The sequence below is a fragment of the Eleutherodactylus coqui genome, chromosome 2, assembly GCF_035609145.1.
Source record: "Eleutherodactylus coqui strain aEleCoq1 chromosome 2, aEleCoq1.hap1, whole genome shotgun sequence".
Taxonomy (NCBI): domain Eukaryota; kingdom Metazoa; phylum Chordata; class Amphibia; order Anura; family Eleutherodactylidae; genus Eleutherodactylus; species Eleutherodactylus coqui.
The window spans coordinates 17,045,182-17,189,360 of NC_089838.1; the positions used below are offsets into that span (position 1 = coordinate 17,045,182).

Consider the following 144,179-nt stretch of genomic DNA (forward strand, 5'->3'; position numbering starts at 1 on the left):
GAGTGTTCAAAGTTATTTTAGGGTCAAGACCAGTGAATTGAGTGTTTTCAAAAGACTCTATATGCAACATTGATGAACAGTCATGGTATTTAGATTAACCAAACAAAATGCACTTACTGTATATGATAGAAAAGTCAGTGATTAAGTTTGGCCCATGCGACTCCATGATTTGGGCATAGAAATGTTACAGATGCATGCAAATCACTTTGGGATTAAAGACATGTTAAAGCTCTTGTTTTGCTAAACAGAATTGGACAAAGTTTCTTCATAAGATTAAAAATTATTTTGAAGAGTAATTATGGCATTCAGATACACCAAACAGGAAGCACTTACTATATTTAATCTGAAGCAAGTACTTTAGTTTGGCCAATCCGTATCCATATAAGTGCGGAACAAAAAATGATCAAGTCTTTACAACTATTTTATGAAAGGCAAAAACATTTTAGTTAAACATATTAGCCACAAACTTTATCTATCTAGCAGCTGAAAAAGTAAATGTTGATATTCAAAAGTTACAGCCTATCACATAAAACATGGGAAGAGAATGTGTGGTAAAATACTTTTTAGGGTCAAGACTAGGGAATTGTTTTTTAAAAGACTATATATGCAACATTGATGAGCAGTCATGGTATTTAGATTAACCCAACAAAATGCACTTTGTATATGATAGAAAAGTCAGTGCTTAAGTTTGGCCCATGTGACTCCATGATTTGGGCATAGAAATAATACAGATGTATGCAAAATACTTTAGGATTGAAGGCATGTTAAAGCTCTTGTTTTGCTTAAATACAATTGGACAAAGTTTCTTCATAAGATTAAAAATTATTTTGAAGAGTAATTATGGCATTCAGATACACCAAACAGGAAGCACTTACTATATTTTAATTTAAGGCAAGTACTTTAGTTTGGCCAATCTGTATCCATATAAGTGTGGAACCAAAAAGGATCAAGTCTTTACAACTATTTTATGAAAGGCAAAAACATTTTAGGTAAATATATTAGCCACAAACTTTATCTATCTGGCAGGTAAAAAGGAAATTTTGATAGTCAATAGTTAAAGCCTATCACATAAAACATGGGAAGAGAATGTGTGTTAAAAGACTTTAGGGTCAAGACTAGAGAATTGAGTGTTTTTTTTAAAAGACTATATATGCAACATTGATCAACAGTCATGGTATTTAGATTAACCAACAAAATGCACTAACTGTATATGATAGAAAAGTCAGTGACTAAGTTTGGCCCATGTGACTCCATGACTTGGTCATAGAAATGTTACAGATGCATGCAAATCACTTTGGGATTAAAGACATGTTAAAGCTCTTGTTCTACTTAAATAGAATTGGACAAAGTTTCTTCAGAAGATTAAAAATTATTTTGAAGAGTAATTATGGCATTCAGATACACCAAACAGGAAGCACTTACTATATTTTAATTTAAAGCAAGTACTTTAGTTTGGCCAATCCGTATCCATATAAGTGCGGAACACAAAATGATCAAGTCTTTACAACTATTTTATGAAAGGCAAAAACATTTTTGTAAATATATTAGCCACAATCATTATCTATCTGGCAGCTGGATAAGCGTATGTTGATGTGCAATAGTTACAGACCAAGACATAGTACATGAGAACAGAATGAGTGTTGGAAAAGTCTTTTTAGGGTCAAGATCATTGACTTTAGTGTTTTCCAAAGACTATATATATATATGCCATATTGTTGAACAGTAACAGTATTCAGATAAACCAAATAAAATGCAATTATTGTATGTTATACAAAAGTCAGTGCTTGACTTTTGCCCATGTGTCTGCATCATTCGAGCATATAAATTATACAGATGCATGCATAACACTTTCTGATAAAGAGAAAAAAAACATGAAAAAACAACTGCTTACCTAGGTTGTTAAAAGGACATGGTTCTTCAAGTTTCCATTTAGCAACTGCCACAGTATCAAAAATGTTGCCTATTTATAAGCCTAAAACCATAAGACTTTCAACCAATCACATGTTATTTGACCCTCCCTTAGTTTCATTAACACATTAGTATATCCAACCTGTATATTTTGCCAGTGGGTGAATGAATTCAATGATCAAAATGTACATGAGACTAAATTTGCAGAACAATAGTCTTTTGTTTATACACACATTCAATATCATGTTCTTGTTCATGCACACATTTAGTATCATTGTTCTAAAATGTGTGGTCCCACTGACACACCCTTCTAACATTTTTTTCGCAAGTTCACTTTAGTGAAGCTACTTTCTTATGTGATCTCTTTTATACCATGTAATAGATACAGATTATTACATACTACTTGGGCATATTAGAAAAGATAATACTCTTGTGTTGGTTATAGAAAATCCAATACCATTTTGAAACAAGGCTTAAGGGAAAAATGATGATGAATCGTGGTATTCAGATATACCAAACAAGAAGGACTTACTGTATTTTAAAGCAAAGCAAGTACTTTCGTTTGGCCAATCCATATCCACAAAAAAGAGTGTCATAAAATGAGACAATCTTTACAACAAATATTATTTGAAACACAAAAACATTTTTGTTTAATATATTAGCCACTAACTTTATCTATCTGGTAGATGGGTAGCTATATTTTAAGGAGTGTTAAAAGTTATTTTAGGGTCAAGACCAGTGAATTGAGTGTTTTCAAAAGACTCTATATGCAACATTGATGAACAGTCATGGTATTTAGATTAACCAAACAAAATGCACTTACTGTATAGGATAGAAAAGTCAGTGATTAAGTTTGGCCCATGCGACTCCATGATTTGGGCATAGAAATGTTACAGATGCATGCAAATCACTTTGGGATTAAAGACATGTTAAAGCTCTTGTTTTGCTAAACAGAATTGGACAAAGTTTCTTCATAAGATTAAAAATTATTTTGAAGAGTAATTATGGCATTCAGATACACCAAACAGGAAGCACTTACTATATTTAATCTGAAGCAAGTACTTTAGTTTGGCCAATCCGTATCCATATAAGTGCGGAACAAAAAATGATCAAGTCTTTACAACTATTTTATGAAAGGCAAAAACATTTTAGTTAAACATATTAGCCACAAACTTTATCTATCTGGCAGCTGAAAAAGTAAATGTTGATATTCAAAAGTTACAGCCTATCACATAAAACATGGGAAGAGAATGTGTGGTAAAATACTTTTTAGGGTCAAGACTAGGGAATTGTTTTTTAAAAGACTATATATGCAACATTGATGAGCAGTCATGGTATTTAGATTAACCCAACAAAATGCACTTTGTATATGATAGAAAAGTCAGTGCTTAAGTTTGGCCCATGTGACTCCATGATTTGGGCATAGAAATAATACAGATGTATGCAAAATACTTTAGGATTGAAGGCATGTTAAAGCTCTTGTTTTGCTTAAATACAATTGGACAAAGTTTCTTCATAAGATTAAAAATTATTTTGAAGAGTAATTATGGCATTCAGATACACCAAACAGGAAGCACTTACTATATTTTAATTTAAGGCAAGTACTTTAGTTTGGCCAATCTGTATCCATATAAGTGTGGAACCAAAAAGGATCAAGTCTTTACAACTATTTTATGAAAGGCAAAAACATTTTAGGTAAATATATTAGCCACAAACTTTATCTATCTGGCAGGTAAAAAGGAAATTTTGATAGTCAATAGTTAAAACCTATCACATAAAACATGGGAAGAGAATGTGTGTTAAAAGACTTTAGGGTCAAGACTAGAGAATTGAGTGTTTTTTTAAAAGACTATATATGCAACATTGATCAACAGTCATGGTATTTAGATTAACCAACAAAATGCACTAACTGTATATGATAGAAAAGTCAGTGACTAAGTTTGGCCCATGTGACTCCATGACTTGGTCATAGAAATGTTACAGATGCATGCAAATCACTTTGGGATTAAACACATGTTAAAGCTCTTGTTCTACTTAAATAGAATTGGACAAAGTTTCTTCAGAAGATTAAAAATTATTTTGAAGAGTAATTATGGCATTCAGATACACCAAACAGGAAGCACTTACTATATTTTAATTTAAAGCAAGTACTTTAGTTTGGCCAATCCGTATCCATATAAGTGCGGAACACAAAATGATCAAGTCTTTACAACTATTTTATGAAAGGCAAAAACATTTTTGTAAATATATTAGCCACAATCATTATCTATCTGGCAGCTGGATAAGCGTATTTTGATGTGCAATAGTTACAGACTAAGACATAGTACATGAGAACAGAATGAGTGTTGGAAAAGTCTTTTTAGGGTCAAGATCATTGACTTTAGTGTTTTCCAAAGACTATATATATATATATATATGCCATATTGTTGAACAGTAACAGTATTCAGATAAACCAAATAAAATGCAATTATTGTATGTTATACAAAAGTCAGTGCTTGACTTTTGCCCATGTGTCTGCATCATTCGAGCATATAAATTATACAGATGCATGCATAACACTTTCTGATAAAGAGAAAAAAAACATGAAAAAACAACTGCTTACCTAGGTTGTTAAAAGGACATGGTTCTTCAAGTTTCCATTTAGCAACTGCCACAGTATCAAAAATGTTGCCTATTTATAAGCCTAAAACCATAAGACTTTCAACCAATCACATGTTATTTGACCCTCCCTTAGTTTCATTAACACATTAGTCTATCCAACCTGTATATTTTGCCAGTGGGTGAATGAATTCAATGATCAAAATGTACATGAGACTAAATTTGCAGAACAATAGTCTTTTGTTTATACACACATTCAATATCATGTTCTTGTTCATGCACACATTTAGTATCATTGTTCTAAAATGTGTGGTCCCACTGACACACCCTTCTAACATTTTTTTCGCAAGTTCACTTTAGTGAAGCTACTTTCTTATGTGATCTCTTTTATACCATGTAATAGATACAGATTATTACATACTACTTGGGCATATTAGAAAAGATAATACTCTTGTGTTGGTTATAGAAAATCCAATACCATTTTGAAACAAGGCTTAAGGGAAAAATGATGATGAATCGTGGTATTCAGATATACCAAACAAGAAGGACTTACTGTATTTTAAAGCAAAGCAAGTACTTTCGTTTGGCCAATCCAAATCCACAAAAAAGAGTGTCATAAAATGAGACAATCTTTACAACAAATATTATTTGAAAGACAAAAACATTTTTGTTTAATATATTAGCCACTAACTTTATCTATCTGGTAGATGGGTAGCTATATTTTAAGGAGTGTTAAAAGTTATTTTAGGGTCAAGACCAGTGAATTGAGTGTTTTCAAAAGACTCTATATGCAACATTGATGAACAGTCATGGTATTTAGATTAACCAAACAAAATGCACTTACTGTATAGGATAGAAAAGTCAGTGATTAAGTTTGGCCCATGCGACTCCATGATTTGGGCATAGAAATGTTACAGATGCATGCAAATCACTTTGGGATTAAAGACATGTTAAAGCTCTTGTTTTGCTAAACAGAATTGGACAAAGTTTCTTCATAAGATTAAAAATTATTTTGAAGAGTAATTATGGCATTCAGATACACCAAACAGGAAGCACTTACTATATTTAATCTGAAGCAAGTACTTTAGTTTGGCCAATCCGTATCCATATAAGTGCGGAACAAAAAATGATCAAGTCTTTACAACTATTTTATGAAAGGCAAAAACATTTTAGTTAAACATATTAGCCACAAACTTTATCTATCTGGCAGCTGAAAAAGTAAATGTTGATATTCAAAAGTTACAGCCTATCACATAAAACATGGGAAGAGAATGTGTGGTAAAATACTTTTTAGGGTCAAGACTAGGGAATTGTTTTTTAAAAGACTATATATGCAACATTGATGAGCAGTCATGGTATTTAGATTAACCCAACAAAATGCACTTTGTATATGATAGAAAAGTCAGTGCTTAAGTTTGGCCCATGTGTCTCCATGATTTGGGCATAGAAATAATACAGATGTATGCAAAATACTTTAGGATTGAAGGCATGTTAAAGCTCTTGTTTTGCTTAAATACAATTGGACAAAGTTTCTTCATAAGATTAAAAATTATTTTGAAGAGTAATTATGGCATTCAGATACACCAAACAGGAAGCACTTACTATATTTTAATTTAAGGCAAGTACTTTAGTTTGGCCAATCTGTATCCATATAAGTGTGGAACCAAAAAGGATCAAGTCTTTACAACTATTTTATGAAAGGCAAAAACATTTTAGGTAAATATATTAGCCACAAACTTTATCTATCTGGCAGGTAAAAAGGAAATTTTGATAGTCAATAGTTAAAGCCTATCACATAAAACATGGGAAGAGAATGTGTGTTAAAAGACTTTAGGGTCAAGACTAGAGAATTGAGTGTTTTTTTTAAAAGACTATATATGCAACATTGATCAACAGTCATGGTATTTAGATTAACCAACAAAATGCACTAACTGTATATGATAGAAAAGTCAGTGACTAAGTTTGGCCCATGTGACTCCATGACTTGGTCATAGAAATGTTACAGATGCATGCAAATCACTTTGGGATTAAAGACATGTTAAAGCTCTTGTTCTACTTAAATAGAATTGGACAAAGTTTCTTCAGAAGATTAAAAATTATTTTGAAGAGTAATTATGGCATTCAGATACACCAAACAGGAAGCACTTACTATATTTTAATTTAAAGCAAGTACTTTAGTTTGGCCAATCCGTATCCATATAAGTGCGGAACACAAAATGATCAAGTCTTTACAACTATTTTATGAAAGGCAAAAACATTTTTGTAAATATATTAGCCACAATCATTATCTATCTGGCAGCTGGATAAGCGTATTTTGATGTGCAATAGTTACAGACCAAGACATAGTACATGAGAACAGAATGAGTGTTGGAAAAGTCTTTTTAGGGTCAAGATCATTGACTTTAGTGTTTTCCAAAGACTATATATATATATATATGCCATATTGTTGAACAGTAACAGTATTCAGATAAACCAAATAAAATGCAATTATTGTATGTTATACAAAAGTCAGTGCTTGACTTTTGCCCATGTGTCTGCATCATTCGAGCATATAAATTATACAGATGCATGCATAACACTTTCTGATAAAGAGAAAAAAAACATGAAAAAACAACTGCTTACCTAGGTTGTTAAAAGGACATGGTTCTTCAAGTTTCCATTTAGCAACTGCCACAGTATCAAAAATGTTGCCTATTTATAAGCCTAAAACCATAAGACTTTCAACCAATCACATGTTATTTGACCCTCCCTTAGTTTCATTAACACATTAGTCTGTCCAACCTGTATATTTTGCCAGTGGGTGAATGAATTCAATGATCAAAATGTACATGAGACTAAATTTGCAGAACAATAGTCTTTTGTTTATACACACATTCAATATCATGTTCTTGTTCATGCACACATTTAGTATCATTGTTCTAAAATGTGTGGTCCCACTGACACACCCTTCTAACATTTTTTTCGCAAGTTCACTTTAGTGAAGCTACTTTCTTATGTGATCTCTTTTATACCATGTAATAGATACAGATTATTACATACTACTTGGGCATATTAGAAAAGATAATACTCTTGTGTTGGTTATAGAAAATCCAATACCATTTTGAAACAAGGCTTAAGGGAAAAATGATGATGAATCGTGGTATTCAGATATACCAAACAAGAAGGACTTACTGTATTTTAAAGCAAAGCAAGTACTTTCGTTTGGCCAATCCAAATCCACAAAAAAGAGTGTCATAAAATGAGACAATCTTTACAACAAATATTATTTGAAAGACAAAAACATTTTTGTTTAATATATTAGCCACTAACTTTATCTATCTGGTAGATGGGTAGCTATATTTTAAGGAGTGTTAAAAGTTATTTTAGGGTCAAGACCAGTGAATTGAGTGTTTTCAAAAGACTCTATATGCAACATTGATGAACAGTCATGGTATTTAGATTAACCAAACAAAATGCACTTACTGTATAGGATAGAAAAGTCAGTGATTAAGTTTGGCCCATGCGACTCCATGATTTGGGCATAGAAATGTTACAGATGCATGCAAATCACTTTGGGATTAAAGACATGTTAAAGCTCTTGTTTTGCTAAACAGAATTGGACAAAGTTTCTTCATAAGATTAAAAATTATTTTGAAGAGTAATTATGGCATTCAGATACACCAAACAGGAAGCACTTACTATATTTAATCTGAAGCAAGTACTTTAGTTTGGCCAATCCGTATCCATATAAGTGCGGAACAAAAAATGATCAAGTCTTTACAACTATTTTATGAAAGGCAAAAACATTTTAGTTAAACATATTAGCCACAAACTTTATCTATCTGGCAGCTGAAAAAGTAAATGTTGATATTCAAAAGTTACAGCCTATCACATAAAACATGGGAAGAGAATGTGTGGTAAAATACTTTTTAGGGTCAAGACTAGGGAATTGTTTTTTAAAAGACTATATATGCAACATTGATGAGCAGTCATGGTATTTAGATTAACCCAACAAAATGCACTTTGTATATGATAGAAAAGTCAGTGCTTAAGTTTGGCCCATGTGACTCCATGATTTGGGCATAGAAATAATACAGATGTATGCAAAATACTTTAGGATTGAAGGCATGTTAAAGCTCTTGTTTTGCTTAAATGCAATTGGACAAAGTTTCTTCATAAGATTAAAAATTATTTTGAAGAGTAATTATGGCATTCAGATACACCAAACAGGAAGCACTTACTATATTTTAATTTAAGGCAAGTACTTTAGTTTGGCCAATCTGTATCCATATAAGTGTGGAACCAAAAAGGATCAAGTCTTTACAACTATTTTATGAAAGGCAAAAACATTTTAGGTAAATATATTAGCCACAAACTTTATCTATCTGGCAGGTAAAAAGGAAATTTTGATAGTCAATAGTTAAAACCTATCACATAAAACATGGGAAGAGAATGTGTGTTAAAAGACTTTAGGGTCAAGACTAGAGAATTGAGTGTTTTTTTAAAAGACTATATATGCAACATTGATCAACAGTCATGGTATTTAGATTAACCAACAAAATGCACTAACTGTATATGATAGAAAAGTCAGTGACTAAGTTTGGCCCATGTGACTCCATGACTTGGTCATAGAAATGTTACAGATGCATGCAAATCACTTTGGGATTAAAGACATGTTAAAGCTCTTGTTCTACTTAAATAGAATTGGACAAAGTTTCTTCAGAAGATTAAAAATTATTTTGAAGAGTAATTATGGCATTCAGATACACCAAACAGGAAGCACTTACTATATTTTAATTTAAAGCAAGTACTTTAGTTTGGCCAATCCGTATCCATATAAGTGCGGAACACAAAATGATCAAGTCTTTACAACTATTTTATGAAAGGCAAAAACATTTTTGTAAATATATTAGCCACAATCATTATCTATCTGGCAGCTGGATAAGCGTATTTTGATGTACAATAGTTACAGACCAAGACATAGTACATGAGAACAGAATGAGTGTTGGAAAAGTCTTTTTAGGGTCAAGATCATTGACTTTAGTGTTTTCCAAAGACTATGTATATATATGCCATATTGTTGAACAGTAACAGTATTCAGATAAACCAAATAAAATGCAATTATTGTATGTTATACAAAAGTCAGTGCTTGACTTTTGCCCATGTGTCTGCATCATTCGAGCATATAAATTATACAGATGCATGCATAACACTTTCTGATAAAGAGAAAAAAAACATGAAAAAACAACTGCTTACCAAGGTTGTTAAAAGGACATGGTTCTTCAAGTTTCCATTTAGCAACTGCCACAGTATCAAAAATGTTGCCTATTTATAAGCCTAAAACCATAAGACTTTCAACCAATCACATGTTATTTGACCCTCCCTTAGTTTCATTAACACATTAGTATATCCAACCTGTATATTTTGCCAGTGGGTGAATGAATTCAATGATCAAAATGTACATGAGACTAAATTTGCAGAACAATAGTCTTTTGTTTATACACACATTCAATATCATGTTCTTGTTCATGCACACATTTAGTATCATAGTTCTAAAATGTGTGGTCCCACTGACACACCCTTCTAACATTTTTTTCGCAAGTTCACTTTAGTGAAGCTACTTTCTTATGTGATCTCTTTTATACCATGTAATAGATACAGATTATTACATACTACTTGGGCATATTAGAAAAGATAATACTCTTGTGTTGGTTATAGAAAATCCAATACCATTTTGAAACAAGGCTTAAGGGAAAAATGATGATGAATCGTGGTATTCAGATATACCAAACAAGAAGGACTTACTGTATTTTAAAGCAAAGCAAGTACTTTCGTTTGGCCAATCCAAATCCACAAAAAAGAGTGTCATAAAATGAGACAATCTTTACAACAAATATTATTTGAAAGACAAAAACATTTTTGTTTAATATATTAGCCACTAACTTTATCTATCTGGTAGATGGGTAGCTATATTTTAAGGAGTGTTAAAAGTTATTTTACGGTCAAGACCAGTGAATTGAGTGTTTTCAAAAGACTCTATATGCAACATTGATGAACAGTCATGGTATTTAGATTAACCAAACAAAATGCACTTACTGTATAGGATAGAAAAGTCAGTGATTAAGTTTGGCCCATGCGACTCCATGATTTGGGCATAGAAATGTTACAGATGCATGCAAATCACTTTGGGATTAAAGACATGTTAAAGCTCTTGTTTTGCTAAACAGAATTGGACAAAGTTTCTTCATAAGATTAAAAATTATTTTGAAGAGTAATTATGGCATTCAGATACACCAAACAGGAAGCACTTACTATATTTAATCTGAAGCAAGTACTTTAGTTTGGCCAATCCGTATCCATATAAGTGCGGAACAAAAAATGATCAAGTCTTTACAACTATTTTATGAAAGGCAAAAACATTTTAGTTAAACATATTAGCCACAAACTTTATCTATCTGGCAGCTGAAAAAGTAAATGTTGATTTTCAAAAGTTACAGCCTATCACATAAAACATGGGAAGAGAATGTGTGGTAAAATACTTTTTAGGGTCAAGACTAGGGAATTGTTTTTTAAAAGACTATATATGCAACATTGATGAGCAGTCATGGTATTTAGATTAACCCAACAAAATGCACTTTGTATATGATAGAAAAGTCAGTGCTTAAGTTTGGCCCATGTGACTCCATGATTTGGGCATAGAAATAATACAGATGTATGCAAAATACTTTAGGATTGAAGGCATGTTAAAGCTCTTGTTTTGCTTAAATACAATTGGACAAAGTTTCTTCATAAGATTAAAAATTATTTTGAAGAGTAATTATGGCATTCAGATACACCAAACAGGAAGCACTTACTATATTTTAATTTAAGGCAAGTACTTTAGTTTGGCCAATCTGTATCCATATAAGTGTGGAACCAAAAAGGATCAAGTCTTTACAACTATTTTATGAAAGGCAAAAACATTTTAGGTAAATATATTAGCCACAAACTTTATCTATCTGGCAGGTAAAAAGGAAATTTTGATAGTCAATAGTTAAAGCCTATCACATAAAACATGGGAAGAGAATGTGTGTTAAAAGACTTTAGGGTCAAGACTAGAGAATTGAGTGTTTTTTTTAAAAGACTATATATGCAACATTGATCAACAGTCATGGTATTTAGATTAACCAACAAAATGCACTAACTGTATATGATAGAAAAGTCAGTGACTAAGTTTGGCCCATGTGACTCCATGACTTGGTCATAGAAATGTTACAGATGCATGCAAATCACTTTGGGATTAAAGACATGTTAAAGCTCTTGTTCTACTTAAATAGAATTGGACAAAGTTTCTTCAGAAGATTAAAAATTATTTTGAAGAGTAATTATGGCATTCAGATACACCAAACAGGAAGCACTTACTATATTTTAATTTAAAGCAAGTACTTTAGTTTGGCCAATCCGTATCCATATAAGTGCGGAACACAAAATGATCAAGTCTTTACAACTATTTTATGAAAGGCAAAAACATTTTTGTAAATATATTAGCCACAATCATTATCTATCTGGCAGCTGGATAAGCGTATTTTGATGTGCAATAGTTACAGACCAAGACATAGTACATGAGAACAGAATGAGTGTTGGAAAAGTCTTTTTAGGGTCAAGATCATTGACTTTAGTGTTTTCCAAAGACTATATATATATATATGCCATATTGTTGAACAGTAACAGTATTCAGATAAACCAAATAAAATGCAATTATTGTATGTTATACAAAAGTCAGTGCTTGACTTTTGCCCATGTGTCTGCATCATTCGAGCATATAAATTATACAGATGCATGCATAACACTTTCTGATAAAGAGAAAAAAAACATGAAAAAACAACTGCTTACCAAGGTTGTTAAAAGGACATGGTTCTTCAAGTTTCCATTTAGCAACTGCCACAGTATCAAAAATGTTGCCTATTTATAAGCCTAAAACCATAAGACTTTCAACCAATCACATGTTATTTGACCCTCCCTTAGTTTCATTAACACATTAGTATATCCAACCTGTATATTTTGCCAGTGGGTGAATGAATTCAATGATCAAAATGTACATGAGACTAAATTTGCAGAACAATAGTCTTTTGTTTATACACACATTCAATATCATGTTCTTGTTCATGCACACATTTAGTATCATTGTTCTAAAATGTGTGGTCCCACTGACACACCCTTCTAACATTTTTTTCGCAAGTTCACTTTAGTGAAGCTACTTTCTTATGTGATCTCTTTTATACCATGTAATAGATACAGATTATTACATACTACTTGGGCATATTAGAAAAGATAATACTCTTGTGTTGGTTATAGAAAATCCAATACCATTTTGAAACAAGGCTTAAGGGAAAAATGATGATGAATCGTGGTATTCAGATATACCAAACAAGAAGGACTTACTGTATTTTAAAGCAAAGCAAGTACTTTCGTTTGGCCAATCCAAATCCACAAAAAAGAGTGTCATAAAATGAGAAAATCTTTACAACAAATATTATTTGAAAGACAAAAACATTTTTGTTTAATATATTAGCCACTAACTTTATCTATCTGGTAGATGGGTAGCTATATTTTAAGGAGTGTTAAAAGTTATTTTAGGGTCAAGACCAGTGAATTGAGTGTTTTCAAAAGACTCTATATGCAACATTGATGAACAGTCATGGTATTTAGATTAACCAAACAAAATGCACTTACTGTATAGGATAGAAAAGTCAGTGATTAAGTTTGGCCCATGCGACTCCATGATTTGGGCATAGAAATGTTACAGATGCATGCAAATCACTTTGGGATTAAAGACATGTTAAAGCTCTTGTTTTGCTAAACAGAATTGGACAAAGTTTCTTCATAAGATTAAAAATTATTTTGAAGAGTAATTATGGCATTCAGATACACCAAACAGGAAGCACTTACTATATTTAATCTGAAGCAAGTACTTTAGTTTGGCCAATCCGTATCCATATAAGTGCGGAACAAAAAATGATCAAGTCTTTACAACTATTTTATGAAAGGCAAAAACATTTTAGTTAAACATATTAGCCACAAACTTTATCTATCTGGCAGCTGAAAAAGTAAATGTTGATTTTCAAAAGTTACAGCCTATCACATAAAACATGGGAAGAGAATGTGTGGTAAAATACTTTTTAGGGTCAAGACTAGGGAATTGCTTTTTAAAAGACTATATATGCAACATTGATGAGCAGTCATGGTATTTAGATTAACCCAACAAAATGCACTTTGTATATGATAGAAAAGTCAGTGCTTAAGTTTGGCCCATGTGACTCCATGATTTGGGCATAGAAATAATACAGATGTATGCAAAATACTTTAGGATTGAAGGCATGTTAAAGCTCTTGTTTTGCTTAAATACAATTGGACAAAGTTTCTTCATAAGATTAAAAATTATTTTGAAGAGTAATTATGGCATTCAGATACACCAAACAGGAAGCACTTACTATATTTTAATTTAAGGCAAGTACTTTAGTTTGGCCAATCTGTATCCATATAAGTGTGGAACCAAAAAGGATCAAGTCTTTACAACTATTTTATGAAAGGCAAAAACATTTTAGGTAAATATATTAGCCACAAACTTTATCTATCTGGCAGGTAAAAAGGAAATTTTGATAGTCAATAGTTAAAACCTATCACATAAAACATGGGAAGAGAATGTGTGTTAAAAGACTTTAGGGTCAAGACTAGAGAATTGAGTGTTTTTTTAAAAGACTATATATGCAACATTGATCAACAGTCATGGTATTTAGATTAACCAACAAAATGCACTAACTGTATATGATAGAAAAGTCAGTGACTAAGTTTGGCCCATGTGACTCCATGACTTGGTCATAGAAATGTTACAGATGCATGCAAATCACTTTGGGATTAAACACATGTTAAAGCTCTTGTTCTACTTAAATAGAATTGGACAAAGTTTCTTCAGAAGATTAAAAATTATTTTGAAGAGTAATTATGGCATTCAGATACACCAAACAGGAAGCACTTACTATATTTTAATTTAAAGCAAGTACTTTAGTTTGGCCAATCCGTATCCATATAAGTGCGGAACACAAAATGATCAAGTCTTTACAACTATTTTATGAAAGGCAAAAACATTTTTGTAAATATATTAGCCACAATCATTATCTATCTGGCAGCTGGATAAGCGTATTTTGATGTGCAATAGTTACAGACTAAGACATAGTACATGAGAACAGAATGAGTGTTGGAAAAGTCTTTTTAGGGTCAAGATCATTGACTTTAGTGTTTTCCAAAAACTATATATATATATATGCCATATTGTTGAACAGTAACAGTATTCAGATAAACCAAATAAAATGCAATTATTGTATGTTATACAAAAGTCAGTGCTTGACTTTTGCCCATGTGTCTGCATCATTCGAGCATATAAATTATACAGATGCATGCATAACACTTTCTGATAAAGAGAAAAAAAACATGAAAAAACAACTGCTTACCTAGGTTGTTAAAAGGACATGGTTCTTCAAGTTTCCATTTAGCAACTGCCACAGTATCAAAAATGTTGCCTATTTATAAGCCTAAAACCATAAGACTTTCAACCAATCACATGTTATTTGACCCTCCCTTAGTTTCAATAACACATTAGTATATCCAACCTGTATATTTTGCCAGTGGGTGAATGAATTCAATGATCAAAATGTACATGAGACTAAATTTGCAGAACAATAGTCTTTTGTTTATACACACATTCAATATCATGTTCTTGTTCATGCACACATTTAGTATCATTGTTCTAAAATGTGTGGTCCCACTGACACACCCTTCTAACATTTTTTTCGCAAGTTCACTTTAGTGAAGCTACTTTCTTATGTGATCTCTTTTATACCATGTAATAGATACAGATTATTACATACTACTTGGGCATATTAGAAAAGATAATACTCTTGTGTTGGTTATAGAAAATCCAATACCATTTTGAAACAAGGCTTAAGGGAAAAATGATGATGAATCGTGGTATTCAGATATACCAAACAAGAAGGACTTACTGTATTTTAAAGCAAAGCAAGTACTTTCGTTTGGCCAATCCAAATCCACAAAAAAGAGTGTCATAAAATGAGACAATCTTTACAACAAATATTATTTGAAAGACAAAAACATTTTTGTTTAATATATTAGCCACTAACTTTATCTATCTGGTAGATGGGTAGCTATATTTTAAGGAGTGTTAAAAGTTATTTTAGGGTCAAGACCAGTGAATTGAGTGTTTTCAAAAGACTCTATATGCAACATTGATGAACAGTCATGGTATTTAGATTAACCAAACAAAATGCACTTACTGTATAGGATAGAAAAGTCAGTGATTAAGTTTGGCCCATGCGACTCCATGATTTGGGCATAGAAATGTTACAGATGCATGCAAATCACTTTGGGATTAAAGACATGTTAAAGCTCTTGTTTTGCTAAACAGAATTGGACAAAGTTTCTTCATAAGATTAAAAATTATTTTGAAGAGTAATTATGGCATTCAGATACACCAAACAGGAAGCACTTACTATATTTAATCTGAAGCAAGTACTTTAGTTTGGCCAATCCGTATCCATATAAGTGCGGAACAAAAAATGATCAAGTCTTTACAACTATTTTATGAAAGGCAAAAACATTTTAGTTAAACATATTAGCCACAAACTTTATCTATCTGGCAGCTGAAAAAGTAAATGTTGATATTCAAAAGTTACAGCCTATCACATAAAACATGGGAAGAGAATGTGTGGTAAAATACTTTTTACGGTCAAGACTAGGGAATTGTTTTTTAAAAGACTATATATGCAACATTGATGAGCAGTCATGGTATTTAGATTAACCCAACAAAATGCACTTTGTATATGATAGAAAAGTCAGTGCTTAAGTTTGGCCCATGTGACTCCATGATTTGGGCATAGAAATAATACAGATGTATGCAAAATACTTTAGGATTGAAGGCATGTTAAAGCTCTTGTTTTGCTTAAATACAATTGGACAAAGTTTCTTCATAAGATTAAAAATTATTTTGAAGAGTAATTATGGCATTCAGATACACCAAACAGGAAGCACTTACTATATTTTAATTTAAGGCAAGTACTTTAGTTTGGCCAATCTGTATCCATATAAGTGTGGAACCAAAAAGGATCAAGTCTTTACAACTATTTTATGAAAGGCAAAAACATTTTAGGTAAATATATTAGCCACAAACTTTATCTATCTGGCAGGTAAAAAGGAAATTTTGATAGTCAATAGTTAAAGCCTATCACATAAAACATGGGAAGAGAATGTGTGTTAAAAGACTTTAGGGTCAAGACTAGAGAATTGAGTGTTTTTTTAAAAGACTATATATGCAACATTGATCAACAGTCATGGTATTTAGATTAACCAACAAAATGCACTAACTGTATATGATAGAAAAGTCAGTGACTAAGTTTGGCCCATGTGACTCCATGACTTGGTCATAGAAATGTTACAGATGCATGCAAATCACTTTGGGATTAAAGACATGTTAAAGCTCTTGTTCTACTTAAATAGAATTGGACAAAGTTTCTTCAGAAGATTAAAAATTATTTTGAAGAGTAATTATGGCATTCAGATACACCAAACAGGAAGCACTTACTATATTTTAATTTAAAGCAAGTACTTTAGTTTGGCCAATCCGTATCCATATAAGTGCGGAACACAAAATGATCAAGTCTTTACAACTATTTTATGAAAGGCAAAAACATTTTTGTAAATATATTAGCCACAATCATTATCTATCTGGCAGCTGGATAAGCGTATTTTGATGTGCAATAGTTACAGACTAAGACATAGTACATGAGAACAGAATGAGTGTTGGAAAAGTCTTTTTAGGGTCAAGATCATTGACTTTAGTGTTTTCCAAAGACTATATATATATATGCCATATTGTTGAACAGTAATAGTATTCAGATAAACCAAATAAAATGCAATTATTGTATGTTATACAAAAGTCAGTGCTTGACTTTTGCCCATGTGTCTGCATCATTCGAGCATATAAATTATACAGATGCATGCATAACACTTTCTGATATAGAGAAAAAAAACATGAAAAAACAACTGCTTACCTAGGTTGTTAAAAGGACATGATTCTTCAAGTTTCCATTTAGCAACTGCCACAGTATCAAAAATGTTGCCTATTTATAAGCCTAAAACCATAAGACTTTCAACCAATCACATGTTATTTGACCCTCCCTTAGTTTCAATAACACATTAGTATATCCAACCTGTATATTTTGCCAGTGGGTGAATGAATTCAATGATCAAAATGTACATGAGACTAAATTTGCAGAACAATAGTCTTTTGTTTATACACACATTCAATATCATGTTCTTGTTCATGCACACATTTAGTATCATTGTTCTAAAATGTGTGGTCCCACTGACACACCCTTCTAACATTTTTTTCGCAAGTTCACTTTAGTGAAGCTACTTTCTTATGTGATCTCTTTTATACCATGTAATAGATACAGATTATTACATACTACTTGGGCATATTAGAAAAGATAATACTCTTGTGTTGGTTATAGAAAATCCAATACCATTTTGAAACAAGGCTTAAGGGAAAAATGATGATGAATCGTGGTATTCAGATATACCAAACAAGAAGGACTTACTGTATTTTAAAGCAAAGCAAGTACTTTCGTTTGGCCAATCCAAATCCACAAAAAAGAGTGTCATAAAATGAGACAATCTTTACAACAAATATTATTTGAAAGACAAAAACATTTTTGTTTAATATATTAGCCACTAACTTTATCTATCTGGTAGATGGGTAGCTATATTTTAAGGAGTGTTAAAAGTTATTTTAGGGTCAAGACCAGTGAATTGAGTGTTTTCAAAAGACTCTATATGCAACATTGATGAACAGTCATGGTATTTAGATTAACCAAACAAAATGCACTTACTGTATAGGATAGAAAAGTCAGTGATTAAGTTTGGCCCATGCGACTCCATGATTTGGGCATAGAAATGTTACAGATGCATGCAAATCACTTTGGGATTAAAGACATGTTAAAGCTCTTGTTTTGCTAAACAGAATTGGACAAAGTTTCTTCATAAGATTAAAAATTATTTTGAAGAGTAATTATGGCATTCAGATACACCAAACAGGAAGCACTTACTATATTTAATCTGAAGCAAGTACTTTAGTTTGGCCAATCCGTATCCATATAAGTGCGGAACAAAAAATGATCAAGTCTTTACAACTATTTTATGAAAGGCAAAAACATTTTAGTTAAACATATTAGCCACAAACTTTATCTATCTGGCAGCTGAAAAAGTAAATGTTGATATTCAAAAGTTACAGCCTATCACATAAAACATGGGAAGAGAATGTGTGGTAAAATACTTTTTACGGTCAAGACTAGGGAATTGTTTTTTAAAAGACTATATATGCAACATTGATGAGCAGTCATGGTATTTAGATTAACCCAACAAAATGCACTTTGTATATGATAGAAAAGTCAGTGCTTAAGTTTGGCCCATGTGACTCCATGATTTGGGCATAGAAATAATACAGATGTATGCAAAATACTTTAGGATTGAAGGCATGTTAAAGCTCTTGTTTTGCTTAAATACAATTGGACAAAGTTTCTTCATAAGATTAAAAATTATTTTGAAGAGTAATTATGGCATTCAGATACACCAAACAGGAAGCACTTACTATATTTTAATTTAAGGCAAGTACTTTAGTTTGGCCAATCTGTATCCATATAAGTGTGGAACCAAAAAGGATCAAGTCTTTACAACTATTTTATGAAAGGCAAAAACATTTTAGGTAAATATATTAGCCACAAACTTTATCTATCTGGCAGGTAAAAAGGAAATTTTGATAGTCAATAGTTAAAGCCTATCACATAAAACATGGGAAGAGAATGTGTGTTAAAAGACTTTAGGGTCAAGACTAGAGAATTGAGTGTTTTTTTAAAAGACTATATATGCAACATTGATCAACAGTCATGGTATTTAGATTAACCAACAAAATGCACTAACTGTATATGATAGAAAAGTCAGTGACTAAGTTTGGCCCATGTGACTCCATGACTTGGTCATAGAAATGTTACAGATGCATGCAAATCACTTTGGGATTAAAGACATGTTAAAGCTCTTGTTCTACTTAAATAGAATTGGACAAAGTTTCTTCAGAAGATTAAAAATTATTTTGAAGAGTAATTATGGCATTCAGATACACCAAACAGGAAGCACTTACTATATTTTAATTTAAAGCAAGTACTTTAGTTTGGCCAATCCGTATCCATATAAGTGCGGAACACAAAATGATCAAGTCTTTACAACTATTTTATGAAAGGCAAAAACATTTTTGTAAATATATTAGCCACAATCATTATCTATCTGGCAGCTGGATAAGCGTATTTTGATGTGCAATAGTTACAGACTAAGACATAGTACATGAGAACAGAATGAGTGTTGGAAAAGTCTTTTTAGGGTCAAGATCATTGACTTTAGTGTTTTCCAAAGACTATATATATATATGCCATATTGTTGAACAGTAATAGTATTCAGATAAACCAAATAAAATGCAATTATTGTATGTTATACAAAAGTCAGTGCTTGACTTTTGCCCATGTGTCTGCATCATTCGAGCATATAAATTATACAGATGCATGCATAACACTTTCTGATAAAGAGAAAAAAAACATGAAAAAACAACTGCTTACCTAGGTTGTTAAAAGGACATGGTTCTTCAAGTTTCCATTTAGCAACTGCCACAGTATCAAAAATGTTGCCTATTTATAAGCCTAAAACCATAAGACTTTCAACCAATCACATGTTATTTGACCCTCCCTTAGTTTCATTAACACATTAGTATATCCAACCTGTATATTTTGCCAGTGGGTGAATGAATTCAATGATCAAAATGTACATGAGACTAAATTTGCAGAACAATAGTCTTTTGTTTATACACACATTCAATATCATGTTCTTGTTCATGCACACATTTAGTATCATTGTTCTAAAATGTGTGGTCCCACTGACACACCCTTCTAACATTTTTTTCGCAAGTTCACTTTAGTGAAGCTACTTTCTTATGTGATCTCTTTTATACCATGTAATAGATACAGATTATTACATACTACTTGGGCATATTAGAAAAGATAATACTCTTGTGTTGGTTATAGAAAATCCAATACCATTTTGAAACAAGGCTTAAGGGAAAAATGATGATGAATCGTGGTATTCAGATATACCAAACAAGAAGGACTTACTGTATTTTAAAGCAAAGCAAGTACTTTCGTTTGGCCAATCCAAATCCACAAAAAAGAGTGTCATAAAATGAGACAATCTTTACAACAAATATTATTTGAAAGACAAAAACATTTTTGTTTAATATATTAGCCACTAACTTTATCTATCTGGTAGATGGGTAGCTATATTTTAAGGAGTGTTAAAAGTTATTTTAGGGTCAAGACCAGTGAATTGAGTGTTTTCAAAAGACTCTATATGCAACATTGATGAACAGTCATGGTATTTAGATTAACCAAACAAAATGCACTTACTGTATAGGATAGAAAAGTCAGTGATTAAGTTTGGCCCATGCGACTCCATGATTTGGGCATAGAAATGTTACAGATGCATGCAAATCACTTTGGGATTAAAGACATGTTAAAGCTCTTGTTTTGCTAAACAGAATTGGACAAAGTTTCTTCATAAGATTAAAAATTATTTTGAAGAGTAATTATGGCATTCAGATACACCAAACAGGAAGCACTTACTATATTTAATCTGAAGCAAGTACTTTAGTTTGGCCAATCCGTATCCATATAAGTGCGGAACAAAAAATGATCAAGTCTTTACAACTATTTTATGAAAGGCAAAAACATTTTAGTTAAACATATTAGCCACAAACTTTATCTATCTGGCAGCTGAAAAAGTAAATGTTGATATTCAAAAGTTACAGCCTATCACATAAAACATGGGAAGAGAATGTGTGGTAAAATACTTTTTACGGTCAAGACTAGGGAATTGTTTTTTAAAAGACTATATATGCAACATTGATGAGCAGTCATGGTATTTAGATTAACCCAACAAAATGCACTTTGTATATGATAGAAAAGTCAGTGCTTAAGTTTGGCCCATGTGACTCCATGATTTGGGCATAGAAATAATACAGATGTATGCAAAATACTTTAGGATTGAAGGCATGTTAAAGCTCTTGTTTTGCTTAAATACAATTGGACAAAGTTTCTTCATAAGATTAAAAATTATTTTGAAGAGTAATTATGGCATTCAGATACACCAAACAGGAAGCACTTACTATATTTTAATTTAAGGCAAGTACTTTAGTTTGGCCAATCTGTATCCATATAAGTGTGGAACCAAAAAGGATCAAGTCTTTACAACTATTTTATGAAAGGCAAAAACATTTTAGGTAAATATATTAGCCACAAACTTTATCTATCTGGCAGGTAAAAAGGAAATTTTGATAGTCAATAGTTAAAGCCTATCACATAAAACATGGGAAGAGAATGTGTGTTAAAAGACTTTAGGGTCAAGACTAGAGAATTGAGTGTTTTTTTAAAAGACTATATATGCAACATTGATCAACAGTCATGGTATTTAGATTAACCAACAAAATGCACTAACTGTATATGATAGAAAAGTCAGTGACTAAGTTTGGCCCATGTGACTCCATGACTTGGTCATAGAAATGTTACAGATGCATGCAAATCACTTTGGGATTAAAGACATGTTAAAGCTCTTGTTCTACTTAAATAGAATTGGACAAAGTTTCTTCAGAAGATTAAAAATTATTTTGAAGAGTAATTATGGCATTCAGATACACCAAACAGGAAGCACTTACTATATTTTAATTTAAAGCAAGTACTTTAGTTTGGCCAATCCGTATCCATATAAGTGCGGAACACAAAATGATCAAGTCTTTACAACTATTTTATGAAAGGCAAAAACATTTTTGTAAATATATTAGCCACAATCATTATCTATCTGGCAGCTGGATAAGCGTATTTTGATGTGCAATAGTTACAGACTAAGACATAGTACATGAGAACAGAATGAGTGTTGGAAAAGTCTTTTTAGGGTCAAGATCATTGACTTTAGTGTTTTCCAAAGACTATATATATATATGCCATATTGTTGAACAGTAATAGTATTCAGATAAACCAAATAAAATGCAATTATTGTATGTTATACAAAAGTCAGTGCTTGACTTTTGCCCATGTGTCTGCATCATTCGAGCATATAAATTATACAGATGCATGCATAACACTTTCTGATATAGAGAAAAAAAACATGAAAAAACAACTGCTTACCTAGGTTGTTAAAAGGACATGGTTCTTCAAGTTTCCATTTAGCAACTGCCACAGTATCAAAAATGTTGCCTATTTATAAGCCTAAAACCATAAGACTTTCAACCAATCACATGTTATTTGACCCTCCCTTAGTTTCAATAACACATTAGTATATCCAACCTGTATATTTTGCCAGTGGGTGAATGAATTCAATGATCAAAATGTACATGAGACTAAATTTGCAGAACAATAGTCTTTTGTTTATACACACATTCAATATCATGTTCTTGTTCATGCACACATTTAGTATCATTGTTCTAAAATGTGTGGTCCCACTGACACACCCTTCTAACATTTTTTTCGCAAGTTCACTTTAGTGAAGCTACTTTCTTATGTGATCTCTTTTATACCATGTAATAGATACAGATTATTACATACTACTTGGGCATATTAGAAAAGATAATACTCTTGTGTTGGTTATAGAAAATCCAATACCATTTTGAAACAAGGCTTAAGGGAAAAATGATGATGAATCGTGGTATTCAGATATACCAAACAAGAAGGACTTACTGTATTTTAAAGCAAAGCAAGTACTTTCGTTTGGCCAATCCAAATCCACAAAAAAGAGTGTCATAAAATGAGACAATCTTTACAACAAATATTATTTGAAAGACAAAAACATTTTTGTTTAATATATTAGCCACTAACTTTATCTATCTGGTAGATGGGTAGCTATATTTTAAGGAGTGTTAAAAGTTATTTTAGGGTCAAGACCAGTGAATTGAGTGTTTTCAAAAGACTCTATATGCAACATTGATGAACAGTCATGGTATTTAGATTAACCAAACAAAATGCACTTACTGTATAGGATAGAAAAGTCAGTGATTAAGTTTGGCCCATGCGACTCCATGATTTGGGCATAGAAATGTTACAGATGCATGCAAATCACTTTGGGATTAAAGACATGTTAAAGCTCTTGTTTTGCTAAACAGAATTGGACAAAGTTTCTTCATAAGATTAAAAATTATTTTGAAGAGTAATTATGGCATTCAGATACACCAAACAGGAAGCACTTACTATATTTAATCTGAAGCAAGTACTTTAGTTTGGCCAATCCGTATCCATATAAGTGCGGAACAAAAAATGATCAAGTCTTTACAACTATTTTATGAAAGGCAAAAACATTTTAGTTAAACATATTAGCCACAAACTTTATCTATCTGGCAGCTGAAAAAGTAAATGTTGATATTCAAAAGTTACAGCCTATCACATAAAACATGGGAAGAGAATGTGTGGTAAAATACTTTTTACGGTCAAGACTAGGGAATTGTTTTTTAAAAGACTATATATGCAACATTGATGAGCAGTCATGGTATTTAGATTAACCCAACAAAATGCACTTTGTATATGATAGAAAAGTCAGTGCTTAAGTTTGGCCCATGTGACTCCATGATTTGGGCATAGAAATAATACAGATGTATGCAAAATACTTTAGGATTGAAGGCATGTTAAAGCTCTTGTTTTGCTTAAATACAATTGGACAAAGTTTCTTCATAAGATTAAAAATTATTTTGAAGAGTAATTATGGCATTCAGATACACCAAACAGGAAGCACTTACTATATTTTAATTTAAGGCAAGTACTTTAGTTTGGCCAATCTGTATCCATATAAGTGTGGAACCAAAAAGGATCAAGTCTTTACAACTATTTTATGAAAGGCAAAAACATTTTAGGTAAATATATTAGCCACAAACTTTATCTATCTGGCAGGTAAAAAGGAAATTTTGATAGTCAATAGTTAAAGCCTATCACATAAAACATGGGAAGAGAATGTGTGTTAAAAGACTTTAGGGTCAAGACTAGAGAATTGAGTGTTTTTTTAAAAGACTATATATGCAACATTGATCAACAGTCATGGTATTTAGATTAACCAACAAAATGCACTAACTGTATATGATAGAAAAGTCAGTGACTAAGTTTGGCCCATGTGACTCCATGACTTGGTCATAGAAATGTTACAGATGCATGCAAATCACTTTGGGATTAAAGACATGTTAAAGCTCTTGTTCTACTTAAATAGAATTGGACAAAGTTTCTTCAGAAGATTAAAAATTATTTTGAAGAGTAATTATGGCATTCAGATACACCAAACAGGAAGCACTTACTATATTTTAATTTAAAGCAAGTACTTTAGTTTGGCCAATCCGTATCCATATAAGTGCGGAACACAAAATGATCAAGTCTTTACAACTATTTTATGAAAGGCAAAAACATTTTTGTAAATATATTAGCCACAATCATTATCTATCTGGCAGCTGGATAAGCGTATTTTGATGTGCAATAGTTACAGACTAAGACATAGTACATGAGAACAGAATGAGTGTTGGAAAAGTCTTTTTAGGGTCAAGATCATTGACTTTAGTGTTTTCCAAAGACTATATATATATATGCCATATTGTTGAACAGTAATAGTATTCAGATAAACCAAATAAAATGCAATTATTGTATGTTATACAAAAGTCAGTGCTTGACTTTTGCCCATGTGTCTGCATCATTCGAGCATATAAATTATACAGATGCATGCATAACACTTTCTGATAAAGAGAAAAAAAACATGAAAAAACAACTGCTTACCTAGGTTGTTAAAAGGACATGGTTCTTCAAGTTTCCATTTAGCAACTGCCACAGTATCAAAAATGTTGCCTATTTATAAGCCTAAAACCATAAGACTTTCAACCAATCACATGTTATTTGACCCTCCCTTAGTTTCATTAACACATTAGTATATCCAACCTGTATATTTTGCCAGTGGGTGAATGAATTCAATGATCAAAATGTACATGAGACTAAATTTGCAGAACAATAGTCTTTTGTTTATACACACATTCAATATCATGTTCTTGTTCATGCACACATTTAGTATCATTGTTCTAAAATGTGTGGTCCCACTGACACACCCTTCTAACATTTTTTTCGCAAGTTCACTTTAGTGAAGCTACTTTCTTATGTGATCTCTTTTATACCATGTAATAGATACAGATTATTACATACTACTTGGACATATTAGAAAAGATAATACTCTTGTGTTGGTTATAGAAAATCCAATACCATTTTGAAACAAGGCTTAAGGGAAAAATGATGATGAATCGTGGTATTCAGATATACCAAACAAGAAGGACTTACTGTATTTTAAAGCAAAGCAAGTACTTTCGTTTGGCCAATCCATATCCACAAAAAAGAGTGTCATAAAATGGGAAAACCTTTACAACAAATATTATTTGAAAGACAAAAACATTTTTGTTTAATATATTAGCCACTAACTTTATCTATCTGGTAGATGGGTAGCTATATTTTAAGGAGTGTTAAAAGTTATTTTAGGGTCAAGACCAGTGAATTGAGTGTTTTCAAAAGACTCTATATGCAAAATTGATGAACAGTCATGGTATCTAGATTAACCAAACAAAATGCACTTACTGTATATGATAGAAAAGTCAGTGATTAAGTTTGGCTCATGTGACTCCATGATTTGGGCATAGAAATGTTACAGATGCATGCAAATCACTTTGGGATTAAAGACATGTTAAAGCTCTTGTTTTGCTAAACAGAATTGGACAAAGTTTCTTCATAAGACTAAAAATTATTTTGAAGAGTAATTATGGCATTCAGATACACCAAACAGGAAGCACTTACTATATTTAATCTGAAGCAAGTACTTTAGTTTGGCCAATCCGTATCCATATAAGTGCGGAACAAAAAATGATCAAGTCTTTACAACTATTTTATGAAAGGCAAAAACATTTTAGTTAAACATATTAGCCACAAACTTTATCTATCTGGCAGCTGAAAAAGTAAATGTTGATATTCAAAAGTTACAGCCTATCACATAAAACATGGGAAGAGAATGTGTGGTAAAATACTTTTTAGGGTCAAGACTAGGGAATTGTTTTTTAAAAGACTATATATGCAACATTGATGAGCAGTCATGGTATTTAGATTAACCCAACAAAATGCACTTTGTATATGATAGAAAAGTCAGTGCTTAAGTTTGGCCCATGTGACTCCATGATTTGGGCATAGAAATAATACAGATGTATGCAAAATACTTTAGGATTGAAGGCATGTTAAAGCTCTTGTTTTGCTTAAATACAATTGGACAAAGTTTCTTCATAAGATTAAAAATTATTTTGAAGAGTAATTATGGCATTCAGATACACCAAACAGGAAGCACTTACTATATTTTAATTTAAGGCAAGTACTTTAGTTTGGCCAATCTGTATCCATATAAGTGTGGAACCAAAAAGGATCAAGTCTTTACAACTATTTTATGAAAGGCAAAAACATTTTAGGTAAATATATTAGCCACAAACTTTATCTATCTGGCAGGTAAAAAGGAAATTTTGATAGTCAATAGTTAAAGCCTATCACATAAAACATGGGAAGAGAATGTGTGTTAAAAGACTTTAGGGTCAAGACTAGAGAATTGAGTGTTTTTTTAAAAGACTATATATGCAACATTGATCAACAGTCATGGTATTTAGATTAACCAACAAAATGCACTAACTGTATATGATAGAAAAGTCAGTGACTAAGTTTGGCCCATGTGACTCCATGACTTGGTCATAGAAATGTTACAGATGCATGCAAATCACTTTGGGATTAAAGACATGTTAAAGCTCTTGTTCTACTTAAATAGAATTGGACAAAGTTTCTTCAGAAGATTAAAAATTATTTTGAAGAGTAATTATGGCATTCAGATACACCAAACAGGAAGCACTTACTATATTTTAATTTAAAGCAAGTACTTTAGTTTGGCCAATCCGTATCCATATAAGTGCGGAACACAAAATGATCAAGTCTTTACAACTATTTTATGAAAGGCAAAAACATTTTTGTAAATATATTAGCCACAATCATTATCTATCTGGCAGCTGGATAAGCGTATTTTGATGTGCAATAGTTACAGACTAAGACATAGTACATGAGAACAGAATGAGTGTTGGAAAAGTCTTTTTAGGGTCAAGATCATTGACTTTAGTGTTTTCCAAAGACTATATATATATGCCATATTGTTGAACAGTAACAGTATTCAGATAAACCAAATAAAATGCAATTATTGTATGTTATACAAAAGTCAGTGCTTTACTTTTGCCCATGTGTCTGCATCATTCGAGCATATAAATTATACAGATGCATGCATAACACTTTCTGATAAAGAGAAAAAAACATGAAAAAACAACTGCTTACCTAGGTTGTTAAAAGGACATGGTTCTTCAAGTTTCCATTTAGCAACTGCCACAGTATCAAAAATGTTGCCTATTTATAAGCCTAAAACCATAAGACTTTCAACCAATCACATGTTATTTGACCCTCCCTTAGTTTCATTAACACATTAGTATATCCAACTTGTATATTTTGCCAGTGGGTGAATGAATTCAATGATCAAAATGTACATGAGACTAAATTTGCAGAACAATAGTCTTTTGTTTATACACACATTCAATATCATGTTCTTGTTCATGCACACATTTAGTATCATTGTTCTAAAATGTGTGGTCCCACTGACACACCCTTCTAACATTTTTTTCGCAAGTTCACTTTAGTGAAGCTACTTTCTTATGTGATGTCTTTTATACCATGTAATAGATACAGATTATTACATACTACTTGGGCATATTAGAAAAGATAATACTCTTGTGTTGGTTATAGAAAATCCAATACCATTTTGAAACAAGGCTTAAGGGAAAAATGATGATGAATCGTGGTATTCAGATATACCAAACAAGAAGGACTTACTGTATTTTAAAGCAAAGCAAGTACTTTCGTTTGGCCAATCCATATCCACAAAAAAGAGTGTCATAAAATGAGACAATCTTTACAACAAATATTATTTGAAAGACAAAAACATTTTTGTTTAATATATTAGCCACTAACTTTATCTATCTGGTAGATGGGTAGCTATATTTTAAGGAGTGTTAAAAGTTATTTTAGGGTCAAGACCAGTGAATTGAGTGTTTTCAAAAGACTCTATATGCAACATTGATGAACAGTCATGGTATTTAGATTAACCAAACAAAATGCACTTACTGTATATGATAGAAAAGTCAGTGATTAAGTTTGGCCCATGCGACTCCATGATTTGGGCATAGAAATGTTACAGATGCATGCAAATCACTTTGGGATTAAAGACATGTTAAAGCTCTTGTTTTGCTAAACAGAATTGGACAAAGTTTCTTCATAAGATTAAAAATTATTTTGAAGAGTAATTATGGCATTCAGATACACCAAACAGGAAGCACTTACTATATTTAATCTGAAGCAAGTACTTTAGTTTGGCCAATCCGTATCCATATAAGTGCGGAACAAAAAATGATCAAGTCTTTACAACTATTTTATGAAAGGCAAAAACATTTTAGTTAAACATATTAGCCACAAACTTTATCTATCTGGCAGCTGAAAAAGTAAATGTTGATATTCAAAAGTTACAGCCTATCACATAAAACATGGGAAGAGAATGTGTGGTAAAATACTTTTTAGGGTCAAGACTAGGGAATTGTTTTTTAAAAGACTATATATGCAACATTGATGAGCAGTCATGGTATTTAGATTAACCCAACAAAATGCACTTTGTATATGATAGAAAAGTCAGTGCTTAAGTTTGGCCCATGTGACTCCATGATTTGGGCATAGAAATAATACAGATGTATGCAAAATACTTTAGGATTGAAGGCATGTTAAAGCTCTTGTTTTGCTTAAATACAATTGGACAAAGTTTCTTCATAAGATTAAAAATTATTTTGAAGAGTAATTATGGCATTCAGATACACCAAACAGGAAGCACTTACTATATTTTAATTTAAGGCAAGTACTTTAGTTTGGCCAATCTGTATCCATATAAGTGTGGAACCAAATAGGATCAAGTCTTTACAACTATTTTATGAAAGGCAAAAACATTTTAGGTAAATATATTAGCCACAAACTTTATCTATCTGGCAGGTAAAAAGGAAATTTTGATAGTCAATAGTTAAAGCCTATCACATAAAACATGGGAAGAGAATGTGTGTTAAAAGACTTTAGGGTCAAGACTAGAGAATTGAGTGTTTTTTTTAAAAGACTATATATGCAACATTGATCAACAGTCATGGTATTTAGATTAACCAACAAAATGCACTAACTGTATATGATAGAAAAGTCAGTGACTAAGTTTGGCCCATGTGACTCCATGACTTGGTCATAGAAATGTTACAGATGCATGCAAATCACTTTGGGATTAAAGACATGTTAAAGCTCTTGTTCTACTTAAATAGAATTGGACAAAGTTTCTTCAGAAGATTAAAAATTATTTTGAAGAGTAATTATGGCATTCAGATACACCAAACAGGAAGCACTTACTATATTTTAATTTAAAGCAAGTACTTTAGTTTGGCCAATCCGTATCCATATAAGTGCGGAACACAAAATGATCAAGTCTTTACAACTATTTTATGAAAGGCAAAAACATTTTTGTAAATATATTAGCCACAATCATTATCTATCTGGCAGCTGGATAAGCGTATTTTGATGTGCAATAGTTACAGACTAAGACATAGTACATGAGAACAGAATGAGTGTTGGAAAAGTCTTTTTAGGGTCAAGATCATTGACTTTAGTGTTTTCCAAAGACTATATATATATGCCATATTGTTGAACAGTAACAGTATTCAGATAAACCAAATAAAATGCAATTATTGTATGTTATACAAAAGTCAGTGCTTTACTTTTGCCCATGTGTCTGCATCATTCGAGCATATAAATTATACAGATGCATGCATAACACTTTCTGATAAAGAGAAAAAAACATGAAAAAACAACTGCTTACCTAGGTTGTTAAAAGGACATGGTTCTTCAAGTTTCCATTTAGCAACTGCCACAGTATCAAAAATGTTGCCTATTTATAAGCCTAAAACCATAAGACTTTCAACCAATCACATGTTATTTGACCCTCCCTTAGTTTCATTAACACATTAGTATATCCAACTTGTATATTTTGCCAGTGGGTGAATGAATTCAATGATCAAAATGTACATGAGACTAAATTTGCAGAACAATAGTCTTTTGTTTATACACACATTCAATATCATGTTCTTGTTCATGCACACATTTAGTATCATTGTTCTAAAATGTGTGGTCCCACTGACACACCCTTCTAACATTTTTTTCGCAAGTTCACTTTAGTGAAGCTACTTTCTTATGTGATCTCTTTTATACCATGTAATAGATACAGATTATTACATACTACTTGGGCATATTAGAAAAGATAATACTCTTGTGTTGGTTATAGAAAATCCAATACCATTTTGAAACAAGGCTTAAGGGAAAAATGATGATGAATCGTGGTATTCAGATATACCAAACAAGAAGGACTTACTGTATTTTAAAGCAAAGCAAGTACTTTCGTTTGGCCAATCCATATCCACAAAAAAGAGTGTCATAAAATGAGACAATCTTTACAACAAATATTATTTGAAAGACAAAAACATTTTTGTTTAATATATTAGCCACTAACTTTATCTATCTGGTAGATGGGTAGCTATATTTTAAGGAGTGTTAAAAGTTATTTTAGGGTCAAGACCAGTGAATTGAGTGTTTTCAAAAGACTCTATATGCAACATTGATGAACAGTCATGGTATTTAGATTAACCAAACAAAATGCACTTACTGTATATGATAGAAAAGTCAGTGATTAAGTTTGGCCCATGCGACTCCATGATTTGGGCATAGAAATGTTACAGATGCATGCAAATCACTTTGGGATTAAAGACATGTTAAAGCTCTTGTTTTGCTAAACAGAATTGGACAAAGTTTCTTCATAAGATTAAAAATTATTTTGAAGAGTAATTATGGCATTCAGATACACCAAACAGGAAGCACTTACTATATTTAATCTGAAGCAAGTACTTTAGTTTGGCCAATCCGTATCCATATAAGTGCGGAACAAAAAATGATCAAGTCTTTACAACTATTTTATGAAAGGCAAAAACATTTTAGTTAAACATATTAGCCACAAACTTTATCTATCTGGCAGCTGAAAAAGTAAATGTTGATATTCAAAAGTTACAGCCTATCACATAAAACATGGGAAGAGAATGTGTGGTAAAAGACTTTTTAGGGTCAAGACTAGGGAATTGTTTTTTAAAAGACTATATATGCAACATTGATGAGCAGTCATGGTATTTAGATTAACCCAACAAAATGCACTTTGTATATGATAGAAAAGTCAGTGCTTAAGTTTGGCCCATGTGACTCCATGATTTGGGCATAGAAATAATACAGATGTATGCAAAATACTTTAGGATCGAAGGCATGTTAAAGCTCTTGTTTTGCTTAAATACAATTGGACAAAGTTTCTTCATAAGATTAAAAATTATTTTGAAGAGTAATTATGGCATTCAGATACACCAAACAGGAAGCACTTACTATATTTTAATTTAAGGCAAGTACTTTAGTTTGGCCAATCTGTATCCATATAAGTGTGGAACCAAAAAGGATCAAGTCTTTACAACTATTTTATGAAAGGCAAAAACATTTTAGGTAAATATATTAGCCACAAACTTTATCTATCTGGCAGGTAAAAAGGAAATTTTGATAGTCAATAGTTAAAGCCTATCACATAAAACATGGGAAGAGAATGTGTGTTAAAAGACTTTAGGGTCAAGACTAGAGAATTGAGTGTTTTTTTAAAAGACTCTATATGCAACATTGATCAACAGTCATGGTATTTAGATTAACCAACAAAATGCACTAACTGTATATGATAGAAAAGTCAGTGACTAAGTTTGGCCCATGTGACTCCATGACTTGGTCATAGAAATGTTACAGATGCATGCAAATCACTTTGGGATTAAGACATGTTAAAGCTCTTGTTCTACTTAAATAGAATTGGACAAAGTTTCTTCAGAAGATTAAAAATTATTTTGAAGAGTAATTATGGCATTCAGATACACCAAACAGGAAGCACTTACTATATTTTAATTTAAAGGAAGTACTTTAGTTTGGCCAATCCGTATCCATATAAGTGCGGAACACAAAATGATCAAGTCTTTACAACTATTTTATGAAAGGCAAAAACATTTTTGTAAATATATTAGCCACAATCATTATCTATCTGGCAGCTGGATAAGCGTATTTTGATGTGCAATAGTTACAGACTAAGACATAGTACATGAGAACAGAATGAGTGTTGGAAAAGTCTTTTTAGGGTCAAGATCATTGACTTTAGTGTTTTCCAAAGACTATATATATATGCCATATTGTTGAACAGTAACAGTATTCAGATAAACCAAATAAAATGCAATTATTGTATGTTATACAAAAGTCAGTGCTTTACTTTTGCCCATGTGTCTGCATCATTCGAGCATATAAATTATACAGATGCATGCATAACACTTTCTGATAAAGAGAAAAAAACATGAAAAAACAACTGCTTACCTAGGTTGTTAAAAGGACATGGTTCTTCAAGTTTCCATTTAGCAACTGCCACAGTATCAAAAATGTTGCCTATTTATAAGCCTAAAACCATAAGACTTTCAACCAATCACATGTTATTTGACCCTCCCTTAGTTTCATTAACACATTAGTATATCCAACTTGTATATTTTGCCAGTGGGTGAATGAATTCAATGATCAAAATGTACATGAGACTAAATTTGCAGAACAATAGTCTTTTGTTTATACACACATTCAATATCATGTTCTTGTTCATGCACACATTTAGTATCATTGTTCTAAAATGTGTGGTCCCACTGACACACCCTTCTAACATTTTTTTCGCAAGTTCACTTTAGTGAAGCTACTTTCTTATGTGATCTCTTTTATACCATGTAATAGATACAGATTATTACATACTACTTGGGCATATTAGAAAAGATAATACTCTTGTGTTGGTTATAGAAAATCCAATACCATTTTGAAACAAGGCTTAAGGGAAAAATGATGATGAATCGTGGTATTCAGATATACCAAACAAGAAGGACTTACTGTATTTTAAAGCAAAGCAAGTACTTTCGTTTGGCCAATCCATATCCACAAAAAAGAGTGTCATAAAATGAGACAATCTTTACAACAAATATTATTTGAAAGACAAAAACATTTTTGTTTAATATATTAGCCACTAACTTTATCTATCTGGTAGATGGGTAGCTATATTTTAAGGAGTGTTAAAAGTTATTTTAGGGTCAAGACCAGTGAATTGAGTGTTTTCAAAAGACTCTATATGCAACATTGATGAACAGTCATGGTATTTAGATTAACCAAACAAAATGCACTTACTGTATATGATAGAAAAGTCAGTGATTAAGTTTGGCCCATGCGACTCCATGATTTGGGCATAGAAATGTTACAGATGCATGCAAATCACTTTGGGATTAAAGACATGTTAAAGCTCTTGTTTTGCTAAACAGAATTGGACAAAGTTTCTTCATAAGATTAAAAATTATTTTGAAGAGTAATTATGGCATTCAGATACACCAAACAGGAAGCACTTACTATATTTAATCTGAAGCAAGTACTTTAGTTTGGCCAATCCGTATCCATATAAGTGCGGAACAAAAAATGATCAAGTCTTTACAACTATTTTATGAAAGGCGAAAACATTTTAGTTAAACATATTAGCCACAAACTTTATCTATCTGGCAGCTGAAAAAGTAAATGTTGATATTCAAAAGTTACAGCCTATCACATAAAACATGGGAAGAGAATGTGTGGTAAAATACTTTTTAGGGTCAAGACTAGGGAATTGTTTTTTAAAAGACTATATATGCAACATTGATGAGCAGTCATGGTATTTAGATTAACCCAACAAAATGCACTTTGTATATGATAGAAAAGTCAGTGCTTAAGTTTGGCCCATGTGACTCCATGATTTGGGCATAGAAATAATACAGATGTATGCAAAATACTTTAGGATTGAAGGCATGTTAAAGCTCTTGTTTTGCTTAAATACAATTGGACAAAGTTTCTTCATAAGATTAAAAATTATTTTGAAGAGTAATTATGGCATTCAGATACACCAAACAGGAAGCACTTACTATATTTTAATTTAAGGCAAGTACTTTAGTTTGGCCAATCTGTATCCATATAAGTGTGGAACCAAATAGGATCAAGTCTTTACAACTATTTTATGAAAGGCAAAAACATTTTAGGTAAATATATTAGCCACAAACTTTATCTATCTGGCAGGTAAAAAGGAAATTTTGATAGTCAATAGTTAAAGCCTATCACATAAAACATGGGAAGAGAATGTGTGTTAAAAGACTTTAGGGTCAAGACTAGAGAATTGAGTGTTTTTTTTAAAAGACTATATATGCAACATTGATCAACAGTCATGGTATTTAGATTAACCAACAAAATGCACTAACTGTATATGATAGAAAAGTCAGTGACTAAGTTTGGCCCATGTGACTCCATGACTTGGTCATAGAAATGTTACAGATGCATGCAAATCACTTTGGGATTAAAGACATGTTAAAGCTCTTGTTCTACTTAAATAGAATTGGACAAAGTTTCTTCAGAAGATTAAAAATTATTTTGAAGAGTAATTATGGCATTCAGATACACCAAACAGGAAGCACTTACTATATTTTAATTTAAAGCAAGTACTTTAGTTTGGCCAATCCGTATCCATATAAGTGCGGAACACAAAATGATCAAGTCTTTACAACTATTTTATGAAAGGCAAAAACATTTTTGTAAATATATTAGCCACAATCATTATCTATCTGGCAGCTGGATAAGCGTATTTTGATGTGCAATAGTTACAGACTAAGACATAGTACATGAGAACAGAATGAGTGTTGGAAAAGTCTTTTTAGGGTCAAGATCATTGACTTTAGTGTTTTCCAAAGACTATATATATATGCCATATTGTTGAACAGTAACAGTATTCAGATAAACCAAATAAAATGCAATTATTGTATGTTATACAAAAGTCAGTGCTTTACTTTTGCCCATGTGTCTGCATCATTCGAGCATATAAATTATACAGATGCATGCATAACACTTTCTGATAAAGAGAAAAAAACATGAAAAAACAACTGCTTACCTAGGTTGTTAAAAGGACATGGTTCTTCAAGTTTCCATTTAGCAACTGCCACAGTATCAAAAATGTTGCCTATTTATAAGCCTAAAACCATAAGACTTTCAACCAATCACATGTTATTTGACCCTCCCTTAGTTTCATTAACACATTAGTATATCCAACTTGTATATTTTGCCAGTGGGTGAATGAATTCAATGATCAAAATGTACATGAGACTAAATTTGCAGAACAATAGTCTTTTGTTTATACACACATTCAATATCATGTTCTTGTTCATGCACACATTTAGTATCATTGTTCTAAAATGTGTGGTCCCACTGACACACCCTTCTAACATTTTTTTCGCAAGTTCACTTTAGTGAAGCTACTTTCTTATGTGATCTCTTTTATACCATGTAATAGATACAGATTATTACATACTACTTGGGCATATTAGAAAAGATAATACTCTTGTGTTGGTTATAGAAAATCCAATACCATTTTGAAACAAGGCTTAAGGGAAAAATGATGATGAATCGTGGTATTCAGATATACCAAACAAGAAGGACTTACTGTATTTTAAAGCAAAGCAAGTACTTTCGTTTGGCCAATCCATATCCACAAAAAAGAGTGTCATAAAATGAGACAATCTTTACAACAAATATTATTTGAAAGACAAAAACATTTTTGTTTAATATATTAGCCACTAACTTTATCTATCTGGTAGATGGGTAGCTATATTTTAAGGAGTGTTAAAAGTTATTTTAGGGTCAAGACCAGTGAATTGAGTGTTTTCAAAAGACTCTATATGCAACATTGATGAACAGTCATGGTATTTAGATTAACCAAACAAAATGCACTTACTGTATATGATAGAAAAGTCAGTGATTAAGTTTGGCCCATGCGACTCCATGATTTGGGCATAGAAATGTTACAGATGCATGCAAATCACTTTGGGATTAAAGACATGTTAAAGCTCTTGTTTTGCTAAACAGAATTGGACAAAGTTTCTTCATAAGATTAAAAATTATTTTGAAGAGTAATTATGGCATTCAGATACACCAAACAGGAAGCACTTACTATATTTAATCTGAAGCAAGTACTTTAGTTTGGCCAATCCGTATCCATATAAGTGCGGAACAAAAAATGATCAAGTCTTTACAACTATTTTATGAAAGGCGAAAACATTTTAGTTAAACATATTAGCCACAAACTTTATCTATCTGGCAGCTGAAAAAGTAAATGTTGATATTCAAAAGTTACAGCCTATCACATAAAACATGGGAAGAGAATGTGTGGTAAAATACTTTTTAGGGTCAAGACTAGGGAATTGTTTTTTAAAAGACTATATATGCAACATTGATGAGCAGTCATGGTATTTAGATTAACCCAACAAAATGCACTTTGTATATGATAGAAAAGTCAGTGCTTAAGTTTGGCCCATGTGACTCCATGATTTGGGCATAGAAATAATACAGATGTATGCAAAATACTTTAGGATTGAAGGCATGTTAAAGCTCTTGTTTTGCTTAAATACAATTGGACAAAGTTTCTTCATAAGATTAAAAATTATTTTGAAGAGTAATTATGGCATTCAGATACACCAAACAGGAAGCACTTACTATATTTTAATTTAAGGCAAGTACTTTAGTTTGGCCAATCTGTATCCATATAAGTGTGGAACCAAATAGGATCAAGTCTTTACAACTATTTTATGAAAGGCAAAAACATTTTAGGTAAATATATTAGCCACAAACTTTATCTATCTGGCAGGTAAAAAGGAAATTTTGATAGTCAATAGTTAAAGCCTATCACATAAAACATGGGAAGAGAATGTGTGTTAAAAGACTTTAGGGTCAAGACTAGAGAATTGAGTGTTTTTTTTAAAAGACTATATATGCAACATTGATCAACAGTCATGGTATTTAGATTAACCAACAAAATGCACTAACTGTATATGATAGAAAAGTCAGTGACTAAGTTTGGCCCATGTGACTCCATGACTTGGTCATAGAAATGTTACAGATGCATGCAAATCACTTTGGGATTAAAGACATGTTAAAGCTCTTGTTCTACTTAAATAGAATTGGACAAAGTTTCTTCAGAAGATTAAAAATTATTTTGAAGAGTAATTATGGCATTCAGATACACCAAACAGGAAGCACTTACTATATTTTAATTTAAAGCAAGTACTTTAGTTTGGCCAATCCGTATCCATATAAGTGCGGAACACAAAATGATCAAGTCTTTACAACTATTTTATGAAAGGCAAAAACATTTTTGTAAATATATTAGCCACAATCATTATCTATCTGGCAGCTGGATAAGCGTATTTTGATGTGCAATAGTTACAGACTAAGACATAGTACATGAGAACAGAATGAGTGTTGGAAAAGTCTTTTTAGGGTCAAGATCATTGACTTTAGTGTTTTCCAAAGACTATATATATATGCCATATTGTTGAACAGTAACAGTATTCAGATAAACCAAATAAAATGCAATTATTGTATGTTATACAAAAGTCAGTGCTTTACTTTTGCCCATGTGTCTGCATCATTCGAGCATATAAATTATACAGATGCATGCATAACACTTTCTGATAAAGAGAAAAAAACATGAAAAAACAACTGCTTACCTAGGTTGTTAAAAGGACATGGTTCTTCAAGTTTCCATTTAGCAACTGCCACAGTATCAAAAATGTTGCCTATTTATAAGCCTAAAACCATAAGACTTTCAACCAATCACATGTTATTTGACCCTCCCTTAGTTTCATTAACACATTAGTATATCCAACTTGTATATTTTGCCAGTGGGTGAATGAATTCAATGATCAAAATGTACATGAGACTAAATTTGCAGAACAATAGTCTTTTGTTTATACACACATTCAATATCATGTTCTTGTTCATGCACACATTTAGTATCATTGTTCTAAAATGTGTGGTCCCACTGACACACCCTTCTAACATTTTTTTCGCAAGTTCACTTTAGTGAAGCTACTTTCTTATGTGATCTCTTTTATACCATGTAATAGATACAGATTATTACATACTACTTGGGCATATTAGAAAAGATAATACTCTTGTGTTGGTTATAGAAAATCCAATACCATTTTGAAACAAGGCTTAAGGGAAAAATGATGATGAATCGTGGTATTCAGATATACCAAACAAGAAGGACTTACTGTATTTTAAAGCAAAGCAAGTACTTTCGTTTGGCCAATCCATATCCACAAAAAAGAGTGTCATAAAATGAGACAATCTTTACAACAAATATTATTTGAAAGACAAAAACATTTTTGTTTAATATATTAGCCACTAACTTTATCTATCTGGTAGATGGGTAGCTATATTTTAAGGAGTGTTAAAAGTTATTTTAGGGTCAAGACCAGTGAATTGAGTGTTTTCAAAAGACTCTATATGCAACATTGATGAACAGTCATGGTATTTAGATTAACCAAACAAAATGCACTTACTGTATATGATAGAAAAGTCAGTGATTAAGTTTGGCCCATGCGACTCCATGATTTGGGCATAGAAATGTTACAGATGCATGCAAATCACTTTGGGATTAAAGACATGTTAAAGCTCTTGTTTTGCTAAACAGAATTGGACAAAGTTTCTTCATAAGATTAAAAATTATTTTGAAGAGTAATTATGGCATTCAGATACACCAAACAGGAAGCACTTACTATATTTAATCTGAAGCAAGTACTTTAGTTTGGCCAATCCGTATCCATATAAGTGCGGAACAAAAAATGATCAAGTCTTTACAACTATTTTATGAAAGGCGAAAACATTTTAGTTAAACATATTAGCCACAAACTTTATCTATCTGGCAGCTGAAAAAGTAAATGTTGATATTCAAAAGTTACAGCCTATCACATAAAACATGGGAAGAGAATGTGTGGTAAAATACTTTTTAGGGTCAAGACTAGGGAATTGTTTTTTAAAAGACTATATATGCAACATTGATGAGCAGTCATGGTATTTAGATTAACCCAACAAAATGCACTTTGTATATGATAGAAAAGTCAGTGCTTAAGTTTGGCCCATGTGACTCCATGATTTGGGCATAGAAATAATACAGATGTATGCAAAATACTTTAGGATTGAAGGCATGTTAAAGCTCTTGTTTTGCTTAAATACAATTGGACAAAGTTTCTTCATAAGATTAAAAATTATTTTGAAGAGTAATTATGGCATTCAGATACACCAAACAGGAAGCACTTACTATATTTTAATTTAAGGCAAGTACTTTAGTTTGGCCAATCTGTATCCATATAAGTGTGGAACCAAATAGGATCAAGTCTTTACAACTATTTTATGAAAGGCAAAAACATTTTAGGTAAATATATTAGCCACAAACTTTATCTATCTGGCAGGTAAAAAGGAAATTTTGATAGTCAATAGTTAAAGCCTATCACATAAAACATGGGAAGAGAATGTGTGTTAAAAGACTTTAGGGTCAAGACTAGAGAATTGAGTGTTTTTTTTAAAAGACTATATATGCAACATTGATCAACAGTCATGGTATTTAGATTAACCAACAAAATGCACTAACTGTATATGATAGAAAAGTCAGTGACTAAGTTTGGCCCATGTGACTCCATGACTTGGTCATAGAAATGTTACAGATGCATGCAAATCACTTTGGGATTAAAGACATGTTAAAGCTCTTGTTCTACTTAAATAGAATTGGACAAAGTTTCTTCAGAAGATTAAAAATTATTTTGAAGAGTAATTATGGCATTCAGATACACCAAACAGGAAGCACTTACTATATTTTAATTTAAAGCAAGTACTTTAGTTTGGCCAATCCGTATCCATATAAGTGCGGAACACAAAATGATCAAGTCTTTACAACTATTTTATGAAAGGCAAAAACATTTTTGTAAATATATTAGCCACAATCATTATCTATCTGGCAGCTGGATAAGCGTATTTTGATGTGCAATAGTTACAGACTAAGACATAGTACATGAGAACAGAATGAGTGTTGGAAAAGTCTTTTTAGGGTCAAGATCATTGACTTTAGTGGTTTCCAAAGACTATATATATATATGCCATATTGTTGAACAGTAACAGTATTCAGATAAACCAAATAAAATGCAATTATTGTATGTTATACAAAAGTCAGTGCTTTACTTTTGCCCATGTGTCTGCATCATTCGAGCATATAAATTATACAGATGCATGCATAACACTTTCTGATAAAGAGAAAAAAACATGAAAAAACAACTGCTTACCTAGGTTGTTAAAAGGACATGGTTCTTCAAGTTTCCATTTAGCAACTGCCACAGTATCAAAAATGTTGCCTATTTATAAGCCTAAAACCATAAGACTTTCAACCAATCACATGTTATTTGACCCTCCCTTAGTTTCATTAACACATTAGTATATCCAACTTGTATATTTTGCCAGTGGGTGAATGAATTCAATGATCAAAATGTACATGAGACTAAATTTGCAGAACAATAGTCTTTTGTTTATACACACATTCAATATCATGTTCTTGTTCATGCACACATTTAGTATCATTGTTCTAAAATGTGTGGTCCCACTGACACACCCTTCTAACATTTTTTTCGCAAGTTCACTTTAGTGAAGCTACTTTCTTATGTGATCTCTTTTATACCATGTAATAGATACAGATTATTACATACTACTTGGGCATATTAGAAAAGATAATACTCTTGTGTTGGTTATAGAAAATCCAATACCATTTTGAAACAAGGCTTAAGGGAAAAATGATGATGAATCGTGGTATTCAGATATACCAAACAAGAAGGACTTACTGTATTTTAAAGCAAAGCAAGTACTTTCGTTTGGCCAATCCAAATCCACAAAAAAGAGTGTCATAAAGTGAGACAATCTTTACAACAAATATTATTTGAAAGACAAAAACATTTTTGTTTAATATATTAGCCACTAACTTTATCTATCTGGTAGATGGGTAGCTATATTTTAAGGAGTGTTAAAAGTTATTTTAGGGTCAAGACCAGTGAATTGAGTGTTTTCAAAAGACTCTATATGCAACATTGATGAACAGTCATGGTATTTAGATTAACCAAACAAAATGCACTTACTGTATAGGATAGAAAAGTCAGTGATTAAGTTTGGCCCATGCGACTCCATGATTTGGGCATAGAAATGTTACAGATGCATGCAAATCACTTTGGGATTAAAGACATGTTAAAGCTCTTGTTTTGCTAAACAGAATTGGACAAAGTTTCTTCATAAGATTAAAAATTATTTTGAAGAGTAATTATGGCATTCAGATACACCAAACAGGAAGCACTTACTATATTTAATCTGAAGCAAGTACTTTAGTTTGGCCAATCCGTATCCATATAAGTGCGGAACAAAAAATGATCAAGTCTTTACAACTATTTTATGAAAGGCAAAAACATTTTAGTTAAACATATTAGCCACAAACTTTATCTATCTGGCAGCTGAAAAAGTAAATGTTGATATTCAAAAGTTACAGCCTATCACATAAAACATAGGAAGAGAATGTGTGGTAAAATACTTTTTAGGGTCAAGACTAGGGAATTGTTTTTTAAAAGACTATATATGCAACATTGATGAGCAGTCATGGTATTTAGATTAACCCAACAAAATGCACTTTGTATATGATAGAAAAGTCAGTGCTTAAGTTTGGCCCATGTGACTCCATGATTTGGGCATAGAAATAATACAGATGTATGCAAAATACTTTAGGATTGAAGGCATGTTAAAGCTCTTGTTTTGCTTAAATACAATTGGACAAAGTTTCTTCATAAGATTAAAAATTATTTTGAAGAGTAATTATGGCATTCAGATACACCAAACAGGAAGCACTTACTATATTTTAATTTAAGGCAAGTACTTTAGTTTGGCCAATCTGTATCCATATAAGTGTGGAACCAAAAAGGATCAAGTCTTTACAACTATTTTATGAAAGGCAAAAACATTTTAGGTAAATATATTAGCCACAAACTTTATCTATCTGGCAGGTAAAAAGGAAATTTTGATAGTCAATAGTTAAAGCCTATCACATAAAATATGGGAAGAGAATGTGTGTTAAAAGACTTTAGGGTCAAGACTAGAGAATTGAGTGTTTTTTTTAAAAGACTATATATGCAACATTGATCAACAGTCATGGTATTTAGATTAACCAACAAAATGCACTAACTGTATATGATAGAAAAGTCAGTGACTAAGTTTGGCCCATGTGACTCCATGACTTGGTCATAGAAATGTTACAGATGCATGCAAATCACTTTGGGATTAAAGACATGTTAAAGCTCTTGTTCTACTTAAATAGAATTGGACAAAGTTTCTTCAGAAGATTAAAAATTATTTTGAAGAGTAATTATGGCATTCAGATACACCAAACAGGAAGCACTTACTATATTTTAATTTAAAGCAAGTACTTTAGTTTGGCCAATCCGTATCCATATAAGTGCGGAACACAAAATGATCAAGTCTTTACAACTATTTTATGAAAGGCAAAAACATTTTTGTAAATATATTAGCCACAATCATTATCTATCTGGCAGCTGGATAAGCGTATTTTGATGTGCAATAGTTACAGACTAAGACATAGTACATGAGAACAGAATGAGTGTTGGAAAAGTCTTTTTAGGGTCAAGATCATTGACTTTAGTGGTTTCCAAAGACTATATATATATATGCCATATTGTTGAACATTAACAGTATTCAGATAAACCAAATAAAATGCAATTATTGTATGTTATACAAAAGTCAGTGCTTTACTTTTGCCCATGTGTCTGCATCATTCGAGCATATAAATTATACAGATGCATGCATAACACTTTCTGATAAAGAGAAAAAAACATGAAAAAACAACTGCTTACCTAGGTTGTTAAAAGGACATGGTTCTTCAAGTTTCCATTTAGCAACTGCCACAGTATCAAAAATGTTGCCTATTTATAAGCCTAAAACCATAAGACTTTCAACCAATCACATGTTATTTGACCCTCCCTTAGTTTCATTAACACATTAGTATATCCAACTTGTATATTTTGCCAGTGGGTGAATGAATTCAATGATCAAAATGTACATGAGACTAAATTTGCAGAACAATAGTCTTTTGTTTATACACACATTCAATATCATGTTCTTGTTCATGCACACATTTAGTATCATTGTTCTAAAATGTGTGGTCCCACTGACACACCCTTCTAACATTTTTTTCGCAAGTTCACTTTAGTGAAGCTACTTTCTTATGTGATCTCTTTTATACCATGTAATAGATACAGATTATTACATACTACTTGGGCATATTAGAAAAGATAATACTCTTGTGTTGGTTATAGAAAATCCAATACCATTTTGAAACAAGGCTTAAGGGAAAAATGATGATGAATCGTGGTATTCAGATATACCAAACAAGAAGGACTTACTGTATTTTAAAGCAAAGCAAGTACTTTCGTTTGGCCAATCCGTATCCACAAAAAAGAGTGTCATAAAATGAGACAATCTTTACAACAAATATTATTTGAAAGACAAAAACATTTTTGTTTAATATATTAGCCACTAACTTTATCTATCTGGTAGATGGGTAGCTATATTTTAAGGAGTGTTAAAAGTTATTTTAGGGTCAAGACCAGTGAATTGAGTGTTTTCAAAAGACTCTATATGCAACATTGATGAACAGTCATGGTATTTAGATTAACCAAACAAAATGCACTTACTGTATAGGATAGAAAAGTCAGTGATTAAGTTTGGCCCATGCGACTCCATGATTTGGGCATAGAAATGTTACAGATGCATGCAAATCACTTTGGGATTAAAGACATGTTAAAGCTCTTGTTTTGCTAAACAGAATTGGACAAAGTTTCTTCATAAGATTAAAAATTATTTTGAAGAGTAATTATGGCATTCAGATACACCAAACAGGAAGCACTTACTATATTTAATCTGAAGCAAGTACTTTAGTTTGGCCAATCCGTATCCATATAAGTGCGGAACAAAAAATGATCAAGTCTTTACAACTATTTTATGAAAGGCAAAAACATTTTAGTTAAACATATTAGCCACAAACTTTATCTATCTGGCAGCTGAAAAAGTAAATGTTGATATTCAAAAGTTACAGCCTATCACATAAAACATGGGAAGAGAATGTGTGGTAAAAGACTTTTTAGGGTCAAGACTAGGGAATTGTTTTTTAAAAGACTATATATGCAACATTGATGAGCAGTCATGGTATTTAGATTAACCCAACAAAATGCACTTTGTATATGATAGAAAAGTCAGTGCTTAAGTTTGGCCCATGTGACTCCATGATTTGGGCATAGAAATAATACAGATGTATGCAAAATACTTTAGGATTGAAGGCATGTTAAAGCCATACAATTGGACAAAGTTTCTTCATAAGATTAAAAATTATTTTGAAGAGTAATTATGGCATTCAGATACACCAAACAGGAAGCACTTACTATATTTTAATTTAAGGCAAGTACTTTAGTTTGGCCAATCTGTATCCATATAAGTGTGGAACCAAAAAGGATCAAGTCTTTACAACTATTTTATGAAAGGCAAAAACATTTTAGGTAAATATATTAGCCACAAACTTTATCTATCTGGCAGGTAAAAAGGAAATTTTGATAGTCAATAGTTAAAGCCTATCACATAAAACATGGGAAGAGAATGTGTGTTAAAAGACTTTAGGGTCAAGACTAGAGAATTGAGTGTTTTTTTAAAAGACTATATATGCAACATTGATCAACAGTCATGGTATTTAGATTAACCAACAAAATGCACTAACTGTATATGATAGAAAAGTCAGTGACTAAGTTTGGCCCATGTGACTCCATGACTTGGTCATAGAAATGTTACAGATGCATGCAAATCACTTTGGGATTAAAGACATGTTAAAGCTCTTGTTCTACTTAAATAGAATTGGACAAAGTTTCTTCAGAAGATTAAAAATTATTTTGAAGAGTAATTATGGCATTCAGATACACCAAACAGGAAGCACTTACTATATTTTAATTTAAAGCAAGTACTTTAGTTTGGCCAATCCGTATCCATATAAGTGCGGAACACAAAATGATCAAGTCTTTACAACTATTTTATGAAAGGCAAAAACATTTTTGTAAATATATTAGCCACAATCATTATCTATCTGGCAGCTGGATAAGCGTATTTTGATGTGCAATAGTTACAGACTAAGACATAGTACATGAGAACAGAATGAGTGTTGGAAAAGTCTTTTTAGGGTCAAGATCATTGACTTTAGTGTTTTCCAAAGACTATATATATATGCCATATTGTTGAACAGTAACAGTATTCAGATAAACCAAATAAAATGCAATTATTGTATGTTATACAAAAGTCAGTGCTTTACTTTTGCCCATGTGTCTGCATCATTCGAGCATATAAATTATACAGATGCATGCATAACACTTTCTGATAAAGAGAAAAAAACATGAAAAAACAACTGCTTACCTAGGTTGTTAAAAGGACATGGTTCTTCAAGTTTCCATTTAGCAACTGCCACAGTATCAAAAATGTTGCCTATTTATAAGCCTAAAACCATAAGACTTTCAACCAATCACATGTTATTTGACCCTCCCTTAGTTTCATTAACACATTAGTATATCCAACTTGTATATTTTGCCAGTGGGTGAATGAATTCAATGATCAAAATGTACATGAGACTAAATTTGCAGAACAATAGTCTTTTGTTTATACACACATTCAATATCATGTTCTTGTTCATGCACACATTTAGTATCATTGTTCTAAAATGTGTGGTCCCACTGACACACCCTTCTAACATTTTTTTCGCAAGTTCACTTTAGTGAAGCTACTTTCTTATGTGATGTCTTTTATACCATGTAATAGATACAGATTATTACATACTACTTGGGCATATTAGAAAAGATAATACTCTTGTGTTGGTTATAGAAAATCCAATACCATTTTGAAACAAGGCTTAAGGGAAAAATGATGATGAATCGTGGTATTCAGATATACCAAACAAGAAGGACTTACTGTATTTTAAAGCAAAGCAAGTACTTTCGTTTGGCCAATCCATATCCACAAAAAAGAGTGTCATAAAATGAGACAATCTTTACAACAAATATTATTTGAAAGACAAAAACATTTTTGTTTAATATATTAGCCACTAACTTTATCTATCTGGTAGATGGGTAGCTATATTTTAAGGAGTGTTAAAAGTTATTTTAGGGTCAAGACCAGTGAATTGAGTGTTTTCAAAAGACTCTATATGCAACATTGATGAACAGTCATGGTATTTAGATTAACCAAACAAAATGCACTTACTGTATATGATAGAAAAGTCAGTGATTAAGTTTGGCCCATGCGACTCCATGATTTGGGCATAGAAATGTTACAGATGCATGCAAATCACTTTGGGATTAAAGACATGTTAAAGCTCTTGTTTTGCTAAACAGAATTGGACAAAGTTTCTTCATAAGATTAAAAATTATTTTGAAGAGTAATTATGGCATTCAGATACACCAAACAGGAAGCACTTACTATATTTAATCTGAAGCAAGTACTTTAGTTTGGCCAATCCGTATCCATATAAGTGCGGAACAAAAAATGATCAAGTCTTTACAACTATTTTATGAAAGGCAAAAACATTTTAGTTAAACATATTAGCCACAAACTTTATCTATCTGGCAGCTGAAAAAGTAAATGTTGATATTCAAAAGTTACAGCCTATCACATAAAACATGGGAAGAGAATGTGTGGTAAAATACTTTTTAGGGTCAAGACTAGGGAATTGTTTTTTAAAAGACTATATATGCAACATTGATGAGCAGTCATGGTATTTAGATTAACCCAACAAAATGCACTTTGTATATGATAGAAAAGTCAGTGCTTAAGTTTGGCCCATGTGACTCCATGATTTGGGCATAGAAATAATACAGATGTATGCAAAATACTTTAGGATTGAAGGCATGTTAAAGCTCTTGTTTTGCTTAAATACAATTGGACAAAGTTTCTTCATAAGATTAAAAATTATTTTGAAGAGTAATTATGGCATTCAGATACACCAAACAGGAAGCACTTACTATATTTTAATTTAAGGCAAGTACTTTAGTTTGGCCAATCTGTATCCATATAAGTGTGGAACCAAATAGGATCAAGTCTTTACAACTATTTTATGAAAGGCAAAAACATTTTAGGTAAATATATTAGCCACAAACTTTATCTATCTGGCAGGTAAAAAGGAAATTTTGATAGTCAATAGTTAAAGCCTATCACATAAAACATGGGAAGAGAATGTGTGTTAAAAGACTTTAGGGTCAAGACTAGAGAATTGAGTGTTTTTTTTAAAAGACTATATATGCAACATTGATCAACAGTCATGGTATTTAGATTAACCAACAAAATGCACTAACTGTATATGATAGAAAAGTCAGTGACTAAGTTTGGCCCATGTGACTCCATGACTTGGTCATAGAAATGTTACAGATGCATGCAAATCACTTTGGGATTAAAGACATGTTAAAGCTCTTGTTCTACTTAAATAGAATTGGACAAAGTTTCTTCAGAAGATTAAAAATTATTTTGAAGAGTAATTATGGCATTCAGATACACCAAACAGGAAGCACTTACTATATTTTAATTTAAAGCAAGTACTTTAGTTTGGCCAATCCGTATCCATATAAGTGCGGAACACAAAATGATCAAGTCTTTACAACTATTTTATGAAAGGCAAAAACATTTTTGTAAATATATTAGCCACAATCATTATCTATCTGGCAGCTGGATAAGCGTATTTTGATGTGCAATAGTTACAGACTAAGACATAGTACATGAGAACAGAATGAGTGTTGGAAAAGTCTTTTTAGGGTCAAGATCATTGACTTTAGTGTTTTCCAAAGACTATATATATATGCCATATTGTTGAACAGTAACAGTATTCAGATAAACCAAATAAAATGCAATTATTGTATGTTATACAAAAGTCAGTGCTTTACTTTTGCCCATGTGTCTGCATCATTCGAGCATATAAATTATACAGATGCATGCATAACACTTTCTGATAAAGAGAAAAAAACATGAAAAAACAACTGCTTACCTAGGTTGTTAAAAGGACATGGTTCTTCAAGTTTCCATTTAGCAACTGCCACAGTATCAAAAATGTTGCCTATTTATAAGCCTAAAACCATAAGACTTTCAACCAATCACATGTTATTTGACCCTCCCTTAGTTTCATTAACACATTAGTATATCCAACTTGTATATTTTGCCAGTGGGTGAATGAATTCAATGATCAAAATGTACATGAGACTAAATTTGCAGAACAATAGTCTTTTGTTTATACACACATTCAATATCATGTTCTTGTTCATGCACACATTTAGTATCATTGTTCTAAAATGTGTGGTCCCACTGACACACCCTTCTAACATTTTTTTCGCAAGTTCACTTTAGTGAAGCTACTTTCTTATGTGATCTCTTTTATACCATGTAATAGATACAGATTATTACATACTACTTGGGCATATTAGAAAAGATAATACTCTTGTGTTGGTTATAGAAAATCCAATACCATTTTGAAACAAGGCTTAAGGGAAAAATGATGATGAATCGTGGTATTCAGATATACCAAACAAGAAGGACTTACTGTATTTTAAAGCAAAGCAAGTACTTTCGTTTGGCCAATCCATATCCACAAAAAAGAGTGTCATAAAATGAGACAATCTTTACAACAAATATTATTTGAAAGACAAAAACATTTTTGTTTAATATATTAGCCACTAACTTTATCTATCTGGTAGATGGGTAGCTATATTTTAAGGAGTGTTAAAAGTTATTTTAGGGTCAAGACCAGTGAATTGAGTGTTTTCAAAAGACTCTATATGCAACATTGATGAACAGTCATGGTATTTAGATTAACCAAACAAAATGCACTTACTGTATATGATAGAAAAGTCAGTGATTAAGTTTGGCCCATGCGACTCCATGATTTGGGCATAGAAATGTTACAGATGCATGCAAATCACTTTGGGATTAAAGACATGTTAAAGCTCTTGTTTTGCTAAACAGAATTGGACAAAGTTTCTTCATAAGATTAAAAATTATTTTGAAGAGTAATTATGGCATTCAGATACACCAAACAGGAAGCACTTACTATATTTAATCTGAAGCAAGTACTTTAGTTTGGCCAATCCGTATCCATATAAGTGCGGAACAAAAAATGATCAAGTCTTTACAACTATTTTATGAAAGGCAAAAACATTTTAGTTAAACATATTAGCCACAAACTTTATCTATCTGGCAGCTGAAAAAGTAAATGTTGATATTCAAAAGTTACAGCCTATCACATAAAACATGGGAAGAGAATGTGTGGTAAAATACTTTTTAGGGTCAAGACTAGGGAATTGTTTTTTAAAAGACTATATATGCAACATTGATGAGCAGTCATGGTATTTAGATTAACCCAACAAAATGCACTTTGTATATGATAGAAAAGTCAGTGCTTAAGTTTGGCCCATGTGACTCCATGATTTGGGCATAGAAATAATACAGATGTATGCAAAATACTTTAGGATTGAAGGCATGTTAAAGCTCTTGTTTTGCTTAAATACAATTGGACAAAGTTTCTTCATAAGATTAAAAATTATTTTGAAGAGTAATTATGGCATTCAGATACACCAAACAGGAAGCACTTACTATATTTTAATTTAAGGCAAGTACTTTAGTTTGGCCAATCTGTATCCATATAAGTGTGGAACCAAATAGGATCAAGTCTTTACAACTATTTTATGAAAGGCAAAAACATTTTAGGTAAATATATTAGCCACAAACTTTATCTATCTGGCAGGTAAAAAGGAAATTTTGATAGTCAATAGTTAAAGCCTATCACATAAAACATGGGAAGAGAATGTGTGTTAAAAGACTTTAGGGTCAAGACTAGAGAATTGAGTGTTTTTTTTAAAAGACTATATATGCAACATTGATCAACAGTCATGGTATTTAGATTAACCAACAAAATGCACTAACTGTATATGATAGAAAAGTCAGTGACTAAGTTTGGCCCATGTGACTCCATGACTTGGTCATAGAAATGTTACAGATGCATGCAAATCACTTTGGGATTAAAGACATGTTAAAGCTCTTGTTCTACTTAAATAGAATTGGACAAAGTTTCTTCAGAAGATTAAAAATTATTTTGAAGAGTATTTATGGCATTCAGATACACCAAACAGGAAGCACTTACTATATTTTAATTTAAAGCAAGTACTTTAGTTTGGCCAATCCGTATCCATATAAGTGCGGAACACAAAATGATCAAGTCTTTACAACTATTTTATGAAAGGCAAAAACATTTTTGTAAATATATTAGCCACAATCATTATCTATCTGGCAGCTGGATAAGCGTATTTTGATGTGCAATAGTTACAGACTAAGACATAGTACATGAGAACAGAATGAGTGTTGGAAAAGTCTTTTTAGGGTCAAGATCATTGACTTTAGTGGTTTCCAAAGACTATATATATATATGCCATATTGTTGAACAGTAACAGTATTCAGATAAACCAAATAAAATGCAATTATTGTATGTTATACAAAAGTCAGTGCTTTACTTTTGCCCATGTGTCTGCATCATTCGAGCATATAAATTATACAGATGCATGCATAACACTTTCTGATAAAGAGAAAAAAACATGAAAAAACAACTGCTTACCTAGGTTGTTAAAAGGACATGGTTCTTCAAGTTTCCATTTAGCAACTGCCACAGTATCAAAAATGTTGCCTATTTATAAGCCTAAAACCATAAGACTTTCAACCAATCACATGTTATTTGACCCTCCCTTAGTTTCATTAACACATTAGTATATCCAACTTGTATATTTTGCCAGTGGGTGAATGAATTCAATGATCAAAATGTACATGAGACTAAATTTGCAGAACAATAGTCTTTTGTTTATACACACATTCAATATCATGTTCTTGTTCATGCACACATTTAGTATCATTGTTCTAAAATGTGTGGTCCCACTGACACACCCTTCTAACATTTTTTTCGCAAGTTCACTTTAGTGAAGCTACTTTCTTATGTGATCTCTTTTATACCATGTAATAGATACAGATTATTACATACTACTTGGGCATATTAGAAAAGATAATACTCTTGTGTTGGTTATAGAAAATCCAATACCATTTTGAAACAAGGCTTAAGGGAAAAATGATGATGAATCGTGGTATTCAGATATACCAAACAAGAAGGACTTACTGTATTTTAAAGCAAAGCAAGTACTTTCGTTTGGCCAATCCATATCCACAAAAAAGAGTGTCATAAAATGAGACAATCTTTACAACAAATATTATTTGAAAGACAAAAACATTTTTGTTTAATATATTAGCCACTAACTTTATCTATCTGGTAGATGGGTAGCTATATTTTAAGGAGTGTTAAAAGTTATTTTAGGGTCAAGACCAGTGAATTGAGTGTTTTCAAAAGACTCTATATGCAACATTGATGAACAGTCATGGTATTTAGATTAACCAAACAAAATGCACTTACTGTATATGATAGAAAAGTCAGTGATTAAGTTTGGCCCATGCGACTCCATGATTTGGGCATAGAAATGTTACAGATGCATGCAAATCACTTTGGGATTAAAGACATGTTAAAGCTCTTGTTTTGCTAAACAGAATTGGACAAAGTTTCTTCATAAGATTAAAAATTATTTTGAAGAGTAATTATGGCATTCAGATACACCAAACAGGAAGCACTTACTATATTTAATCTGAAGCAAGTACTTTAGTTTGACCAATCCGTATCCATATAAGTGCGGAACAAAAAATGATCAAGTCTTTACAACTATTTTATGAAAGGCAAAAACATTTTAGTTAAACATATTAGCCACAAACTTTATCTATCTGGCAGCTGAAAAAGTAAATGTTGATATTCAAAAGTTACAGCCTATCACATAAAACATGGGAAGAGAATGTGTGGTAAAAGACTTTTTAGGGTCAAGACTAGGGAATTGTTTTTTAAAAGACTATATATGCAACATTGATGAGCAGTCATGGTATTTAGATTAACCCAACAAAATGCACTTTGTATATGATAGAAAAGTCAGTGCTTAAGTTTGGCCCATGTGACTCCATGATTTGGGCATAGAAATAATACAGATGTATGCAAAATACTTTAGGATTGAAGGCATGTTAAAGCCATACAATTGGACAAAGTTTCTTCATAAGATTAAAAATTATTTTGAAGAGTAATTATGGCATTCAGATACACCAAACAGGAAGCACTTACTATATTTTAATTTAAGGCAAGTACTTTAGTTTGGCCAATCTGTATCCATATAAGTGTGGAACCAAAAAGGATCAAGTCTTTACAACTATTTTATGAAAGGCAAAAACATTTTAGGTAAATATATTAGCCACAAACTTTATCTATCTGGCAGGTAAAAAGGAAATTTTGATAGTCAATAGTTAAAGCCTATCACATAAAACATGGGAAGAGAATGTGTGTTAAAAGACTTTAGGGTCAAGACTAGAGAATTGAGTGTTTTTTTAAAAGACTATATATGCAACATTGATCAACAGTCATGGTATTTAGATTAACCAACAAAATGCACTAACTGTATATGATAGAAAAGTCAGTGACTAAGTTTGGCCCATGTGACTCCATGACTTGGTCATAGAAATGTTACAGATGCATGCAAATCACTTTGGGATTAAAGACATGTTAAAGCTCTTGTTCTACTTAAATAGAATTGGACAAAGTTTCTTCAGAAGATTAAAAATTATTTTGAAGAGTAATTATGGCATTCAGATACACCAAACAGGAAGCACTTACTATATTTTAATTTAAAGCAAGTACTTTAGTTTGGCCAATCCGTATCCATATAAGTGCGGAACACAAAATGATCAAGTCTTTACAACTATTTTATGAAAGGCAAAAACATTTTTGTAAATATATTAGCCACAATCATTATCTATCTGGCAGCTGGATAAGCGTATTTTGATGTGCAATAGTTACAGACTAAGACATAGTACATGAGAACAGAATGAGTGTTGGAAAAGTCTTTTTAGGGTCAAGATCATTGACTTTAGTGTTTTCCAAAGACTATATATATATATATATATGCCATATTGTTGAACAGTAACAGTATTCAGATAAACCAAATAAAATGCAATTATTGTATGTTATACAAAAGTCAGTGCTTTACTTTTGCCCATGTGTCTGCATCATTCGAGCATATAAATTATACAGATGCATGCATAACACTTTCTGATAAAGAGAAAAAAACATGAAAAAACAACTGCTTACCTAGGTTGTTAAAAGGACATGGTTCTTCAAGTTTCCATTTAGCAACTGCCACAGTATCAAAAATGTTGCCTATTTATAAGCCTAAAACATAAGACTTTCAACCAATCACATGTTATTTGACCCTCCCTTAGTTTCATTAACACATTAGTATATCCAACCTGTATATTTTGCCAGTGGGTGAATGAATTCAATGATCAAAATGTACATGAGACTAAATTTGCAGAACAATAGTCTTTTGTTTATACACACATTCAATATCATGTTCTTGTTCATGCACACATTTAGTATCATTGTTCTAAAATGTGTGGTCCCACTGACACACCCTTCTAACATTTTTTTCGCAAGTTCACTTTAGTGAAGCAACTTTCTTATGTGATCTCTTTTATACCATGTAATAGATACAGATTATTACATACTACTTGGGCATATTAGAAAAGATAATACTCTTGTGTTGGTTATAGAAAATCCAATACCATTTTGAAACAAGGCTTAAGGGAAAAATGATGATGAATCGTGGTATTCAGATATACCAAACAAGAAGGACTTACTGTATTTTAAAGCAAAGCAAGTACTTTCGTTTGGCCAATCCATATCCACAAAAAAGAGTGTCATAAAATGAGACAATCTTTACAACAAATATTATTTGAAAGACAAAAACATTTTTGTTTAATATATTAGCCACTAACTTTATCTATCTGGTAGATGGGTAGCTATATTTTAAGGAGTGTTAAAAGTTATTTTAGGGTCAAGACCAGTGAATTGAGTGTTTTCAAAAGACTCTATATGCAACATTGATGAACAGTCATGGTATTTAGATTAACCAAACAAAATGCACTTACTGTATATGATAGAAAAGTCAGTGATTAAATTTGGCCCATGCGACTCCATGATTTGGGCATAGAAATGTTACAGATGCATGCAAATCACTTTGGGATTAAAGACATGTTAAAGCTCTTGTTTTGCTAAACAGAATTGGACAAAGTTTCTTCATAAGATTAAAAATTATTTTGAAGAGTAATTATGGCATTCAGATACACCAAACAGGAAGCACTTACTATATTTAATCTGAAGCAAGTACTTTAGTTTGGCCAATCCGTATCCATATAAGTGCGGAACAAAAAATGATCAAGTCTTTACAACTATTTTATGAAAGGCAAAAACATTTTAGTTAAACATATTAGCCACAAACTTTATCTATCTGGCAGCTGAAAAAGTAAATGTTGATATTCAAAAGTTACAGCCTATCACATAAAACATGGGAAGAGAATGTGTGGTAAAATACTTTTTAGGGTCAAGACTAGGGAATTGCTTTTTAAAAGACTATATATGCAACATTGATGAGCAGTCATGGTATTTAGATTAACCCAACAAAATGCACTTTGTATATGATAGAAAAGTCAGTGCTTAAGTTTGACCCATGTGACTCCATGATTTGGGCATAGAAATAATACAGATGTATGCAAAATACTTTAGGATTGAAGGCATGTTAAAGCTCTTGTTTTGCTTAAATACAATTGGACAAAGTTTCTTCATAAGATTAAAAATTATTTTGAAGAGTAATTATGGCATTCAGATACACCAAACAGGAAGCACTTACTATATTTTAATTTAAGGCAAGTACTTTAGTTTGGCCAATCTGTATCCATATAAGTGTGGAACCAAAAAGGATCAAGTCTTTACAACTATTTTATGAAAGGCAAAAACATTTTAGGTAAATATATTAGCCACAAACTTTATCTATCTGGCAGGTAAAAAGGAAATTTTGATAGTCAATAGTTAAAGCCTATCACATAAAACATGGGAAGAGAATGTGTGTTAAAAGACTTTAGGGTCAAGACTAGAGAATTGAGTGTTTTTTTAAAAGACTATATATGCAACATTGATCAACAGTCATGGTATTTAGATTAACCAACAAAATGCACTAACTGTATATGATAGAAAAGTCAGTGACTAAGTTTGGCCCATGTGACTCCATGACTTGGTCATAGAAATGTTACAGATGCATGCAAATCACTTTGGGATTAAAGACATGTTAAAGCTCTTGTTCTACTTAAATAGAATTGGACAAAGTTTCTTCAGAAGATTAAAAATTATTTTGAAGAGTAATTATGGCATTCAGATACACCAAACAGGAAGCACTTACTATATTTTAATTTAAAGCAAGTACTTTAGTTTGGCCAATCCGTATCCATATAAGTGCGGAACACAAAATGATCAAGTCTTTACAACTATTTTATGAAAGGCAAAAACATTTTTGTAAATATATTAGCCACAATCATTATCTATCTGGCAGCTGGATAAGCGTATTTTGATGTGCAATAGTTACAGACTAAGACATAGTACATGAGAACAGAATGAGTGTTGGAAAAGTCTTTTTAGGGTCAAGATCATTGACTTTAGTGTTTTCCAAAGACTATATATATATGCCATATTGTTGAACAGTAACAGTATTCAGATAAACCAAATAAAATGCAATTATTGTATGTTATACAAAAGTCAGTGCTTTACTTTTGCCCATGTGTCTGCATCATTCGAGCATATAAATTATACAGATGCATGCATAACACTTTCTGATAAAGAGAAAAAAACATGAAAAAACAACTGCTTACCTAGGTTGTTAAAAGGACATGGTTCTTCCAGTTTCCATTTAGCAACTGCCACAGTATCAAAAATGTTGCCTATTTATAAGCCTAAAACCATAAGACTTTCAACCAATCGCATGTTATTTGACCCTCCCTTAGTTTCATTAACACATTAGTATATCCAACCTGTATATTTTGCTAGTGGGTGAATGAATTCAATGATTAAAATGTACATGAGACTAAATTTGCAGAACAATAGTCTTTTGTTTATACACACATTCAATATCATGTTCTTGCTCATGCACACATTTAGTATCGTTGTTTTAAAATGTGTGGTCCCACTGACACACCCTTCTAACATTTTTTTCCCAACTTCACTTTAGTGAAGCTACTTTCTTATGTGATCTCTTTTATACCATGTAATAGATACAGATTATTACATACTACTTGGGCATATTAGAAAAGATAATACTCTTGTGTTGGTTATAGAAAATCCAATACCATTTTGAAACAAGGCTTAAGGGAAAAATGATGATGAATCATGGTATTGAGATATACCAAACAAGAAGGACTTACTGTATTTTAAAGCAAAGCAAGTACTTTCGTTTGGCAAATCCATATCCACAAAAAAGAGTGTCATAAAATGAGAAAATCTTTACAACAAATATTATTTGAAAGACAAAAACATTTTTGTTTAATATATTAGCCACTAACTTTATGTATCTGGTAGATGGGTAGCTATATTTTAATATGTAAAAGATACAGACTAACACCTAATACTTAGGGACAGAAGGAGTGCTAAAAGTTATTTTAGGGTCAAGACCATTGAATTGAGTGTTTTCAAAAGACTCTATATGCAACATTGATGAACAGTCATGGTATTTAGATTAACCAAACAAAATGCACTTACTGTATATGATAGAAAAGTCAGTGATTAAGTTTGGCCCATGCGACTCCATGATTTGGGCATAGAAATTATACAGATGTATGCAAATCACTTTGGGATTAAAGACATGTTAAAGCTCTTGTTTTGCTAAACAGAAGTGGACAAAGTTTCTTCATAAGATTAAAAATTATTTTGAAGAGTAATTATGGCATTCGGATACACCAAACAGGAAGCACTTACTATATTTAATCTGAAGCAAGTACTTTAGTTTGGCCAATCCGTATCCATATAAGTGAGGAACAAAAAATGATCAAGTCTTTACAACTATTTTATGAAAGGCAAAAACATTTTAAACATATTAGCCACAAATGTTATCTATCTGGCAGCTGAAAAAGTAAATGTTGATATTCAAAAGTTACAGCCTATCACATAAAACATGGGAAGAGAATGTGTGTTAAAAGACATTTTAGGGTCAAGACTAGGGAATTGAGTGTTTTTTAAAAGACTATATATGCAACATTGATGAGCAGTCATGGTATTTAGATTACCCCAACAAAATGCACTTTGTATATGATAGGAAAGTCAGTGCTTAAGTTTGGCCCATGTGGCTCCATGATTTGGGCATAGAAATAATACAGATATATGCAAAATACTTTAGGATTGAAGGCATGTTAAAGCTCTTGTTTTGCTTAAATACAATTGGACAAAGTTTCTTCATAAGATTAAAAATTATTTTGAAGAGTATTTATGGCATTCAGATACACCAAACAGGAAGCACTTACTATATTTTAATTTAAAGCAAGTACTTTAGTTTGGCCAATCCGTATCCATATAAGTGCGGAACCAAAAAGGATCAAGTCTTTACAACTATTTTATGAAAGGCAAAAACATTTTAGTTAAATATATTAGCCACAAACTTTATCTATCTGGCAGGTAAAAAGGAAATTTTGATATTCAATAGTTAAAGCCTATCACATAAAACATGGGAAAAGAATGTGTGTTAAAAGACTTTAGGGTCAAGACTAGAGAATTGAGTGTTTTTTTAAAAGACTATATGTGCAACATTGATCAACAGTCATGGTATTTAGATTAACCAACAAAATGCACTAACTGTATAGGATAGAAAAGTCAATGACTAAGTTTGGCCCATGTGACTCCATGACTTGGTCATAGAAATGTTACAGATGCATGCAAATCACTTTGGGATTAAAGACATGTTAAAGCTCTTGTTTTACTTAAATAGAATTGGACAAAGTTTCTTCAGAAGATTAAAACTTATTTTGAAGAGTAATTATGGCATTCAGATACACCAAACAGGAAGCACTTACTATATTTTAATTTAAAGCAAGTACTTTAGTTTGGCCAATCCGTATCCATATAAGTGCGGAACACAAAATGATCAAGTCTTTACAACTATTTTATGAAAAGCAAAAACATTTTTGTAAATATATTAGCCACAATCATTGTCTATCTGGCACCTGGATAAGCGTATTTTGATGTGCAATAGCTACAGACTAAGACATAGTACATGAGAACAGAATGAGTGTTGGAAAAGTCTTTTTAGGGTCAAGATCATTGACTTTAGTGTTTTCCAAAGACTATATATATATGCAATATTGTTGAACAGTAATAGTATTCAGATAAACCAAATAAAATGCAATTATTGTATGTTATACAAAAGTCAGTGCTTGACTTTTGCCCATGTGTCTGCATCATTCGAGCATATAAATTATACAGATGCATGCATAACACTTTCTGATAAAGAGAAAAAAACAACTGCTTACCTAGGTTGTTAAAAGGACATGGTTCTTCCAGTTTCCATTTAGCAACTGCCACAGTATCAAAAATGTTGCCTATTTATAAGCCTAAAACCATAAGACTTTCAACCAATCACATGTTATTTGACCCTCCCTTAGTTTCATTAACACATTAGTATATCCAACCTGTATATTTTGCTAGTGGGTGAATGAATTCAATGATTAAAATGTACATGAGACTCAATTTGCAGAACAATAGTCTTTTGTTTATACACACATTCAATATCATGTTCTTGCTCATGCACACATTTAGTATCATTGTTTTAAAATGTGTGGTCCCACTGACACACCCTTCTAACATTTTTTTCCCAACTTCACTTTAGTGAAGCTACTTTCTTATGTGATCTCTTTTATACCATGTAATAGATACAGATTATTACATACTACTTGGGCATATTAGAAAAGATAATACTCTTGTGTTGGTTATAGAAAATCCAATACCATTTTGAAACAAGGCTTAAGGGAAAAATGATGATGAATCGTGGTATTCAGATATACCAAACAAGAAGGACTTACTGTATTTTAAAGCAAAGCAAGTACTTTCGTTTGGCAAATCCGTATCCACAAAAAAGAGTGTCATAAAATGAGAAAATCTTTACAACAAATATTATTTGAAAGACAAAAACATTTTTGTTTAATATATTAGCCACTAACTTTATGTATCTGGTAGATGGGTAGCTATATTTTAATATGTAAAAGATACAGACTAACACCTAATACTTAGGGACAGAAGGAGTGCTAAAAGTTATTTTAGGGTCAAGACCATTGAATTGAGTGTTTTCAAAAGACTCTATATGCAACATTGATGAACAGTCATGGTATTTAGATTAACCAAACAAAATGCACTTACTGTATATGATAGAAAAGTCAGTGATTAAGTTTGGCCCATGCGACTCCATGATTTGGGCATAGAAATGATACAGATGTATGCAAATCACTTTGGGATTAAAGACATGTTAAAGCTCTTGTTTTGCTAAACAGAATTGGACAAAGTTTCTTCATAAGATTAAAAATTATTTTGAAGAGTAATTATGGCATTCAGATACACCAAACAGGAAGCACTTACTATATTTAATCTGAAGCAAGTACTTTAGTTTGGCCAATCCGTATCCATATAAGTGCGGAACAAAAAATGATCAAGTCCTTACAACTATTTTATGAAAGGCAAAAACATTTTAAACATATTAGCCACAAACTTTATCTATCTGACAGCTGAAAAAGTAAATGTTGATATTCAAAAGTTACAGCCTATCACATGAAACATGGGAAGAGAATGTGTGTTAAAAGACATTTTAGGGTCAAGACTAGGGAATTGAGTGTTTTTTAAAAGACTATATATGCAACATTGATGAGCAGTCATGGTATTTAGATTACCCCAACAAAATGCACTTTGTATATGATAGAAAAGTCAGTGCTTAAGTTTGGCCCATGAGGCTCCATGATTTGGGCATAGAAATAATACAGATGTATGCAAAATACTTTAGGATTGAAGGCATGTTAAAGCTCTTGTTTTGCTTAAATACAATTGGACAAAGTTTCTTCAGAAGATTAAAAATTATTTTGAAGAGTAATTATGGCATTCAGATACACCAAACAGGAAGCACTTACTATATTTTAATTTAAAGCAAGTACTTTAGTTTGGCCAATCTATATCCATATAAGTGCGGAACCAAAAAGGATCAAGTCTTTACAACTATTTTATGAAAGGCAAAAACATTTTAGTTAAATATATTAGCCACAAACTTTATCCATCTGGCAGGTAAAAAGGAAATTTTGATATTCAATAGTTAAAGCCTATCACATAAAACATGGGAAGAGAATGTGTGTTAAAAGACTTTAGGGTCAAGACTAGAGAATTGAGTGTTTTTTTAAAAGACTATATATGCAACATTGATCAACAGTCATGGTATTTAGATTAACCAACAAAATGCACTAACTGTATATGATAGAAAAGTCAGTGACTAAGTTTGGCCCATGTGACTCCATGACTTGGTCATAGAAATGTTACAGATGCATGCAAATCACTTTGGGATTAAACACATGTTAAAGCTCTTGTTTTACTAAAATAGAATTGGACAAAGTTTCTTCAGAAGATTTAAAATTATTTTGAAGAGTAATTATGCCATTCAGATACACCAAACAGGAAGCACTTACTATATTTTAATTTAAAGCAAGTACTTTAGTTTGGCCAATCCGTATCCATATAAGTGCGGAACACAAAAGGATCAAGTCTTTACAACTATTTTATGAAAAGCAAAAACATTTTTGTAAATATATTAGCCACAATCATTATCTATCTGGCAGCTGGATAAGCGTATTTTGATGTGCAATAGCTACAGACTAAGACATAGTACATGAGAACAGAATGAGTGTTGGAAAAGTCTTTTTAGGGTCAAGATCATTGACTTTAGTGTTTTCCAAAGACTATATATGTATGCAATATTGTTGAACAGTAATAGTATTCAGATAAACCAAATAAAATGCAATTATTGTATGTTATACAAAAGTCAGTGCTTGACTTTTGCCCATGTGTCTGCATCATTCGAGCATATAAATTATACAGATGCATGCATAACACTTTCTGATAAAGAGAAAAAAACATGAAAAAACAACTGCTTACCTAGGTTGTTAAAAGGACATGGTTCTTCAAGTTTCCATTTAGCAACTGCCACAGTATCAAAAATGTTGCCTATTTATAAGCCTAAAACCATAAGACTTTCAACCAATCACATGTTATTTGACCCTCCCTTAGTTTCATTAACACATTAGTATATCCAACCTGTATATTTTGCTAGTGGGTGAATGAATTCAATGATTAAAATGTACATGAGACTAAATTTGCAGAACAATAGTCTTTTGTTTATACACACATTCAATATCATGTTCTTGCTCATGCACACATTTAGTATCATTGTTTTAAAATGTGTGGTCCCACTGACACACCCTTCTAACATTTTTTTCCCAACTTCACTTTAGTGAAGCTACTTTCTCATGTGATCTCTTTTATACCATGTAATAGATACAGATTATTACATACTACTTGGGCATATTAGAAAAGATAATACTCTTGTGTTGGTTATAGAAAATCCAATACCATTTTGAAACAAGGCTTAAGGGAAAAATGATGATGAATCGTGGTATTGAGATGTACCAAACAAGAAGGACTTACTGTATTTTAAAGCAAAGCAAGTACTTTCGTTTGGCCAATCCATATCCACAAAAAAGAGTGTCATAAAATGAGAAAATCTTTACAACAATTATTATTTGAAAGACAAAAACATTTTTGTTTAATATATTAGCCACTAACTTTATGTATCTGGTAGATGGGTAGCTATATTTTAATATGTAAAAGATACAGACTAACACCTAATACTTAGGGACAGAAGGAGTGCTAAAAGTTATTTTAGGGTCAAGACCATTGAATTGAGTGTTTTCAAAAGACTATATGCAACATTGATGAACAGTCATGGTATTTAGATTAACCAAACAAAATGCACTTACTGTATATGATAGAAAAGTCAGTGATTAAGTTTGGCCCATGCGACTCCATGATTTGGGCATAGAAATGATACAGATGTATGCAAATCACTTTGGGATTAAAGACATGTTAAAGCTCTTGTTTTGCTAAATAGAATTGGACAAAGTTTCTTCATAAGATTAAAAATTATTTTGAAGAGTAATTATGGCATTCAGATACACCAAACAGGAAGCACTTACTATATTTAATCTGAAGCAAGTACTTTAGTTTGGCCAATCCGTATCCATATAAGTGCGGAACAAAAAATGATCAAGTCCTTACAACTATTTTATGAAAGGCAAAAACATTTTAAACATATTAGCCACAAACTTTATGTATCTGACAGCTGAAAAAGTAAATGTTGATATTCAAAAGTTACAGCCTATCACATAAAACATGGGAAGAGAATGTGTGTTAAAAGACATTTTAGGGTCAAGACTAGGGAATTGAGTGTTTTTTAAAAGACTATATATGCAACATTGATGAGCAGTCATGGTATTTAGATTACCCCAACAAATTGCACTTACTGTATATGATAGAAAAGTCAGTGATTAAGTTTGGCCCATGTGGCTCCATGATTTGGGCATAGAAATAATACAGATGTATGCAAAATACTTTAGGATTGAAGGCATGTTAAAGCTCTTGTTTTGCTTAAATACAATTGGACAAAGTTTCTTCATAAGATTAAAAATTATTTTGAAGAGTAATTATGGCATTCAGATACACCAAACAGGAAGCACTTACTATATTTTAATTTAAAGCAAGTACTTTAGTTTGGCCAATCTGTATCCATATAAGTGTGGAACCAAAAAGGATCAAGTCTTTACAACTATTTTATGAAAGGCAAAAACATTTTAGTTAAATATATTAGCCACAAACTTTATCTATCTGGCAGGTAAAAAGGAAATTTTGATATTCAATAGTTAAAGCCTATCACATAAAACATGGGAAGAGAATGTGTGTTAAAAGACTTTAGGGTCAAGACTAGAGAATTGAGTGTTTTTTTAAAAGACTATATATGCAACATTGATCAACAGTCATGGTATTTAGATTAACCAACAAAATACACTAACTGTATATGATAGAAAAGTCAGTGACTAAGTTTGGCCCATGTGACTCCATGACTTGGTCATAGAAATGTTACAGATGCATGCAAATCACTTTGGGATTAAACACACGTTAAAGCTCTTGTTTTACTAAAATAGAATTGGACAAAGTTTCTTCAGAAGATTAAAAATTATTTTGAAGAGTAATTATGGCATTCAGATACACCAAACAGGAAGCACTTACTATATTTTAATTTAAAGCAAGTACTTTAGTTTGGCCAATCCGTATCCATATAAGTGCGGAACAAAAAATGATCAAGTCTTTACAACTATTTTATGAAAGGCAAAAACATTTTAAACATATTAGCCACAAACTTTATCTATCTGGCAGCTGAAAAAGTAAATGTTGATATTCAAAAGTTACAGCCTATCACATAAAACATGGGAAGAGAATGTGTGGTAAAAGACATTTTAGGGTCAAGACTAGGGAATTGAGTGTTTTTTAAAAGACTATATATGCAACATTGATGAGCAGTCATGGTATTTAGATTACCCCAACAAAATGCACTTTGTATATGATAGAAAAGTCAGTGCTTAAGTTTGGCCCATGTGGCTCCATGATTTGGGCATAGAAATAATACAGATGTATGCAAAATACTTTAGGATTAAAGGCATGTTAAAGCTCTTGTTTTGCTTAAATACAATTGGACAAAGTTTCTTCATAAGATTAAAAATTATTTTGAAGAGTAATTATGGCATTCAGATACACCAAACAGGAAGCACTTACTATATTTTAATTTAAAGCAAGTACTTTAGTTTGGCCAATCTGTATCCATATAAGTGCGGAACAAAAAATGATCAAGTCTTTACAACTGTTTTATGAAAGGCAAAAACATTTTTGTAAATATATTAGCCACAATCATTATCTATCTGGCACCTGGATAAGCGTATTTTGATGTGCAATAGCTACAGACTAAGACATAGTACATGAGAACAGAATGAGTGTTGGAAAAGTCTTTTTAGGGTCAAGATCATTGACTTTAGTGTTTTCCAAAGACTATATATATATGCAATATTGTTGAACAGTAATAGTATTCAGATAAACCAAATAAAATGCAATTATTGTAAGTTATACAAAAGTCAGTGCTTGACTTTTGCCCATGTGTCTGCATCATTCGAGCATATAAATTATACAGATGCATGCATAACACTTTCTGATAAAGAGAAAAAAACATGAAAAATTAACTGTTCACCCAGGTTGTTAAAAGGACATGGTTCTTCAAGTTTCAATTTAGCAACTGCCACAGTATCAAAAATGTTGCCTATTTATAAGCCTAAAACCATAAGACAGCGCCCTCCACAGCAGCCCCCAGCAGCAACAGCGCACCCCTCAGCGGCCCCCTAGCAGCAATAGCACACCCCACAGCAGCCCTCAGCAGCGTCCGTGCACCCCACAGCAGCCCCCCAACAGCGACAGCACCACCCACAGCGGCCTCCAACAGCGACAGTGCCACCCACAGCGACCCCCAGCATTACCTGGCCCCCAGCATTATCTGCCTGCCACAGAGGCCCCCAGCATTATCTGCCCCTCCCAGCAGCCCCCAGCATTATCTGCCCCCCACAGTGACCCCCCAGCAGTGTCTGCCCCCCCACAGCGACTCCACAGCGGTGATTGCCCCCCACACAGAGGCCTCCCAGCAGTGACTGCCCTGCACACAGAGGCCCCCCAGCGGTGACTACCCCCCACAGCAGCCCCCCAGCGGTGACTGCCCCCCACACAGAGGCCCCCCAACGGTGACTGCGCCCCACACAGAAGCCCCCAAGCGGTGACTTCCCTCCACACAGCGGCCCTCCTGCAGTTACTTTTCCCCACACAGCAGCCCCCTAGCAGTGACTATCCCCTCACAGCGGACTTCCCCCCCCCCCAGACCCATGTACTTACATTGTGAATGCTCTGCTCCTCCTGTGCCTGGTGCCCTCCAGCAGCAATGATCTCTGGCGCACACTGTGACGTCAGTGTGTTGCAGGACGCCTTTTCCCCCGGACGCTCCCGAGCAACCAACAGGTAGGAGAGGTCGGGGGATGGGGGAGGAGGATCCTGGCTGCATACTGACATCACAGTGTGCGCCGGGATCAGCGCTGGTTATTTGTGCTGGTTAATGAATACCAGCAGGGGAGTCACGGCCCCTGCTGGTATTCATTAACTGGGTGAGCGGCCGCGTGTCAGCGACTATGGCTACGCATGTCAGTGCTGACACGCTTGTCATAGATTCGCCATCATGCACCTAGGCGTTCTTACTGTAAGATATCCTGAAGGCGTGACCTGTTGGGGCGCCCTTAGAACTGGACTTGGAAAACACTGCTCTAAATGATGTAGGCAGGGAGAGACCGGCATGGTGCAGACCCCTTGACTCCAAATGCTGCTCATACTGGAACTTCAAAGTATGTTTCAGAATAGGGTGTACATGCCAGAAATGTACATACTTGTCTCGGTTCTGGCAGCATGAACCTAATGAGAAGTTCCCTTTAGTTTTGGCTGCAGCTGTAGTTTAAAGTGGTATTCCTCTATAAACAAGGACAGAGGTTTTCCCATCTTATTGTGTGATGACCTGCTTCTTGAGTATTGGGGTTCCAACTTCTGGTATCTACACCAATCACAAGAATGAAAGACCGCACTGTATGCCTTTTAATATTTTTTCCTTGCACATGCACAGTTGGTGGTGTTGCTGTACAGGAGGAAATTAAGAAGGGACTTGGCACTAAATCAGCACCCCCTCCATTTTCAGTATGAGTGGGGGTCCCAATCAATCAAAAAGTGATCCTAGTGATGTCATCATATTAGAAAATGGAAAAAATCCTTTAACGCCCCTCTCACTGGATCTATTCCTGCCATGTATGAACTAAATCCGCAGAAAGGACTACCACCACTGCATACCACCATTACCCTACTGCTGTAATGGGCATTGCCGACAGACAATGAGGAAGTTCTGTATTATATATACTGTCATTTACATGTGATTTTTGCTTGTACACAATATAAGTTTTAGAACATCTGTGAATGGTGTTTCATAGGTTGTCTAGAGTAAGGAAAGGAGTTTGCCCCCATCAGCCCTGAAACAGCACTACTGCTGTCCATGGGCCATGTGTGGTATTGCAACTCGGCTCCATTCCAGTGTATGAGACTAAGCTGCAATAACAGACACAATCCATGGCCAGGGGTGGTGCAGATGGGGGTGGGGATGGGGGAAGCCGTAGCCCCCTATTCTAATCCTGGACTAGTCTCTTGTCACCACTAGAGGATAAGAGGGCTCGAAAAATGAAAAATGTACTTAATATATATAAATGTACTAGAAGATGTGAATGGTATTCTTCCATTCTGAGGAGGGGTCATAGTCACAATAAAACCTTTGAGGGGTAACTGATTTAGATTTTTTTTTACAGAAAAATGCCTCTATATCTGCTAAAAAGCCACTCCTTCTCCCTCCTGTACTGATCACTCCCTCTAAACCGGATAAGATGAACACACTGAGTGATGAAGTTTACCATACTGGAGTTTTTCTTTAAGTTATTCGGCTGATCTTGTATATCCGATAAAAACTAATGTCTAAACTAGGAGAGCAAGCAAGAAATTGAGGATGATTAATAATAGATTTTCATAACCCCACTGATGACATCCACATTACAGTAAGGCCAGCCTACATGCTAGCATACCTTGTATGGCACCATCTATTGAGCCTTTTGTGTGGAGGAAGAGTGTGGTCAGATTTACAATATTAGATTTACCTTAAGACCAGGGGCGTACGTAAAGGCTCAGCGGCCCGGGTGCAGAAGTTCAGCTTTAGTATACGGTGGAGGGCAGCCTCTGGGCCCCCTCAAGCGCAGGGGCCGGGTCGCCATTGCGACCCCGGCACCCCCTGCTGGTACGCCTATGCTTAAGACCACTGCTGCTCTCTGATTTCCTAGAGGCAAGCAATACAATTCTCCCGTAATATCTTCAAAGCTTGCAACTAAAGAAAACCATCAGGTCTTTACTGAAACGTCCAATGCAGATATACCGGTACCTGGATAGGCAACATCGTCAGGTGCAACAATATTGACTACGCTGGTGCAGATGTAACTGCATAGAACCACATATCCAATGAAGAAGCAATGGCTGCTTTCTACTGCCAGGCCAGAGTAGACAACAGTGGATCTCTTTAAAGGTTTTCAGCTTTGTAGCAGTGGAGGACAAACACTGACTTGGTCAAAGAGTTTCACACTATGCTGCAGTTAAATATCCCACACTGAAAGCAAAGGAGATGTCTGCAATTGTACGAGGATGAGCAATGGATTGAGGTGTTCCTATAAGCCACAACCCACAAAATCGGTCACATGTGAAGTCATTCATGATGTTTACAAATGTTTTATTTTTTGTAAAAGCTTTAAAACAATGAAAAATGTTACATATATGGCACAATATTTGTAATCAAAGTCATTCCAACAACCGCTTGGGATCATAAAAATCATGGATCTTTGCAAGACCTGGAGAATATAGGAAAAGGGTGCAATATATTGGCAGGAGACGGGAGACCGAGTGAATGGTGTCTGATTGTTGGTCGTTGTTGATGAGACTTTCTGCTTATTTTCTCCTCTCTTGACTTGGGCACCATTCTTGTTCCCAGTCCATACACACGTCCACAGAACTTGGCATCATCAATATGGTCCCCAAAAAAACGCTGTTAAAAGAAAAAGAAAAACAGAAAACAGTGATGGTTAAGTCTAGCACATATTTAAAAATAGTAAAACCACGTTAACCTGTTAGTGCCCACCTGCCATAATCATACAATGGTCAGTCAAGGGTGAGATATGCAGATGGCTCAAGAGCAGAGCCTGCTCCATAAATAACAAGAGCAGACTGCTTGAAACTGTAAAACACCCAATTGCAACAGTCACGAGGACATTCTACTACTAGGATGCTGCAGTCAATATAGACCACAGCAACTAAGCAGCTTTCCAGAGAAGGGAACCCCTTCAGCACCTCATCAGCCCCCAAACCAGCCTGGATGTTCCCAGGGTTTCCACGTATTGCAGTCTCTTAAAGGGGCGTGAGACAGAATTTATCTGACTTACAGTCAGCCCACCTGCTCATCCTGAAGTGCACCACTGCTGCATTCATGTTAATGGGACCGCTGGACATTGCTAGCTCTGCTTTCTCTGTCGGTCCCAGTGTAGTGAACGAAGCTGTGGTGCACATGTGCGGCCAACCACTACCATGCAATTCAGGACAAGCCACGGCTGGGCTATCTTCATGACAGGTAAACCCCATCATGAGACAATGCCTTTAAGTCTTGCCTGTAGACACTTGTAAAGTTTTCTCACTGAATGGTACAGAAAATAAACTCACCTTTTTCATACAGAAGAACACCTTGCTGGTTAGAAGCGAGTCCGAACCTGCTTGATGCTGTCCACCAATCCTCTGCAGATTTAACTGATCGGCCACCTCCTGAAGATCCCCCTGTACAAAATAAACGTATGGCTTTAGACAAGAGATAAACTTTAGTAGCGTTCATTATTCCATCTGCATACATGATGCTATAATCACTACCACACAGAGCAAATCTAAGGCCAGGTTTACACAAGGCAACTTTATAACCCACCTTGATATAAAAGCAGCTTTTCATTAAGTATTTTACATCATAGATGGAAGGAAAGAAGTGATTCAGTATATGGAAGAACTCGTGTTCCGCCTTCGGAAGTCGAGAGTTTGTTAGAAGTTTTATCAAATATCCAAAGTCAAAAGAGCTGCAGGGGACAAAGATAATAATTAATGATATAACAAGACCAGATGAGGTCAAAACAATACAAATCCATCAACACCAAGAATAGAGATTATACAGCAACAATCCACAACATATGTACAGTACAGTGACCGCTATTTAACAAAAATACTTCACGCCTCAGATTTCTTTAAGATGGATTTTTAAATCCAGGCTCCAGTATATTATATAAGCAATTGGAAGATTGCAAGTTCAAGTCCCCTATGAGGACAAGAAACCCACTTTAAAAAAATCTGTTAAACCTCATTATTAAAATATTAAACAATTAAAAAACGTTTCCCCATTTTTAACATTAAAAGGTACATTATGTTGTGCAATAAATGGTACCAATGAAACATACAATTTATCCCGCAAAAAGCAAGCCCTCATACGGCTAGGTCGCTGGGAAGATAAAGTTATTATTATTATTTATTTTTTTTTAAGTAAGGAAGTGAAAAAATACAAATGAACATTTGTTCAAGGGGTTAAAAGCCTGGATAACCACTTTAAGATGTGACTCCATATGAGCGTTAATGGGCTATTCCCAACAGAACACTGCAAAACCTCACCTGTGAAATGACAGCCACTTCACATTATCACACAGAACCACTCCAGAGGTCCTAAGCAACTCTGCAAACGTCAGCCTGTCAATGCCTTCTTCTTCATGCTTCTGGAACTGAAGCCCGCAATTTGCTAAAAAATTGATGGAGTCTTGAGAATATTTATCCTTCCTGCAAGAGTAGAAGAAAATGATGAAATTCCATGACACATTGCAGAATTCTCAGACTCTGTATATCTCTTGCACACAGGGAAGACTGTAGCTCCAGCACACTTTTAACATAAAACCCAAGATGAGATAACTCAAGAGGCCGCTGCTGCAGCCAAGCTCGCTCCATACCTGGCACCTTTCAGCTGCTTCATATACCTGATAGCCACCCACAATTGGTAGTTCCAACCCTACGTATTTAACAGATTGGATGCTGACTCCAATGATTTCTTTCTTTGGTTTATACTCGCCCCTGTTTGGCCTCTTAGATTCGGCTCCTGGCACTGTTAATATGTCAAGTGGACGGTACCCACTGCTCATCGTCAATCGGTGTCTTTAGACTTGATTGACAGTGAGCCTTGGGAACCATCAACTTGAAATCACCGTATCCAAAGCCTACGAAGAGCTGATCTGATGGAACAGGAGCGAATATAAACCGAAGACAGACATTGTTGGAGTTAGCGGGTCTGCAGCTGCAAAGCTATGCATACGGTCTCGCTGACATCCCTGATAGAGAATCTGATTTATACATTTAAGTCCTCCTTCCAGTCTTATTGATTCATTAGGTCAGTTTTGCAAATTAAAATGTCCAGTGGGTTTGTGCTACAACTCCCATTAAACCCTTTTACAATGATCAGACTTACCTGAGGTTAAACTTGAAGTTAAATTGCCAGGTGTTGGTTCCGGGTGGGTACTCGCCCTTCTCATTTATGAAGGTGAGACCGAGCTGTATAATCTTTAGCAAATCCACATTGCAGCGTATGAGCTGATACTGATAATCTATATTTCTTCGGATAAATGGCCTCGTCACCACACCAGGAAACTCTGTGTCCTGCCAACAGCAATGGGAGAAAAATCATCACTAAGTCAATGGAATGCAGCCTGAATACAAAGGTTTTAGGGGGTCAATTGTAATAAACTACAATGGGAATATATTACACAGCTGAAGCATTATTAAACATAATACAGTGAAGCAACCCTAACCACAAATGAAGCCTGTATGTGTGTATATATATATATATATAAATATATATAAGCTACACCAAAACCACTAAGTACAACACACAAGACACAGGAACACTGGAACATAGGTAATAGAATTTTATCAGAATGTTCCTGAACCCCGACGCACGTTTCACCACCTGCTTTCTCAAGAGATTGTGTGAGCCTGTTGTAAGGACACTGCATGCTATGTTTTTTAGAATATTTTTAGTCTTCTTGAGTTCTAATAAAAATCTATTTCCCATGCTCCTGTGTCTTGTGTGATGGACTTACTGATCTGGTACAGCTGAAGCATTATGGAGTGTCCAGTCAAATCAATGTGTTGTCTGTGTAATCTTAGACAGGACAGCCCTGCACAGCAAGAAACCCTCCGACCAACATACAAGGAAGATCCTTAACAAGTAACGGCCCCCGATGTACTGAGAACGTGTATGAAGATGGGTTTTTTAAACTGGACAAACCTTTTAATGAAGTTGGCCCAAGGCGAGAAAAAACATGGCTGCTTTTATCCAAACACTGTATCACCATTGTCCTTTGGCTATGTCTGATATTGCAGCTCACCTCCCATTCACTTCAATGGGGCTTAGCTGTAATACCAGACACAACCAAATGGACAAGAGTGGTGCTGTGTTTAGAAGAAAGCAGCCATGTTTTTCTAACCCTGGACAAGCCCTTTAAGCCTAGTTGCTGTATAGTAAAATATGCTGCACATGAGGCATAACTGGATCCCCATGCTATTGCCATAGAAGACAACTGCTGCTCCCCTGTATACATAATAGAGTCCATGATGCAGGGAAACACGCTCTTGAGCTGGTGAATATCCCGTTTGTATTGTCAGACACAGTCCTATACCTTGCAGATAACAGCACTCACCATTGCAATGTATCTGTAGGAGCGGACAAGCTCACTGATCTTACGCATCTCCTGTTCCAGGTTCAATGCCCAAACCTCACAGATCACTTTACTGTTGGCAGCGGGCATCGTGATAGGATTCATGGTTATCACGGGATGATGACTTGTATAGCGGGAGAGGCTTGTTCTGGATAGACGGAGGGTTTTACACCTGTGGGTTTAATACAAACAGATATTATTGCAGCGTTTATGATTTAGCCCCAATATGCTTTAAAATGGCCTGCTTGTTCCACAGCTGATTTTGGCAACACAAAAATGGTCCCTTGTTGGCTGTACGGCTATCCTAAGGGGATACAATTCTGCGTCTGTGTAAGTGATTCTCCCCCAATGTCAAGCAAAGTAAATGAGCGGTGACTGACATGCATGTGCATCAGTGCATTTTATATAGACTGACGATTCGGCCCACATAAAGACGTCTTACATTTATACAATGAGTGATAATTCCTTCACTTATTGTACATTGTTCAGTTTCTGCAGCCATAAAAATCAAATGACAATCGGCCTGTGTAAACAGATAGTCATTCATCTAGGAACGACTGCCTGTATACTATGAATGGAGTCTGGAAGAGATCTCTGATGCGTTCTGCACTCACTGAACGATTATCTACCTGTTCACATGGCCGTATTTTTTACAGCTGCGTTTTTAAGAAGCAGCACACACTACTTTTGTTGCCTCTGTTTTTGCCTTCATTGTTAATATTTTTTGTTGGGCAAATACGGCTCCATATTTGCATACGAGAAAATAAAACCAAAGATAGCAAAAGCAGAGGTAATAACAAACCAAATACTAGTGACTGGCCGCACCCAATCATCACTAACACAATGAGGGGCGTCCGGGCGGTTTATTTTTATTTTTTCTGCTAACCAATTGTTTTTGAATAAGATTCAACAATTACTAATTGACTTGTGTATTCCAGTGTCAAGTAGTCCATTATATGTATGCTAAGTGATGTGGATTGCTAGATATAGTTGGGTGGAGGGCGGGTAGACCGGATTTGTGTAAAACTCTGTTGCTTAAGTTCAAAATTAAAAGCTTCAATAAAAATAACATGATAAAAAGAAATGCGACAACATCAATTCTTTGTGCTCTGATAGTAAAACCTTTCATGGACCCAATCAATCATTTAGAAGAATTTTGACAATCAATTCAACAATCTAAAATTAAAGCAACTCTCTAGTTTCAAAAGAAATTTCAATCTCAGGACCAGAGGGGGCAAGAGAATATTTCCTGCAGTTGTTCTTCTCTGCCACCCCTTTCAATTTGCCACTCCTGGTGCCACTTTTGGCCATCCGAGATGGCCAATGCAATCTTCAGACTACCTAATCATCACAGTGCACTGTTAAAACTATTAATTCACTATACCTGCTCTCTGATTGGTCAAAGCTACTCACATGATCAGCACTGCTCAATCAGAGATCAGTACACATTGGGCAATAGGTAGTTAATAAAGGAATTTTGTAGGGAAGCAAATTGCTGCAACCATCTTAGAGATGGCCAAAAACAGGTATTGAGGATATCAGAGAACTACAACTACAGGAAATAAACCTCTTTCCCCCTCCAAAGACTCATATATCTATGCCGATAAACAAAGAAAGTTCTAACTATTAGTACAAGGAGATGGAAAAAAAAGAAGACATTATTGGCTGTAAGTAAAAAGCCAATACAAGATATTCAAAAGTTTCCTATTTTTGTTTGATACATTTAATGCAGAAAAATAATAGTTATTGTGCCTAGATTGTTGGATTAAACAGGAGTATGTAACTAAGGGCATTGAATACTGTGTCAATTAGGGGTTAATTCACAGTTGTTTTGCTTAATTAAGTAATTAGAAAAAAGTTTTTTTAGGAACTCTAGCAGGATATGATGTAGAGGTGAACAAGACTCTGATAAGAGTTGAAACGCGTTCTCCATTCTTTCTGTGAACATTACATGCAACATTGATAAGCAGTCATGGTATTTAGATTAACCCAACAAAATGCACTAACTGTAGATGACAGAAAAGTCAGTGATTAAGTTTGGCCCATGTGACTCCATGATTTAGGGCTTAGTCAGACGGGCGTTTTTTGCCGCGATTTGCGCATGCGCATGCGTCCGGCGATTTTTTAAAACCATTGCTTTGCAATGGTATCGGACACATGAGCGCTTTTTATGCGCTCGTCCGAAAAATTATAGAACAAAAAATCGCAGATCGCACCTATCTGCGATCTGCGATTCCTGTTCGCTTCTGTATATGCGCTCAATGGGGCTGTAACAGCTGTGGCAGAGAAGAACGATGTTTGCCCATTGAATTCAATGGAGCGGCAATACAGCCGCTCCATTGAAAGCAATGGGCTGCCGGCATGCGCGGGGTTAATTGTCGGGAAGGGGTTAAATATATAAACCCTTCCCTGCAATTCATGCTAAAATGTGTTAAAATAAAAAAAAATTGTATACTCACCTTTCCGCTGCAGCCGGAGTCCAGCCGCGGCCGCTGTCAGTTCTCCTGAACTGCTTCTCGGCACTATTCAGCCGGCGGGGCTTTAAAATCCCCGCCTGCTGAATGATCTGCTCTGATTGGTCACAGCCTGACCAATCAGAGGCCGGTTTCACTCACACACCCATTCATGAATTCATGAATGGGTGAGTGACTGCTGCCTCTCAGCGCTGAGCCAATCAGGGGCAGGTCTGACTCACATCCATTCATGAATTCATGAATGGGTGTGAGTGAGGCATGCCTCTGATTGGCTCAGCGCTGAGCCAATCAGGGGGCAGGTCTGACTCACACCCCATTCACACCCACTGCAGGACGGCTGCCCGGAGCTGCAGGCAGAAGGTGAGAATGCAATTTTTTTTTATTTTAACACATTTTAGGATGGATTGCAGGTAAGGGCTTATATATTTAAGCCCTTACCGACAATTCATCCCGGGCTCGCCAGCAGCGCATTGCTTTCAATGGAGACGGCTGTATTGCCGTCTCCATTGAATGCAATGCGCTGGACAGCTCCGGCCCGTTTCTAATGAAACGCGGCTAGGAGCAGATTTTCGGGCGATTTGCGGGCGACTTGCGCGCACCGGTCACGCGATTTGCGGATGCGCATCCGTCATGCGATCCGCAAATCGCGGCAAAAAACGCCCGTCTGACTAAGGCCTCAGGCATATAAAAGTTACAGATGTATGCAAATCACTTTGGGATTAAAGGCATGTTAAAGCTCTTGTTTTGCTTAAATACAATTGGACAAAGTTTCTTCAGAAGATGAAAAATTATTTTGAATAGTAATTATGGCATTCAGATACACCAAACAGGAAGCACTTACTATATTTAATCTGAAGCAATTACTTTAGTTTGGCCAATCTGTATCCATATAAGTGCGGAACCAAAAAGGATCAAGTCTTTACAACTATTTTATGAAAGGCAAAAACATTTTAGTTAAACATATTAGCCACAAACTTTATCTATCTGGCAGGTAAAAAGGAAATTTTGATATTCAATAGTTAAAGCCTATCACATAAAACATGGGAAGAGAATGTGTGTTAAAAGACTTTAGGGTCAAGACTAGAGAATGGAGTGTTTTTTTTAAAGACTATATATGCAACATTGATGATCAGTCATGGTATTTAGATTAACCAACAAAATGCAATAACTGTATATGATAGAAAAGTCAGTGACTAAGTTTAGCCCATGTGACTCCATGATTTGGGCATAGAAATGTTACAGATGCATGCAAATCACTTTGGGATTAAAGACATGTTAAAGCTCGTGTTTTGCTTAAATAGAATTGGACAAAGTTTCTTCATAAGATTAAAAATTATTTTGAAGAGTAATTATGGCATTCAGATACACCAAACAGGAAGCACTTACTATATTTTAATTTAAAGCAAGTACTTTAGTTTGGCCAATCCGTATCCATATAAGTGCGGAACAAAAAATGATCAAGTCTTTACAACTGTTTTATGAAAGAAAAAAACATTTTTGTTAAATATATGAGCCACAATCATTATCTATCTAACACTTTCTGAATAAAGAGAAAAAAAACATGAAAAAACAACTGCTTACCTAGGTTGTTAAAAGGACATGGTTCTTCCAGTTTCCATTTAGCAACTGCCACAGCATCAAAAATGTTGCCTATTTATAAGCCTAAAACCATAAGACTTTCAACCAATCACATGTTATTTGACCCTCCCTTAGTTTCATTAACACATTAGTATATCCAACCTGTATATTTTGCTAGTGGGTGAATGAATTCAATGATTAAAATGTACATGAGACTAAATTTGCAGAACAATAGTCTTTTGTTTATACACACATTCTATATCATGTTCTTGTTCATGCACACATTTAGTATCATTGTTCTAAAATGTGTGGTCCCACTGACACACCCTTCTAACATTTTTTTCGCAAGTTCACTTTAGTGAAGCTACTTTCTTATGTGATCTCTTTTACACCATGTAATAGATACAGATTATTACATACTACTTGGGCATATTAGAAAAGATAATACTCTTGTGTTGGTTATAGAAAATCCAATACCATTTTGAAACAAGGCTTAAGGGAAAAATGATGATGAATCGTGGTATTCAGATATACCAAACAAGAAGGACTTACTGTATTTTAAAGCAAAGCAAGTACTTTCGTTTGGCCAATCCATATCCACAAAAAAGAGTGTCATAAAATGAGACAATCTTTACAACAAATATTATTTGAAAGACACAAACATTCTTGTTTAATATATTAGCCACTAACTTTATGTATCTGGTAGATGGGTAGCTATATTTTAATATGTAAAAGATACAGACTAACACCTAATACTTAGGGACAGAAGTAGTGCTAAAAGTTATTTTAGGGTCAAGACCATTGAATTGACTGTTTTCAAAAGACTCTATATGCAACATTGATGAACAGTCATGGTATTTAGATTAATCAAACAAAATGCACTTACTGTATATGATAGAAAAGTCAGTGATTAAGTTTGGCCCATGCGACTCCATGATTTGGGCATAGAAATGATACAGATGTATGCAAATCACTTTGGGACTAAAGACATGTTAAAGCTCTTGTTTTGCTAAACAGAATTGGACAAAGTTTCTTCATTAGATTAAAAATTATTTTGAAGAGTAATTATGGCATTCAGATACACCAAACAGGAAGCACTTACTATATTTAATCTGAAGCAAGTACTTTAGTTTGGCCAATCCGTATCCATATAAGTGCGGAACAAAAAATGATCAAGTCTTTACAACTATTTTATGAAAGACAAAAACATTTTAGTTAAATATATTAGCCACAAAATTTATCTATCTGGCAGCTGAAAAAATAAATGTTGATATTCAAAAGTTACAGCCTATCACATAAAACATGGGAAGAGAATGTGTGGTAAAAGACTTTAGGGTCAAGACTAGGGAATTGAGTGTTTTTTAAAAGACTATATATGCAACATTGATGAACAGTCATGGTATTTAGATTAACCAACAAAATGCACTAACTGTATATGATAGAAAAGTCAGTGACTAAGTTTGGCCCATGTGACTCCATGACTTGGTCATAGAAATGTTACAGATGCATGCAAATCACTTTGGGATTAAACACATGTTAAAACTCTTGTTTTACTTAAATAGAATTGGACAAAGTTTCTTCAGAAGATTAAAAATTATTTTGAAGAGTAATTATGGCATTCAGATACACCAAACAGGAAGCACTTACTATATTTTAATTTAAAGCAAGTACTTTAGTTTGGCCAATCCGTATCCATATAAGTGCGGAACACAAAAGGATCAAGTCTTTACAACTATTTTATGAAAGGCAAAAACATTTTTGTAAATATATTAGCCACAATCATTATCTATCTGGCACCTGGATAAGCGTATTTTGATGTGCAATAGCTACAGACTAAGACATAGTACATGAGAACAGAATGAGTGTTGGAAAAGTCTTTTTAGGGTCAAGATCATTGACTTTAGTGTTTTCCAAAGACTATATATATATATATGCAATATTGTTGAACAGTAATAGTATTCAGATAAACCAAATAAAATGCAATTATTGTATGTTATACATAAGTCAGTGCTTTACTTTTGCCCATGTGTCTGCATCATTCGAGCATATAAATTATACAGATGCATGCATAACACTTTCTGATAAAGAGAAAAAAACATGAAAAAACAACTGCTTACCTAGGTTGTTAAAAGGACATGGTTCTTCAAGTTTCCATTTAGCAACTGCCACAGTATCAAAAATGTTGCCTATTTATAAGCCTAAAACCATAAGACTTTCAACCAATCACGTTATTTGACCCTCCCTTAGTTTCATTAGCACATTAGTATATCCAACCTGTATATTTTGCTAGTGGGTGAATGAATTCAATGATTAAAATGTACATGAGACTAAATTTGCAGAACAATAGTCTTTTGTTTATACACACATTCAATATCATGTTCTTGCTCATGCACACATTTAGTATCATTGTTTTAAAATGTGTGGTCCCACTGACACACCCTTCTAACATTTTTTCCCAACTTCACTTTAGTGAAGCTACTTTCTTATGTGATCTCTTTTATACCATGTAATAGATACAGATTATTACATACTACTTGGGCATATTAGAAAAGATAATACTCTTGTGTTGGTTATAGAAAATCCAATACCATTTTGAAACAAGGCTTAAGAGAAAAATGATGATGAATCATGGTATTGAGATATACCAAACAGGAAGCACTTACTGTATTTTAAAGCAAAGCAAGTACTTTCGTTTGGCCAATCCGTATCCACAAAAAAGAGTGTCATAAAATGAGAAAATCTTTACAACAAATATTATTTGAAAGACAAAAACATTTTTGTTTAATATATTAGCCACTAACTTTATGTATCTGGTAGATGGGTAGCTATATTTTAATATGTAAAAGATACAGACTAACACCTAATACTTAGGGACAGAAGGAGTGCTAAAAGTTATTTTAGGGTCAAGACCATTGAATTGAGTGTTTTCAAAAGACTCTATATGCAACATTGATGAGCAGTCATGGTATTTAGATTAACCAAACAAAATGCACTTACTGTATATGATAGAAAAGTCAGTGATTAAGTTTGGCCCATGCGACTCCATGATTTGGGCATAGAAATGATACAGATGTATGCAAATCACTTTGGGATTAAAGACATGTTAAAGCTCTTGTTTTGCTAAACAGAATTGGACAAAGTTTCTTCATAAGATTAAAAATTATTTTGAAGGGTAATTATGGCATTCAGATACACCAAACAGGAAGCACTTACTATATTTAATCTGAAGCAAGTACTTTAGTTTGGCCAATCCGTATCCATATAAGTGCGGAACCAAAAATGATCAAGTCTTTACAACTATTTTATGAAAGGCAAAAACATTTTAAACATATTAGCCACAAACTTTATCTATCTGGCAGCTGAAAAAGTAAATGTTGATATTCAAAAGTTACAGCCTATCACATAAAACATGGGAAGAGAATGTGTGTTAAAAGACATTTTAGGGTCAAGACTAGGGAATTGAGTGTTTTTTAAAAGACTATATATGCAACATTGATGAGCAGTCATGGTATTTAGATTACCCCAACAAAATGCACTTTGTATATGATAGAAAAGTCAGTGCTTAAGTTTGGCCCATGTGGCTCCATGATTTGGGCATAGAAATAATACAGATGTATGCAAAATACTTTAGGATTGAAGGCATGTTAAAGCTCTTGTTTTGCTTAAATACAATTGGACAAAGTTTCTTCATAAGATTAAAAATTATTTTGAAGAGTAATTATGGCATTCAGATACACCAAACAGGAAGCACTTACTATATTTTAATTTAAAGCAAGTACTTTAGTTTGGCCAATCTGTATCCATATAAGTGCGGAACCAAAAAGGATCAAGTCTTTACAACTATTTTATGAAAGGCAAAAACATTTTAGTTAAATAAATTAGCCACAAACTTTATCTATCTGGCAGGTAAAAAGGAAATTTTGATATTAAATAGTTAAAGCCTATCACATAAAACATGGGAAGAGAATGTGTGTTAAAAGACTTTAGGGTCAAGACTAGAGAATTGAGTGTTTTTTTAAAAGACTCTATATGCAACGTTGGTCAACAGTCATGGTATTTAGATTAATCAAAAAAAAGGCACTTACTGTATTGGATAGAAAAGTCAATGACTAAGTTTGGCCCATGTGACTCCATGACTTGATCATAGAAATGTTACAGATGCATGCAAATCACTTTGGGATTAAACACATGTTAAAGCTCTTGTTTTACTTAAATATAATTGGACAAAGTTTCTTCAGAAGATTAAAAATTACTTTGAAGAGTAATTATGGCATTCAGATACACCAAACAGGAAGCACTTACTATATTTTAATTTAAAGCAAGTACTTTAGTTTGGCCAATCCGTATCCATATAAGTGCGGAACACAAAATGATCAAGTCTTTACAACTATTTTATGAAAGGCAAAAACATTTTAGGTAAATATATTAGCCACAAACTTTATCTATCTGGCAGGTAAAAAGGAAATTTTGATAGTCAATAGTTAAAACCTATCACATAAAACATGGGAAGAGAATGTGTGTTAAAAGACTTTAGGGTCAAGACTAGAGAATTGAGTGTTTTTTTAAAAGACTATATATGCAACATTGATCAACAGTCATGGTATTTAGATTAACCAACAAAATGCACTAACTGTAGAGGATAGAAAAGTCAGTGACTAAGTTTGGCCCATGTGACTCCATGACTTGGTCATAGAAATGTTACAGATGCATGCAAATCACTTTGGGATTAAAGACATGTTAAAGCTCTTGTTTTGCTAAACAGAATTGGACAAAGTTTCTTCATAAGATTAAAAATTATTTTGAAGAGTAATTATGGCATTCAGATACACCAAACAGGAAGCACTTACTATATTTAATCTGAAGCAAGTACTTTCGTTTGGCCAATCCGTATCCACAAAAAAGAGTGTCATAAAATGAGAAAATCTTTACAACAAATATTATTTGAAAGACAAAAACATTTTTGTTTAATATATTAGCCACTAACTTTATGTATCTGGAAGATGGGTAGCTATATTTTAATATGTAAAAGATACAGACTAACACCTAATACTTAGGGACAGAAGGAGTGCTAAAAGTTATTTTAGGGTCAAGACCATTGAATTGAGTGTTTTCAAAAGACTCTATATGCAACATTGATGAACAGTCATGGTATTTAGATTAACCAAACAAAATGCACTTACTGTATATGATAGAAAAGTCAGTGATTAAGTTTGGCCCATGCGACTCCATGATTTGGGCATAGAAATGATACAGATGTATGCAAATCACTTTGGGATTAAAGACATGTTAAAGCTCTTGTTTTGCTAAACAGAATTGGACAAAGTTTCTTCATAAGATTAAAAATTATTTTGAAGAGTAATTATGGCATTCAGATACACCAAACAGGAAGCACTTACTATATTTAATCTGAAGCAAGTACTTTAGTTTGGCCTATCCGTATCCATATAAGTGCGGAACAAAAAATGATCAAGTCTTTACAACTATTTTATGAAAGGCAAAAACATTTTAAACATATTAGCCACAAACTTTATCTATCTGGCAGCTGAAAGAGTAAATGTTGATATTCAAAAGTTACAGCCTATCACATAAAACATGGGAAGAGAATGTGTGTTAAAAGACAATTTAGGGTCAAGACTAGGGAATTGAGTGTTTTTTAAAAGACTATATATGCAACATTGATGAGCAGTCATGGTATTTAGATTACCCCAACAAAATGCACTTTGTATATGATAGAAAAGTCAGTGCTTAAGTTTGGCCCATGTGGCTCCATGATTTGGGCATAGAAATAATACAGATGTATGCAAAATACTTTAGGATTGAAGGCATGTTAAAGCTCTTGTTTTGCTTAAATACAATTGGACAAAGTTTCTTCATAAGATTAAAAATTATTTTGAAGAGTAATTATGGCATTCAGATACACCAAACAGGAAGCACTATATTTTAATTTAAAGCAAGTACTTTAGTTTGGCCAATCTGTATCCATATAAGTGCGAACCAAAAAGGATCAAGTCTTTACAACTATTTTATGAAAGGCAAAAACATTTTAGTTAAATATATTAGCCACAAACTTTATCTATCTGGCAGGTAAAAAGGAAATTTTGATATTCAATAGTTAAAGCCTATCACATAAAACATGGGAAGAGAATGTGTGTTAAAAGACTTTAGGGTCAAGACTAGAGAATTGAGTGTTTTTTTTAAAAGACTATATATGCAACATTGATCAACAGTCATGGTATTTAGATTAACCAACAAAATGCACTAACTGTATAGGATAGAAAAGTCAGTGACTAAGTTTGGCCCATGTGATTCCATGACTTGGTCATAGAAATGTTACAGATGCATGCAAATCACTTTGGGATTAAACACATGTTAAAGCTCTTGTTTTACTTAAATAGAATTGGACAAAGTTTCTTCAGAAGATTAAAAATTATTTTGAAGAGTAATTATGGCATTCAGATACACCAAACAGGAAGCACTTACTATATTTTAATTTAAAGCAAGTACTTTAGTTTGGCCAATCCGTATCCATAAGTGCGGAACACAAAATGATCAAGTCTTTACAACTATTTTATGAAAAGCAAAAACATTTTTGTAAATATATTAGCCACAATCATTATCTATCTGGCAGCTGGATAAGCCTATTTTGATGTGCAATAGCTACAGACTAAGACATAGTACATGAGAACAGAATGAGTGTTGGAAAAGTCTTTTTAGGGTCAAGATCATTGACTTTAGTGTTTTCCAAAGACTATATATATATGCAATATTGTTGAACAGTAATAGTATTCAGATAAACCAAATAAAATGCAATTATTGTATGTTATACAAAAGTCAGTGCTTGACTTTTGCCCATGTGTCTGCATCATTCGAGCATATAAATTATACAGATGCATGCATAACACTTTCTGATAAAGAGAAAAAAACATGAAAAAACAACTGCTTACCTAGGTTGTTAAAAGGACATGGTTCTTCAAGTTTCCATTTAGCAACTGCCACAGTATCAAAAATGTTGCCTATTTATAAGCCTAAAACCATAAGACTTTCAACCAATCACATGTTACTTGACCCTCCCTTAGTTTCATTAACACATTAGTATATCCAACCTGTATATTTTGCTAGTGGGTGAATGAATTCAATGATTAAAATGTACATGAGACTAAATTTGCAGAACAATAGTCTTTTGTTTATACACACATTCAATATCATGTTCTTGCTCATGCACACATTTAGTATCATTGTTTTAAAATGTGTGGTCCCACTGACACACCCTTCTAACATTTTTTTCCCAACTTCACTTTAGTGAAGCTACTTTCTTATGTGATCTCTTTTATACCATGTAATAGATACAGATTATTACATACTACTTGGGCATATTAGAAAAGATAATACTCTTGTGTTGGTTATAGAAAATCCAATACCATTTTGAAACAAGGCTTAAGGGAAAAATGATGATGAATCATGGTATTGAGATATACCAAACAAGAAGGACTTACTGTATTTTAAAGCAAAGCAAGTACTTTCGTTTGGCCAATCCGTATCCACAAAAAAGAGTGTCATAAAATGAGAAAATCTTTACAACAAATACTATTTGAAAGACAAAAACATTTTTGTTTAATATATTAGTCACTAACTTTATGTATCTGGTAGATGGGTAGCTATATTTTAATATGTAAAAGATACAGACTAACACCTAATACTTAGGGACAGAAGGAGTGCTAAAAGTTATTTTAGGGTCAAGACCATTGAATTGAGTGTTTTCAAAAGACTCTATATGCAACATTGATGAACAGTCATGGTATTTAGATTAACCAAACAAAATGCACTTACTGTATATGATAGAAAAGTCAGTGATTAAGTTTGGCCCATGCGACTCCATGATTTGGGCATAGAAATGATACAGATGTATGCAAATCACTTTGGGATTAAAGACATGTTAAAGCTCTTGTTTTGCTAAACAGAATTGGACAAAGTTTCTTCATAAGATTAAAAATTATTTTGAAGAGTAATTATGGCATTCAGATACACCAAACAGGAAGCACTTACTATATTTAATCTGAAGCAAGTACTTTAGTTTGGCCAATCCGTATCCATATAAGTGCGGAACAAAAAATGATCAAGTCTTTACAACTATTTTATGAAAGGCAAAAACATTTTAAACATATTAGCCACAAATGTTATCTATCTGGCAGCTGAAAGAGTAAATGTTGATATTCAAAAGTTACAGCCTATCACATAAAACATGGGAAGAGAATGTGTGTTAAAAGACAATTTAGGGTCAAGACTAGGGAATTGAGTGTTTTTTAAAAGACTATATATGCAACATTGATGAGCAGTCATGGTATTTAGATTACCCCAACAAAATGCACTTTGTATATGATAGAAAAGTCAGTGCTTAAGTTTGGCCCATGTGGCTCCATGATTTGGGCATAGAAATAATACAGATGTATGCAAAATACTTTAGGATTGAAGGCATGTTAAAGCTCTTGTTTTGCTTAAATACAATTGGACAAAGTTTCTTCATAAGATTAAAAATTATTTTGAAGAGTAATTATGGCATTCAGATACACCAAACAGGAAGCACTTACTATATTTTAATTTAAGGCAAGTGCTTTAGTTTGGCCAATCTGTATCCATATAAGTGCGAACCAAAAAGGATCAAGTCTTTACAACTATTTTATGAAAGGCAAAAACATTTTAGTTAAATATATTAGCCACAAACTTTATCTATCTGGCAGGTAAAAAGGAAATTTTGATATTCAATAGTTAAAGCCTATCACATAAAACATGGGAAGAGAATGTGCGTTAAAAGACTTTAGGGTCAAGACTAGAGAATTGAGTGTTTTTTTTTAAAAGACTATATATGCAACATTGATCAACAGTCATGGTATTTAGATTAACCAACAAAATGCACTAACTGTATAGGATAGAAAAGTCAGTGACTAAGTTTGGCCCATGTGACTCCATGACTTGGTCATAGAAATGTTACAGATGCATGCAAATCACTTTGGGATTAAACACATGTTAAAGCTCTTGTTTTACTTAAATAGAATTGGACAAAGTTTCTTCAGAAGATTAAAAATTATTTTGAAGAGTAATTATGGCATTCAGATACACCAAACAGGAAGCACTTACTATATTTTAATTTAAAGCAAGTACTTTAGTTTGGCCAATCCGTATCCATATAAGTGCGGAACACAAAATGATCAAGTCTTTACAACTATTTTATGAAAAGCAAAAACATTTTTGTAATATATTAGCCACAATCATTATCTATCTGACAGCTGGATAAGCGTATTTTGATGTGCAATAGTTACAGACTAAGACATAGTACATGAGAACAGAATGAGTGTTGGAAAAGTCTTTTTAGGGTCAAGATCATTGACTTTAGTGTTTTCCAAAGACTATATATATATATGCAATATTGTTGAACAGTAATAGTATTCAGATAAACCAAATAAAATGCAATTATTGTATGTTATACAAAAGTCAGTGCTTGACTTTTGCCCATGTGTCTGCATCATTTGAGCATATAAATTATACAGATGCATGCATAACACTTTCTGATAAAGAGAAAAAAACATGAAAAAACAACTGCTTACCTAGGTTGTTAAAAGGACATGGTTCTTCAAGTTTCCATTTAGCAACTGCCACAGTATCAAAAATGTTGCCTATTTATAAGCCTAAAACCATAAGACTTTCAACCAATCACATGTTACTTGACCCTCCCTTAGTTTCATTAACACATTAGTATATCCAACCTGTATATTTTGCTAGTGGGTGAATGAATTCAATGATCAAAATGTACGAGACTAAATTTGCAGAACAATAGTCTTTTGTTTATACACACATTCAATATCATGTTCTTGTTCATGCACACATTTAGTATCATTGTTTTAAAATGTGGGGTCCCACTGACACACCCTTCTAACATTTTTTTTGCAACTTCACTTTAGTGAAGCTACTTTCTTATGTGATCTCTTTTATACCATGTAATAGATACAGATTATTACATACTACTTGGGCATATTAGAAAAGATAATACTCTTGTGTTGGTTATAGAAAATCCAATACCATTTTGAAACAAGGCTTAAGGGAAAAATGATGATGAATCGTGGTATTGAGATATACCAAACAAGAAGGACTTACTGTATTTTAAAGCAAAGCAAGTACTTTCGTTTGGCCAATCCGTATCCACAAAAAAGAGTGTCATAAAATGAGACAATCTTTACAACAAATATTATTTGAAAGACAAAAACATTCTTGTTTAAGATATTAGCCACTAACTTTATCTATCTGGTAGATGGGTAGCTATATTTTAATATGTAAAAGATACAGACTAACACCTAATACTTAGGGACAGAAGGAGTGTTAAAAGTTATTTTAGGGTCAAGACCATTGAATTGAGTGTTTTCAAAAGACTCTATATGCAACATTGATGAACAGTCATGGTATTTAGATTAACCAAACAAAATGCACTTACTGTATATGATAGAAAAGTCAGTGACTAAGTTTGGCCCATGTGACTCCATGACTTGGTCATAGAAATGTTACAGATGCATGCAAATCACTTTGGGATTAAAGACATGTTAAAGCTCTTGTTTTGCTTAAATACAATTGGACAAAGTTTCGTCAGAAGATTAAAAATGATTTTGAAGATTAATTATGGCATTCAGATACACCAAACAGGAAGCACTTACTATATTTTAATTTAAAGCAAGTACTTTAGTTTGGCCAATCTGTATCCATATAAGTGCGGAACACAAAATGATCAAGTCTTTACAACTATTTTATGAAAGGCAAAAACATTTTTGTTAAATATATTAGCCACAGGGGCGTGGCCTGAATGCCGACCGAGCCAGTCGCACCTTTCTGAGCTCTCCCGGCCTAATCTCTTCCCCAGCAACTAAAAAGCAACTAAGAGGGAAGAAAACCAGCTCACCAGCGTCAAGAAAGACCAGGGACACAGCGGAGATGTCTAAGAGGAGGACATCCAAACACCCGCCGCATAGAGTGTCGGACTTCTTCACAGCCCGCACCGCCGGCAGAGACGGAGCCGCAGTCGCTGACATTGAGGGAGAAGATACGAGCCCTCCAGCTGCCGCTGCCTGCTTTGAAGGGGCCAGCTCTGTCAGCAATAAGACCGGATGAAGCGCTGGAGGCTCTGCACAGCGCAGACTACCACAGGCACCCCGAGAACAGCGTCAGAGAAGGGTGAGTGGAGAAACTTTCCCCCATAGCTCAGGCGGGAAAACAGATAAAATGGCGTCCATAGCTAAGTCCCAAGGGGAGGGAAACCCTTCCCCCTTCTCAAGCCCAGAAAAACAAAAACCTAGAATAACTTCTCCATCCCCATCAACCACTAACCTGTGCCTGTCTGAAGATCCGATGCTAACCCTCCCTTCCTCAGACCAACCTGCTTCGGAACTCTTGATCAAAAACATAATGGTTGCACTGAGAAAATCAATGCATAATGATTTCAATCAGCTATCATCCGCTGTAAACGCATCCCTCCAAAATTTAGGTGAGCGTACGGAGCACATAGAAAACAAGATGGAGGAGCTTACCACCTCACATAACAACTTGATTGACTCTCATTATTCCTTAGAAGATGAAGTCGCCGCCATTAAAAATAAGCTAGCGGATTTAGAAGACAGGAACAGGCGTAACAACATAAAGTTCCGTGGGATACCAGAAAATATCAGTCAATCCAACTTAAGTGAACACCTCTCTAAGCTCATTAACGCCATCCTCCCAGATATACCAGAATCTGAACGGATCATTGATAGAGCCCACAGACTTCCCAAACCAAACTTCCTCCCTGCTGAAACCCCAAGAGATGTCGTAGCATGGATTCATTTCTTTCACGTAAAAGAAGCTATGATGCAGACATCCAGAAAAATGGGCACTCTCCCAGAACCTTTCACAAAAATCCAGATGTTCGCTGATCTTTCTCAAGCAACAATCCAAGCAAGGAAATCCTTCGCTTCGATCACTTCAGCCCTACGCACAAACAAGATCCTATATAAATGGGGTTTCCCAACAAAATTGTTAATTCATAAAGAGGGGTCCCTCCATGTGATTTCGTCCCCCCAAGAAGGCAACAAAATCCTAGCGTCATGGAATATCTCCATACCAAGGGATGTACAAAATACCATAGCTGCAAGATCAAACAAGATCCCCAACTCCTGGTCTCGAGCAACAACCACTTGAAGATAATCCCGGATAGATCCCATACCTTCGCATTTCCCGACTCTCTTTACCTTGAGTAAATTTACCCAAGGTATCCCAAGTGGAAGAGATTGACTTTAGGTGAACTTTTATCCGTTCCCCCACAAGTATGCAGGCAATAATTCCTGCTTTTCACACTGTTCTGTATTTCTATTTTGTTTCTTAACCTTTCTTTACAGGAATCAAGATTTCAGTGCTACAAATCTTCGCTTTAAAGAACATGATGCCTTTCTAGCAGTATGTATAAGCATTAATGTTGTTGTTATTGTTTACACGGTCTTTTACCATCCTCAGTATACTACCAATCTGCTAATTAATAGTCATGTCACTTAAACTCACATCCCAAAATGCAAGGGGGTTAAACTCACCTTTTAAGAGAGCGTCAATATGGCAAGATGCTAAACAATCAGGAGCGGAAGTGATATGCGTACAGGAAACTCAATTCTCCTCCTCAGCATGTCCAAAATTTACTAACAAAAACTTTCCATTAATATATATGTCCTGCGCCCCTAAAAAGCAAGCAGGAGTGCTGATTGCCTTCAAATCAAATATTAACTTTATCCACAAAACGAGCCTTGTAGACCCTAAGGGCAGATACCTTGTTGTGGTTGGCACTATAAATGAGTGTCCTATCACGATCGCCAATATTTATGCCCCAAATAAATCGCAAATCTTTTTTTTAAATAGAACAATAAAGAAAATAAAAATAATACAAACGGGAAAACTGATAATTTGTGGCGATTTCAATAGCATTCCGGATAGATATTTAGACTCAACAAACAAACATAGGACCTCCCCCACACTCTTTCCTTGGTTACACAAAGAGGCATTATATGACTCATTTAGATGCCTAAACTCCTCATCCAAAGAATTTACCCATTTTTCCCACAGGCACAAATCATTCTCACGTATTGACCTGTTCCTAGTAGATAGATGGACTCTCCCACTAGTCACCTCCTCAGAAATAGGTACAGCCACATGATCGGACCATGCCCCAATAGCATTGAAAATAAATTTAGGACACCCCAAGATAAATACAAAAATTTTGCGTATCAATGTCCCTCTAATTAAATCCCAAACAAACAAAAACATAATAACCAAAGCCTTAGAGGAATATTTTAGTTTAAATGAAAGCCCAGAGATAAGCCCCTTTACCCTATGGAACGCGCATAAAGCGCTTATCCGGGGCATATTAATCAATCTAAACTCCCAACACAAAAGAAATAAGCAAAAGCTAGTAGATGAACTCTTGAGTCAAATACAAATAATTGAAAAAAGATTGCAAACATTCCCTTTGAATACAGATCAAAAAGAGTTGAGCAACCTTAGAAGACAATTACGGACTATTCTTATAGAAGAACATAATAAAAACTATATGTTTATGAAAGCTAACTACTACTCTCATCATAATAAGCCATCCAAACTGATGTCAAATAAAGTAAAGCCAAAGCACATAAAAGCAAATATCCCCTTCTTAACTAAATTAAACAGCTCAAAAAACAAAGTTAACTCACCCACAAGACATAGCCAACGAATTTAGCTCATTCTACGCCAACCTATGCAACCTAAAAAATGACACAACAACGCCCCAACCGAACTTGCACACTATCAACGATTTTCTACAAAAAATGTCCCTCCCCAAAATTGACCCCTCGCACTATACACTAGATGATCCTATTTCAACGAAAGAAGTCAACTCCGCGATAAAATTACTAAAAAACTACAAATCGCCCGGACCTGATGGCTTTACAAATGAATATTACAAAACATATGCTCAAATATTATCCCCTTATCTTGCCTCTATTTTTAATGAAGCCATGCACTCAGGAGATATGCCCTCGGAGATGCTCCAAGCAACTATTGTCACAATCCCTAAACCCAGAAAGCCAACAGATACACCCGCAAATTTCAGACCCATCTCCCTCCTCAATTCTGACACAAAATTACTATCCAAAATCTTAGCGTTAAGACTACTCCAAATACTTCCAAATCTAATACATAGCGATCAGGTGGGCTTCGTTAAGGGCAGGCAATCATCTGATGGCACAAGGAGGCTCATTAACCTCCTGGCCGGGGTGGGGTCGAGTCAGGCGCCTTCTCTCCTCCTTGCCCTGGATGCAGAGAAGGCGTTTGATAGACTTCATTGGGGTTTCATGTTCGCCACCCTGGAAAAGTTTGGCATGGGAGGTAGTTTTCTGAGGGCAATTAAGGCTCTGTACTCCTCCCCATCTGCCAGAGTGCTGATAGATGGGACCTTGTCTAGGCCCTTCCTGATAACGAACGGTTCAAGACAGGGCTGCCCCCTTTCGCCATTGCTATTTATAATGGGGATGGAACCTTTAGCAGAGTTAATTAGAACCTCACTTCTCATCAGTGGCTTCCCAAGGGGAGGCAGGCAACACAAGATCGGATTATATGCCGACGATGTAATTCTAACACTATCCAACCCACTAGAATCTTTAAGAGCAGCACAAAACATCATAACAGATTTTAGTAACACATCTTACTATAAGCTAAACATAAATAAATCCCAAATCCGGGGAATAAATATCCCCTCCTTATTGAAACAAGCCATCCAATCCGAATTCCAGTATCTGTGGAAGACCTCGATCCCATACCTAGGGATAACCATATCCTACCCACTCTCAGAGATGATCTCAACTAACCTAGACCCCCTATGCCTCTCAATTTAGGAGGAACTGAATTCTCTGAGCAAACTCGAATACTCGTGGATTCGGAGAATCACGCTTTACAAAATGATAATACTACCTAAACTTTTATATATCTTCCGCACGATGGCTCTCCCAATACCACACACCAAAGTGATGGAATTCCAAAAGCAACTATCTAGATTCATATGGAACAACAAAAAACCTAGAGTTGCGTCCACGATTCTATCTCTCAACCTTAGACAGGGGGGTCTGGGAGTACCGGATCTATGGGCATATTGCCAGGCCATAAACCTAAACACATCCAAGTCCTGGTTTAATGAGACTCATCCCCTTCCCCCCGTGGCTCTACATTAAGAAACAATTTAACAAAAACAGAGGGCTGAACTCCCTTCTATTCGCAGCAGCATCAGCCGCAACTGTTTCTCATTCTCCCCTAGATTTAAATCTACAAGGCCTCTCTCCTCCAATGTTAGCCACTTTACAAGCATGGAACACCTGCAACCTTAAATTAAAGGTGAGCTCAAATAAAAAAGAAATCAAACTTCCAATAGAAACTCTCACCTACTTTATCCCAGGTCTCTCCATCTCAGCTTGGTCGAAAGTGGCAATAACACATATATCAGATTTATACTTAGAGGGAAGGATGCTCTCCTTCCAAATAATAAAAGACAAATACGATATCCCTTCCAATGAGCTATACACATACTATCAGATACGATCTTGTCTGACAACATCCCATCTGGGAAAATGCTCTCTGCCTATTAAATTAATTTCTTTATTTTCCAGACAAAAACAGCTAAAGTCCTCTCTGACAGGGAGACTATACAATATACTTGCAGGAGAACTAGGCCCAAAAAAGAAGATGCACCCATTGAATTGGGAATTAGACCTGAGAAAGTCATTCTCCATTGACCAATGGTTAACAACTTTTACCTGGGCAAACAAATCTACTCTATCTGCAGATCTCCTCCAGGTATATTACAAAACCCTAACCAGATGGTATTATACACCCTCTAAATTAGCAAGATATATTCCAGGCTTCGACAAAAACTGTTGGAGAGGTTGCGGTCAAGTGGGCTCCCTTATGCACTTATTTTGGGACTGTACATTTATACAACCCCTCTGGAGAGAGATTTTCCAAGTTATTAGGAGAGTCTCGAGCCACCCGGTTCCTAGGTCTCCAGAACTCGCGCTACTTTTATTGAATTGCAACAATATACCCCCTCATAACCGAAAGTTGGTGTGCCACCTGCTGATGGTGACGAAATTGGCCATAACCAGAAAATGGAGACCTACTGCCCCTCCAACTGTAGCTGAAGTTTTGGATATTATGGCAGATCATTGCGCATATGAGAAGATACTTGCCTTGGCAGGGGACTCCATGCCCAAATTCCTCCACACTTGGAATTCATGGATTAGATATATGCAAGGAACCCCTTGACAAAATAAACACCCAAGAAACTTTACTGATGTTCTACTGTGGATGTGATGAAGAAAAAAAAAAAAAGACCGTTTAATGTTTTTGAGATAACTTTAAAACTGTTTCAAAGTTTCTCTCTCATAATTCTGTTTAGCATTACAAACACTATTTACGTAAAGTCAATAGATCCTGATATTCATATCACCTGCTATTTACATTGTTGTGGGAAAAACAACTAATTTTACAGTTTGCATTTTAAGATATATGGTCTCTTAACAATGTATAATTTCAAAGAAAAAGATTTGACTTGTAATGTAACTATATTTTGTAAAACCCAATAAAAACTTATTTGTTTAAAAATATATATATATTAGCCACAATCATTATCTATCTGGCAGCTGGATAAGCGTATTTTGATGGGCAATAGTTACAGACTAAGACATAGTACATGAGAACAGAATGAGTGTTGGAAAAGTCTTTTTAGGGTCAAGATCATTGACTTTAGTGTTTTCCAAAGACTATATATGTATGCAATATTGTTGAACAGTAATAGTATTCAGATAAACCAAATAAAATGCAATTATTGTATGTTATACAAAAGTCAGTGCTTGACTTTTGCCCATGTGTCTGCATCATTCGAGCATATAAATTATACAGATGCATGCATAACACTTTCTGATAAAGAGAAAAAAACATGAAAAACAACTGCTTACCTAGGTTGTTAAAAGGACATGGTTCTTCAAGTTTCCATTTAGCAACTGCCACAGTATCAAAAATGTTGCCTATTTATAAGCCTAAAACCATCAGACTTTCAACCAATCACATGTTATTTGACCCTCCCTTAGTTTCATTAACACATTAGTATATCCAACCTGTATATTTTGCCAGTGGGTGAATGAATTCAATGATTAAAATGTACATGAGACTAAATTTGCAGAACAATAGTCTTTTGTTTATACACACATTCAATATCATGTTCTTGCTCATGCACACATTTAGTATCATTGTTTTAAAATGTGTGGTCCCACTGACACACCCTTCTAACATTTTTTTTGCAAGTTCACTTTAGTGAAGCTACTTTCTTATGTGATTTCTTTTATACCATGTAATAGATACAGATTATTACATACTACTTGGGCATATTAGAAAAGATAATACTCTTGTGTTGGTTATAGAAAATCCAATACCATTTTGAAACAAGGCTTAAGGGAAAAATGATGATGAATCGTGGTATTGAGATATACCAAACAAGAAGGACTTACTGTATTTTAAAGCAAAGCAAGTACTTTCGTTTGGCCAATCCGTATCCACAAAAAAGAGTGTCATAAAATGAGAAAATCTTTACAAGAAACATTATTTGAAAGACAAAAACATTCTTGTTTAATATATTAGCCACAAACTTTATGTATCTGGTAGACGGGTAGCTATATTTTAATATGTAAAAGATACAGACTAACACCTAATACTTAGGGACAGAAGGAGTGCTAAAAGTTATTTTAGGGTCAAGACCATTGAATTGAGTGTTTTCAAAAGACTCTATATGCAACATTGATGAACAGTCATGGTATTTAGATTAACCAAACAAAATGCACTTACTGTATATGATAGAAAAGTCAGTGATTAAGTTTGGCCCATGCGACTCCATGATTTGGGCATAGAAATGTTACAGATGTATGCAAATCACTTTGGGATTAAAGACATGTTAAAGCTCTTGTTTTGCTAAACAGAATTGGACAAAGTTTCGTCAGAAGATTAAAAATTATTTTGAAGAGTAATTATGGCATTCAGATACACCAAACAGGAAGCACTTACTATATTTAATCTGAAGCAAGTACTTTAGTTTGGCCAATCCGTATCCATATAAGTGCGGAACACAAAATAATCAAGTCTTTACAACTATTTTATGAAAGGCAAAAACATTTTAGTTAAACATATTAGCCACAAACTTTATCTATCTGGCAGCTGAAAAAGTAAATGTTGATATTCAATAGTTAAAGCCTATCACATAAAACATGGGAAGAGAATGTGTGGTAAAAGACATTTTAGGGTCAAGACTAGAGAATTGAGTGTTTTTAAAAGACAATATATGCAACATTGATGAACAGTCATGGTATTTAGATTAACCAACAAAATGCACTAACTGTATAGGATAGAAAAGTCAGTGACTACGTTTGGCCCATGTGACTCCATGACTTAGTCATAGAAATGTTACAGATGCATGCAAATCACTTTGGGATTAAACACATGTTAAAGCTCTTGTTTTACTTCAATACAATTGGACAAAGTTTCTTCATAAGATGAAAAATTATTTTGAAGAGTAATTATGGCATTCAGATACACCAAACAGGAAGCACTTACTATATTTTAATTTAAAGCAAGTACTTTAGTTTGGCCAATCCGTATCCATATAAGTGCGGAACACAAAATGATCAAGTCTTTACAACTATTTTATGAAAAGCAAAAACATTTTTGTAAATATATTAGCCACAATCATTATCTATCTGGCACCTGGATAAGCGTATTTTGATGTGCAATAGTTACAGACTAAGACATAGTACATGAGAACAGAATGAGTGTTGGAAAAGTCTTTTTAGGGTCAAGATTAGAGATCTGCGATCATACTCGTCCGAGCTTGATGCTCGTTCGAGTATTAGGGTGTTCGAGATGTTCGTTACTCGAGACTAGCACCACGCGCTACTCGAGTTAATTCCATTTCCTTCCCTGCATGTTTAGCGCCATTTTCTGGCCAATAGACATGCAGGGAAGGCATTACAACTTCCTCCTGTGATGTTCCAGCTCTATCCCACCCCTCTGCAGTGAGTGGCTGGTGAGATCAAGTGACCGCCGAGTATTTAAAGCGGTCCCGCCCGCGGCTCGCCTCAGACACACACTGGGAGAGATCAGGGAGAGTGCTACTGCTGCTATAGGGAGAGTGTTAGGCTACTGTTAGCATCTTCAAGAACCCCAAAGGTCCTTCTTAGGGCCACATCTTACTGTGTGCATTACTGTTGTGGCTGCTGGGAGCAGTTTTGCACCCCAAATTTTTTTTTTCATCTCGGGCTGTGCAGGTATTACAGTTATAGCGTTCTCAGTCTGCAGTCAATTATACAGAATATAGGGGCAGTACTGGTGAGGCAGGGACAGTGGTAGTGTAGAATACTGTCTACAAGAACCCCAACAGTCCTTCTTTGGGTTACCTGTGATCATGTGCATTTTACTGCCTGGCTAGGCCTTTCTGCAGCCTTGCATATAATTTTTTTTCTGACTGCAGTTTGCGTTACATAACAGCTGTCAGCCTCCAACTGGATGCCAATAATTGCATAATTTTTTACATCGCTCTGTGTGCGCTGTCAACGTCACGCACAGCGTGCGGCGACAGCCCCTGATAGAAGGAAAGTCATATACACACTATATAGGCTGTATTCTTTTTCAAAAAATTTTTTTAAAAAGCTCCTTCTTAGGGCTACCTGTGACCGTGTGCATTTTACTGCCTTGCCGCTGGGAGTTGTAGTGCCTCACTATTACCCAGCTAGGCCTTTTTGCAGCCTTGCATATAATTTTTTCTGACTGTAGTTTGCGTTACATAACTGTTGTCAGCCTCCAACTGAATGCCAATAATTGCATAATTTTTTAATACCGCTCTGTGTGTGCCGTCAACTTCACGCACAGCATGCGGCGACAGTCCCTGATAGAGGGAAAGTCATATACATGCTATATAGGCTGTATTATTTTTCAACAAAATTTTTTTCAAAAGCTCCTTCTTAGGGCTACCTGCGACCGTGTGCATTTTACTGCCTGGCTGCTGGGAGTTGTAGTGTATCATTATTGCATGGCTAGGCCTGTTTGCTGTCTTCCTTATTCTTTGTTTCTGCCTGGAGTTAGCGTTACATAACCGCTGGCAGCGTGAAAGTGTGCGCCAATAATTCCATAATTATTCACACCGCTCTGTGTCTGCTCTATTTGTAATACACCATGCTGAGGGGTAGGACTAGAGGACGTGGACGCGGGCGTCCAAGTGAGGGTGTGGGCACAGGCCGAGTTCCTGGTCCAGGTAAATCGCAGCCGGCTGCTGCGGGATTAGGAGAGAGGCAAGCTTCTTAGGTCCCCAGCTTCATATCACAATTTTTGGGTCCACGTGGTAGACCGTTATTACAAACAGAGCAGTGTGAGCAGGTCCTGTTGTGGATGGCAGAAAATGCATCTAGCAATGTATCGACCATCTAGTCTTCTACGCCGTCCACTGCTGCAACTCTGAATCCTCTGGCTGCTGCTCCTCCATCCCCCCAGCCTCCTCACTCCATGAAAATGACACATTCTGATGAGCAGACAGACTCCCAGGAACTGTTCTCGAGCCCCTGCCTTGATTGGGAAAAAAGGTTCCTCTCTCACCTGAGGAGTTTGTCGTGACCGATGCCCAACCTTTGGAAAGTTCCCGGGGTCCGGGTGATGAGGCTGGGGACTTCCAGCAACTTTCTCAAGAGCTTTCCGTGGGTGAGGAGGAGGATGATGATAAGACACAGTTGCTATCTGTGAGGTAGTAGTAAGGGCAGTAAGTCCGAGGGAGGAGCGCACAGAGGATTCAGAGGAAGAGCCGCTGGACGATGAGGTGACTGACCCCACCTGATTTGATAAGCCAACTGAGGACAGGTCTTCAGAGGGGGAGGCAAGTGCAGCCGCAGGACAGGTTGGAAGAGGCAGTGGGGTGGCCAGGGGTAGAGGCAAGGCCAGAGCGAAGACTCCCCCAACTGTTTCCCAAAGCACCCCCTTACGCCAAGCCACCCTGCAGAGGCCTAGGTCTTCAAAGGTGTGGATGTTTTTCAGTGAGCGCGCGGACGACCGATGAACAGTGGTGTGCAACCTGTTTCGCTCCAAGATCAGCCGGGGAGCCACCACTACCAGCCTCACCACCACCAGCATGCACAGGCATATGATGGCCAAGCACCCCACAAGGTGGGACGAAGGCCATTCACCGCCTCCGGGTCACACCACTGCCTCTTCCCCTGTGCCCCAACCTGCCACACGGTTCCAATCCCCCTCCCAGGACACAGGCACGAGCGCCTCCCAGCCTGCACCCACACTCTCACCTCCACCGTCCTCCACTCCATCCAGCAATGTTTCTCAGCGCAGCGTTCAGCTGTTGCTAACACAAGTGTTGGAGCGAAAGTGCAAAAACGCCACCACCCGCATGCACAAGCTTTACACTTTCACATTGCCAAATTAATCAGCCTGGGGATGCTGCCGTACAGGCTTGTGGAAACGGAGGCTTTCAAAAACATGATGGCGGCGGTGGTCCCACGCTACTCGGTCCCCAGTCGCCACTATTTTTCCTGGTGTGCCATCCCAGCCCTACACCAGCACGTCTCCTGCAACATCAATCATGCCCTCACCAACGTGCTTACTGGGAAGGTCCACTTAACCATGGTCACGAGGACAAGTACTGACAGGCAAGGCCACTATATCTCCCTGACGGCACATTGGGTGAATTTGGTAGAGACTGGGACCGAGTCAGAGCCTGGGATCGCACACGTCCTACCCACACTCAGAATAGCGGGTCCTTCCTCGGTTCTGGTATCTACGGTGGTCTATGCCACCTCCTCTAAACCCTCCCCCTCCTCCTCCTACGCAACCTCTACCTCTCAATTAAGAAATGTGAGCAGCACGTCGCCAGCAGTCGGAGTGGTGCGACGCGGCAGCACAGTGGTGGGCAAGCGTCAGCAGGTCGTGCTGAAACTACTCAGCCTAGTTGACAAAAGGCACACAGCCCCCGAGCTGTTGCAGGGTCTGACAGAGCAGACCGACCTCTGGCTTTCGCCACTGAGCCTCCAACCAGGCATGGTCGTGTGTGACAACGGCCGTAACCTGGTGGCGGCTCTGCAGCTCGGCAGCCTCACACACGTGCCATGCCTGGCCCACATATTCAATCTGGTAGTTCAGCGGTTTATGAAAAACTACCCGCACTTATCTGACCTGCTCGGCAAGGTGCGCCACGTCTGCACACATTTCCACAAGTCCACCATGGACGCTGCCACCCTGCGGACCCTACAACATCGGTTTAATCTGCCAGAGCACCGGCTGCTGTGTGACGTGCCCACATGGTGGAATTCTATGCCCCACATGTTGCCCAGGCTGTATGAGCAGCGTAGAGCAATAGTGGAACACCAACTCCAACCTCCCCAATTCTTTACTGAGGAGTGGGCCTGGATGGCAGACATCTGCCAGGTCCTCGAAAACTTTGAGGAGTCTACCCAGATGGTGAGCGGCGATGCTGCAATCATTAGTGTCACCATTCCTCTGCTATGCCTGCTGAGAAGTTCGCTGCAAAGCATAAAGGCTGATGCTTTGTGGTCGGAACAGGAGACAGGGGAAGAGAGTATGTCGCTTCATAGTCAGAGCACCCTCATGTCTATATCTCAGCGCGTTTTGGAGGAGGAGGAGGAGGCAGGGGAGGAGCAGGAGGGGGAGGGGGAAGAGACAGCTGGGCCTACTGCAGAGGGTACCCATGCTGCTTGCCTCCCATCTGTTCAGCGTGTTTTGCCTGTGGACGAGGAAGAGGAGGATCCTGAAAATGATCTTCCTAGTGAGGACAGCGATGTGTTGCGTACTGGTACCCTGGCACACATGGCTGACTTAATGTTAGGCTGCCTTTCTCGTGACCCTCGCGTTAGACGCATTCTGGCCACTACGGATTACTGGGTGTGCACCCTTCTCGACCCACGGTAACATGGACCAATTTTTTCAACAGGGCTGCCTCCAGGCTCTGTTACAAATTAAGCAACAGTGAGCTGTATCTTTCAAAAAATGTTTATGGGTGTCATCTGCCCTCTCGGTTGATAAATTTTTCAGAGGTACATTTGTACTCTTGGTACACTAATTTTTGGGGCCCACGCCTACACTCTTATCCAACTAATTTTTCCGTCCTTCGCCTGCGCTCATGGTATCCCAATGTTTCAGAGGTTGGCCTATGCTATTAAAACAGAAATTTTACTGGGGTCTGACGATACTGCTGCTACATAACTGTTACTGGGGTCTGCCTATACTTCTGCCACATAAATGTTAAAGGGGTCTGCCTATACTTCTGCTACAAGAATGTTACTGGGGTCTGCCTATACTTCTGCCATGTAAATGCTACAGGGGTCTGCGTATACTTCTGCTACAACAAATGGTACTGGGGTCTGCCTATACTTCTGCCACATAAATGTTAAAGGGGTCTGCTTATACTGCTGCTACAGAAATGTTACTGGGGTCTGCCTATACTTCTACTACAGACATGCTATAGGGGTCTGCCTATGCTTCTGCAACAAAAATGTTACAGGGTCTGCTTATACAGCTGCTACAGAAATGTTACGGGGGTCTGCCTATACTGTTACTACAGAAATGTTACTTAGCTCTGTCTATACTGTTACAACAGAAATTTTACAGGGGTCTGTCTATACTGTTACTACTGAAATGTTACAAATACTGGGCTCTGCCTGTACTGCTGCTACTGAAATGTTCCAGGGGTCTGCATATACTGCTGCTACACAAATGTTACAGGGGTCTGCCAATACTGCTGCTACATAAATGTTACAGGGGTCTGCCTATACTTCTGCTAATGAAATGTTACTGGGGTCTGTCTATACTGTTACTACAGAAATGTTAATGGGGTCTCCCTAGACTTCTGCAACATAACTGTTACTGGGGTCAGCTTATACCTTTGCTACAGGAATATTACAGGGGTCTGTGTATACTATGGGTGCACTAAGTCTTCCCATCGTGGTGTTCTACCTATCTGGCCCCCCAAAAAACCCAGACTGACTAGGGAATGGATTGTTGGCCGAGGCCAACATGTATTTCCTCTCACGTAACCTCAGCTATCCGTGGCACTGCAGTGGGATTTCTTTATGTACCATCTGTGTGTTCCTGCTAGCCACCCATGCTGTGGGTGCACACAGACTTGCCATAGCAGAGTTGTACCTGCCTGGCACTTTTAATAAAACCACAAATGTCTAGGGCATGGACTGTGGGCCGAGGCCAACATGTATTTCCTCTCACGTAACCTCAGCTATCCGGGGCACTGCAATGGGATTTCTTTATGTACCGTCTGTGTGTTCCTGCTAGCCACCCATGCTGTGGGTGCACACAGACTTGCCATAGCGGAGTTGTACCTACCTGGCACTTAAAAAAAAAAGACAAATGTCTAGGGCATGGATTGTGGGCCGCAGCCAACATGTATTTCCTCTCACGTAACCTCAGCTATCCGGGGCACTGCAATGGGATTTCTTTATGTACCGTCTGTGTGTTCCTGCTAGCCACCCATGCTGTGGATGCACACAGACTTGCCATAGCGGAGTTCTACCTGTCTGTCCCCAAAACACTGACAGACTTAGGTAGGGTGCAAAGTGCAGATGGTTTACCCCTTGCATTGTCGATGAGGTATCCGACACCCAAACAGAATGAGTAGTGTGTGGACACATGGAGTCCCCGTTGCTATGTCACTCACAGCACCTTGGGCCACACAAGGTGTTTGCTGGGACAGAGGCTGACACAGGGCCCGCTCACATACTTCCCACACCGAGTATTGCTGCATTGTGGAGATGTGTAGAAGTGCTGGGCTGGCAGCGGAGTCCCCTTTATGCCCACGTTTGCAGCTCCTGATGGAGGTGGCAAAGGATTGGAATGAAGATGGAACGTCAGTCTATTATCAATTCACAACAGCATTGTGGGCTATTGCCCTCCCCCCCTTTCAAAGAGGGTAGCTGCCTGGCCCTGCCAACCCTTTGCAGTGTGTGCCTCCGGTTCCTTCTCATCGCAGATGCACGTGGAAATAGACATGAGGGTGGTGTAGATATGAAGCGAGCGTGTGGCAGGAGGGCAGCTGAAGGCTGCGCAGAGACACTTTTGTGTGCACTGCGGACGCAGGGTCGTGCGGGGGGGGGGGGGTTGGGCAGCATGTAACCCAGGAGAAGAGGCAGTGGAGTGTCATGCAGGCAGTGATTGTGCTTGGTTGGAGGTAGTGTGGTGCTTAGCTAAGGTGTGTCTTGTTAATGAGGGTTTGTCCAAAGTAAAAATTGGTGGGGGGTGGGGCGCACTCTTGCCGGTATTGTGGCTTAATAGTGAGACCAGAGAGCAAGAGATACAGCCCAGCATGTTGCCCCTCGCCTGCCCTATCCGTTTCTGTGTCGTTTCCATCACTTTCGTAGGTTTTGCAGATTTTCACAAATGAAAACCTTAGCGAGCATCGGCGATATACAAAAATGCTCGAGTCACCCATTGACTTCAATGGGGCTCGTTACTCAAAGCGAACTCTCGAGCATCGTGGAAAGCTCGACTCGAGCAACGAGCACCCAAGCATTTTGGTGCTCGCTCATATCTACTGATCAGTTATTGCAGGGAATGGATTCCTTCAGACTCCTTGCTGATGCAGCCTTTATTTGAGGTTTTGATTGCCTGCAATAAGGAAGAATCCTATCAGCTCACGGAGGAAGCCAAAAAAAAAAATGGTTTAAGAAATTGAAAGATGCAATTCTTTCAGCTCCAGCATTAGGAATCCCTAATTATGAGATTTCTTTTAACTTGTTTTGCCATGAAGCTAATGGGCTCTCTAAAGCTGTGCTAACCCAAAAACATGGGGGAAAACCGCAACTTTTGGGGTATTATTCCTCCAGGCTTGATGTGGTGATTAAGAGAGCTCCTTCATGTATCAGAGCCATTGCAGCTTGCGCCATTCTCAACTGAAATGTTGCTGATATGGTATTAGAATATCCATTGGTGATACAAGAACCTCATTCAGTTCTCTGCTGTCAGAGGTAAAAACAAAACATCTATCAAGGGCCAGGCTAACCAAGTATGAGGTAGCTCTCTTGACACCACCAAATGTAATTATTAAAAGATGTACAGCACTGAATCCTGCTTGGTGTAAAGGATGGAGAGGCAGAAGAAATAACAGAACATGATTGTTTTGAGTTGATGAAAACAGAAACTAAACCAGTTAACAATGTCAGTGAGACCCCAATTCAAAAGGGGGATATGGAACTTTATGTAGATAGGTCATGCTTTTACCATGAAGGAAAGCTGCATGTAGGAAATTCCATAGTGAGCCCACATGAAGTGGTCTCAGCCTTTATGAATTGCTTTTTGCCAAACCTTCAAAGATAGGCCTATATTTTCCTCAGCAATTTCAGATTCACAAATGTGTTTCTAGTTCTATTCCAGATCCAACGCCCTTTGAGGGTACTCATAACATACAGCCAGGAGACTGGGTTACAATATAGAGACATGTGCAAAAGGCCCTGGAATATTGCTTTGAAGGTTCTTATCAAGTTAAATTCATCACCCCAACCTCTGTAAAGGTGCAAGGTAAGTGGACATGGATACACACTTCTCATTTCAAGAGGTTTACAGTTCAAGAGGAAGAATTTGATTATTCAGATTATACTGTATACTTCGGTGACTATTCCAATGATAAGGTCTAATGAGAAGGTGAATGGTCTAGATCAAGGGTGGAATAATAAGTTAATTAAGTATCATGGGATTGTATCAAGTACGAGGAATTCATCAAATTGTATGATATGCTTACATGCTCCTGTGTCAACTAAGGCAATCTCCATTGACAGAGCAAGAGTTATTTACGGATTTGTGTTAGAATCCTCCACCTCTATCCTTAGATGAAGAACCTAATAAAACTGCAGTGGCACTACCTGTAACTGGGTGGACTAAATATTAGAGATGAGCGAGCACGCTCGTATGAGTCAGTTACTCGAGCAGGCCTCACTCTTCTCGAGTAACTGCATTCTTGTTCGAGCATGCTCGGGAGGCGGCGGGGGCGCTGGGGGATAGTGGGGGTAGCGGGGGAGAGAGTGTGAGAGAGAACTATCCTTTTAAGGGAAATACATGATCCTACTTGGGCGTATGCCACAAAATTTTTGAAGGGTAATACATTATGGTATAGTTAGGAGGAATTATGGGAACCTGATTCTATAGGTGATGGGGCTAAGGATATGTCCATAGACCCAAGTAATAATGAACCTTTGGTCATGTGTAAGTACTGAAAAAAATTATGAAATAATCACTATAGATACAAATTATTCCTGCTGGTTATTCCCTGACACTACACTTTTTGTTTACATTGCTTATGCATTCATTTATGAGAGACAGGCCAGACCTTCTGAAGGAGTTTATGCAGTATGGGGGAATAAAGCATATAGGTGGATCTCTAAGGCCTCATGTCCACGGGCAAAAGAAGAATTAAAATCCGCAGCGGATTTTAACTCTTCTCCTGCCCGCGGATCCGCATCCCATAGGGATGCACTGACCACCCGCGGGTAGATAAATACTCGCGGATCGTCAATAAAAGGGATTTTTTTTAAAATGGAGCATGAAAAAATCTGGACCATGCTCCATTTTCGTGCGGGTCTCCCGCGGGGACAGTTCCCGTGGGCTTCTATTGAAGCCTATGGAAGCCGTCCGGATCCGCGGGAGACAAAAATCGGAATTTACTCACCCGCTCCAGATCTTCCCTACGCCGCGGCTCCGCCGTGGCCGGATCTTTTTTCTTCGGGCCGGCGCATGCGCGGAGTACGTCACCGACGTGCCCTGCGCATCCGCCGGGCCGAAGAAAGAAGATCCGGCCGCGACGCAGAGAAGATGACGCCGCGGCGAAGGGAAGATCCGGAGCGGGCGAGAGGTAAGGTAATTCTTATTTTTATGCCTCATGTCCGCAGGGCAGGAGGGACCCGCTACGGATTCTCCATGTAGAATCCGTAGCGGGCCTGATTTTCCCCGTGGACATGAGGCCTAAAGGAGCTGGAGATATATGTACATTAGCAAAATTGGAACTAGCAACATGGGTGTGGGAAAAAATGAGTTTCGTTATCGACATATCCCTATGCATATGTTACTTAAGCATCATGTGAGTGAAAAAAAGGTACATTTCACACACACTAATTGGACTTGTAAAACAGGGGCAGACCTTGGGCACATGTTTGGCATGCTGTTAAATTCTCTGAGCTACACTCAGTTAATAGAAGCATTGGGAGATGTTTTTGATAATATTACTGATTCCTTGTTTGATGCAGTAGATGTTCAGAATGCACATGCAAAGCAGATTTTAGATTAGCTCACAGCATCTCAAGGAGGTATTTGCCAAATTGTAGTTCCATCATGCTGTCACTATATTGTTCCCTCAGGAACATTACAAGTCACCCATGACATAGAACAAGCCATAAAAGTGAAGGAGCAATATCGTAAAGCTTTTTACCAGGAGAAACTAGCATGGCCCAAATGGTTATTCTTCCTAAATCCACTGAACTGGTTTAAGGGGTTAGGTGGCATGACATCTGGTGGTGTTCATATATTCTTGCAAGTTGTCCTTATGATTTTGGTAGCATGTATAATCATAAAGGTTCTTGTTATAAGTAAATTCACAAGACTAATTGTAGATGTTTTTCAGGAAAATCTCCCATTGTACCTGTTAGACATTCAGAACCTAAAATACATGTCATGACTGTTATTGCATCTGCCAAGTTGCCGTGTATGTTATGTGGAAAAGAAATGTTGCAAGGCCTTGAGTAAATATATAAAATAAAATATATCTTTTATTTAAATATTTTAAAAGAACCCGTGCCCTAGGCACTATACACATTAGTGTTATCCACTGGATATTTCCAACCCGTGACACATCAGCCCATATCATAGATAGATATCACACCATAAATATACCCTGAGAATGGGCCCAACGCATTTCAACTGTACCAAGTCTCATCAGGGGTCTATGTTGTGCCCAAAGTAGCGCTACAGCACTTGTTTTCTCCACCTGGATAGAGTACCCTTTCCGAGCTCAGATATTTGCTGATGTGATATGGGTTGGAAATATCCAGGGAATAACACTATTATTTGTTGTATGCCCATATGTGTTCCATGTTCACTGTGGTTCCATCTTCTGAAGTTGCAAGAGTACCACTTAACACAGAGTCACATGGAAGCACCTTCAGCTTCCTTGTGGTGAAGATAGAAGCTGAGGAGAGATATCCCATAGTGACTGAATTCTGGATGTGAGTGGAGTGAGCCCCAAGCATTAGAGAGAGCATTCGTAAGTAATTCTGTAATATGAGACCAGTGTATAGGTACTTATTAAAGACTTCAAGTCTACCTATATGGCCTTCCAGAGCCAGGATCCCCGTGTAGAAGTACACTACTCAATAATTACTGTCAGAGTGTCTGTGGAGTGATCCCTACCCCCTTTCCTCCTCCAGAGTCAATGACCAATCAGATACTGGTCACATTACACAGAATCATCAGGTTACCTGACTGACTATCCAGCTCTTCCTCATTGTTTCCCAGGCAACACAGAAGTGAACACATTCTCCAATTGCATAATTGGCATTGACAGCATGTTGATACATTTCTCATGATGTCATCAGTTGGTTAGAACTCATGGATAAGCATTAGAGATGAGCGAGCACCAAAATGCTCGGGTGCTCGTTACTCGGAACGAACTTTTCGCGATGCTCGAGGGTTCGTTTCGAATAACGAACCCCATTGAAGTCAATGGGCGACCCGAGCATTTTTGTATTTCGCCGATGCTCGCTAAGGTTTCCTTGTGTGAAAATCTGGGCAATTCAAGAAAGTGATGGGAACGACACAGCAATGGACAGGGCAGGCGAGGGGCTACATGTTGGGCTGCATCTCAAGTTCACAGGTCCCACTATTAAGCCACAATAGCGGCAAGAGTGGGCCCCCCCCTCCCAACAACTTTTACTTCTGAAAAGCCCTCATTAGCAATGCATACCTTAGCTAAGCACCACACTACCTCCAACAAAGCACAATCACTGCCTGCATGACACTCCACTGCCACTTCTCCTGGCTTACATGCTGCCCAACCGCCCCCCCTCCCCCCCACAGCACACACCAAAGTGTCCCTGCGCAGCCTTCAGCTCCCCCCATGCCACGCCACACTCATGTCTATTTAGAAGTGCGTCTGCCATGAGGAGGAACCGCAGGCACACACTGCAGAGGGTTGGCACGGCTAGGCAGCGACCCTCTTTAAAAGGGGCGGGGCGATAGCCCACAATGCTGTACAGAAGCAATGAGAAATAGAATCCTGTGCCACCGCCATCAGGATCTGCACACGTGGGCATAGCAATGGGGAACCTATGTGCCACACACTATTCATTCTGTCAAGGTGTCTCTGCATGCCCCAGTCAGACTGGTAATATGCACCTTAACAGTAACCGCGTTGGTGGTAATGTGGTGGTGACTGCGGACCTAGTAGCGCGGTTTTATTTTGTTGGTTTTCGGAATGTGGCCAGGATTAAGTGGGCCGTGGCGGGGGGATGGTGGGGGGGCTCTCTTGTAGTGTCGGTAAAGGTGAAATTCTTGGACTGCCACCAGACGAACCAATGCAAAGGCATTTGCCAAGAATGTTTGTTTTCCCTGTTGGAGGAGGAGGGGGATGTTTTTGAGGCACTACGTGTCCTCTACACGTGTCCGTGGTTATATGCACCTTAACAGTAACCGCGTTGGTGGTAATGTGGTGGTGACTGCGGACCTAGTAGCGCGGTTTTATTTTGTTGGTTTTCAGAATGTGGCCAGGATTAAGTGGGCCGTGGCGGGGGGATGGTGGGGGGGCTCTCTTGTAGTGTCGGTAAAGGTGAAATTCTTGGACTGCCACCAGACGAACCAATGCAAAGGCATTTGCCAAGAATGTTTGTTTTCCCTGTTGGAGGAGGAGGGGGATGTTTTTGAGGCACTACGTGTCCTCTACACGTGTCCGTGGTTATATGCACCTTAACAGTAACCGCGTTGGTGGGAAATGGCCTCGCCGCCATCATGTCTTTGGGAAGCCTCTGTTTCCACACCCCAGAGACATACCATTAGCAGCGGTATAGGCAGAGCCCAGAATTCGTAACATTTCAGCCGTAGCATTAGGACAGGCCCCACTAACATATCACTAGCAACATTATAGCGGGAGCGCAGTCTTCGTTCAATGTCAGCAATAGTAGCACTCAAGACAGGCCCCAGTAACAATTCCGAAGCAGCATTATAGCGGGAGCGCAGTCTTCGTTCCATGTCAGCAATAGTAGCACTCAAGACAGGCCCCAGTAACAATTCCGAAGCAGCATTATAGCGGGAGCGCAGTCTTCGTTCCATGTCAGCAATAGTAGCACTCAAGACAGGCCCCAGTAACAATTCCGAAGCAGCATTATAGCGGGAGCGCAGTCTTCGTTCCATGTCAGCAATAGTAGCACTCAAGACAGGCCCCAGTAACAATTCCGAAGCAGCATTATAGCAGGAGCGCAGTCTTCGTTCCATGTCAGCAATAGTAGCACTCAAGACAGGCCCCAGTAACAATTCCGAAGCAGCAGTATAGTGGGAGCGCAGTCTTCGTTCAATGTCAGCAATAGTAGCACTCAAGACAGGCCCCAGTAACAATTCCGAAGCAGCAGTATAGTGGGAGCGCAGTCTTAGTTCCATGTCAGCAATAGTAGCACTCAAGACAGGCCCCAGTAACAATTCCGAAGCAGCAGTATAGTGGGAGCGCAGTCTTAGTTCCATGTCAGCAATAGTAGCACTCAAGACAGGCCCCAGTAACAATTCCGAAGCAGCAGTATAGTGGGAGCGCAGTCTTAGTTCCATTTCAGTAGCTGCAGTATAGCCAAGGCCCAAGTTACATTTATGTAGCTAAAGTGTAGGCCAACCCCACACACTTTTCTGTACCATGAGTGCAGGCGAAGAACATACAAATTGCTATGATTACACTGTAGGTGAGGGCCCACAAAAAATTGGTGTACCAACAGTACTAATGTACCTCAGTAAAAATTGGCCATGCCCAACCAAGATGGCAGGTGAAACCCATTAATCGCTTTGGTTAATGTGGCTTAAGTGGTAACTAGGCCTGGAGGCAGCCCAGTTTAACGAAAAATTGGTTCAAGTTAAAGTTTCAACGCTTTTAAGAGCATTGAAACATATAAAAATTGTTTCTAAAAATTAGATGAGTGAGCCTTGTGGCCCTAAGAAAAATTGCCGTTCAGCGTGATTACGTGAGGTTTCAGGAGGAGGAGCAGGAGGAGGAATATTAGACACAGATTGATGAAGCAGAAATGTCCCCGTTTTGGATGGTGAGAGAGAACGTAGCTTCCATCCGCGGGTGCAGCCTACGTATTGCTTACGTATCGCTGCTGTCTGCTGGTGGAGAAGAGAAGTCTGGGGAAATCCAGGCTTTGTTCATCTTGATGAGTGTTAGCCTGTCGGCACTGTCGGTTGACAGGCGGGTACGCTTATCTGTGATGATTCCCCCAGCCGCACTAAACACCCTCTCCGACAGGACGCTAGCCGCAGGACAAGCAAGCACCTCCAGGGCATACAGCGCTAGTTCAGGCCACGTGTCGCGCTTCGACACCCAGTAGTTGTAGGGGGCAGAGGCGTCACCGAGGATGGTCGTGCGATCCGCTACGTACTCCCTCACCATCCTTTTACAGTACTCCCGCCGACTCAGCCTTGACTGGGGAGCGGTGACACAGTCTTGCTGGGGAGCCATAAAGCTGGCCAGGTCCTTAAAGACTGTTGCACTGTCTGGGCTGTACATGCTGCTCGATCTCCGCACCTCCCCTGCTACCTGGCCCTCGGAACTGCGCCTTCCGCCACTAGCGCTGTCGGATGGGAATTTTACCATCAGTTTGTCCGCCAGGGTCCTGTGGTATAGCAACACTCTCGAACCCCTTTCCTCTTCGGGAATGAGACTGGGAAGGTTCTCCTTATAGCGTGGGTCGAGCAGTGTGTACACCCAGTAATCCGTAGTGGCCAGAATGCGTTGAATGCGAGGGTCACGAGAAAGGCATCCTAACATGAAGTCAGCCATGTGTGCCAGGGTACCTGTACGCAACACATGGCTGTCCGCACTAGGAAGATCACTTTCAGGATCCTCCTCCTCCTCCTCCTCCTCCTCCTCCTCCTCAGGCCATACACGCTGAAATGATGACAGGCAACCAGCATGGGTACCGTCAGCAGTGGGCCAAGCTGTCTCTTCCCCCTCCTCCTCATCCTCCTCATCCTCTTCCTCCTCCTCCTGAACGCGCTGAGATATAGACAGGAGGGTGCTCTGACTATCCAGCGACATACTGTCTTCCCCCGGCTCTGTTTCCGAGCGCAAAGCGGCTGCCTTTATGGTTTGCAGGGAACTTCTCAAGATGCATAGCAGAGGAATGGTGACGCTAATGATTGCAGCATCGCCGCTCACCACCTGGGTAGACTGATCAAAGTTTCGAAGGACCTGGCAGATGTCTGCCAACCAGGCCCACTCTTCTGAAAAGAATTGAGGAGGCTGACTCCCACTGCGCCGCCCATGTTGGAGTTGGTATTCCACTATAGCTCTACGCTGCTCATAGAGCCTAGCCAACATGTGGAGCGTAGAGTTCCACCATGTGGGCACGTCGCACAGCAGTCGGTGCACTGGCAGATTAAAGCGATGTGGCAGGGTGGCAGCATCCGTGTGGGACTTGCGGAAATGTGCGCAGAGACGGCGCACCTTTACGAGCAGGTCTGACAAGCGTGGGTAGCTTTTCAGAAAGCGCTGAACCACCAAATTAAAGACGTGGGCCAGGCATGGCACGTGCGTGAGGCTGCCGAGCTGCAGAGCCGCCACCAGGTTACGGCCGTTGTCACACACGACCATGCCCGGTTGGAGGCTCAGCGGCGCAAGCCAACGGTCCGTCTGCTCTGTCAGACCCTGCAGCAATTCGTGGACCGTGTGCCTCCTATCTCCTAAGCTGAGTAGTTTCAGCACGGCCTGCTGACGCTTGCCCACCGCTGTGCTGCCACGCCGCGCGACACCGACTGCTGGCGACGTCCTGCTGCTGCTGACACATCTAGATTGCGAGACAGAGGTTGAGGAGGAGGAGGGTGCTTTAGTGGAAGAAGCATACACCGCCGCAGATACCACCACCGAGCTGGGGCACGCAATTCTGGGGGTGGGTAGGACGTGAGCCGTCCCAGGCTCTGACTCTGTCCCAGCCTCCACTAAATTCACCCAATGTGCCGTCAGGGAGATGTAGTGGCCCTGCCCGCCTGTGCTTGTCCACGTGTCCGTAGTTAAGTGGACCTTGCCACTAACCACATTGGTGAGGGCGCGTACAATGTTGCGGGAGACGTGGTCGTGCAGGGCTGGGACGGCACATCGGGAAAAGTAGTGGCGACTGGGAACTGAGTAGCGCGGGGCCGCCGCCGCCATCATAGCTTTGAAGGACTCCGTTTCCACAACCCTATACGGCAGCATCTCAAGGCTGATAAATTTGGCTATGTGGACGGTTAACGATTGAGCGTGCGGGTGCGTGGTGGCGTACTTGCGCTTGCGCTCCAACACTTGCGCTAGCGACGGCTGGACTGTGCGGTGCGAGACATTGCTGGATGGGGCCGAGGACAGCGGAGGTGAGGGTGTGGGTGCAGGCCATGAGACGGTTGTGCCTGTGTCCTGAGAGGGAGGTTGGATCTCAGTGGCAGGTTGGGGCACAGGGGGAGAGGCAGCGGTGCAAACCGGAGGTGGTGAACGGCCTTCGTCCCAGCTTGTGGGGTGCTTGGCCATCATATGTCTGCGCATGCTGGTGGTGGTGAGGCTGTTGGTGGTGGCTCCCCGGCCGATCTTGGCGCGACAAAGGTTGCACACCACTGTTCGTCGGTCGTCAGGCGTCTCTGTGAAAAACTGCCAGACCTTAGAGCACCTTGGCCTCTGCAGGGTGGCATGGCGCGAGGGGGCGCTTTGGGAAACAGTTGGTGGATTATTCGGTCTGGCCCTGCCTCTACCCCTGGCCACCGCACTGCCTCTTGCAACCTGCCCTGCTGCTGCCCTTGCCTCCCCCTCTGAAGACCTGTCCTGAGTAGGCGTTGCACACCAGGTGGGGTCAGTCACCTCATCATCCTGCTGCTCTTCCTCCGAATCCTCTGTGCGCTGCTCCCTTGGACTTACTGCCCTTACTACTACCTCACTGCAAGACAACTGTGTCTCATCGTCATCGTCCTCCTCACCCACAGAAACTTCTTGAGACAGTTGGCGGAAGTCCCCAGCCTCTTCCCCCGGACCCCGGGAACTTTCGAATGGTTGGGCATCAGTGACGATAAACTCCTCTGGTGGGAGAGGAACCGCTGCTGCCCAATCTAAGCAGGGGCCCGAGAACAGTTCCTGGGAGTGTTCCCGCTCCTGAGCAGGTGTCATTGTAGTGGAGTGAGGAGGCTTGGAGGAAGGAGGAGCAGCAGACAGAGGATTCGGATTTGCAGCAGTGGACGGCGCAGAACTGTGGCTGGACGATAGGTTGCTCGAAGCACTTTCTGCCATCCAGGACAGGACCTGCTCACACTGCTCATTTTCTAATAAAGGTCTCCCGCGTGGACCCATTAATTGGGCGATGAATGTGGGGACGCCAGAAACGTGCCTCTCTCCTAATCGCGCAGCAGTCGGCTGCGATACACCTGGATCAGGAGCTCGGCCTGTGCCCACACCCTCACTTGGGCCTACGCGTCCTCAGCCACGTCCACGTCCACGTCCTCTAGGCCTACCCCTACCCCTCAGCATGCTGTATTACCAGTGATTTGATTTCCCAGGCAGGAAATAAATTGGCGCAAGCCAGCAGGCCAAATATAATTTTTTTCCTTTTTAGCAAAGGGAAGCCCCCACTGCGTATATTCAATGAACAAGAAGTTTAATATCTGTGGTGTGGCCCTGAAAAAGTGTCACACAACTATAGTGTAGCAGAGTTATTAACTCTAGCAGAGCAGGTATTTGCCAGTCAGGAAAGACAATGGCGCAAGCCTGCAGTAAACCGTAGCTGTTGCGTCTGATTTTTGTACGTTGTCCACGCAGCACACACGTACACGGAGACCTTAGGACTGACACAGGCAGGCCAAATATAATTTTTTGTCCTTTTTAGCAAAGGGAAGACCCCACTGCGTATATTCAATGAACAAGAAGTTTAATATCTGTGGTGTGGCCCTCAAAAAGTGTCACACAACTATAGTGTAGCAGAGTTATTAACTCTAGCAGAGCAGGTATTTGCCAGTCAGGAAAGACAGTGGCGCTAGGCTGCAGTAAACCGTAGCTGGTTGCGTCTGATTTTTGTACGTTCTCCACGCAGCACACACGTACACGGAGACCTTAGGACTGACACAGGCAGGCCAAATATAATTTCTTTTCCTTTTTTGCAAAGGGAAGGACCCACTGCGTATATTCAATGAACAATAACTTTTAGAACTGTAGTGTGGCCCTGAAAAAGTGTCACACAACTTTAGTGTAGCAGAGTTATTAACTCTGGCAGAGCAGGTATTTGCCAGTCAGGAAAGACAATGGCGCAAGCCTGCAGTAAACCGTAGCTGGTTGCGTCTGATTTTTGTACGTTGTCCACGCAGCACACACGTACACGGAGACCTTAGGACTGACACAGGCAGGCCAAATATAATTAATTGAATTCGCTTTTTTGCAAAGGGAGAGCCCCACTGCGGATATTCAATGAACAAGAAGTTTAATATCTGTGGTGTGGCCCTCAACAATTGTCACACAACTATAGTGTAGCAGAGTTACTAACTCTAGCAGAGCAGGTATTTGCCAGTCAGGAAAGACAATGGCGCAAGCCTGCAGTAAACCGTAGCTGGTTGCGTCTGATTTTTGTATGTTGTCCACGCAGCACACATGTACACGGAGACCTTAGGACTGACACAGGCAGGCCAAATATAATTTCTTTTCCTTTTTTGCAAAGGGAAGGACCTACTGCGTATATTCAATGAACAATAACTTTTAGAACTGTAGTGTGGCCCTGAAAAAGTGACACACAACTTTAGTGTAGCAGAGTTATTAACTCTAGCAGAGCAGGTATTTGCCAGTCAGGAAAGACAATGGCGCAAGCCTGCAGTAAACCGTAGCTGGTTGCGTTTGATTTTTGTACGTTCTCCACGCAGCACACACGTACACGGAGACCTTAGGACTGACACAGGCAGGCCAAATATAATTTCTTTTCCTTTTTTGCAAAGGGAAGGCCCCACTGTGTATATTCAATGAACAATAACTGTGTTGTGGCCCTGCCTACACAATTCTGTCCCTGTAGTATCAATGGAGGGTGCAATGCTCTGCACAGACGATTTTTAGAAAAAAAAAAATATGCAACACTGCTAACAGCAGCCAGCACAGTACTGCACACGCTTAAATTTGGCCCTAGAAAGGACCGTTGAGGTTCTTGAAGGCTACACTCACTCCTAACACTCTCCCTGCCTAAGCACCACTTCTGTCCCTAATACCGGGTGCAATGCTCTGCACTGCCGATTTTGAGAAAAAAGAAAAAAAAAACACTGCTAGCAGCAGCCTGCACACAGGTAGATGTGGCCCTAAGAAGGACCTTTGGGGTTCTTGAAGCCTACATTGACTCCTAACGCTCTCCCTACAGCAGCACCAGCACGATAGTACTTTCCCTCAGCTAACTCACAAGGCATGTGTGGCGAGCCGCGGGAGGGGCCGACTTTTATACTCGGGTGACATCTGATCGCCCCAGCCACTCACAGCAGGGGGGTGGTATAGGGCTTGAACGTCACAGGGGGAAGTTGTAATGCCTTCCCTGTCTTTCAATTGGCCAGAAAAGCGCGCTAACGTCTCAGAGAGGAAACTGAAAGTAACCGGAACACCGCATGGTACTCGTTAAGAGTAACGAGCATCCCGAACACCCTAATATTCGCACGAATATCAAGCTCGGACGAGTACGTTCGCTCATCTCTAATAAGCATCACAGAACCCCTGAATATGATATATATGTATTAAATAGTACCACACAAATATATACAAAGATGGATCACAGTATTTAAATGGCTCCTATATATTGCAATAGTGATGATATATGATTATATTGGTCAATCCCCTAGTCCATAGAGCCTTTATATAAAAAAACAAGTGTAAGACTAGATTTCATTTAACCCCTTAGGGGCCATGCTTTGAAATCTGTGTATCCAATGTGCTTCTTAGTTTATGTATAAAATTCCACCAATTTATCTTCTGTGAACAGACAGATGATACAAAGGTTATCTATAAATCTAAGGCATAATAGTATATCCTTAGACCATAGTTCATATTGCTCACTGAACACAATTGTTTCCTCCCATTGCCTAAGAAATAAACCTGCGTACGTAACTACGCAGGGAGTGCCCATCACAGTCCCGAGGATCTGGTGGTAGATCTTGTTACCAAAGGAGAAGACATTGCATTCCACTACAAAGGAGAGGAGATCCAAAACAAAGATGTCATGTTTTTCCAAGTAACTCACTGCTTCCTTCTCTCCTGCATTTGGAATAGATCAATAAAGTGCCTCCACATCAGGGGCATAACTAGAGAGGATGCAGGGGGTGCGGTTGCACCCAAGCCCAGGTGCCTTAGGGGGCCCATAAGGCCTCTCTTCTCCATATAGGGAACCCAGTACTATGAGTAAAGCATTATAGTTGGGGGCCCTGTTACAAGTTTTGCATCGGGACCCGGGAGCTTCAAGTTACGCCTCTGCTCCACATCTAGACTTGCCAAGAGGAATTGCTGTTCATTAAAGATCTCTTGCAGTCTTTTTATGATATCTGTTTTGTCTCTGACAGGAGGGTAATGTGTCCACAAAAATTCTTGAAATCTGTGTATCCATTGTGCTTCTTTCTTCAATAACATTTTGTCCAAGGCCCCTACTTAAATTGGAGGCTGCACTAATTCAATGGCTTGATGCAAAGTGACAAATCTGATACTCTTTTTCACTGTTTACACAGCATAAAGTATGGCCTTTTTTGAATATAGGGGAATGCAATGCAACTGCCACATGTGAAACTGCCCATGGTGGCATTCTTCTTCATTGTTTCCAAGAGTCTGTGGTAGCTGTTAAGAAGCCTATACTTAACACTCCTTCTTTGTCTATATGTTACAGAGTGAAAATCAGCTATTTCATCAGCTATTATTGAATTAATTTTCAGAATATTCCAGCACATCTGGAGTATATTATTTACCTCTAAATGCTTGTCATCATATGTACCGATAATCTGCACTTGTGTTTCTTCAATTGTTCTATTTCTTTTGATAATAGATCCTGTCTATCATGTTCCATTGCATTATTGTACGCTCTCTTCAGCATTTGCTCTAGGTATCCCCTATCCACAACGCGATTTCTCAAATATCTTGATTGAGCTTTTAAATTCATGTTGTGTAGAGCAATTACTTCTCAGATGAAGATACTGTCCCTTAGGGATGCCCTCTTTAAGGGGGTTCAGATGACAGCTTGTATAATGTAACAGGTTATTACTAGCTATAGGTTTTCTGAACACAACAGTTTTCATAGCATTGTGTGTTTTTTGCTGACTTTTAAGTCCAAAAAGTTTGTCCTTTTGGATTTCATGGGTCAGTCTCGGGCCTAGAGAGTTAAGTTTCTGCCTAAATTCCACCAATTTATCCAATCTGTGGATATTCAAATTATAAAAAAGCTTGTCTATAAATCTAAGCATCTAAGTCATAATAGTATAGCCTTAGACCAAAATTCATATTGCTCACTGAACACAATTGTATCATCCCAGGATCCAAGATATAAATTTGTGTATGGTCCATCACGGTCCCAAGGGTCTGGTGGAAGATAGTGTTACCAAAGGAAAAGAGATTGCATTCCACTATGAAGGAGAGGAGATCCAAGACAAAGATGTTATGTTTTTCCAAAAATACACTTCTTGTTTTAAGAAAGTGACTCACTGCTTCCTTTTCTCCTGCATGTGGAATAGATGAATAAAGCACCTCAACATCTAGATGAATTGCTGTTCAATAGAGATCTCTTGTAGTCTTTTATGATATCTATTGTGTCTGTGACATAGGAGGGTAATGTCTCCACAAAAGGTCTTAGAATAATGTCCAGGTATATGCTAGGTCTCCCTTTCAATGGTAGATATTTTTTGTGAACTTTAGGCAGACTATAGAATGTGGAGGTAACTGGATGTTTCGGGAGCATGAAATTATATTCTTTGTCATTGATCAATTTTTGCTCATTAGCCAATATAAGAAGAGATTCTAGATCTTCCTTATGGTTGAGGATTGGATTTGAAGTCAATCTTTTGTAGTAGTTTATGTCCTGTATTATATTATAACTAGGGATGAGTGAGTATACTCGCTAAAGCACTACTCACTCGAGTAATGTGCTTTAGCCGAGTATCTCCCTGCTCGTCCCTGAAGATTCGGGAGCCGCTGCAGCTGGCAGGTGAGTCGCGGCGGGGAGCAGGGTAAAGCGGGCAGGAGAGAGAGATCTCCCCTCCGTTCCTCCCCGCTCTCCCCCGCAGCTCTCCGCCCCGCGCCGGCCCCCCGAATCTTCAGGGACGAGCAGGGAGATACTCTGCTAAAGCACATTACTCGAGCAAGTAGTGCTTTAGCGAGTATACTCGCTCATCCCAAATTATTACACATTTTTTCATACATGATCCTTTACATCAAAACTATATTCCCACCCTTATTGGCAGGTTTGATTATTATGCCATTATTTTTTTGAAAATAGAGCAATGCTTCTCTTTCTTTCTTTGTTAAATTTTGAGATTTCATTGGGTTTTTCTCCAGTTCTCTAAACTTCTCCTTCGCCAATGCAATAAAAAGATCATATTTCTATAGTCACCTAAGGCCAATAAATACCTGGGGGTGTGGATGTCATTAAATACTTGGGGGTGTGGATCCCAAACATTTGGATGATCTCTAAATGTGTAATTATGTTGCCCTTATACATGTGGTTTGGTCTTACGGAGTTGAACTTTCAAATCTTACCAAGGGCAATAATGTCCACGTATATGCTAAGTCATCCTTTCAATGGTGGATTTTTTTGTGAACTTTAGGCAGACTATAGGGGTGGAGGTAACTGGATGTTTCGGGAGCATGAAATTATATTTTTCTCATCGAACAATTTTTGTTCGTTAGCCAATATAAGAAGAGATTCTAGATCTTTCTTATGGTTGGGGATCGGATTCGAAGTCAATCTATTGTAGCAGTTTGTTTTCCTGTATTTTATTATTACACATTTCTTCACATCAAAACTATATTCCCACCCTTATTGGCAGGTTTGATTATTATGTCAATATTTTTTTCAAAATAGAGCAATGCTTCCCTTTCTTCCTTTGCTAAATTTTGAGATTTCATCGGGTTTTTCTCCAGTTCTCTAAACTTCTCCTTCGCCAATGCAACAAAAAGATCGATATTTCTACAGTCACCTAATGTAATTAAATACTTGGGGGTGTGGGTGCCATTAAATACTTGAAGATATGGATCCCAAAAATCTGGACGATCTGTACACGTTTAACTATGTTGCCCTTCTTCGAAATATCGACATAACTCGATGATCCAAGGGCTTATACATGTGGTTTGGTCACGATGCAATTTATAAAATTAATGTTTTGCCTCATATGTTATACCTTTTTCCAATCCCACACCCCATTAACAAACAAATAAACAAAGCAGGACCAACTTGTGTGGTGGCTCATTTTTTAGCACTGCTGCCTTGTAGTGTTGGAGTTGTACATTCAAATCTTACGAAGGGCAACATCTGGATTTTTTTTATGCTCTCTTTGTGTTTATTCGTGTTGTTTCTCCTCTTCTCTGGAGCAGAGCAGACAAGTGTGGGGCTCAGTTGTTAGCACTGCTATTTTGCAGTGCTGGAGTTGTAGGTTCAAATCTGACCAAGGGCAATATTTGGATGTTTTTTTAATACTCTCTTGGTATTTATTCTTGTTGTTATATATCTACTTCTCCAAACTGTCATTTCTCCAACAGGTTTTAACCTAGCCTCTTTATGCATAAAAATGTATCACTTTTAATTTAGCTCTATGAAGCCTCTATATATATGGCCTGCGGAAACAACAACCTACATGAACGCAATCCAAATATAGGCTAGAAAGAAAAAAGGGGAGTTGGAACTAGAAATGGAAAGAATATGCACTCACACTGCCTCTTGTTATAGAGGGGGGTGGCTGCTTGGTGTATACTCCCACACAGAGTGGATACAAAGTGAGTAAGATTGGGCTTACATTTTAACCCCTTAGTGACCAAGCCTGTTTACGCCTTAATGACCAGGCCAAATTTAGCAAATCTGACACATGTCACTTTAGCATGGAAAAAGACCAGAAAGGTTTTGCATATCCAAGCGATTCTGACATTGTTTTTTCGCCACATATTGTACTTCATTTAGGTGGAAAAAAAAGCCTGATAGAATTTGTGTTTATTTATTAAAAGCGCCAAAATTGGGAAAATTTTGAAAAAATCGTCGTTTTTTCACATTTCCAACTGCAATATCTCAAATATGTGCAAACATAATATAGAAATTTTTGCTAAGATTTATATTTCCATCCGTTTACTTTATTTTGGGCGCACATTGGAAAAACTTTCGTTTCTTTTTTAACCATTTAGGAGACGTACAAATGTAACATTACTTTTCAGCATTTTGAGGAACACTTTGTTTTCCTACACCAATCCAAGATTGGAAAGGCTCATAGGAGTCAAAATGATAGATACCCCCACAAGTGACCCCATTTTAAAAACTACACCCTTTAACGTATTCACTGAGGGGTGTCATGAGTATTTTAAGGCCACAGTTCTTTTTCAGGAGTCAATGCAATTTAGAAGAGAAAAACAAAAATTTCATATTTTTGCAAATATGTCATTTTAAAGACAGGACTTTTTTCTATAGTACACATGAAAATTAGGATTTGCACCCCAGAATGGATACCCCTGTTTGTCCCGTGCTCAGAAACATACCCATTGTGGCCCTAATCTTACGTTTGGATGCACAATGGGGCCCAAAATGAAAGGAGCAATCGGTGGCTTTCGGAACAGAAATTTTGCTTGAAGGAGATTTAGGCCCCATTGCCCACTTGTAGAGCCATTGAGTGACCAAAACTATGGAGAACGCCCACAAGTGACCCCATTTTGAAAAGTAGACCCCTTAACGAATTTATCTAGGGGTACGATGACTTTTTTGACTTCACAGTTTTTGAATGAATCTAAGCCAAGCCGAAGGAAAAAAATTACAATTTTCATTTTTTTGGTAATTCTGTCATTTTAAAAGCAGTTTTTTTGTACAGCACATATATGAATTAAGACTTGCACCCCAAAATGGATACCCCTGTTTCTCCCGTGCTCAGAAATATACCCATTGTGGCCCTAATCATATGTCTGGATGCACAATGGGGCCCAAAATGAAAGGAGCAACCGGTGGCTTTCGGAACAGAAATTTTGCTTGAAGGAGATTTAGTCCCCATTGCCCACTTGTAGAGCCCTTGAGTGACCAAAACGATGGAGAACGCCCACAAGTGACCCCATTATGAAAGGAGACCCCTTAACGAATTTATCTAGGGGTACGATGACTTTTTTGACTTCACAGTTTTTGAATGAATCTAAGCCAAGCCGAAGGAAAAAAAATTACGATTTTCATTTTTTGGGTAATTCTGTCATTTTAAAAGCAGTTTTTTTGTACAGCACATATATGAATGAAGACTTGCACCCCAAAATGGATACCCCTGTTTGTCCCGTGCTCAGAAACATACCCATTGTGGCCCTAATCATATGTCTGGATGCACAATGGGGCCCAAAATGAAAGGAGCAAGCGGTGGCTTTCGGAACAGAAATTTTGCTTGAAGGAGATTTAGTCCCCATTGCCCACTTGTAGAGCCCTTGAGTGACCAAAACGATGGAGAACCCCCACAAGTTACCCCATTTTGAAAAGTAGACCCCTTAACGAATTTATCTAGGGGTACGATGACTTTTTTGACTTCACAGTTTTTAAATGAATCTAAGCCAAGCCGAAGAAAAAAAAATACGATTTTCATTTTTTTGGTAATTCTGTCATTTCAAAAGCAGTTTTTTTTGTACCGCACATATATGAATGAAGACTTGCACCCCAAAATGGATACCCCTGTTTGTCCTGTGCTCAGAAACATACCCATTGTGGCCCTAGTATTACGTCTATATGCACAATGGGGCCCAAAATGAAAGGAGCAACCGGTGGCTTTCGGAACAGAAATTTTGCTTGAAGGAAATTTAGTCCCCATTGCCCACTTGTAGAGCCATTGAGTGACCAAAACGATGGAGAACCCCCACAAGTGACCCTATTTTGAAAAGTAGACCCCCTAACGAATTTATCTAGGGGTATGATGACTTTTTTGACTTCACAGTTTTTGAATGAATCTAAGCCAAGCAGAAGGAAAAAATTATGATTTTCATTTTTTTGGCAATTGTGTCAATTTAAAAACTGTTTTTTTTGGAAAGTGTACATAGGAATGAAGACTTTCACCCCAAAATGGATACCCCCATTTGTCCCGTGTTCAGAAACATACCCATTGTGGCCCTAATCTACTTAAAGGAAACATAGCTAGGCCTATAATGGAAGGAGCACCCGTTGGATTTCAGGGTACAACGGAATAAATTCCAGTCCCCATTGCCCACATGTAGAGCCATTGAGCGTCCAAAGCGATAGAGAACCCCCACAAATGACCCCATGTTAAAAACTAGACCCCTTAATAAATCCATCTAGGGGTGTACTGCATATTTTGACCCCAAAGTATTTGAATGAATCTAAGCAAAGCAAAAGGAAAAAATTACGATTTTCATTTGTTTGGCAATTTTGTCAATTTAAAAACTGGTTTTTTTTGTACAGTGTACATAGGAATGAAGACTTTCACCCCAAAATGGATACCCCTGATTGTCCCGTGTTCAGAAACATACCCATTGTGGCCCTAATCTACTTACAGGACACATGGCTAGGCCCATAATGGAGGGAATGCCCGCTGGATTTCAGGGCAGAACTGAATAAATTCCAGGCCCCATTGCCCACTTATACGGAAAAAAATTTGACTTCCTAAAAATAATCCCCCCCACCCGACATCCCCATTTTTTGGCATTCCCTAAATATTAGATAAAGGTAATAATATAAACTGCGTTTTATGTCCGAAGACAGGGGTAATTACGGAGGCTGGTTGGGTTGGGCACATGGGGCAAGAAAACCGAGTATACCCCCCCTCCTCTCATGTATTTTGGGGGGTATTTTGTAACCTCAGCGGGGGGGAGGGGGTGTAGAAAGTGGCGCTGTGAGGCTTTGTAATCTTGCTGCGGTGCGGCGGTCTCACAGAGAAGGCACTCAACGAGCTGCTCCTGGAACTGCAGGAAGACGAACGTTCCCGGGGCTTCTTGTAAATTACGGATTACAGGTAGCGGTCTGAATAATGCCGGGCTCACGTAGCCGTAGGCGGAATCCGCTTGCCGAGGCCTGCAGCGGATTCCAGCTGTGAGCCCAGCTGTGACCCTGCGTACGGCCGCGTAATGTACTGCGCATAACTGCCTACTGATGATGGGCAATAACCCGGAAACAGCTGTATGTACATGGGGTCTGGCTTTGCTTTTGATTCCCAGTCATTGTAGCAAGACTTGTATAAAAAGTCCCACTTTGACTCGAAGGAATGCTGCCTTTCAGTAGGTGGCACTGTGGAGGATTTATTCCATCTCCCTTAACTGCCTACTCACACAGGCGTTTTTTTGTTTGCATTTCCCGCGCCGCCGCTTAGAGATGACACGGGTACCCGCAGCCCGTACACAATGTGTTTGCATATGGGCTGCGGGTATATCCGCGGTCATAGAGCACAATGGGCTCTAGGTCGCAGATATTCGTGGTAAAATATAGCATGCCGTGTTCTGTTTCTGCGAGTGGATTACGTAATTCCGACCCGCTAATTGGGGGGAATTGTGTAATCCAATGCATGCGATTGATCCGTGGATTACCGCTGATCAAGCGCATGCAGAACCTGTAATTCCTCTCCGGTCACGCGTGACCGGCCTAATGTTATATCGCTACTTTATCACGTGACCGGGGACCGCTCAGCGAGGCCGCCGGTCACTGCTCCAAGCACTCAGCGACCGTCGGTCGCTTGGAGCAAGGAGATTTAAAATTTCCTGGGCTTCCCGGCTCCTGCGAATGTGTCCGGCATTTTGCCGGCGGGCGCATGCGCAGCAGCCAGAAGGGTCCATGGAGGATAATCGCATCTGGATTCAAAAGCGGAAGCCTCCGAGAAGATGTTTCATCTCCCCCCACCGATCGCATCGGTGAGGGGAAATGAAACTGCCACTTTTTAAAGAACTTTTACGTGATCGCCATTATGCATTGGATAACGGCGATCACGTGACCAGTAACCGCATACCGCGGCTCCCCGTGACATCTCCAGGCTCTTTAGCCAGCAGCAGGGAGATTTTATATTTCTTGGGCAATATTTCACTTTTGCGCATGCGTCCGCCATCATGCTGACGGGCGCATGCGCCGAAGCTGGGGTAAGATCCGTGGATCAACATCCCACCAGGGAACAAATCCGGGACCTTGGGTACATAATTTCATACCCCCTTACGGATACGATCCATAAGGGGAGATGAAACTTTAACTTTTTAAACTTTTTTTTACTTTTAACTTTTTTTTTTTTCTTTGACTTTTTAACTTTATATGATCACCGTTATCTGATGGATAACGGTGATCATATGACTGGAAACCACATACAGCGGTCCCCAGTCATATCTCCCTGCACTCGGCTATCTGTGAGAGCCGGGTGCAGGGAGATTTTGAATTTGCCGGGCTCGCCTGCTTCTGCGTATGCGCGCCGCATCGGCACATCGCAGAAGCCAGCGGGGGGGGTCCCGACACCGGCCGGAGGATATCGGTGGACCTGAGGTGAGTATTTTCACCTCCCCTCATGGATCCGATCCATGAGGGGAGGTGAAACTTTTCTTTTTTTACACTTTTTTTCACTTTTCCGCGATCGTCGTTATCCATTGTATAACGGCGATCGCGGTATCGGGGACCGCTCACCGCAGTCCCCACTGACATCTCCTGCCTCCCGGCTACCTACAGGAGCCGGGAGCCAGGAGATTTTAAGTCTCCCGCGCCGCCGGGCCTTCTGCGCATGCGGCTGACGTAATGCCGCCTTGCGCGCATGCGCAGAAGGACGGCTACGGCGCCCGGAGCATCGGGACAGCGGGGAGTCGTGCAGCGGACCTCGGTGAGTAATTTCAGCTGCTCCGATGGATCCGATCCATCAGAGCAGCTGAATCTTTAACTTTTATTGCACTTTTATTTACTTTTTTGCGATCGGCGCTATCCATTGCATAGCGCCGATCGCAATGCCGGGGGGGGGCTCCGAACAGCCCAGGATGACAGCTCCATGCTGTCAGCTACCTGCGGACACCGACAGCATGGAGTTGTCACGTCCACAGCCCGAGGGGCTTTATTCTCTGCAGGACACATGTTTTTACGTCCTCAGAGAATAAAGCCCACTTCGGGAGGACGTAAAAAGGCTATGGGCTGGTCGTTAAGGGGTTAAGCCCTTCCACGAAAATTACTACAGCACTTGCCGGCAGCCCATTGCTTTCAACGAAGCTGGCTATACAGCCGGCTCCATTGAATTCAAGGGGAGTACATCATGCTCCTCTGTGACAGCTGTGGCACAGCTGTGCCAGAGGTTAGCGGGCAGCGCTCTTTTTGAGCATACAAACGCCCGTGTGACCGAGCCCTTTGGGTAGATCAAGGCTGATAGCAGCGTTTTGTTTCTACCGTGCCACTGGCTTCGGTCACGCTATTTTTTGAGCGCATCAGTTATGCGCACAAAATATTGGCTCAGCGCTGAGCCAATCAGAGGCAGGTCTGACTCACACCCCCTTCACACCCACTGCAGGCCGGCCGGGCTGAACTCCGTCTGCCGGGACAAGGTGAGTATATATTTTTTTTTATTTTACACATTTCTGGATGAATTGCAGGGAAGGGCTTATATATTTAAGCCCTTCCCAACAATTCATCCCGCGATCGCCGGCAGCCCATTGCTTTCAATGGAGCCGGCTGTATTGCCGGCTCCATTGAATTCAATGGGCAAACATCGTTCTTCTTTGCCACAGCTGTTACAGCTGTGGCAGAGAAGAATGATTTGTCTTCTATGTGTTCTCAATGTGGTCGGCGCTGCTGCCGCCGGCCCCATTGAGCGCATATAGAGAAGAGAACAGGAATCGCAGATCGCAGATAGGTGCGATCTGCGATTTCTGTTCTATAATTTATCGGACGAGCGCATAAAAAGCGCTCATGTGTCCGATACCATTGCAAAGCAATGGTTTTAAAAAATTGCCGGACGCATGCGCATGCGCAAATCGCGCAAAAAACGCCCGTCTGACTAAGGCCTTAGGGTGAATTCCCGCTATAGTTTCAGCATACCGAGAATAGCGCAATAGGTTCTAAACAAAGATGAATATGAGACTGTCATATGAGCCTCAAGGGGTCTTGGAAAAACTCCAATGGTTTATTATTTCAGACAGAAGCTTAAGTAGGTGACAGGTTAGACAAAATAAGGAGGAAGTTACTTTTTGTGTTGCATTTAATAGAGATAAAGCACTCTGTATTATAAGATATAAGTTCTGATAAAATAGAGCAATAGCAGTCAGTACAAACATACATTTAGCATAAATCAAAAATATTTATTAACAGCCCCCAAAGCTTCCTGCAAAATCAATTATGATACATTCTCTTACAATTTCCCCATTTTGTGACCACTTCATCACTACTGCTCTTATTTAATACTTGATGCCGTGTGCAGCATGCAGGTCTGTCCCTGAGCCTAGTAATTCCCAGTAATTTAGGCCCTTTGCCATAGGTTTACCCTTGAAGGTAGGGATGCCTATGCCTAGTACCTAACCTGAACTCTCATTATGGCCCCGTACTCATCTTGGAAAGTAGAGCGGAGTACTGCAGTGTGACACAACTTTAATGGGGTCCTATATTGGTAGGCGGGATTACGGTGTGGAAGAGAGTTCTTATATCTTGAACGAACAGCCTCTGTGAGCTTTAGTGTTCCTCTTGCTCCAGCCTTGCATATATAAGTCTGACTATAATATAGGCTGCAACAGAAAGCAGTAATATTTGAAAAATAGCTTGTATAATACCCATAAGCCAAACTTATAGACTTAAACCAATTTGCAGTATGGAACATAGAAAATGTGTCACTCTATTAGGAATCCTGTTTCATTTCATGCTCTTTCAGCCACTTATTTCTCATTTCCTGCATTATCTGAACACTAGCCCAGACCCGCATATTGCCCCTTGCATCTATATAAGACAAATCAGGCAAGTCCTATGATCTGACACATCCCACTCTGAGCAACTGTAAGGTAATCTAGCATTATTGTTTGCTGATCAGTAACCAGAATCAATTGAGCTTGAATTGCATTAAATTGATTTTCTACCCCCAGTAGTGCGAAAATCTGATCATATAGATAGTCTGTAGCTTTCCCTAGCTTATCCATTGTAGTATGAATGGGCAAATAAACAGTAGGCTAAGAATCCTGTTAGCCATAACTCTAGATACTACATGAGGCTTACTATCCATATATATAGACACTACATGAGGTTTACCATTTGGCTTCAGCCAAATTATCTGCAGTTTTCTTAACGTGTGTGTGTTCAGGGCTTACCATTTATGACAGACCATCATATGGTAAGGCAAAGGTGTCAGGTGCACGCCTAACAAAGGTACAAAGGTCAGTATGCTTAAGAAGGAACCATTTGTATGTTTCATGACCACAGACTACAGACAAACTAAATGGCATAGCTACTATCACGTGGTCTAGAACTCCAAACAACTGTCATTCAAAGAGCAGGACATCTCCACACTCTGGCCCAATTTTCTACTGTGTTATTTTGTAGAACCTCGAGACCAACTTTTTGTTTTTAGTGTAATTTAAACAGTGTGCTTGACCCCCACAGATTGTTCACGTTTATTAGGGGGTGTAATTCGGAAACAGAGTCATCCCATAATTTGTAACCTTCACACATGCACACCGTGTCCTATGGTTTGTAGTGATGTTTTCCTAGGCAAATGAGATGGCATGATGATCCCCAGTCCATGAGTGATTAAGAACCAACCAGGGGTCTCCAAGCCATATTCCAACCATTATTAGGGCAGATTTTTATTAGACCATTACCTGATCTCCTTCACAGTGAAAGGTATAGCTACAAAGGGCATATAGGAGCATGTTATTGGGACATAAATACATATTCAACAATTTTCAGATTTTTTGCATCATCAAAGGTTACAACAATTACTTCATGATGTTTAACAAATTTATTGTCCCAATCATCTTTCCATACATTATTGAGTCCATATGTGTGTATGGTAGCACATAGAAATGATGACAAGAGTCTTTTTCCAGTTCAGGAGCGAGGACTCTTGCAGCGTCTGGCTTGTATTCAGTTGTCTTTTGCTTCCAACTTGACTGAAGGGTAGTTGTCAACTGGATCTGGTACGGACCATCAAATCTCAGTTCCAAACTTTTTTCTGACATGCTCTTTGAGGACAACCTAGTTACCTGAAAGCAAGCTATGCAACCCCTCTTTTGAGTCTGGATCTGGAATCGAGGAAAATACACATTAATGAGTGACAATTAACTCTTAATATAAAGCACTCACATGGAGGTAAGGTCCTTGTGCTGGGCCTGGAGAAAGTATAGGCCTGTTACAGGGGTCCTACCAAATAAATCTTACACTTAAGCATAGTTCTGAAGGAGTATAGGGCTAATAAAATGTGTACCTCTATTACTTTCTATGACTTCTGGTACACCACATGTACAAATTACTTAAAGGGGTTGTCTCGCGAAAGCAAGTGGGGTTAAGTACTTCTGTATGGCCATATTAATGCACTTTGTAATATACATCGTGCATTAATTATGAGCCATACAGAAGTTATTCACTTACCTGCTCCATTGCTGGCGTCCCCGTCGCCATGGCTCCGTCTAATTTCGGTGTCTTCTTGCTTTTTTAGACGCGCTTGCGCAGATGGGTCTTCTCCCTTCGGCTCGGTAGCAGTGGCGTTTTGGCTCCGCCCCCTTGTACGCGTCATCGTGTGGCTCCGCCCTCGTCACATGTGCCGATTCCAGCCTCCTGATTGGCTGGAATCGGCACGTGTGACGGGGCGGAGCTACGCAATGATGCGTACAAGGGGGCGGAGCCAAACAGCCGATGGTGCCGAGCCGAAGGGAGAAGACCCATCTGCGCAAGCGCGTCTAAAAAAGCAAGAAGACACCGAAATTAGACGGAGCCATGGCGACGGGGACGCCAGCAATGGAGCAGGTAAGTGAATAACTTCTGTATGGCTCATAATTAATGCACGATGTATATTACAAAGTGCATTAATATGGCCATACAGAAGTACTTAACCCCACTTGCTTTCGCGAGACAACCCCTTTAATTCAGCAATTTCTTAGCTGTAGTCTTGACATTTTCATTTAGCTTTTTTCACAAGCCAAGCCCATAGCTAATGTGAGGAGAGGTCTATGCAAACCAACACAAACTCCAAAACACCTACTTTAGGTAGCGGTATGTAGTCAATCTGCAGCTCCTGAAATGGATAGTCTGGCTGCAGTGTGCAGTGAGAAGGTGCCTTGTGTAGCGGGCAGGGTTCGTTCTTTGGCCGGGAAAGATGGTGGGGTACACTTACAAGGTATGTCACGAGTGGCTCTACCATTCTCTCCCAACAGCTCCAAAGTATAGTCAGCCCTGCTGCACGCAGGCCATGGGAAATAGTAACAGCGCTGGAAAATAATATTACTTGGTTTTGTCTTCATGAGGCTAGTACCTCTTTGTAATAGGCAGAGTAAATAACAGAATCCACAAAAGTAAAGGTTAACCAGAGGCACACGATTTACCTTTACTTCGGTTTCAATTAAATAGTTTTAAGCATTACAACGCAAAAGAAAATACACTTTCTCCAAGGATTCTTCCCTCAACAAGTGTGTATCCGAAAGTCACTCGGACAAGCACACACAGAAAGGCACTCTAACTCTTTTCCACTACACTTGAGCAATTGGCTTGGGTTGTAATGGACACATACCATGGAGCCCTGTACAAACCAGTCGCAGCAGTGTTAAACCCTGGGATAAGCCAAGCAGAAGACACTGCCACACATTACCTGCTGGCACTGATGGGTTGAACCATGGCAGAGGTGTAACATCATTGAGTATAGCATACTGAAGCTTACCCTTCTTCCAAACCCCATTAGTCTTCTGTTCCACTCCTTTGTTACCACTCTTTCTTTTCTCCTTTTTGAGACCTGTTCCTGCAATTTAAGCAACAGAGTGATATCATACCTACCTTGGGTGCAACCAGGTTAACAGCTGTTACCTCACGCAACGGGAGTCAGGCTGCTGTTTTGGCTGCTCTGTTCTCCAGTTCCCTAGAACCTCAGGAGTTGTCTCCTTGGTATGAGCCTGGACTTTGATGATCGCCGTCTGTGCGGGAAGAGCTAAAGCCTTTGTACATCAAAAACACTGCCTGTGCATTCCAGATTGGCTTATCCGAGGACCCAATGAAATTTCTATTGAGCCACAAAGGTGCAAAGTAATGTGCGTTTCCCAATGCATATCTTAAGTTGGAGAAGACATTAACACTCTTACCTGGAGCCAGCTTACATGCTTCAGCGAGTACCATCAGCTCTGCTTCCTGAGCCAGAAGAGAGTGGTTGTAACTGTAGAATTACCTCATCACTGGTTACCATTGCATAGTCTGTTTTTGCCTGTCCATGTCCCATGATATCTGGAACCATCTACGAAAAACTCAAAATCTGCAATAACAATGTGAGTTTAACATTTTCCACACCACTAGTTTCACTTCCATTAATTCCAGACAATCATGTGCTTGAAATGCAATGTCATGGTCTGCCCCTGCTGCTCTACCTCCCTCCTTTCTAAATTCAGCAGAAGTAATGAAGCTGAATTTAGAACACCAGAGATTGTGATATGTGAGGGTGCTAGCAGGGCGGTCTCATACTTAGTTACCTGGTAGATGAAAAAATGTTTAGTTTGTGCTCTAAACAGTATATCCATGATGGCATAAAGCACCATGACAACAGGGTAAAGGGCATAGCATAATTTGGTAACCCAAAGGCTGTTGTAGAGGCAGTAGAATTCTTTAGGTCCCTGAAAATTTGGGAAAGACAAAAAGCCATAGAGGGGTTGCAACAAGCTTGAAGCTTAAGGTATCCATTCTCCACAATAACCCACCAATTCCAAGAAGGCACAAAAATCTCTGGGATTTCTAGGAAGCAGAACTGCCTGAATAACCTCTACCCTTTCAGTGATAATCAGCTGTGTTCTTGGGACACTGCATTTCACTAGGCATTAGACAGAAGTCTGGCAGAGTTGTAACTTAGATTTGGATGCTTTACAGCCACTGTTGGCAAGCAACTTCAGTAGACTTGTTTCCTCTACACATTGGTCTACGGTCTACGGTATTAAGCACAACAACAGATCGTCCATATACTGAAACAATGTGGTACCGCGGTGTTGCGGAATCCAGAAATGCCATCTGTAAAGCCTCAAAGTATTGTCCCGGAGAGTTAGCTGACTTAATAAATCAATTGGGCAGGTCTCTGACATCAAAAATGTACTTACATTGAAAATATGATACCCTTTAAGTAAAACCCTTGTTATTAATTTGATTCTGTTTGCAATGTACTTAAAGGGGTTGTCCCGCGCCGAAACGGGTTTTTTTTTTTTCAATAGCCCCCCGTTCGGCGCGAGACAAACCCGATGCAGGGGTTTAAAAAAAAAACGGATAGTACTTACCCGAATCCCCGCGCTCCGGTGACTTCTTACTTACCTTGCGAAGATGGCCGCCGGGATCTTTACCCACGGTGGACCGCAGGTCTTCTCCCATGGTGCACCGTGGGCTCTGTGCGTTCCATTGCCGATTCCAGCCTCCTGATTGGCTGGAATCGGCACACGTGACGGGGCGGAGCTACGAGGAGCAGCTCTCCGGCACGAGCGGCCCCATTCAGAAGGGAGAAGACCGGACTGTGCAAGCGCGTCTAATCGGGAGATTAGACGCTGAAATTAGACGGCACCATGGAGACGGGGACGCTAGCAACGGAACAGGTAAGTGAATAACTTCTGTATGGCTCATATTTATTACAAAGTGCATTAATATGGCCATACAGAAGTGTATACCCTCACTTGCTTTCGCGGGACAACCCCTTTAACAGGTTTGTTAAATACATAATTATCTCATCTTAGCATCATAATTCAATAATATTCAAATATGTATAACCCAATATCTTGAATACAGCATGTACTTGTATTGTTCACGAATCAAGAATACATTGTATATAGAGATGAGCGAGTATACTCGCTAAAGGCAATTGCTGGAGCGAGCATTGCCTTTAGCGAGTATCTCCCCCGCTCGAGACTGCAGGTTTGGGTGCCGGCGCAGGGTAGCGGTGAGTAGCGGCTGTCAGCAGGAGGGAGCGGGGGGGGGAGAGAGGGAGAGAGAGATCTCCCCTCTGTTCCGCCCCGCTCTCCCCCGCAGTTCCGTGCCCGCTGCCGACACCCGAACCTGCAGTCTCGAGCGGGGGAGATACTCGCTAAAGGCAATGCTCGCTCCAGCAATTGCCTTTAGCGAGTATACTCGCTCATCTCTAATTGTATATATATATATGTATATATATATATAAACACATACACACACTCCACTCAAGTGATGATACACTTCTTTGCTAGGCTGGTCTGGGGAGGGAGCAAAATCATTACATACTCTTTTTCCTTCACCTCTCCTTACATCACCTAGCTCCACCCCTTGTGGTCTCGCCAACTGTTTGGGTGCCTCTCTTATAAATATCAAATTCACATATTTTGCACATACATTTTGTTGTCTGCAATATCTGCCATCCGATAGTGTGTATATTGGGGGAATAGTGGTCAGTCCATTTCTCTTAGTCCCACAGTAAGAACACTCGTAAATCACCTGGTTGCCATCTTGGTACTCCTTCTGAGTTCATACCAGCCCTCTTCAACATTGTTAGACACCTTTTCACAGCCATTTTACTGTTTCTCCCTTCCACCCCTTCAACCAGTTGCTTGCTAGTCTTTCAAACACCATCCTTACTATCATGTCTATGTGAGGTACCCATAGTAACTTCACCTTAGATTCATTTTTCAAGTCACAACACAGTCTCAGACCCCTGTCTGAACATGCAACTCACGATATAGGCTCAGCATGCGTTCTAAAATAAGACAAACCTGCAAGTGCTGGCCACATTTCCTTACATGCACTCCTGGCATACACTTACATCACACTCCTGGTGATGTACATAAAGGAAATGAGCGGTTTTGTACCTCTTCCTCTGGTTCAGAAACCACTTTCATAGTTATCAAAATAAAACAAAGACCTAAAATAACTGCAAGAAGATTAAATATCCTATTTATCAATATAAATCGCCATGGTTTACCACAGTATTGGTATTCTGGGACAACATGAGCGCTGTGTTGCCATTACATTCATTGTTCAGTCTTCCAAGTATAATGATTAGAGATGAGCGAGCACTGCTCATTACTCGAGTCGAACTTTCAGTGATGCTCAAGAGTTCGTTTCGATTCCTGAGCCAATCAGAGGCAGCCCTCACTCACCCATTCATGAATTCATGAATGGGTGTGAGTGAGGGATGCCTCTGATTGGTCAGGCTGTGACCAATCAGAGGCATCTCATTCAGCAGGCGGGGATTTTAAATCCCCGGCTGCTGAATACTACTCACAGCTGTTTAGAGCAGTTCAGGAGAACTGCAGCCTGCCGCGCTGAACTCCGTCTGCCGGGACCAGGTAAGTATATATATATTTTTTATTTTTACACATTTCTGGATGAATTGCAGGGAAGGGCTTATATATTTAACCCCTTCCCGACAATTCATCCCGCGATCGCCGGCAGCCCATTGCTTTCAATGGAGTCGGCTGTATTGCCGGCTCCATTGAATTCAATGGGCTAACATCGTTCTGCCGGGACCAGGTGAGTATATATATATTTTTTATTTTTACACATTTCTAGATGAATTGCAGGGAAGGGCTTATATATTTAAGCTCTTCCCGACAATTCATCCCGCGTACTCCGGCAGCCCATTGCTTTCAATAGAGCCGGCTGTATTGCCGGCTCCATTGAATTCAATGGTCAGTGCTCGTTTAATCGAGACGAGTACCGCGTGGTGCTCGTCTCAAGTAACGAGCATCTCGAGCACTCTAATACTCGAACGAGCATCAAGCTCGGACGAGTATGCTCGCTCATCTCTAATAATGATCTATGGCAAAAATGACACCACAATGACAATATCTCTCAAATATCAACAATATCACAGAGCTCACATACCAATTACACCAGTTAATCATTCATATATGGGAAATAGAAATTTATCCTTCTACTAAAATCCCTTTACAGTCACAGTCAGGACAACATCAAGTCATTCAGTAAAAGGAATCGCTGTCATAACCCTCATCTGTCACTCTCACTGGTTCTCCATAACGACAAATCCAACTGCGTACTGGCAGCGTATTCAATGCAAACCTGCAGCATGTTACCAAGTACTTTTTGGCAGGTACAACATACAAATTGAGCACATACATTCTGTCTGTTCTACATTGACTACCAGTGTTTTTATATGACACCGGCAATGCTATGTCATAAAAAAAAAATTCTTTGTCTGGTCTCAAACAATTCTGACAATGGTAATACATCTGATCGTTCTTTCAGAATTAGTCAGCAGTAGAGATGAGCGAACACCAAAATGCTTGAGTGCTCGTTACTCGAGTTGAACTTTCAGTGATGCTCGAGAGTTCGTTTCGAGTAACGAAACCCATTGAAGTCAATGGGCGACTCGAGCATTTTTGTATATGACTGGTGCTCCGCTAAGGTTTTCATTTGTGAAAATCTTAGCAAATCACCAAAGTCATGTAAAAAACACAGAAATGGATAGGGCAGGCGAAAAGCAACATGCAGGGCTGCATTTCGGGCTCTGAGGTCTCACTATTAAGCCACAATAGTGGCAAGAGTGAGACACCCCCCCCCCGCACTGTCAGCATAACGATCGTCCTCCTCTGCCACAGCTGTAACAGCTGTAGCAGAGCAGAACGATGTTAGCCCATTGAATTCAATGGAGCCGGCAATACAGCCGGCTCCATTGAAAGCAATGGGCTGCCGGCGAGCGCAGGATGAATTTTCGGGAAGGGCTTAAAAATATAAGCCCTTACCTGAAAATCATCCTAAAATGTGTAAAAAGTAAAAAAAAAAATATACTCACCTTGTCCCGGCAGAACGATTTTAGCCCATTGAATTCAATGGAGCCGGCAATACAGCCGGCTCCATTGAAAGGAATGGGCTGCCGGCGAGCGCGGGATGAATTTTCGGGAAGGGCTTAAAAATATAAGCCCTTACCTGAAAATCATCCTAAAATGTGTAAAAAGTAAAAAAAAAAATATACTCACCTTGTCCCGGCAGAACGATGTTAGCCCATTGAATTCAATGGAGCCGGCAATACAGCCGGCTCCATTGAAAGCAATGGGCTGCCGGCGATCGCACAATGAATTTTCAGGAAGGGCTTAAATATATAAGCCCTTCCCTGCAATTCATCCAGAAATGTGTAAAAATAAAAAATATATATATATATACTCACCTAGTCCCGGCAGACAGAGTTCAGCTGCGGCCAGCTGGCTGTTCTGAACTGCTCTCTGTAGTATTCAGCAGCCGGGGATTTAAAATCCCCGCCTGCTGAATGAGCTGCCTCTGATTGGTCACAGCCTGACCAATTAGAGGCAGCTCTCACTCACACCCATTCATGAATTCATGAATGGGTGAGTGAGTGCTGCCTCTGATTGGCTCAGCGCAGCTCTCAGCTGAATGACACCTGAGCTGAGCCAATCAGTGGCAGCGCTCACTCACCCATTCATGAATTCATGAATGGGTGTGAGTGAGAGCTGCCTCTGATTGGTCAGGCTGTGACCAATCAGAGGCAGCTCATTCAGCAGGCGGGGATTTTAAATCCCCAGCTGCTGAATACTACAGAGAGCAGTTCAGGAGAACTGCCAGCTGGCCGCAGCTGAACTCCGTCTGCCGGGACCAGGTGAGTATATATATTTTTTTTATTTTACACATTTGTGGATGAATTGCAGGGAAGGGCTTATATATTTAACCCCTTCCCGACAATTCATCCCGCGCTCGCCGGCAGCCCATTGCTTTCGATGGAGCCGGCTGTATTGCCGGCTCCATTGAATTCAATGGTCAGTGCTCGTTTAATCGAGACGAGCACCGCGTGGTGCTCGTCTCGAGTAACAAGCATCTCGAGCACCCTAATACTCGAATGAGCATCAAGCTCGGACGAGTATGCTCGCTCATCTCTAGTCAGCAGTCACACCCAAAATATACCTCTGTCTGGTTCTTGGACAAGAGCTTCACACAACAGTAGTGCTTTCCAGGAACAGTAGACAGGTGGCAATTGTGGCCACAAGGGAAGAACAGATGTTTTTTTCCTTGGGCCCTGTGTATCTATTTATCCCGGTGGTAGGATGTCACTTTCGGGGACCGCTGATCACGAAAGCGAGCTTTTCGTTCCTGTTTCGGGTGCCAATTTTGCTAGCACAATGCCTTAGCTTCATATATATTTTGGTGTTTTAAATTATAAGAGAATCAGGTGAAGCATTTAAAAAAACTAAGACACATCACACTCAAATTGGTGTAATCAAAATAGTTCATCTTTTATTTAGCTTGTTTCAATTTATAGTGCTTAGTAAACAAGTTGATACTTGACATGTAGGACTTGCCAGCCCTTGTGGTAGGCTGGCGGCTACAAGGGCTGGTGCTGCTACTCTTTTTGTTATTTTCTGCTCTTACCTTGGGGCCGGGATGGGGTGTGAATGCTATGCTAGAATAGCTGCAGCTAGATAGGATCGGCTATCACTCACCCAGCTATAGTTATACGAGGATCAGAAATCTTAGTTCCTTTTTGCAGCAGCTTACTGATGTGGCTGCTGGTAGTTTCTTTTTGGTTCCTGACGAAACCAGGCTTACTGGTGGAAACGCGTCGAACCGCTTTATAGAACCGGGTCGTGATAACGATCTCCTTTAGATTTGCTGGTCGTGATAACGATCGCCTCTTTGATTGGCATATATTACTGGTTTATCCAGTCTTTCGGCAGAAAATTAAATATTTTCCAGGATTTAAAGTCACAGGGACATATAATTGTCCTGCAGGACTCTTTTCTATTGAGCCAAGCGCTTTTTGGTCTGGCTTTCTTGATTAAAGGGGTTGTCTCGAGGAAGCAGTAAATTTTTTTTTTGCCCAGTCCCCCTAATTAAGCATACATTACTAAGCCCCCCTGTAAATGACTTTTCTAGCTGGTTTGTACTTACAGTTCCAGCAACTTATAAAAACTTTCCCAAGATGGCCGCCGGCTTTTTTCCCGTCGCTTGCTGTAGCCCGACGTGCGCGCTCCCGAGACGCTACCAGCTGTGTCTCCCTGACAACCAGATGCCCCGCAGCCGCCAACTGGACCCACCGCAGCCGCCGACCACGGCACACAGTCACCCACCGCCAGGCAGCAGGTAACCGGCGCTAGACCCCTGACAACAGACGAAGGCCCCCCGGCCCAGCGGCAGACCCCCCGGCAGAGTGGCAGCCCCCCCGGCCCAGTGGCAGCCCCCCGGCAGAGCGGCAGCCCCCCCCCCCCCCCCGGCCCAGCGGCAGACCCCCCGGCAGAGCGGCAGACCCCCCCCCGGCCCAGCGGCAGACCCCCCGGCAGAGCGGCAGACCCCCCGGCAGAGCGGCAGACCCCCACCGGCAGAGCGGCAGATCCCCCGGCAGAGCGGCAGACCCCCCGGCTGAGCGGCAGGACCCCCCGGCAGAGCGGCAGACCCCCCGGCAGAGCGGCAGCCCCCCCCCCCCCCCCGGCAGAGCGGCAGACCCCCCGGCAGAGCTGCAGCCCCCCCCCCCCCGGACCATCACTTACCTGGGCGGCAGGACGGCGGGACAGCTGGGCGGCTTCTCGGGACAGCTGGGCGGCTCAAGTTTCTGCACCTTCCTCTAAGAGAGGATGGTACAGAATGGCCGCTCCAGCGCGCTCCCGAGAAGTGACAGCTCATCTGCGCATGCTCAGAAGAGCTGTAGCGGCTAGCAGGCTGAAGCGGCTCGTGCTGAGAGCAGAAGACCGGACTGCGCAAGCGCGTCTAAAAAAGCAAGCCGCCAGCGAATTTAGACTGAACCATGGAGACGAGGACGCTAGCAACGGAGCAGGTAAGTGAATAACTTCTGTATGGCTCATATTTAATGCACGATGTATATTACAAAGTGCATTAATATGGCCATACAGAAGTGTATAACCCCACTTGATTTTGCGAGACACCCCTTTAAGGATACCTTTCCTGGTATAGAGGGCTTTCTGCATAGAGGCATTGTTCTTGGCCTCTCCCTCTTGCCGTCTTTCTTCCTTTCCCTCCAGCCCTGGTTTCTACTCATATAGTAGGGCTATGGAGAATTTTTTGTGACTTTTTTATGTTTGTGTGTCCTATTTCTAGACTTTCTTAAGTCTATTTTAAGTTTTGAGTGGATATTTATTAAAAATGCCTATATTTCTCAGCATTAAGGACACTATTAGCCCTCACCAAATCCCCAACTCCATTTTCTGAAATGCAGCTCTAAACTTGCAAGGAACCTCCATATTTGCTATATAAGGGAATGAGAATGACTCTAAAATCTAAACACTTCTGTATGGCCATATTAATGCACTTTGTAATATACATCGTGCATTAAATATGAGCCATACAGAAGTTATTCACTTACCTGCTCCGTTGCTGGCATCCCCGTCTCCATGGATCCGTCTAATTCTGATGTCTTCTTGCTTTTTTAGACGCGCTTGCGCTGTGCGGTCTTCTCCCCTTCTGCTCGGTCCAGGCACGAGCGGTGTTCTGGCTCCGCCCCCTTCTACGCATCATCGCGTAGCTCCGCCCCATCACGTGTGCCGATTCCAGCCAATCAGGAGGCTGGAATCGGCAATGGAACGCACAGAGCCCATGGTGCACCATGGGAGAAGACCCGCGGTGCACCATGGGAGAAAACCGCAGTGCATCCCTGGGAAAGGACCGGCGGCCATCTTAGAGAGAAGATTTTTTAAAGTCCTTATTTTGTCGGATCGGTAAGTAGCAAGCGGTTTAAAAAACGCTTTAATTTGCTATTTTATGCCAGGGGGGGTGACAGGGGGAATGGGGTAAGGTAAAATTTTGAGGTTTGCCGCGAGACAACCCCTTTAAATCTATTTTAAAAATTGGGACAAACTATTTACACAGAAAGAAACTGGTTGCTAAAGTAGGAAAATGGTTTATAGATATTCACCAGTGACTTACTGTTTTGCAATCTGTTACATCTTCTTAATTTTCCTAGAAGATGTGTCAAACACAACATATGCTGTAGCTGCTATATTAGTATGTAGCAGATCGTTGGTGCGAGTGGCTGGTTTCAAGATATTCCCCAGCACTTCTGTTCCCCCGATCCTCACATCCCTCACAGTCCGAGGTAGAGATGTGTGGTATTAGTGTATCTTGTTGCCACCGGAACTGTGGGTGGTGACAAGATACAGGCTCTTTGACAGGACGACCATGATGCAGGACAGCGGGGAAAGCACTGTGGAAGGAAGGGGGACAGAGGCTGCAGTGAAGCAGCGACCGTGCTGAGGAGGGAGGGGGATGGAGGCTGCAAGGGAACGAGGACACCGCAATGTACCTCCGGGGACTGGAAGGCTGCAGGTCACCTTGCACCCTGCTAGGACCTTCTATGCTTTACCTTATCGGGAGCTGTGGGTGTGAGAGAGGCGTTCCACCTGTCAAACCCCTAGATTCTGGTGGCGTCAAGATACACTAATACCGAGATGTGTAAGGATGTAGTAATTTTTGCAATTGTTGTGTTCGTCTGAGTTTAAACAAGGGCAAACCAAATACCTTTATGAACCCTGACTAATTCATTCAAAGGTTCTATAAAAAGCTATTTTTTGTAAGATGCCCACTCAGGATTCACTGCTCAGACAATCTTTAAGAAAAATAAGGACTGGCGTTGCTGCTATAACGTTTTGCCCAATAAGAGAATAATCCATAATATTAAGACTAATGAAAGAGGATCGTGATATATCCTCCAGATACGCCAGTCCTTTACCTTTCCTCATATATTAGCTCATACATTTGCCAGTTACAGCTCCTGGCTGCCGTCTCCCTTGTGGAGAAGCCAAGCAGAAATAGTCAGTATGACAGTTAAAGTGCTTAATAATGAGTGCAGGTCAGAATGTCTTCTTTCACCCGACAAGTCTGCACTCTACAGTCTCGCTCCGGGCTGCTGTCTACCTCATGAAGATGTTGAGCAGAGGTAGTCAGGATGACAGTTAAATAGCTGAATAATGAGTGCGGGTCACTTTGTCTTCTTAACCTGATAAGGGCACTTTCCCACGAGCGCATATACGGCGACGGCATTTTTCTGTTTTCACGCCTACTCCATATAAACACCTGAATGGGCTTTTTTCCGTGATCACGGCTATATTTTCTCACCTATTCACCTGACCGCGAGCGTCATTTTTAGCGAAAAAATACGCCACACCCTGAAAAACCCTCGCTCTGCCAAAATCCTCAGGATGCCTTCCAGTGCCTATATAGAGGCACCTGTAAGCTTTTCGCAGTGTTGGACGCTGCAAAAATGCCTCCCTCTCCTTTCTCTTTCCCTGCTCCCATAGGAGTCTGTAGGACCTGCCGGCGTATATTGGCCAAAACATATTTACAGAATTATGCTTTGGCTGAGCGTATATACGCCGGCCACGTATATGTTCTATTTTTCACGCTGCCGGCGTATTTACGTGCCGTAAATTCGCCCGTGTGAACAGCTACATTGGAAATCAATGCTTCATATAGGTACCGTATATGCGCCCGGGCGTGAAAACGCGCCATATATGCGCTCGTGGGAATAAAGCCTGTCTGCACTTTCCATTAATTTTCTCATAGCACTCCCATATAGGTTACAACTCGTGGGTTAACTTTGTACTGCCGAGGAATATCACTGTGTGACACTAAACAGGTAACTAGTCTATATGACTCTGCAGTCCTATTGGTATCTCATCAAGTCTTATGTCAACAAGAGGGTGTCAGACATTCAGTACAGTTATTCCATCTGATACCATCAAGGCACATAGAGGTCTACAGAGCCCTTTTATTCCACTGCTATAGGGGATAGACCACTACAGTGTCATTGTGGTCTATTTGCATTGTTACCACTGAACAGATGGTTCTGTTAAATCCCTGCTTCCTGACTCAAAGTTCAAGTTTCTAGGTACACCTAGAATCCCCTGGTTCCCACACTCTAGGTTCCAGGTTATAGATTTATGTTCTGGACCCTTTAATCAGAGTTCCAGGTTCCAGATACCAAGTTACAATTCTAGGTATAGCTTCTAGGTTCAAGATTATCAGAATGCAGATTTTTAGATTCTGGGTTCTGGGTTCTGTGTCTCTAGAGTCCAGGTACAGGTTTCAGATTTAGGTTCTAGGTTTTGTGTTCTAGTTTCAGGTTCTAAATTCAAGTTCAAGATTCAGGTTCTAGGTTCTGGATTCAGGTTCTAAACTCAAGTTCTAAATTCTAGATTCAGGTTCTAGATTGATCGTCTGGGTTCTAGGTTCATTCTATAGTCAAGTTCTAGATTTAAGTTCTAGGTTTTAAACTCAGGTTTGTCTTGAGCCCATATATATTATAGCTAATTGTTAACAAAAGTTAAGTTTTAGGAATCTAATCAGTGAAGAATTAGGAATATATATTGGATTCCTCTGCCCAAGTGATTTCCATTTTGAAATCCAGACCCCTTTAGGCCCATTTTTCTAGGTATGCACTGAGCATTATGACCCCACAGTTTTTTTTACAAAAATTATTAAAAAGTATGTGAAAAATTTATTTCAGAATAATTTTTTTTCTGAAATGTCACATTTATAAGTTTTCTTTTATTTCAGCAGGGAGACGCATCCCAACTAGAGATGAGCGAACGTACTCGTCCGAGCTTGATACTCGTTCGAGTATTAGCGTGTTCGAGATGCTCGTTACTCGTAACGAGTACCACGCGATGTTCGAGTTACTTTCAGTTTCCTCTCTGAGACGTTAGCGCGCTTTTCTGGCCAATTGAAAGACAGGGAAGGCATTACAACTTCCCCCTGCGTCGTTCAAGCCCTATACCACCCCCCTGCTGTGAGTGGCTGGGGAGATCAGGTGTCACCCGAGTATAAAAATCGGCCCCTCCCGCGGCTCGCCTCAGATGCGTTGTGAGATAGCTGAGGGACAGTGCTATAGTGTTGGAGCTGCTGTAGGGAGAGCGTTAGGAGTTAGTGTAGGCTTCAAGAACCCCAACGGTCCTTCTTAGGGCCACATCTAACAGTGTGCAGTAGTGTGGAGGCTGCTTTTAGCAGTGTTGCACTTTTTTTTTTTTTGCTATATCGGCCGTGCAGAGCATTGCGCCCTGCAGTAATACTACAGGGACAGAAGTGGTGGTTAGGCAGGGAGAGTGTTAGGAGTTAGTGTAGGCTTCAAGAACCCCAACGGTCCTTCTTAGGGCCACATCTAACCGTGTGCAGTAGTGTGGAGGCTGCTTTTTGCAGTGTTGCACTTTTTTTTTTTTTGCTATATCGGCCGTGCAGAGCATTGCGCCCTGCAGTAATACTACAGGGATAGAATTGTGTAGGCAGGGCCAGAAGACACCTTATAGATTGAATATACGCAGTGGTCCTTGTGCAAAAAAAGATTAGAAAAAAATCTATTTGGCCTGCCTGTCACTCTGCTCAGTGTTGTGGGTCCGTGTGTGCTGGGGGTAAAATTTCTCCAAATAAATACGCAGCCAGCTAAGTGTTACAGCAGGCTTGCGCAAAATTATTTCCTGGCGTTCCCTAAGCGAACTCAGCCTCAAACCACAGGCCAATAAGCGGCACATTTAATTACAGTGTTGGGTTTCTGCATTCCTGGTAATACAGCATGCTGAGGGGTAGGGGTAGGCCTAGAGGACGTGGGCGCGGCCGAGGACGCGGAGGCCCTAGTCCGGGTGTGGGCACAGGCCGAGCTCCTGATCCTGGTGTAGCGCAGACGACTGCTGCGGGATTAGGAGAGAGGCACGTTTCTGGCGTCCCCACATTCAAAGCACATTTATTGAGTCCACGCGGTAGACCCTTATTAGAAAATGAGAAGTGTGAGCAGGTCCTGTCGTGGATGGCAGAAAGTGCTTCGAGCAACCTATCGTCCACCCAGAGTTCTGCGCCGTCCACTGCTGCAACTCAGAATCCTCTGACTGCTGCTTCTCCTTCCTCCCAGCCTCCTCACTCCATGAAAATGAGACATTCTGAGGAGCGGGCAGACTCCCAGGAACTGTTCTCGGGCCCCTGCTCAGATTGGGCAGCAGTGGTTCCTCTCCCACCAGAGGAGTTTATCGTGACTGATGCCCAACCATTGCAAAGTTTCCGGGGTCCGGGGGATGAGGCTGGGGACTTCCGGCAACTGTCTCAAGACCTTTCAGTGGGTGAGGAGGCCGATGACGATGAGACACAGTTGTCTATCAGTGAGGTAGTAGTAAGGGCATTAAGTCCGAGGGAGGAGCGCACCGAGGATTCTGAGGAAGAGCAGCAGGACGATGAGGTGACTGACCCCACCTGGTTTGCTACGCCTACTGAGGACAGGTCTTCAGAGGGGGAGGCAAGGGCAGCAGCAGGGCAGGTTGCAAGAGGCAGTGCGGTGGCCAGGGGTAGAGGCAGGGCCAGACCGAATAATCCACCAACTGTTTCCCAAAGCGCCCCCTCGCGCCATGCCACCCTGCAGAGGCCGAGGTGCTCAAAGGTCTGGCAGTTTTTCACTGAGAGTGCAGACGACCGACGAACAGTGGTGTGCAACCTTTGTCGCGCCAAGATCAGCCGGGGAGCCACCACCAGCAGCCTCACCACCACCAGCATGCGCAGACATATGATGGCCAAGCACCCCACAAGGTGGGACGAAGGCCGTTCACCGCCTCCGGTTTGCACCGCTGCCTCTCCCCCTGTGCCCCAACCTGCCACTGAGATCCAACCCCGCTCTGAGGACACAGGCACTACCGTCTCCTGGCCTGCACCCACACCCTCACCTCCGCTGTCCTCGGCCCCATCCACCAATGTCTCTCAGCGCACCGTCCATCCGTCGCTAGCGCAAATGTTTGAGCGCAAGCGCAAGTATGCCGCCACGCACCCGCACGCTCAAGCGTTAAACGTGCACATAGCAAAATTTATCAGCCTGGAGATGCTGCCGTATAGGGTTGTGGAAAAGGAGTCCTTCAAAAGTATGATGGCGGCGGCGGCCCCGCGCTACTCAGTTCCCAGTCGCCACTACTTTTCCCGATGTGCCGTCCCAGCCCTGCCCGACCACGTCTCCCGCAACATTGTACGCGCCCTCACCAACGCGGTTACTGCCAAGGTCCACTTAACAACGGACACGTGGACAAGCACAGGCGGGCAGGGCCACTATATCTCCCTGACGGCACATTGGGTGAATTTAGTGGAGGCTGGGACCCAGTCAGAGCCTGGGACCGCTCACGTCCTACCCACCCCCAGAATTGCGGGCCCCAGCTCGGTGCTGGTATCTGCGGCAGTGTATGCTTCCTCCACTAAACCACCCTCCTCCTCCTCCTCCGCAACCTCTGTCTCGCAATCAAGATGTGTCAGCAGCACGTCGCCAGCAGTCGGTGTCGCGCGGCGTGGCAGCCCAGCGGTGGCAAGCGTCAGCAGGCCGTGCTGAAACTACTCAGCTTAGGAGATAAGAGGCACACGGCCCACGAACTGCTGCAGGGTCTGACAGAGCAGACCAACCGCTGGCTTGCGCCGCTGAGCCTCCAACCGGGCATGGTCGTGTGTGACAACGGCCATTACCTGGTGGCGGCTCTGCAGCTCGGCAGCCTCACGCACGTGCCATGCCTGGCCCACGTCTTTAATTTGGTGGTTCAGCGCTATCTGAAAAGCTACCCACGCTTGTCAGACCTGCTCGGAAAGGTTCGCCGGCTCTGCGCACATTTCCGCAAGTCCCACACGGACGCTGCCACCCTGCGCACCCTGCAACATCGGTTTAATCTGCCAGTGCACCGACTGCTGTGCGACGTGCCCACACGATGGAACTCTACGCTCCACATGTTGGCCAGGCTCTATGAGCAGCGTAGAGCTATAGTGGAATACCAACTCCAACATGGGCGGCGCAGTGGGAGTCAGCCTCCTCAATTATTTTCAGAAGAGTGGGCCTGGTTGGCAGACATCTGCCAGGTCCTTCGAAACTTTGAGGAGTCTACCCAGGTGGTGAGTGGCGATGCTGCAATCATTAGCGTCACCATGCCTCTTGAGAAGTTCCCTGCAAAGCATAAAGGCAGACGCTTTGCACTCGGAAACAGAGCCGGGGGAAGACAGTATGTCGCTGGATAGTCAGAGCACCCTCCTGTCTATATCTCAGCGCGGTGAGGAGGAGGAGGAGGAGGAAGATGAGGGGGAGGGGGAAGACACAGCTTGGCCAACGGGTGAGCGTA

General features: G+C 38.3%; 1 pseudogene; it reads right to left on the bottom strand.

The window, feature by feature from the left end:
* Window positions 1-68,445: 68,445 nt before the first annotated feature.
* LOC136609906 (CCR4-NOT transcription complex subunit 8-like) lies at window positions 68,446-72,518 on the bottom strand (annotated as a pseudogene).
* Window positions 72,519-144,179: the final 71,661 nt, after the last annotated feature.